General features: G+C 43.3%; 2 protein-coding genes across 2 annotated transcripts; both read left to right on the plus strand.

The window, feature by feature from the left end:
* Window positions 1–19,398: 19,398 nt before the first annotated feature.
* On the plus strand, window positions 19,399–92,229 carry CLMP (CXADR like cell adhesion molecule). Its single transcript, XM_084611940.1, has 7 exons — window positions 19,399–19,801; window positions 79,117–79,274; window positions 81,459–81,660; window positions 83,118–83,285; window positions 84,061–84,183; window positions 86,757–86,898; window positions 88,411–92,229. Exons 1-7 carry the CDS (start codon window positions 19,648–19,650, stop codon window positions 88,703–88,705), a joined length of 1,242 nt encoding a protein of 413 aa, XP_084468066.1. The 5' UTR covers window positions 19,399–19,647; the 3' UTR covers window positions 88,706–92,229.
* Window positions 92,230–97,905: 5,676 nt separating this feature from the next.
* HSPA8 (heat shock protein family A (Hsp70) member 8) lies at window positions 97,906–104,950 on the plus strand. Its single transcript, XM_084611688.1, has 9 exons — window positions 97,906–98,048; window positions 99,241–99,450; window positions 100,238–100,443; window positions 100,591–100,743; window positions 100,853–101,408; window positions 101,808–102,010; window positions 102,519–102,717; window positions 103,310–103,542; window positions 104,513–104,950. Exons 2-9 carry the CDS (start codon window positions 99,246–99,248, stop codon window positions 104,696–104,698), a joined length of 1,941 nt encoding a protein of 646 aa, XP_084467814.1. The 5' UTR covers window positions 97,906–98,048; window positions 99,241–99,245; the 3' UTR covers window positions 104,699–104,950.
* The last annotated feature ends 39,229 nt before the right edge of the window (window positions 104,951–144,179 follow it).

A 144,179-nucleotide genomic window follows, 5' to 3' on the forward strand; every position in this document is an offset into this window, starting at 1 on the left:
TGCTATGCAGGGCAGTCTGTTGTAGGTGCGTATTCAGATACAGAATTTGGATTCATGCTCCCTCATTAATATTTATATATGTCTCTTGACAAGTATCAACATTCTCAATGAAATTACAAACATACATGCAAACTATACAACTCACCACTCCGCATCACTTCTGTGATGATGGCAGCCATAATAACTGCATTGCCAACAGTGCATAGCAGTTTCTTAGAGGCAGGAAGTGAAGAATAGGGCCTTATATTGAAGTGTCAAGGCAATTTCAAGTAAGAGGGATTTAAATACCCATTTTGGAATTTGCAAGGGACATTAGGGCTAACCCTCAGACTTGAAAAAGTCTGCCATGGGCACAAGGAGCCACAGCTTTGGGTTTCTCTCTCCCTTGAAAGATGCTAACCCCACACAGCACAGCACTACTAATGCCATGCTGGAGCCTTCCTTCAATTTTGACTCAAAGGCAAACATACACCTTAATCCCAAACCCACTTCATGGAGTAGTTTGTATAGGCCTTGGAGGAACCTCATCCAAGTACTGGCTATGCTGAATGCTGCTTGGCTTATGAACCACGACAAGAACACAGCCCAAGATGCTGTGGCTATAGGTACAGTTGGGTCAGGCCTGGGTGCTGCATGAATCTGTTGGATTAGAAATGCAATTACATTCTCAAACAGATCCCCCCTATTCCTGCACCTGGATTTGCACACATGGGCTAGGACTTCCACAGGAGCCTAAGAAACTTAGGCTTCCAATTCTCAGTGAAATTCAACAGATGCTGGGCACCTAAATCCCAGCCATAAGTATAAATTGATGTTGTCTTTTAAAGTCCTTCTATGCTTTGTTCTCCAATTCCTATGTTTCTGGTAGATATCTGACTTGCAAACCATATGTATGCCGTAGTGTTGTAGCCGTGCAGGTCCCAGGATATTAGAGACACAAGGTGAGTGAGGGGATATCTTTTACTGGACCAACCTCTGTTGGTGAGAGAAACAAGCTTTCAAGCTTATACAGAGCTCTTCTTCAGGTCTTGCAAATCATATGACAGTCTTGTTTTTTGTTTTGTTTTTTCTGGTTCCTATTTAATTAAATGTTTGCAAAAGGCAGCAAGGACTCCGTGTGCCAGTGACAGTTAAGGACAATGACCCAAACCAGTTTAACACAACACACAATAATGAAAATCATAAAAAGCACACATTATTCATGCCTAACAACTAATAGCAGAGGGAGACTCATATTAGGTCTCAGAGTCCAAGTAAATATGAAAAAACTGCCAAATCTGTCTATAAATCCTAGTGACGTGATATATATTTTCATTAGATGTATGGAGAAGTGGTATTTTTATCCTGCTAATGAGATGTGAAGACAGTAGACTAAATTCTGTTTTAGTTTAACTCTTTCATATGTATACAGTCTGACAAATTTTAATTTGTACCTGAGTTAAAAGAGAACTATGGGATTTGCCAGAGAGATTCAAGACCCATGGTCCAACAAGTTCTGTATCCTGGCCCCAGAAGGGGCCTGCACTGGATTCTTCAAAACCAGGGAAAAAAACACACATGGAATTGCTTACTTGTGCAACTGTCAGCTGTAAAATGTAAAATAGTGTCAGCTGTAAAATGATCCCACATGGAAAAACATCTTTCTTGAAACCCATGCAGCATTAGCATGAATTTTTGAGGACTGATTTGGAAGCCAATCCATATTCTAAAGCCAGTATTTTCACTGATTACTCCTTCTTTGTTGGCTAAAATTATTTTTTGTTTGTTTGTTTGAATGAAGCATTGGGTGGATCCTGTGATTAGGTCCTGCCCCAACCCACTCAGAATAGAAACAAAAAGGCAAAGCAAAGCAAATATACTTCTTCTGGGCTAGTCTCCACTTATTTTAACGCTTCAACTGCTCTCGATAAAGGATCTATGCAATGCAGTATACATTCCAGGAGGAGGATTCTAGAGATTTCACCTTTACTACATTGAAGGAGGTACCACATGAAGGATTGCCTCTCTTCCTATGCCATACCACCACAAATGCAGACCATAGGGCCACTCGAGCTAGATCCCCTTTATTATGAAATAAGGGACAACTGGCAGAGCATAATCTGTGCAGGCTCTGAGACTCTGGAACACGCCCACCCAACTTGACCCAAAACTGTCTGAACTTGGTGATTTAGCAGGCACGCTGCAATACATCTGTTTGATAGGCGTTTTGGAGAAGTCTGAGGGTAGACTATGCTTTCTCAATGATAAAGGGACAGAAAGGACTTTTAAAAATATATTACTTACTATTTTTTTTACCGTTGGTCCTAGGAGCCCTAATCATGGGCCAAGACCCCATTTTGCTAGCAATGTAGAGAAACAGCAAAAAGACGGTCCCTTCCCCCAGGAGCTTTTGTAGGTGGCTGGCTAGCTGAGCTCCTGCTGAATAATTTTAATGCTGCTGAGATTTAAATTGTATGTTAATGTGTGTCAGCGCTCCTAAGGCCTTGGCTAGGTCTTTTTTAGCTATTGTTTGTATCTGAATATATGAATGAATAAATGGCTTGGTAACCCAAGCAAGAGGAGAGAAAGGCACCTTCAAAAGAACCATTAAATGAGCCACTGTGCAGCTAAATAGAGCTAGGGCTCTATAAACGTTGACCATGAGCCACCACTGTAACAAGAGGGTGAGGGATAAAGTAGTTCAGAGCCATTTATTAGTGTAAAGATATCAGAGACAATAACAGGGGGTATTCTGCCCAAGACATTTAAATACAATGCAGGAAAACGTGAGCCATAAATGGCTATCAACAGTCCCACGACCCAAGGAGGTAAACTGCAAGTTTTAGAGAAGAGATGAAGACACAGATAAGAGTGTCTCTGTGTTCATAAAACTTCAAAGCTAGCATGCGTGGTCTGCAGAAATGAGAAGTCCTCACCCCCAAAACTCATAATCTGAGTTAGACACTGCCAGTAAGAAAGAAGGATGAGGATAACAACAAATGCAAGGCTAGATTATAAACCGTTTAGGGGAAAATACCATATTTTTGTTCTGTGTTTGTACAGCACCAAGCACAGTGGGGTCCTGGTCCATGACTGGGGCTCCTAGGTGCTACTTCCATAAAAATGAAACGTAATAGTAATAATGTCCTGCAAATGCTGAAAGATTGAGCAGAGGGTAAATGTGCAAAACAGGTCATCACAGATATCACCACATTGCATATGTAGGGCCCTACCAAATTCAAGGGTCATTCTGGTCAATTTCACAGCCAGAGGAGTTTAAATTTGGTCAATTTCACAATTACAGATGTTTATATCTAAAATTTCACAGTGTTGTAACCATGGAGGTCCCGACCCAAAATGGAATCATGGGCCGGGGGGTAGGGGTTGGGAGGAGTTGAAAAGTTATTGTGGGTGGGTCCCAAATTGCCGCCCTCACTTATGTGCTGCATTCAGAGCTTCTTAGGGCCAACTGGCAAGGGGCACAAAGGGGTTGCTTACTGTTACAGGGATCTCCTGGGTCTGGTATTTACCTTTTAGTTCACCAAAAGGGTGTCATGAGAGGTTTTAATAAAAGCCTGTGTCATGCTGGTCATCAATATCCTTGTGAAATACATGTACATCTGTTGTGTAAAGAGTTGAGAGAGAGAGAGTGAGTGAGTGTGTGTGTAAAAATATAAAATTATGTTTTTACTATATCTGTCTAGGGACAGACAACCAGGAAAAGTGAAAAACAGGTTTTCTTTCAGGCAAGAAATACTTGTCTATTTGTAATTAAATATTGTATGGTTCACAGTGGGTCTTCTCTCACCAGTCAGAACCGAATATTAATGAAGGTATGTGAAAACTTCAGAGAAAAATGTTAACAGGAAAAGGTTAACAGCAAGAGGGGGGAACCTTATCTTAGGATGCATATCAAAGGATTGTTCTGGTATATTTGGGGGGACAAAGATGACACCCTGCCATCCTTCACTTTGGAAATAAACAGATAGCAAATTTGCTTCATGAATGAGGGGTCTCAAATAGGCTTGACTGGAACCACTGGAGAGAACTTGGGTGAACAAAGATTCTTTAGACAGGAGGACAACTTGTTAAAGTTTAGTCACCAGAAAGCATGTTATGATTGTTTTATATGTAACCATTTGTTTCCAATATTTTTACTCACAATCATTTGAACCTGTTCTTTCATAATAAACGTATTCTTCTTTTCACTATAAATATATCTAAGTGCTGTTCATTTACCCAAACTGCGTCCTGAGTTATAACCAATAAACTGAGGTGTGCTGTTCCTTTGGGAACAGAGGCCTGGTAATTCTGTGAAGGTTTGGTAGATAAGGGACTGGACGCTAGAGAGGATGCTCAGAGGACTCGGGGGTTGCTTCGTGTCTGTCGCGAACCTGTGCACAGAGAGAAAGGCCTGGAAGGTAGTCCTTGAATGGCCAGAGGCTGCTGGTTTCAGGGAGCTGACCCACAGCAGGCACAGACAAGACTTCCTCACACTAAGGGCAGTTGGTGAGGTGAGTCTCTACCCTGGGTACACTCTATATACATTCGTTTTGGATAACGGTTACCTCTCGTCTCCAGAATCTGCTACAGGAGCAGCGTTGAAACATTACCTGCGGTTCTGACAAATAATCCTTCAAAACATCAAGACTGCATAGCTTTTACCTTCCTTTAACTGATACCGCAGATATCTTCACAGAATGATTTTCACCTTAGTAGAGTTCTCGTCACAAGGTAGTTATCCTGTCTCCACAGTGTGATTGTCTACAAGCCAGCTGTCATGAAGGTTTGAGATTCTAACCATGGTGCAAGCTGCTCTCCTGAAAATGCAATTTCCTGAGACTCCCCCAGTAAGTTTATTTCTACCATCATATGGTCCTCAGTTACTACGGCACTGGGGGGGCATATAAGCACATACAGAGATCTCAGCACAACAAGATTTTCTGAAGGTACTGACAATTAGCATCACAGTGTGGTTAATATGAGTGTACAATTTTCCTCTCAGTGTTATCATTGCAAGTATCATCATCATCGTGGCAAATTCCCAAGGGATGTATATAGCCTCCTTGCACATTAAATGCCACCGGGATTGATCTGTAGTTAGGTCCTTAAGAGGATCTGGCTGGATGTTCAGTCTGTCTGTCATTGGTGAGCTTTTCAGTCTACTGAAACTTTTGGCAGTCATGTGACTGCCAGCTGTGTAGCGGCATTTCTTGTTAACTGTGCTTAGTAATTCCTTGGTCTTCCACCTTAATAATATGCCCATATCACGAAAGCAGTTGAAACCAAAGTCCCACTGATGGAGATAGTTGCTTGGGTCAGCTATGAATATCCTCATTGCTGATCTTGTCTTGCCAGTTAATACGGCGCAGATGACAAAAGACAACCGAGGCAGAATTCTTATCCGGGTGCAGTTGCCAGCAGAGCATTCTGGACTATGGAACAAATTCTGAGGTCTTTACTCAAGCAAATTACCATCGGGTTTGGCCCAATTAGATTATCACCATCTACAGCACTCATTAAGACTTGGTTCGCACCACCGTTTTTAGTTTACATCTTCCCTAAAGACACTTGCCAAGGTCACAGACTTCAATCCATCATAACTCAGTACTTCCTTGCCAAATGCTTCCAAACAAATGGAACCAGAGTCTTGAACCCACCTCAGGATACTTCTGTCCATGGATCTGAATGGTGATTCTCACACTGCAAAATTCATCTCTTTCAAGCCCAAGTATAGTGGTGTTTATCCCTTAAGCCCCCTGGTACCACCCAGAACTGTCTGTGTCTCACTAATATAATTACAACTTGTGAAACTTCTCCATGTATTTTTAGCTTACAAATGTCAGGTTGTCATCTGGTAATTGCAGTAAATGCTCTTCTGAGACAGAACGGTGACAATTCTGCCTTTCCTAAGTAAATTGGGAAAACAATACCAAACACGCATACTATTCCACAGTGACTTGTTTAGAATTGGGAAGTTGGCAAGGAGGAGAATGATAGAGCTACACCCCAGATCCAATCCACATGCATACCATCCTGTCCTTTGACCAGGAATTATTGGACTTGACACAGGAATTGCTACTGGTTGAAATTCTCTGGTGTGTGTTAGGTACAAAACCAAACCAGATGATCAGAATGGTGCTCTCTGGCCTTAAAGACCTATGAAAACTAGATCCCTAGGAACAGCTATACTTGATCAGCCCAAGGGACCGCCTAGCACAGTATCTTTTCTCTGACAGTGACCAGTTTTAAAGTAGGACAGTAAAAACAATAAACAAAAACCAAACGAAAAGCCCCCAACCAATCCGCTGCACACCATAATGGGCAATTATGAAATAACCATCTCAGAGGGAAAGTTTTTCCTAACCTCAAGCAGCTAGTAGTCAGATTATTCCCTGAAACCAGAAGACTTGTAACCCTTATATACATTTTTCACTCTGTAACGGGGTGCATGCCACACCCCATAGGATTTGGCCCCTTGGCTCCGCTCCTTAAAGACTCAGAGAGGCTCGAAGGTGGCGCAACACCCGTGCTCTTTATTTTGGGTCTGTTCTCACCAACAGTTTCCCACTATTTATAGGCTATATACATGGCTTGGCTTCACACAGACCTGACCAGTAACAAACTAGTAGACTCTTTCCTCCCTCTGAGCCTGGCCTGACCTGTCCATCCTGGTCTCTACCCTCCCCCCTGGCCCTTTCCACTTCCTCCCAGCCTTTTAACTCCTGCTAATGAGGCAGAGAGGTGCAGGCAGTTCCCAGGCAAGCACTGGATATTTATCCAGCCCCAATCCATTCCCCCTGATGGGCCTGGGGTGGCAGGAGCTGATTGGGGGCTTTCCTAGCAGCCCCCTGCCACACCCTCAAATAAAAGAGCAGTTCATTGTTTCAAATCCTGATAAGCTCTTGACCTCAATAAATCTTGTGGCAGTGAGTGCCACAGGTTAATAACATGTTGTGGTTTTTTAAAATTATTTCTTTATTGATTTTAATCCTTTGCCTTTTAAGTTCATTGTATCACACTTGTTCTGTTATTATGAGAAAATGCAAATAGGGGCACACTGCTTATTCAGCATGGGTGAAATCCAGTCTCTATTGAAATAAATGGGATTTTTACATCTTTAGTTAATTCAGATTAACTTTCCTGAATGTGCCAGTGTAGACAAGTCTTTAGTCTCCATGCTTCAGTTCCTCATCTGTAAAATAGGATAACAGTACTCCCCTATCTCCCAGAGTTTTGAGAGGTTTATGAGATGTTCAGGTACTACGGTGATAGGGGGCATGTTACCCTTATATCTACATAGTTTCCTTGTTGGTCTCTAGCTATCTGAAATGCCTGAAGTGCCCTAATCACAATAAATTACCTGCAGCTCAGTAATACAGAAACCTTTCCAAGTTTTCCCCACTCTCCTTCTCAAGTACCTTGCTTGAGGAAAGGAAGAAGATTGTGTGTAAGTCAAGTGTCCAAGATTTAAGAGAAGGAAATTGTTCTGTGCGCATGTAAGGGAAAGGAGAGGCACTTTCAGGGGTGTACATGGACCAATTAACATCTGATTCTGGCTGGGGGTAGAAAAGGCTGTCATTCTCTTTGCGCTGTTCAACCAGCCACAGCACAAACTTCCCCTCTTCAGCTCACACATACCGTTTCCTACAAGCACGTTTCGTGGTCAGCCTATGCTTCAATTGTTACTAAGCTGCTACACGTTTCTCTCCTACCCCCAAAGGCCTTAATAGCTGTAGATATTTAAAGGGTTTTCCCTTCCTCTCCTTGCCCTGGTTTCTGAGGGCCATTAGTGCTTTTCATCGCTACAATTAGCTGAAGGCCAAATGCAACCTTTTAAAACACCAGAGCTCTTCACTTCATCAATCACTCTGCAGAGAGATGGAATTAGCCCTCCAATCTTAATTTTATCGGACAAGGAACGGATTTCCTCTGGGGTGCTGCATGACTTCCTGCATCAGCACAGACTAACCCTAACTGCCGTACCTTGGTTGTGTGTGAAGCGAGTCTAGGGAGACGAGGTGGCTGATGGACAGCTAGATTGCTCAGATTGACATATCTATGCCATGTTATGTTAATACACTGGAGCTGAAACATTTAGTTCTCACTGTTCTAACCCTCAGTAAGGATGAGTTTGAGATCAGGGAACCTGTGAAGCTTCCTGTGTCAAGCACGAGGGATAATGTTACATTATTTCTACAGCATCTTCCATCCTAAAGGATTCCAGAGCACTTGGCAAACAAAGTGAAATACATCTGAAGCTATATTAGATATTGGGCAGTCCCTTCATCCACTCCTAAAATGCAGCCAGCTCTGGAGTGGAATGCAGCTGCTGCTGAACAGCTGCACAACAATGAATAGCAGCTCAGGAAGGAAGGGAAGAAGAATAGCATACTGATTTGAAACAGCAGGGGAATATTTAGGTCCTCAGAATTTATTCACCTTGGCTGAAGCCCAGTCACAACATTAAAGTTAACAACCCTCATTTGCAAAATGTGTTATGGGATCTTTAATGAACATAAGTGGTCAGCACAAGTGGTCTTTCAAAGGAGATGTAAAAATCAATCTCCAGGAGCTACCTCAGGATTAACTCAGAAGAATAAGTACTAAATTCCTAACATCACCTCCTGTAGCATCTAAATTTCCCTTGCAAGATTTGAGCTTCAACTGGTAGGGCTGGCAGCACAAAAAAATCATTTCATTTAAAAAGCAGGAGGCAAGAGTCTTACTCCTCAATCAGCAAAGACAGGGGGGAAGAAGAGGTTGGTTTGACTGAGCTATTTCCCCCTGAAAGACAGCTAGCTCCTACAGAAAGCAATTGTTCCCCAGGGCCCTGGCCAGAGCAATTCTCAAATGAAGCCTATTAATTGTGGGCCTGTTTCTTCCAGGCTACCCATTCATACATGCATATTTAACTTTACTGTTAGTGGAAAAGGGCTCAGACTTCATCAGGCAAGAACAGAGGAGTTTAAGAGGGGGTCAAGGAAAGAACAATGCTTCAGCTAGAGAATTACTTGTGATAAGCCCACAATCTTCACTGCCATTTTTTTTTAAATGAGGCTGTTCTGGAGAAGGGGTTAAATTTTATGCAGACTCACAGCTCTTCCTTCTCTGACGGGACATAAAGGGAACTTTAAATTGGGCATCCACTGTTGGCATTCTATGCTCCCATGGCCAGTGTCCTGCTTTTCTGACAGAGGATTCCTATCACTCTTCAAAAGCGTCCCCTGGGTTTAAATGGTTTTGATTTGTGCAACCAGGACTGTCAGAAGAGGTTTAGCCACTAAGGAAAAAGAAAAGGAGGACTTGTGGCACCTTAGAGACTAACCAATTTATTAGAGCATAAGCTTTCGTGAGCTACAGCTCACTTCCTCAGATGCATATCGTGGAAACTGCAGCAGGCTTTATATATACACAGAGAATATGAAACAATACCTATTCCCACCCCACTGTCCTGCTGGTAATAGCTTATCTAAAGTGATTTCCAGCACAAATCCAGGTTTTCTCACCCTCCACCCCCCCACACAAATTCACTCTCCTGCTGGTGATAGCCCATCCAAAGTGACAACTCTTTACACAATGTGCATGACAATCAAGCTGGGCTGTTTCCTGCACAAATCCAGGTTGTCACATCCCCCCCACCCCCATACACACAAAAACTCACTCTCCTGCTGGTAATAGCTCTTCTCCAAGTCTTGACCCTGACCTGGTTCTTCTCCAAGTCTCCACTGACCATTTAATCTTTACCCTCTCTGCTGAGACTGTAAATTCCAATGGCAGTTTGAGTTGTGCAGACAGGTGCCCAGTAGGAATTTGGCTGAGACCAACCAAATTCATTTCACATGGTCCACTGAGCAACTGTGTCATGCTAACAACTTTTGCTCACTATCGAATGGAGCTAGATGCAAACCAGCAGCCTACATCTTCCATTAACAAAACCTTAAGCATGCTAGTCCCTGTAATGAAAAGATTGATAGTTAAGAATGCATTAGATTTGAGATACAAATAAAGAGACAAACCATTTTATCCCTTTCTTGTCCCTGTCTCTTTCCTGTTCAGTACGAATCTCTCCTTGTCTTCAGGGTCACAGGAGATACCCTCCTAGTGCCAAATGCTTACATGCAACACTCTCCACTGTAACAAACTGGTGACTTCCTTAAGAGAATAAAAGAAGCTGCAGGGAGGTGGAAATAATACAGAGTGACCGTTTCCACCTAGAAATGACTTTTTTTTCCCCCCTGCTGAGCTTGAATAAATGAAAAGTACAAGAGAGCCAACGATGGCTTGGGACTTGGAGCCTGGCTCCCTGGCTGGGTATTTCTGGATGGCCCTGCCTGCTTCCACTGGAGACATTTCCAGTTCACTGCCGAGTGTCCAGAAATGTATTTAAAAGGCAACTCTTAAGGCGTTTTTTTAACTTTTTCTTTCCAACTCAGTGTTTTTAAATAATCCCTTGTAAGCCTAAAAGTGAAATCGTGCTTGCTAACAAAGACTTTGACATTGCGTCATCCATGCTAAGCTGTGCACACAGGCTTTATTTCTGTACCGGCACTGGCGAGTACTAGATTGTACGAGCTGGTTCGTCACTACAGCGATGCTCGTGAGTGCTGGCTTAAGTCTACTGGTTTATTACTGTAGGGTTGTTTAGGAGCACTGGGCTGTATAAAGAGAAGTATATGATAACTCAGAAATGCTGTTAACTCTGACATGTTACTATTGGGTTGCTCATTTGTGTTGAGATGAACACACAGGTTTACTATTAAAGGATTGTTTAGGAATGGTATTAATATTATTTATATGTTTAAAGAATGTTAAAACATTTGCTTGATGTGGAGTAAAAACACAGGTCCAAACCCCAAAATTCAGGAAGACAGGACTTTCGGATTTGTGCCTTAAAATATCATAATGGAATTTTCATACCAACATTTAAAAATCAAGTCAAGCTTTAGATCTACTTACCTTGACAAGTGAAAGATCTCCAGATAACCAAGACACAGCTTGAGTTAGGCTGTCTTATTTCCATTGTACTAAACAAAAACAAGAAAACAAAAACAAAAGACAATTCTTAATGCACAAATGAGTAGCACAGATCTTTGGAAGTTTGATTTATAAACACTGCACAAATGTTTTTAAAACCTGATAAAATAAGCAAAGCCTGATTTGCATCCTGTTATTGGCATTGTTTCTGACCTTACTATTAAGTGATAAATAAACTGTTACAGTTGTCTTTAGATCCCAAGTTTTTCAGTAAATTTCAGATTCGGGGCTCTCTCTTTCCCATCACTAAAGAAGCCTGGGACTTAGCATTAATTTACATTTCCAAGGCACTTTGCAAACAAACTAATTATTATTTGGACAGTTTCACGGGGTAGCTGTGTTAGTCTGTAACAGCAAAAACAATTTTTATTTGGACTAGATTAGCAAACTGAAATTAGGGCCTCATTTTGTTAAGCTCTGTACAAAAACAAGAGATGGGACCCAGGGGAAGTAACTTGCCCAAGGTAGCATGGGTGGTCAGTGGCAGAATGGGGACAGATTCCAGGGATGAAGTCAATGGGATGAAGTCATCCCAAGACCTTTGAGTTCCTGTCTATGTCATATCCACTAGATAAAACTGCCCCCACAATGACTCAATCCTCACACTATCCCTTATGCAGGTTATAAGGATTATTACAGTTTTACATTTGTAATTTCCTTTGGCAATTTATCACAACAGCACATTCCTCTCCCCTAGTAACTGGGAACTGATAAAGTCCTGCACACTTAACGTTGTATTTCTCTTCTCATTTGTAGCACTGCATTAGCTTTCAGTCTAAACCAAAAGTTTGAGACTGCACCCAACTGAACATCTCAGATTGCTAAACACTCTCTGTTTCATATAAAATATCAGCTGTTGGGAAGCTGATAATAGTATACAAACCCCAATCCTACATAAACACCATATGGGTATTGCAGCCACCGAGAGCCCCTTGCAGGATCAGGTCCTAGAGGCACAGTAATACTAATAACCAGAAATTGTTACCACTCACAAGAAAGATGCCTGAGATCCCCAAATTTCCCTGAATAAAGATTTAGATTCTTTTCCTTTCTTCCTACTCCCTTAGCAGTCAGACTGAACAAAAGGTGCACACTCTGTCTGAAGTTTTGTCACATTTTTTTCCTGCACTACTGTACCTTTATTTTTAGGTCCATTTGGGTTGAAATCTACCTGCTTCAGAGCAAGTTTCTCTGCAGCAAGAGCCGTGCTTGTTTCAGAAGAGTTCCAAAATGGAGGAAGGTCTGCTTATAGATTAAGTCCCTTCAGCAGCTGGGGTTGTATTAATTAGGGGTGGAAACTCAGTAACTGCTAGGCTGCTGCCCTTGGTCTTCTTTTTGGTCTTCTTTCCCCCCCTACCCATGTTTGTATTTTGATCATTCTTACTGGCCTCTGTTTACTTCATTTTATAACAAATCATATGCATTGCTTTGTAAGAGTTTAGATTCAAGCTCTTGTCAGTCTCCAATTAATAGCAATTGAAGTGGCTCAACAGCAGCAGAGAAGAAGCAGCTCCCAAGGTTTGTTGTGTATGAGATACACACATTGCACTCACTCTGAGATTTTCTTTTAAATGAGGCTGAGGTTTATGTCACACTTTGTAGAATATATTAAAACCAGTACATTAAGCTGACCCTTTTTCCTCTTCTATTCTCTATGCTACCCCCATGTTTCTCTCTTTAATGTCTCCTTTACCTGTCTTTTTCCATGTATTTAGCTTCCCCACTCCCATAGTTGGTTCTTCTGTCTAATTTTGTTTCTCTTCAGCTTTTCTTACAGCACTTGAATGTTTTCTTCCTTGCCATACCCAAGACAGTGCTTTGCTCTGATTTCTCCCCCTCCTCCTCTTCACATGTGGGAGGGATAGTTAAGCATTTGCTTTGGACTCCATGCCTAGTATTGCTTGAGGAAATCACTTACGGAGTGAGAGCTTCACAGTCAGGAGTCCCAGCAAGGAACGGACTGGCAACCCAGTTATTTCTCCTGCCTGGTGACAGTGCAATTTAAGGCAAACTCTTTATTTAGGTTTAATGTATTTTACTCCCCTGCCAGCTGACAGACATTCATGTAAGCACCAACATTCCCCTACTTGAAATGTTTGTCTTAAGTACTAGCCTCCTTTACAGTAGTGTTTGAACACCCTCAGGGGACAGGGAAGTGCTACTGACAGCCGCAGAGAGGCTAAGTGACTCCACCAAGGGCACTCAAGAAGCCCATACCAGAGCAGAGCCCTCAACCCAAGTCTCTCAACTCCTAGGGTGGATGGCCCAGTTGTTAGGGCCTCTTCCTCTCTGCAACAGGTCGGTGGTAACACAGTGAGGAAGTAACATTTATTATTATTTGTATTATGGTTGCACCTAGAGACCCCACTCGAGACCAGAGCGCTGTTGTGCCCAGCCTGGTACTTACACATAGTATGGAGCAGTCACTGCTCCAGAGAGCTCACGTTCCAACAGGACAAGACCGAGACAGGGATGAGGGAAAGAAGAGAGAAGTTAGCTTGGCTGGGAGTGGCTTACACAGGTGGGAGGGGAAGAAACCTTGCACTGGAAGCTAGAAAACCCCAAGGATGGAGCTGGAGGGGGTTAGCGAACAGTATTTTTAGTCAATTAAAAGCTGCCTTTGACACTAGGTACCAAGCACCACTGGCCAAGATACTACAGTGCTGGTTTCTTCTTCTCTGCCTGTTAGCACAGAGCCTAGAGACCTGCTGCCAGCTTTTACCTCAGAACTGGCTCTGCACCCTCCTACATTCCAGGTTCAGTCAATAAAAGGGGCTCATCAGCCTGGCGTTTTACACCTGTGAGCAGCTCCCCCTGGTGCTAGAAATGCAGCACTGCAGCTGCCCCCTGAGGAGAGGAGGCACAGCCTCCTTTCCGGGGTGTGGTGAGTTTTTGTTTATTCTGGTTTGTTGTTGTTTAGGGTGAATGGTTCATGGTGGCAGCCCTTTATTTCCTCCAAGGCAGGGGGAAATGTGCATTTGCTTTAAGTTACCACTATATCTATATACAGCTATCGTCAGGGCTTGAAGGGGAGATTTTCAGAGCTAAAAAATCCCCCTCCTGCTATTTTTTGAGCTGAAGGGACGGTTCTTCGAGCAAGTAGCTGCAGCAGGCTCTTCTGCAGACCAGCCCCTAGGGAGAAACAGGTTTCAGAGTAACAGCCGTGTTAGTCTGTATTCGCAAAAAGAAAAGGAGTACTTGTGGCACCTTAGAGACTAACCAATTTATTTGCTCATGCTCAAATAAATTGGTTAGTCTCTAAGGTGCCACAAGTACGCCTTTTCTTTTTAGGGAGAAACAAGGGCACGCATCCTCCTAGTGTGGGTCATAGGTACAAAGGTAGAAGGGGTGGACTGGCTGAAATTAAAAGGGGGGCAGAAAAGGGATTCTAAAGTCGGTCTCCAGCCCTTCAGAATTCACCTGCAGCTAGGAGTTAGTGCAGCGTAGATCTTAATTTGGCCTAGGCAAGGCTGCGCCGAGATGCGGGCAAAAGGGGCCGTCTGCACTGGGCCTTCTATTTGCGAGAGGCCCCCAACTGAGTGGCGATGAGACCTAATGCAAACCTGAGGGGCGCTGCAGCACTGTGCACCAGGTTGCAATGCCACTCGCTCAGATTTAACCCAGTTTACCCTCTGTCATGACAGAGGGGCAGCCAGGCCAGACTGTAGTGTTCCTGCCACCCCGTGCATCAGATTGCAATACCTGGAGCAGGGAGCCAGCCTGAGCCCTGCAGGATAGGAGCTGCCCCTACAGGGTGAATGTGGGATGGGCTCACTCTCGAACCCCCAGGCTTCCCCAGGATAGTAATTTTTTAAAGGGGTGTGGGGGCTTAGTATCAGATTTTCCCCCGAGCCGAGGTTTTTAGGAAACACTTTCTTATACTTAAAGCTGTGTTTTAAGAAGGGGTAACTATTACCAGAATTTTGTTACTGGAATTTTGCAGTCCAAATCTATTGATTTTTACAGGGATTTTAATTAAAGTCCACTGTTCTGGATACCTGCAATGGCCTCCTGATTTCTCTCTGCTCTCTTTCTCTCCTCATGGACTTTTATGAGCCTACAATCCACATTTCCCATGCTACTACAACTTCAGAGTGTGACCAAAGGAAAATCATTCACAATCTTGCCTGAAAAAACTGGCCTTTTAAATAGAAGACATTACGCTGCGGAAACCACCTGCTTACCCTTAAATAGACCAGCCAACATCCTGAAAAAATCAGCTTGTATGGGATGGATTCAGCAGGTCCTCTTGTGACTGCCTGAGTCGGCCCAACCCAATCTTAAAATTTGTTACAATTTTGGAATTGTTTTGTAATGCAGGCAGCAGAGATGTCTACATATAGCAGAAACTAACACAAAAGGGGGAATCCTCACTGAGCCCCAAAGCATTACTTACCCCGAGACAAGTTTTCTGAGGGGACGGAGAGGAGAGGAAATATAGCTTGACAAGAGGATGTAGAATGGCTTTTTAGATGATAGACGGAGCTTCTGCAAGCATGGCTTTCCCGCCCCCCCCCCCCCACCTTCCCAAAAGCCTCTCATGCTAGTCTCCGCTTTGCAGATTTCAATGGATGCGGGGAATAAGTGCAGGGTGACAACACTTTTCTCTCTCAGTTCCTGATGCATTGATTCTATTAAAGCGAGGAAGCATTCTGGGTACTCATGGCACAGATCGGGCCATCTTCTGTCAGAGCTGTAATAGGGAGAGACAAGCTCAGTGCTCCTTGGATTCTGGAGAGGATTAAATGCACTTTTCTCCATTGATTTATGTCTTACACTGAAAACCAATGCTGTTCTCTCGGATCCATCTACGTTGCTGTTTGAGAACCAGCAGCCTGTTGGGCCAAGTGTGATGGGAGAAGTTCTGAAGGAATCCAGGTTTCAGAGTAGCAGCCGTGTTAGTCTGTATTCGCAAAAAGAAAAGGAGGACTTGTGGCACTTTAGAGACTAACAAATTTATTTGAGCATAAGCTTTTGTGAGCTACAGCTCACTTCAAAGAATCCAGTTTCTACTCAATGCACAGATGAGACAGACACCGCTCCCTTTTAGCGACTGTTCCATCTGCCCGCTAATGATGGCTTTTGCTATTTGTCTCCACTAGTTGGATATGCCATTTAAAGTTCCTTTTTTGTCATTGTTACAGGGAGAACAGCCGTATAGTAGACAACGAGCCAAATTCTGCTCTCGTTTACATCTGTGAATGTAACTGAGAGTCAAATTGGACTGTTTATGTTAACAAAGCAATGGGAAGAGGGAGGATTCTTTATACCTTGGGTACCAATCACCATCACTTTTCTCTGATGGAACCCATGTGTGTGTCAGCACCTGCTGAGATCAGAGTAGCTACATTTTCCTGTCAAACTCATTTCCTGTCCTGAAGTAAATATTTAAAAAGCCCCTGTCGTAGTGAAGAGCCAGATTACAAAAGTCCTTGAAGGACAGGAAGGAAAATGTGTAAGGGCTACATTTTCTCCCCAGTGCTGGATGTTTTCATTTTAGTGACGGTGAAAAGTGATGACCTGACAGACCTGGAGACAGATGCCTTTGTTCCAAAGAACATGTCCAGCGGCAAGACAAGCTACACCCTCTCTACCTCGTTGATGTACCTCAACTCTGTCCTGTTGGGACCTCTCTTAGGGGCCGTTGAGCAGCTCTGACATGCTAAAGAGCTTCAGTTACTACTAAGCTGGGCTGGATCCGAATTGATGGTGTAGCGGTAAAGGGCTCCCTATCACCTAAAAAAAGTTCCCTGAGCCACAGGGGCAGTTAGCAGAGGAACGAAAGAAATGCATGGGAAATACTTATTGATCTGTATTGGACTGTGCATCTTTGATCTTGGGACATTTCTGTAGGCAGTTAAGCATGGAATTTCCAAACCTGAACACAAAGGCCTGAGACACAGTCTGACCCAAACCGAAACTTCAAAATGAAAGAGAAGAACCCGTGGCAACAGCCTCATGGCTTACAGTGTACATTTCACATCAAGAAAAGAGACCTTTAATTCTTTCTGGGCCCACCTTTGCAGCCAGTCCAGGACTGATGGGAGCAGAGTGGCTGCACAATCCACTCCTCCAGGTGGGTGAAGCTTTAAAATAATTTTAAATGATAAGAAGTGCTCTGCATTGCCTGTTCTCTTTCGCTGTGGAGGTGTGAATGCCCAAGAATGTTAAACAGTGATAGACGATATCCTGGTATTATAGCAGAATATAGCATTAATCTGAAGTACTTTTTATTTGTATTGCTTAGTGTATTGCACTAAGAGTCTCCATCATGGATCAGGACCCCAGTGTGCAAGGTGCTGCACAAACACAGATGAAAGAGACTTACCCTACCCCAAAGACCTTACAATCATGGCTCTCATTACTGAAGTATCTGAGCACTTCATAATCATTAATGACTTTACAGTCATAACATCCATGTGGGGTTGGGAAGTGCTATTACCCCACTTTACTAATAGGGGACTGGGGCACAGACAGACTAAACGACTTGTCCAAGGTTATACTGGAAGTTTGCGACAGAACAGGAAATTGAACCCAGATTTCTTAAGCTCCAGGTTAGTGTATTAGTCACTGGACCATCATCATCTCTCATCTAAAGCATGATACCCACTTTCACAGCACTGCTCATAAGAGTGAAGGTTTATCCTGATGCAGTTGGCCAAGATTTTTTTTCTCCTCATTGTGGTGCAATGTGTTGACTCTTCTGGCCATTCCCCAGGTAGCTGCATCTCAGTGGTGTTAGAAGTGACTTCTTGATGTGCGTAACGTGCTGTGGATGAAAATTGCTGAAATATACACAAACGCATACAACATTATCATTGTGGTCACTGCAGTGAGATTATCACTCACTTTCTCTTACCACAGCGCTAGAAAACTTCATCTAGCTCCCGCAAGAGAGAGCTTCCAGTGTAGACATGGGATACAATTTCAAAAGTGCCTAAGTGACTTCGGAGCCAAAGTCCCACTGCCTTTCAATGAGACTTTGGCTCCTAAGTATCCAGGCACTTTTGAAAACTTTACCCACTACCCACATTTTTGAATCCATGGGTTCCCACCCATTTGTGCATCACTAACAGGTATCAGGGTGATCATAAACAGGTCACCAAAAAATGGTTTCCATTGTAACAAGAGATAATGGGATGGAAAAGGCTGAAAAACAGCCTGTTTTGGTGAAAATCTTTCAGTCTTTTATGATCGAAAAGGAGAAGAGGCACAAGTCCAACTTTTTGTTTCCTTGCAGGTCACCTTTGAGTAATTTGAGCCCGATCCTGTTATGTGCTAGTTGCTTCCTGTGCAGGGCTGAGCACACCTGACATGCAGTGAGATCACTGTAGGACAGGTAATGTGCATGCAAGAGCCAAGCATTATTGTATGAAGGGACTATCTGACTGATTTCAACCTATGGATATGTTCTCATTCGATCAGATCAGTGGAGACTGCATACTGGTGTGGAGGACAATGATGGGGTATTTACTATGAAATTCTCCTTCACTGGCTGTTTCCAGCTGCTGCTGAGGTGCAATCTTACTACAGGAATGGAAAAACTGGTGGTAGGATCAACAGGGCTTCAACTGGCAGTGCTGTGACCCCACCGAGACAGTAATTTAAATCTAGGTATCAGAACGAGGGGGAAAAAACATCTGTTTGTCTAGATGCTCAATTGCCGTAGTGATGACTGACTTTATAAAGATCTAGGGACATACATTCTGTGGCCTTCATCATTACAATATCTGGTTGTCTTCTATTTGTCCCTCTCCCTGTCAGCTAATGGCCAGCTCCTGCAAAGAGGTTCACATGGGCAGCATCTTGCACCCCATATGGAGCCCTGTTTAAATCAGTGGAGCTCCATGCAAGCCCCTGCAGCTCTATCTGCAGGATCAGGCCCTAACAGCCTCTCCTGTTTGCTCTCTGTGGCAATCAAGCAAGGAGGGAACTCACAAAATCAATCAATTTTTCTTCAGTTGTTCTGCTTGGTTTTTTTTTCTCCTTAGGAAACTAATACTGTGCTTTCAAAGGGGGAAAAAAACAACACCACCACCACCCTGGGAATGCCCCTGAGTGGGGATGTAAATGTGAATTCTGCAGCTTCTCTGCTGACAATGACACTTGTATGTATGTGAATGTCTGTCTATTTATCTAGTGCATGTATTTTTTCCAAGGGAGTCTTTGTCTCTGGCCCTTGAGCAACGAGTACCTAATTTTTCCAGGCTGAATGTTGACTGTCTCCAAACGTAACTATTTTGACACCAGAGAAGTCTGATTGTTTCCCCTCAGAAGGTAGAGCTGCATTATTGCCAGCAGTACGTCTCACCCACATGACTGGCCTTCAATGCTAATCCCAGCTGATGGTAGGGAGGGGCTGTCCTGGGAGGCAGCCATGTGGTTAACATTGTGCACAGTGTATTTTTTTCTCCTCTTCTCTCCTTTTCTTTTCAGACATGCAAAATTGTTCCATACAGCCATAGATGTGTCTCCCTGCTGCACTGCCTCTATCTTTTCTCTTCCAGAAACTCAAGGCCCTGAATTAGCAGGCAGAGAGATCTAAAATCTGCTATTAAATCTGGATGGAAACTGGAAAGGGGATGAATAACAGAAGGCAAGAAAGAGCAAAGTTGGCTATTTTTCTGGCACATGGATGCAATTACATTCAGTGCATTCCAGAGGCGTTCCTTTGAATTCTGTGCAGGTCTGCCTACCATTCCTGGGAGAAAGGAAGAAAAAGGGAGGAAAAGTCTCTCTCTCTCTCCTGGAGACGGAATGTCTGCACTTTCCATCCTCTTTTTAGGTGAGTGGGGCTTTTTTATGGAAATGAAACTTACATTTGCTTTCTCTGGGCAACAGAAAATGCCACAGGGACTAGCAAAGGAGAAGCTCTTGCAAAGAAAAAAACTTGTAGCAAAGTCTGAGTTTAGAGACTGACTGGCTTAATTTTGTTGTTGGAGGTTTTTTTTTTTTTTTTGTTCTTGTTTTAATTATTACCAGGTTTGGGAATGGGAGAATTTTTAAACCTGATTTTGCTTTTGTATGTTTCAATGAAACCCAGTCATTATAGTGGAGTTATTTTTGTTTTTAAAAGGTGCAGCAGTTCTAAGCCATGAACTATTTAGGGGTTTGACTCTTCTTGACAAAACAAAGGTGAAGAAAGTGTCTTTGTTCGAGGGATGGTGTCAAATTTGTTTAACTTTATTTTGTTTCATCCAGGAATTTTAATTTCAGGTTAAAAAAATAAAAAGAGCTTATTGTTTCCAGTAGATGCTGCAGACAGCTCAGATTAGAAACAGATGCGTTAAAGTGCAAGTGGAAGGGAGGTGGGGGAGAGAGATGGGGAAAGGGAGGAGGAGAGGAAGGTAGAGAAAGGCGACGAAGAGAAGGGGGAAGTGAGACAAAGCAATATGGGATGGAGAGAGGGAGAAGAGAAGGGGGGAGACTGAAGGATGGAAAGGAATGAGGGGTAAAAGAGAAACTGGGGGGAGAGAGGAGTGGAAGTATGAGAAGGAGTGAAAAGAAAGAGGGAGGCAGAGGACAGGAAGGGAAGATGAGTGAAAGAATGAATGGAGGAGAAAGGGGTAAGAAAGGCAGAGAGACTGGAAGGAGGGATGTTTTATTAAAAGACGACCTCTGGAGTAAGGGATTTGCAGCCCTGTGGTATTTGAGGGACCTCGCCTGAGCGACAGGCTCTGAAGCAGACCCTGTCTCCAGAGGCTCCACAGTGCAATGAGTGAGCCTCTGCCTCCATTCCACTCACTAGATTGCACTGACAAGCAGACAGTTCAGCGAGAAATCTTGTGTCAGGGCCGGACATGGGCTGTGATGGCTGGATCCCCGCCAGCAGACTGAGGTTGGGTGTGAGGGCAAGGTCTCCTCCTCTCTGGGGAGCACGGGGGTACCACAGACTCTGAGGGGCAGGTCAGAGAGCCACCACAATGGCTTGAGATGGGAAGATGAAGATGCTGGAATGGAAGGTCTTGTCTGCTGAGGCTCATAGGTCTGAAAAACAGAGACTAGTCAGCATTCTAGATAGGGCTCCAAGAGACGTGCGACCATCAGTAGAGCTGGCTGAGTAATAATCCCAATTCATGTGTTCCATTCATTTTCCCCTGCTCCATCAGTTGTTACATACATTAATTGCGAACAAAGGTTTTCGTCACTCGAGTGTAAGGTTTCCTCGGCGGGGACGTGGGTTGGAGTGCCAGAGACTGCTGGAGGCAGCTCAGAGACGCTGCGAAGTCTGCAGCAGAAGTGCGAGTAGGAGCTTGTCCCTTCTGCGCATTAGCCTCAGCCCTTCTGTCTCCACATGCTGAGGGTGTTCGAGAGACTCTGATAGTCTTTACCCCAGTGCCTTTGGAAGGCCATGTGCTAACAGCCAGGCTCCTCTGAAAAGGGTCAGTACTGGGTCTGCCATAGAACCACTACCATATTTGCACTACCTAGCCTAGTTTTATCAGTGGTTAAAGTTAATTCAAGTAGCAGAGGAAGACAGTGCACTAGCTGAGGAGGAGGGGGAATTGTGCAGAGCACTGCTTGCCCCAGCCAGTGGGCGGAAGGGGGGCAGTAATTTCCCCCCACTTTAATCACTGAGTCTTATTAAGGTGGCTACACATGTTGGACGGACAGGAAGACAGAATTCAGCCTTAGCTACATTTATACTTCGCATTGCTGTCGCAACCCTTATCCAAGAGTCCCAAATAACTAATGCTTATTTGCATTCTAATAGTTTCTAGAGGCCCCATTGTGCTAGGTGCTGTATCCGTGCAGGGCTCTAACTATAGATACATACAACATTTGCATCTGCATCCAATCCGCAAACATGGTCAGTGTGTGGATATCCACAGATTTGAAGGGCTCTACCTATAGTGAAAGATGGTCCCTGCCCTAAAGAGCTTATAGTTTAAATAATCATGAATGAATGAAGTCTTACCATCCCTTTGTGAATCTTGGAAGTATTGTTACCCCCATTCTGGAAGAGGGGTAAGTTAAGAGACTTCCTCATGATCATAGCAGAGGTGGGAATAGAACCCAGTTCTCCTAGTCCTCTCATCTCAGCCACAAAATTGCCCTGCACCTCTTTTGTCCTTTGTCTCTTCTGCCCCCACTGTACCTGCTCTGTAGATAAATAGAGAAATTCAGTCTTCAGGAACTGTAAGTCCAGCCCCTTATTCACTAATAATATGCTTCAGAGAAAAATAAGAAGGGACCCTGGCTCCTCTTCTTGTGATCCAGACATCGGGGTGAGATACAGGGAGGCTGGAGAACCTCATTCGCTAGCCGAAAGCAATCCACTTGTAACTATGTTTTTGAAGCTCCAACAGCCCACTTCTCTTCTCACTGTTAAAGCAAAGGGAATAGCTGGGGATAGCATTTGAAAGACACAAGCAAGGGCTGGGAGGAGTATAGTTGAGGGGAAGAGAAGCACAGCTTGGTTTTCCGTTATTATTAAAAGTGTCTATAGCACTGCCAAGATGTGCTGTGCTTTACGGACAGGATGAGGGATGGTCCCTGCCCCAAAACAGGCTAATGGAGATAAACCAGCAGTTCGGGTAAAGATGGGAGGGGAGTCAATGGTGAGAAACAGGAGCAAATGACTCTTGGAAGAAGGGAGATTTAAAGAAGGGAGGTTGTGCTCTTAAAAGAGAAGAGTAAGAGACTTTTCCAAGTATGGGGCAGAGCATGAACGAAAGGCATGAATCAGAGAGTGGGTGGAGGGAAGAGCAAAAAGAGAAGTGGGACAAAAATGTGACGTGTTTCTAGCTCTGGAGGCATCGGATTCCAATCTTAATCACACGAGAGCTGGTTGAAAGTTTGCTTTCAAATTGTGTTGTCAACAAAAATGGCCTTTGGATCAAAATGTAAATGTCTGTGGGAAATGTCCATTTTTGATGACTTTTCTCAAAAACCTGAACACTGTAATTTTTTTTCACCTCTTTGGCAACTAAAAGCTGAAAACAATCATCCAGTTAAGCAAATATTTTCAATAAAACCAAAACATTTTGCTTAAATGACTGAATTTTTTGGTGCCAAAAGTGAAAAAATTCAGTTTTGAGATTTTTGGGTTTTTTCAGTGAAAAGCCCCCTACCCCCTCACCCAATTGTAGAAAATTTGAGGAAGACGAAAATGGTTTTTTTGTTAATTTTTCACATGAAAAAAAATCATATCAGTTTCACATTGGTATAATTATGTTGACTGCAGAAGACTTACTTTGGATTTACAATAGTATGAATAAAAACAGAATGAGGACCTTCAATGTACCCAACTGAAGGGAACATGGTGGCAACATTTCACTAGAGGTGAATGGAAAAATTCAGCCAAAATGAAATTTCAGTGGAAAAAGAGGGTAAAGGGGAAGTCTTTCTGCAAAAATTGTCTTCCATTTTCCAACCAGTCCCAGAACTGTCATCCCATTGAAAAATATTCCCATTCAAAAGAAATTCCTTGTAAAAATGTGCATTAGTACATGCAATTTTTAGACATTTTGGGTCAAATTCAGGCCTGGTGTAAGTGGCTGCAACTACCTTAACTTACACTAGAGCTAAATTTGGCCCCTTTATCTTGGGAAAGGTTTCGTGAATCACAAAGCTAGAAAATATTCCCAGGTGCTCCATACTAGAGACATAACAGATGTTGGCAACCACACTGGCTGTGTCTAGCTTCAGAGATAGGTGGGTTCTAGACCCAAAAGAGTATAAGATTTGCCCGACCAGATCAGATCATTCATCCATCTAGTCTAGCATCCTGCCTCTTACAGTGGCTGAGACATGATGCTTCAGAGAGATGTGAAACCCACCCTAATGTCCTAAGTGCTGCTGCATTGTTGTATGGCAAGAATACTTACAAATCAGTAGATAAACTGCCTCATAGATCTGCACAGTGGAGATAACCTCCCTGTCGGAACTTTAGCAATTTATTACATGGAAAATTAATCTGGGGGAAGTATTCATAGCTTCTTTTAATGTGACTGACCAGCTGGAGGCAAAGAAGAGCCAGCGCCATGTGACTAGTCTGCTCTCTGCTTGGGTCACAGCCTGAGAGCAACTGCTGTATGTACTATCTTTTGGGGGGATGTTGGAGGTGAGAGAGACAGGATTAGGTTGTAATGAATTTTAAGGGGACTTTTTATTTGGCTGCTGGACATGGACAGACCCTGTGGGTCTCTCTGGCTCCCTGATAAACTGATACAGTTAGTGTTGCTTCAAGGTGCCACACAGGTTCTCCCCAAGACCTGGCCTGAATTAAGCAGACATGGAAGGGACTACAGGGTGACTACACTACATTATACATTCTCCATAAACACCTTCTAAAGCATGAAATGTGATTCATCTTTATCATAATCTTGACTCTGACTTCCAAATACTCACTATCACTTAGCATCTTCAAAGCTCTTTACAAGTGCTAATTAATCCCCACAACACTCTCAGTAAGTATTGTTATCCCCATTTTACAGATAGGGAAGCACCCGGTGGGTAAGTAACTCAACCAAGGTAATGCAGAGAATCCTTGACAAAGAAAAGTTAAAACTAAGGCGGGTCAAGAATTCCTCCCCAGCCTGCCTCCTATGAAAAATAAAGAGTTTTGTGAAAAAAAATCTTAATTTTTGTGTGTGTTTTTGTTGAAAACTCCTAAAATGTGCATGGGTGTTTGGTCTGTTTTCTGCAAACAATCCCCCAAATATCTCTATTTAAAATGCGTTTTTGATGAAAACTTGAAAAAAAATGGACAAACCCCCCTAGAAATGTTTTTGGGAAGAAAAATATCTAGTTAACACTCTGGAACTCCTGGCAGGAGCACAGGGCTGGGACATATTAGATCGCACTTCAGTCTCTAGAGGCAACATGTGACACAACCTGACTATGTGTAATAAAGAGGTGTTTTTCTGGCGTCTGGTCTGATTTCATAGCACTGTGTTGAGCTCTGTCCACTGACTCTCTGATATCAAGGAAGTATTTCAGTGTTGTCCCAAGGGTCCACAGTTAGTGAATCAAACTCCAAGACTCCTGTAGTCTCGCTGTATGGAAAAAGGTTATGGTGAAAATCCCTCTAGGGCCAGGTGGCATGATCACAGCTGTCCCAGAATGGAGTGGGCAGGTCTGACAGAGGATGTGCAGTTTCTTATATACTCACCAGAGTTCCAGGATGCATCTTCTGGCATAAAATGGAGGCTTCTCTGATGCATTTAGGAACTGCATGCCTGATCACACTAAAGCAGATCAGGGGTCTGTCATAAAGGCTATACATCCTGCTCCTAGTGGGGGAAGTTGTTATTGGTGTTAATGGGCACAGGGAAGAGTTGTACATGAATTAACAGAGAGGGAAGGGTAACTCCCAAACTCTGAGCTGACTCTGTCATCTCCTTTTCTCATACTGTGCCAAATGCTCAGATGGTGTAAATTAGCATAGCCCCTATGATTTAAGCGAAACTATGCTAGCATACACCAGCTCTGGATCTGGCTTATTACCTCCAAACTAATCAGAATGGGGAATAGTCTTGGTCTGTGCTTTAGATCTATTTAATCTCTTCATCTCAGACATTGCTAATGCTCCCATCATTGCAATATATGTGCGCTACATGGCAGGGTCATCAGTTCTTCTTAAAAAATAAACTCTTCAGTTTATCTTATTTGCTGACATATCTTTCTTTCTTTAGAATCAAAGTCTGTGATATTTGCATGTTTGATAAATTAGGATTTGTTCAATATCTAACAGCACAGGCCTGAAGCTACACCACACCAGGCTGTGAGTGAGAAGATCTCATAAACTAGGCTAGGTCAGGATTTGGATGGGAGATCTGCGAAGGAAAGCCTAGCGCTAGAGAAAGATCTGCGAAGGAAAGCCCAGCGCTAGAGAAAGTGGTGTCAGAGACAGTACTGAACCAGCAGGGTGGTCTGGCATGCTGTGTTCCTGAGGACACCATCTTTCAGAGAGAACATAAAACTAGAGTTGTCATTATCTATTGTTAAAGATTCCATAAAACTTCTCACAAGGCTATAGTGTTGTTACTATCAAATTCCAGCTGAGTACTTGCAGTCTTCCTACCAACAATTTTCTCCAGAAGTTTCAACAGGATAAAATATTCTCTCTGTCTCCCAGATTGTTATGCTGATGTGTTTCACCCCAGCCTACTCCTGCACTATGTGATGGGGAAGTTATGCATCTTCTATCCGTATACGTATTGTAAAATGCTTTGGGATCCTTCTGGATGAAAGGTGCTATAGAAATGTAAAATCATGTGATCTTAAATAGACCTGACTGCTGGACGCTCATTAAAAAGTTTTTTTTTGTTTGCTTTGCTATTAATCTGCCAGTTCATTAGTTAACTGACGAAAATCTTTGGATAACATCATGGTGCTATGAATATTCCATTTATTGAGTTCCTTTGAAAAGTTATAATTGGTAAGCATTAGCACTGTTGACACACTTTCCTCGTGCATCCCCATCTGTCTGTCTTTATCTACCTGTTGTCTCTTCAGAAAAAGAAAAGGAGGACTTGTGGCACCTTACGGACTAACAAATTTATTTGAGCATAAGCTTTCGTGAGCTACACGAATTGAGTTTATGCTCACATAAATTTGCTAGTCTCTAAGGTGCCACAAGTACTCCTTTTCTTTTTACGGATACAGACTAACACGGCTGCTACTCTGAAACCTGTTGTCTCTTGTTTTCTACTTAGATGGTAAGCTCTTTGAGGCAGGGGCTATCTTTTTATTCTGTTTGTTCAATGCCTAGTGCAATAGGATGCTGGCCCATGACAGGGGCTGCTAAGCACTAGCACAATAAGAAGAAGAATGAATCTGAAGTAGCCACAGATATACATTTATGTCATGGGAAAGAACCTAAAGGAAACAAGAAAACATATACCAACTGTTCCATCCACCAATGATGTGCGTTTACATCTAGGGTGAGGCATGGAAGCTATTTAACAGTACACAGTGGTGCGTGTGAAGATCAGGAAAGTAAGTGAAGAAAAGCAACCTATCCATTTGAAACTGCGGGAGCAATTCAAAGTGGCTGATGTAATTAAGAGAGTTGAAATCTGGTTAGACATCAGTGTTAACACTCCTTGTGAAAGGCACCACAGGACCTTTTATAACTGGTCTGAAATAGAGTAGAACTGGTCCAAAAGTCTCCGTTTATATATATTTTTACAGAAAATGGCCTTTGTATTCTAAGTGAAATTTTTTGTTTCATATGAAATTTTTCAAATTTTCAACAAAAAGAAATATTTTAAAAAATTGTCTTTCACCCCCTTTTTTTTCCCCCTCCCCATGTTGCCACTGGAAAAGGAGCACAAACTGGAATGCCAAAGGATTTTTACTAGAGGTAAAAAATCACAGGAAAAGAAAAGAAAACTTTTCTAAATTGTCCATGGAAAAACAACTGGGATTTTTCCATCACCCCACACAGGCCCTTGCTTTCATGTCTCCTTTGTGTAATCTGTCATCTGTTTATGGGGTGTTGGCACTGTTTAGAAAGAAGCCTTGTGAAATTGCAGCACAACTTCCCAGAAATGTTCATCCTTGCACAACTGGCTCCTAAGGAAGGAGAGCTCTTTCTGTTTATCCTCATGATTGCAACAAATACCTCTGCTTCCCTCCTGGCAAATACAGGGGTTTTACAAGGAGGACAGATAGGCTGGGAATTTGGGGATGTTTGAATCTTCAGGAATTGCCTGGGGAAAGAATGTAAACAAGCACCCTGATAAAGCTTTCAGTGTGTGTGGGAGGGACAGGATGTTAAAGTTAACTGGAATTATGCATGAGTAAGGACTGCAGGATTGGCCCCAATGTATTTCTTGCAAGAGTGGGTGTGTGTGTGTGTGTGTGTGTTTGTGTGTGCACGCTCATGCTCAGGTTCTGCCTCTGTGCTTGATCCCTGGAGGAAAGGCATCTGTTACAGCACTGGCAGAGGCCTTGTAGTTCAAGCTGCAGCCATTAATGCTCTCAGTTCTGGAGGTCTGTGATTCAATCCACAGTGTGTCAGCCAAGATGGTGGCCATTGCTATATCCTCTGCATGCAAGCAGGAATGACTGATGGACGCGTGTGTGAACTTCTGCACATGTGACTGCGTGTGTATTATGTGTGCGGCTCCCCGTGTGTTTTGAGTGTGCTGGCACGTGTGTTACAAAGCAGAGGCATTCCGGCTGCAGTGTAAACTTGGCGCCCGTCCTATCTCAAAGATGAATGGGTCTTTTTCAGACGGGTTCTTCGTCCGTTTTTAGAAAATTGTTAGTTTCCAAAAGTGTCTCAGCAAAGAGGCTTGGGTGAAGTCAGGTCACTAGGGGTATGTCTGCACGGCAATTAGACACCAGTGGCTGGCCTGTGCCAGCTGACTTGGGCCGCAAAACTGTGGTTTAGTAGTTCAGGCTCAGTCGGGCTTATGGGGCTAGGGCTCTGGGACCCTCCCCGCACACGGTTATGAATACATACTTGGAAGACTCAAAGGGAGGGGGATCAGGAAAGGTAACATCATGAAGCATGAATAATGGCAAAGGTATAGATTAAAAGTGTCCCCTAAGGGCTTCTTGCCAGCAATGGGAATGGGAATTAGCAGAAAAAAGGAGAACACAGTGTATTATTTCTCTCATTTACCCTGGCTATCATCTCCTCCCTTTTATACCTACCCTCCCTAACAGTACTGGCTGGAATGGTAGCTGTGACCGAGCGGCGCTCTAGTGGTAAGAGCACAAGACTCCAAGACAGGAGTTTTAATGCTGGTTTGGATGCTGACTCTTCCTGGGAAAGCCACTTATTATTTGTATTATTGTAACACCTGAGAGCCTCAGTCATGGACCAGGATCCCATTGTGCTAGGTTCTGTACAAACACTGGACAAAAAATGCTTCCTGCTTACAAACAGGAACAGCTTACAATTTAAGTATAAAACAAAAAATAACGGACGGATTGAGACAGACAGGTGGGGGGAAGACAAGTAAACAATGAGACAGTATTGGTCAGCATGACAGGAAGTGGTCTCAAAATGCTAGCAGCCAAACCCTTCTCAAGGTTTTTGTAAGCACTTAGCCTCACTGAGCTTCAGTTTTCCAATATGTAAAATGAGGTTGGGGGGTTCTCCCTTACAGATGGATTAATGTTTAGAAAGTATATTGCAGATGGTAAATATGATGACTGGATAGGGTATCAAACAAGTTCTCTTCTGAAAGCCTCATCTGCACCTTCCAGGAAAGGGCTGGGTTGTTTCTGGAAGGCAAATGTTCTTCTAGCTCATCACCTGTCTTAAAGGGCAAGGGCAAGGGCTTCGTTTGTGTATGCCAGAATCCTTCTCCTGCCAAGATCATTGCACATTAATGGGTGCATTTCCAGCCTGGCTTCCTTTTTCTCATATGTAGATTATCCCCCTTTTTTTGTGCCTACAAAATGAATTTTGGGCACAAATCAGAGTGTGTGTGGTTGCAGCCGATTTGTCCCCGCAATTGACTAGGGAGAGAGGCAGGAACTCAGATCTGAGCCTGTAGTTTGTCTGTGGAAAAAGGTCACTGCAAATTTTATGGGCAGGCAAGCTGCATCTGCAGAAGGAGGCTGCCCTCCTGAAACTGAAAGGTGGGCCCAGTTAAAAGAGAATAATGAGGAGGAGAGGATGGGTTTTATTCTAACTGCAGTGCCAAACTACTGCTACTTTCCACTCCTATAGATCTTTCATAATAAGGAACTAAGAGGACTTTTACAAGCTAATTAGTGTTGCCTCACAGTTCTCTGTGGGGTGAAGAAGTGTTATTAGCCCTATTTTAGAGAGGACTAAGGTGTGGCACAAACCATTGCCCAAGACCACACAGTGACTGAGTGGAACAGCTGAGAATGTAGAACCCAAAAGTCCTGACTCCCAATCTTCTGCTTCAACCACTGCTGTGTCCTGTTCTAATACTTCCTGAAACATACCCAGCTGCACATAGCTGAATTGGTAAAGGCCAACGAATAAATGCATGGGAATCATTACAATAGGCAGAAAAGCTTTTCATACTGATGTGAATTAACTCTTACTGGAGGGATGACTTCAAAGGGGAACAGGAGAAGTCTGATTTGGCCCTTGCTTCCTGCTAAAATTACTCAACAATTAGTATAAAAAATGATGGTGGGGTTTATAACATGGACACACTGCCAATAGATACTGTTCTGACTGCATGAATGACACAGTATAGTTTTATTAAGAGAATGCCCCCAAGAAAATTAATTTGTGGCTCCATATCTTTGTTCCCTTTATTGTTTTGTTCCACATTTGGGCAGGGACTGTCTAAACATTGCACGTAGAGTACTTATAATGCTCCCTTTACTGTCATCTCTGAGCACCTCACAGTCTGCCTGTATTTACCCTCACAACCCCCCTGGGAGGTAGGGGAGTGCTATTATTCCCATTTTATAGATGGGGAACTGAGGCACAGAGAGATTGTGGCTACACTATGAGCCAGGGCTGTGATTCCCATATGTGGACATACTCTTGCTGAACTGGTGTGCTAAAAATAGGAGTATAACCGCAGTATTGTACTTGCTACCTCAACTACAAACACACCTGAACCCTGAGGGCATATACTGGGAGCTGCTAGCCTGTGCCATTACAGCGACAATACTATCTTAGCATGTTAGCTTGATGACAGCTAGCACAAGTATGTCCACCGGAGCTGGGAATTACACATATGGGTTTGTTTCTGTAGCAGCTGGGAGGGTGTTCCCCTGCATAGATTGATAGACACGCTAGTGGACTATTGGAAGTCTGTGGTCAAACGGGGACTTGAAGCTGATGCTTTACCCACTGTAACACCTTTCTTCTTTGGGTCAATCTGTAATAAGGGAGGAAGACTGATGCCCTTATTTAAAAAAAAAAAAATGCACACCAGGAGATACGGGTTCAGTTCCCAGCTCTCCTACAGACGTTGGCCAACTCACAGAGTGTCTCAGTTCCTCATCTGCTTGTGCACTGTACTCTTTTCTTGACTATTAAGGCTGAACCTTCTTTGGGGCCAGGACTCTCTTTTTTACAACGTGTCTGTACAACATGCTGTTCAATGGGGCCCCAATCTTGGTTGGGTCCTTCAGGCGCTACATAATATAAATCATCATCATGATAAGAACCACTCGGTTCCCTTCCCCATTTGCTCTTTAGTAAAAGCATCAGCAGGAGGTGGTTTTCCTGTATTCAGAATATTTATGAGATATGTGTTGGCTGGATCTCACAGCTCAGCCTGTCGAGGAGATACACAGAGAGAGAGAGAGTCTCTCTCTCTCTCTATATATATATGTGTGTGTGTGTATAAAATTTTATCAAGGCTCATAGATATATCTATGAGCCTTCATAAAATTTCAGCAGCTACGGAAATGTTTAGTATAGAAATGAACTCTATCTGTTAGCACAGGAATGCACAGCACTAGGAAACCACGGAAGGCAGGAGGGATCTTCCATATACCAGACAGAGCTTGGCATATCAAACTAAAACACAGAGTCAGGCTTCTTTTTTTCCATTTCAGAAAAAAAAATCACAGGGTTTTCAACCTTGAAGGCAAATCACTTTGTGATTTCATTGTTTAAATTTAGGTTTTGTTTTGAGGGCGGGGGGAATCATTAGACTTCAAGCAAAAGCCTCATAGCCCAGGGACTGTCACTTCTGATTACTTCCAGTGACACTTCCAATTATTTCCAATCACAATTCCAGGGACAAGAGGGAAACAGAGCCAGATTCTCCAACATCAGGCTTTCTGAACAAAGGACCATTTATCAGACCACTGCAGAAAGGGAAGTACCAGGCCAGATTCTGAGTTCAGTTACATCAGAGTAAATCCATTGCAATTGGAGTCAAAGCCATTGCATCTTTGAATAACAGAAGAACACTAGGAATCAAGGGTTCTGTTCCTGACTCTAGCACTGATATGTTTGGTAACACAAGGCAAGTCATTTTCCCTGTCTGTGCCTCAGTTTCCCCAGATGTAAAAGTGGGATAGAATGCACTTCAGAGAGGCTGTACAAAGCTTAATGGATGTTGAAGTGCTTTAAAGACCTTATATGAAAGGGGCTGCAGAAATGCAAAACTATTATTGTTTAGAAAGAGAATGCTGGGAACAGGAGACCAATGTCTCTGCTGGGGAAACGCCATTGACCTTAATGGAGATATGCCAACAGAGAATTTGGCCCAATTGTAATTTAGGAGATACTTGCCATTGTATCATTTAATAAGCCTCCCCAATAACGGACAGCTAGAGAAAGAAAGAAGAATGACTGATGCATGTGTTAGTGATTATAATTCCTCAGGGCTTGCGCCTTGCAGCCTTGAAACAGAAGGCAGCTGCTGCTCTCCCCAGTGGCAGTGTCAGGCAACGATGCACCCCAAATGTGTCCCAGTTCAACTCATTAAATTGTGGATAGCACAAGTAACAGGTTCAGTGGCCAAGAACCATGCGGTCAGAGTGGAAGGAGCCACCACTAATCGGGGCCTGCCCAGGGGAAAATGAGAAGGATGTTTTACTTCAGCCTGGTAATGCAACCGTCTCATCATTTTCTGACCTGTAATGTCAGATGATGACAATGCAGCATTGGGCCAATCATGCCTTTAGGCATTTCTGGATTTAAAGGGCCAGATTCTCCATTTCCCTCCTGTGATTCCACCGCTATTCCTGATATACACCAGTTCAAGTGAGAGCAGAATCAAGGTCCAAATTATAAACCCTGTCTTCAGCTTCGGTGCATTAGATCTTTGCATAACATAAAGCTGTTTTCACTTTCCTGACTTGACAGACACGTTAATTAATTGTGACTTTAGAGTACCACAGGCCAATTCCCAGCAGAACTGCGTCTCCGAGGTTGGGGATCAACAGTGAAGCAGGCTGTATTCCTACTGCCTAGGAGTTTGGACCAGCTCTGTGGCAAGATGAGACCAGCCACTAGAGCTGGTAAAAAGTTCCTTTTTGTTTTAGAATGTTAGTAATAGCACCAGTGCCTTGGCCAAATTCCACTTCTGCTTATTACTTGCTACTAACCTAAATTCCTGCCACAGATGAATGTGGCATGCCTCACTTTGGTTTTGGTCCTAGACTGCTGTGCGCTGTGAAGCAGCCATTGTTTTCCACCCCAGAGGAAGGTGAAGTGATTTCAGTATCTATGTCTATCTGATCAAATCTATTCTTCTGTAAAGCACCCTGGAATGGAAGGTGCTATATATAAATGTAAGATGATATTATTTGGCACATTAAGCACAAGCAGTGGAGTGCAGATATTTTTGTCATCAAAGTTCAGAAATTCACTTTCAGATCAGTGGCTTTGGCATTATTATTGGTCCAAGGCCTTCAAAATCTAGCCAGACATCAGCACTGAAGTCTTTGCTTTTTTTTTTCTTCTTGGATTTCTCAGCTTCTGTGCCTTCTGGAACAAGCCTAGCTTTCATTACAGGTGCACATCACTGGTGGTGTTTTGAGGTGCTGCTCTCCTGAGAGCCCAGCATTAATAGCCTATGACTTTCAGCATTTCATATGAAGAATTAACAGCTTTACTGAACACATACATTCTGGCTGGACATCTATATGGAACTGACTAGTCCTGTTCCAGTATGGACTGAGCCTTGGTGCAAAACCCATCCCTACTTTGGTTGTTTGAAACTCTTGTTTGGAAACACAATGTGGATTTTTCCAAGACAATGTGGTGAGCAATTTCACATAATTCTGCATTCGGTGCAGCCCGCTATTTTCCATATTTCTTTCCCAAAGTGGAATTTTAGGGAAGTGGGTGGATTTTCTGATGGTTAAAGCAGTAGGCTGGGAGTTGGGATGTCTGGATTCTGTTTCTTGTTCTGCTACTTACTGTGTGACAAGTAATTTAGGCCTCAATTTTTAAAAGTGCCCACTAATTTTGAGTGCCTCTATTTTCAGGTGGCTATCATGAGTCGTCTAGGGCCAGCACCTCTGAAAATGAAGCTCAAGAGGCTGATCCAAAGCCCACTGAACTCAATGGAGAGACTTCCACTGACTTCAGTGGGCTTTAGATCAGGCCCTAGCTGTCTCAGCTAGTGGACACTATTACAAATGTGGGCTTCAGCTTCTGTATGCCTCAACTTCCCACCGGTGAAATGAGAATAATATGCATTTATCTGGTGCAGCTTAAATCATGGTTTTAAAAATGTTTTGAGATCACCATAGAAAAGGTGCTGCAAAAATGCAGGGTATTATTGTGTCAAAGTAAATGAACGGAAAGCCATAGAAGAAGTGATAATAGTGCAGCTGTTAGTTATTTCAGATTCACAATGACCTCGTGCGAGAAAGGTTGAGGACTCTGAGGTCACTTGCTTTGGAACTAATGATCCTGTAATGCACAGTAGTACTTCCTCTAATTACTTATTTTTTTCCTATTTAGTAATGCCCTGGGCATGTTGCTTCCATTGCGGGATTGCTGTGAATGCGCACCCATTAGTAAGCAAAGCCATCTAAAGGGAGTGGAGGCTTCTCTTTTTTTCTGTAGTGACTTCAAGTTCTTCCCAGAATCACTGTTGGATTTCCCCCCTCCCCATTTTTTGAGTGATAAGGCGGGAAGGAGAGGGGGGAAAGAGCAGCAAGCAAAATCTAAACAGAAGAAACTGGTGGATTGTGGCACCAGATGGAAATACATGGAAATATTATTTAGACTGCAAGCTCTTTCAGATAGGGGCTGTCTTTTTGTTCTATGTTTGTACAATGCCTAGAACAATGGGATCCTGCTCCATGACTGGGCTTCTAGGGAGTGGTGAGCTGGAGCCGGTTCGCACCGGTTCATGCAAACCGGTTGTTAAATTTTGCAGCTGGTTTAGAACCGGTTGTTAAATGGGTTCGGCAAACTCCAGCCCTTGGGCCGCCGTCCTGTCCGTCCCGCCTGAGCTCTACTCACCCGGCGGCCCTGCGGTCCTTCGGCGGCACTTCGGCGGCGGGTCCTTCAGTTGCTCCGGGTCTTCGGCGGCACTTTGGCGGCACGTCACTCACTGGTTCCGGGTCTTCGGCGGCACTTTGGTGGCAGGCCTTTTAGTGCCGCCGAAGACCCGGAGCGACTGAAGGACGTGCCGCCGAAGACCTGGAGCGACTGAAGGAACCGGTTCTTCAGCTTCTCGCATCTCATCGCTGCTTCTCGGTGCTACAGTAACACAAATAATAATAACAATACTGGAATAATAATCATTAATATCAAGTACAGGATATGGGGGCTGCATGCATTGTGCGCTTATAAGTTAGGAACAGGAGAAGGTCTTCAAGCCTAGCCTTGTGAGTACTCATCTCTCATCACCTTGACAGACAAAATGGGAACTAAGATGTACGGAGCCCACATATGATGGTTTTAACAGGACAAGGACATGTTCAGATACCCTGCTGATGGTCATTGTAACAGGGTGCCTTACACAGGGGCTGGAGACCCTGGCGTTAATCCAGACCTGATTATAGGATGAGCCATGAATTGAATTGGAGGATCCCAAAATAAAAAGAGCAGGAAGCTGCAGGGATGGGGGAAGCCTAGGAGACTGCAGGCATATTTGCAGAGGCTCCAGGGAGCAAGAAGGCTCCTGCAGGGTCAACATGGGGAAAGCTGAAGAAGAAGAGAGTGGGAGAAAGCTCTCCAGTCAGCAAGGCCTGGCAAAGATCCCTGCCCAAATAGGGGAGGGGCTGTAAAGGCCTGTTGCGATGAGGAATATGTGACATTTATTTTGGGTTAATTAAACCAGAGTCACTGAACTGGGCTTGGGGCCTCGATGGTCTCTATGCACAGGAGCACTCAGTAAATTGGAACCCAAGAGGGGACTGTTTGAACTTTTGTTGAATGGAGTGAGTTCTTAAAAGGGCCCTCAAGAGAGGAGGGAACAGAGGCAAAGTACTGCTGAGGCACTGTTGGACACAAGGGAGTGCTTGACTGACAGTCAGTGGCCATATTGCTACAGTCACTGTTGTAAATGACTGGACAGACAGACAGAAGGCTGTAAGGGCCTTATAGGAAAACCTGTAAAGCCTTAAGGCTATAGGGCAATGTTCCGATTTTTGAAGGTGCCAAGGACACTCAGCTCCCATTAACTTCAAAGAAAGAGGTTTGTTCTGGCTGGAACAAAAAAGATATCCCTAATGCTAAACTAATTTTTAAGTGTACTTTTTTGCCAAAGCTCCCAATTTCTGGCAAGTTCCAGACCCTACCAAGGGCTCTTTTACACCACTAGCTCTCAGCAGATAAAGCCACCTCAAGAAATCTAATTGTAACCCACTTTGAGTGTGCGTCTGTCTCTGAGGAGGCCCCCGGCACTTTGTGGGTAAAGTCATAGGAGTTCCGAAACTGGCTTGCAGCCAGAGTTCAGCGGGCCTCCACAGAGTAGCACGAAGACATTGAGGGGGCAGGGAGATGGATTTTCAGGCTGGCTGCGATCACTGGATCTGATGTCCTGTATATCCGAGGCCATAGAATTTCGCTGAGCTGCCCCATAACTGGTTTCAGATTAAAGCATATCTTCCAGAAAGACACCCAGTCTTGATCTGAAGATATCAAGACACAGAAAATCCACCATTTGGTAGTTTAGTCGGAGTGATTGATCACTCTCACTGTGTTTAAAAAAAACAAACAAACAAAAATGGTTCTTGTTCTCACTTTCTCTACTAGGCTGAAGAGCCCTTGAGAATTTTCTTCCTGTGAGGGTACTTATACACCCTAATCAAGTTACCTCTCAGTCTTCTTTCTGATGATAAACTAATCAGATTGAGCTGTTTAAGCTTTTCCCCTTCCTGCCTTTGTTTGCAGGGGCGGTTTTGCTAAAGCAGAGGGATTGCGGGAGCGTGGCACTCTGCTGAATTTCTGCTGCCAAACCTTATATAGTAAGGTGAACTTCACACTTGGCCAAGATTTTCAGAAGCAGCTAGTGATTCCAGGTACACAAGTTGATTTCCAGAAGGCTGGTGCTCAGTGCTTTTGGAAAATCAGGCCCTTTAACATGTCTTAAGTTGCAGCCCTGAAAATTGAGTTCCCCCGACCCCAAAAGCTAGTCACGTTTTTGAAAATGTTCTCCTTCAAATGCATGCTCTCTTTGATCGCCACAACCCCACAGATCAGCAAGAACAGTACAGCTTTTTAAATTGAATTCAAGCAAATTTCAGCTGGATTCATATTCTTCTCTCTTGTATATCCAAGTGGGGAGAGCTTCTCTCTCTAAAGGCTCCACTAGGAGGGAAACATGACTGGGGAGAGGAGCTGATATAATTCATGCATGTGGAAGGATTCATTTAACTGGCCTGTTAAATAAATTACTCAAGATGCCAATATCATCTGTCTCCCCTATTAGAGCTCCTTCCTAGAGCAACTAAAGGCAATGGACTGTTCCCAGCCCTTTTTGACTTTTCCATAGCTGAAGCAACCACAGAACAGTTGCCCCAAGATGGACCCTTTGTAAGGGTATACCTTCAGATCAGCGGCACTGCGATGGGTACCCGCATGGCCCCACAGTATGCCAACATTTTTATGGCTGATTTAGAACAACGCCCCTACTCTACTTGCGCTATATTGATGACATCTTCATCATCTGGACCCATGGAAAAGAAGCCCTTGAGGAATTCCACCATGATTTCAACAATTTCCATCCCACCATCAACCTCAGCCTGGTCCAGTCCACACAAGAGATCCACTTCCTGGACACTACAGTGCTAATAAACAATGGTCACATAAACACCACCCTATACCGGAAACCTACTGACCGCTATTCCTACCTACATGCCTCCAGCTTTCACCCTGACCACACCACACGATCCATCGTCTACAGCCAAGCTCTGCGATACAACCGCATTTGCTCCAACCCCTCAGACAGAGACAAACACCTACAAGATCTCTATCAAGCATTCTTACAATTACAGTACCCACCTGCGGAAGTGAAGAAACAGATTGATAGAGCCAGAAGAGATCCCAGAAGTCACCTACTACAGGACAGGCCTAACAAAGAAAATAACAGAACGCCACTAGCCGTCACCTTCAGCCCCCAACTAAAACCCCTCCAATGCATTATTAAGGATCTACAACCTATCCTGAAGGATGACCCAACACTCTCACAAATTTTGGGAGACAGGCCAGTCCTTGCCTACAGACAGCCCCCCAACCTGAAGCAAATACTCACCAAAAAGCACATACCACACAACAGAACCACTAACCCAGGAACCTATCCTTGCAACAAAGCCCATTGCCAACTGTGCCCACATTTCTATTCAGGGGACACCATCACAGGGCCTAATAACATCAGCCACACTATCAGAGGCTTGTTCATCTGCACATCCACCAATGTGATATATGCCATCATGTGCCAGCAATGCCCCTCTGCCATGTACATTGATCAGACTGGACAGTCTCTACGTAAAAGAATAAATGGATACAAATCAGATGTCAAGAATTATAACATTCATAAACCAGTCGGAGAACACTTCAATCTCTCTGGTCACGCAATTACAGACATGAAGGTCGCTATCTTAAAACAAAAAAACTTCAAATCCAGACTCCAGCGAGAAACTGCTGAATTGGAATTCATTTGCAAATTGGATACTATTAATTTAGGCTTAAATAGAGACTGGGAGTGGCTAAGTCATTATGCAAGGTAGCCTATTTCCCCTTGTTTTTTCCTACCCCCCCACCCCCCAGACGTTCTGGTTAAACTTGGATTTATGCTGGAAATGGCCCACCTTGATTATCATACACATTGTAAGGAGAGTGGTCAGTTTGGATGAGCTATTACCAGCAGGAGAGTGAGTTTGTGTGTGTATGGGGGTGGGGGGTGAGAAAACCTGGATTTGTGCTGGAAATGGCCCACCTTGATTTTCATATACATTGTAAGGAGAGTGGTCACTTTGGATAAGCTATTACCAGCAGGAGAGTGAGTTTGTGTGTGTGGTTTTTGGAAAAAAAAAAAAGGGGGGGGTGAGAAAACCTGGATTTGTGCTGGAAATGGCCCACCTTGATTATCATACACATTGTAAAGAGAGTGGTCACTTTGGATGGGCTATTACCAGCAGGAGAGTGAGTTTGTGGGGCGGGGGGGTGGGCAGAGGGTGAGAAAACCTGGATTTGTGCTGGAAATGGCCCAACTTGATTATCATACACATTGTAAGGAGAGTGATCACTTTAGATAAGCTATTACCAGCAGGAGAGTGGAGTGGGAAGAGGTATTGATTCATGGTCTCTGTGTATATAATGTCTTCTGCAGTTTCCACAGTATGCATCCGATGAAGTGAGCTGAAGCTCACGAAAGCTTATGCTCAAATAAATTGGTTAGTCTCTAAGGTGCCACAAGTACTCCTTTTCCTTTGTAAGGGTATGGCTGTGCTGCAGTGACTCAGGACATGCATTGCAGCAGGTATAAGCATACACAAGTTAAGTTGTGATCGAGCTAGCTGACTAGCAACAGCAGCATTGGCAGGATGTCAGCACAGGCTACCACCCCAGAACCATCCCACCTGGGACCCCTGGTATGTACCCGGGTGGCTACCCCATGCCACTATTACTACACTGCTATTTTTAGCAAGCTAGCTTGATCCAAGCCAGCTCAGGTTTGCCTACCCATGCGGTCTGATTCTGTCTCTGGAAACTGGTTCAATGATAAAAATCCACACACACACCATATCACAAAGGACCTAGGAAGGTATACGGTGAAGACTATCTTAAGCGAGCAGCAGAAACTAGTGGGTCATCACAGTGGGTTGTACAGAACACCCAGGAGGAAGCTTTGAAATCGACACTTAGGAGCAGAGGATGCCAGTGCGGGGTGGTTTTTATTTTTTAGAGACAGTCTCGCGGCGTTTCCCAGCCAGGAGGATCCTTTGAATTCACTCTTGTTTAGCACTGTGCAATGGCAGTGACCTGACAAAGAGAAGCTCCTATTGGGCTATGTTTTCCCTTCGGTTGAACTATTGCAACTCCACTGAAGTTAACCAGGTTTTGCTGACCGAACAGAGAGGTGACCTGCTGCCTGTGTGGAAGATGAAAATGGGTGCTTACGAAAGGGCTGGGAATCACGGTGCTTCTGCCTCCAGTCCTACCTTGGCTGCACAGTGTTGAGGTTCATCGCCTTCCTGGCATGGTGCCTGATGTGCCCCCTCTGATAGCCTGCTGCCGCTGCTTAGAAAAAGGTTGGGGCTTGTGTTCTTGGGAATAGATGTTCCAAGGTATTTAGGTGCCTGCAGGAGCAGAGAGATGCCTAGCGGGGTTTTCAAAAGCTCCTAAGCAGGTTAGATGCTTAACTCCTGTTACTTTGCTTCTAGTCATTTGTGCTTAAGGCCCTATGACGAATCCCTGCTCTTGCTTGTGTATTGTGCATTGCTTGAGACTTCAATGGAAGACTGGAGAGCTGAGACCAGAAAACTCATTCAGCTAGTGTGAGATTCCCATTGGGTTTCCCCACATTGAGCGCTGGAGAAAACATAACACTGTCTGCTCCTCTCTTCCTAGGAGCCCATGTCTAATGCCTAGGGCTGGCCCATTGGGTGGGGGGTGATATGGGTCCCCCTCTGAACACTGATAGATGAAGCTTTGCACCCAACACAAGATTGTAAAAGCTACACTTACTTCAAAGCCTGTTTCCATGAAGAGGCCCCACTTGCCAAGTGTAGCCTCTTTGCGGTAAGGACCGTTCTTTTGTTTGGTGTCTGTACAGAACCTAATGCGATCCTGGTCCTTGACTAGAGCTCCTGGGTGCTGCCACATGACAAATAAATAATAATCATAATAATAATAATAACCACCATCATCTTTTCAGCCAAACACTTTATGCCTTACAAAACCTTTGCATGCCCACTCCCTCCCCGACCCAGCCCAATCAGTCCTCTCAGTTGCTTCCTATTCTCCAGCCATATGTACCGTAAAAATTGGTTTACATGGACAGCAGAGGCCTATTCAATAGCTGCTGGCTTCCTTCATTGTGATGAGACATGCTTTGGGCATGCCGAGGCTCTTTTCACTCAGCATGCATGTCTCCTCTTGTGGTTTTGGCCGTGTTAGGCCCCCTGGTTGAGTCCAGAATATCCCCTGCACATGCTTGCCTCTCTGGACTCAAGCACTATCATGTCAGTGGGATGGAAAATCTCTCCCCAACCGAAAGCACCTGGTGTGTTGAGCCTCTGGAGTATTAACATCCAGCTTTTGGGAACATAAGGAATTAATGTACTTCTTTTGCTGAGAGTGGAGTTTGGCTGTTGTAAAAGAGCTTGCCATCAGTCTCCCTTGCTAGCTGCTGGTGTACAGACATCTTTTGGTTTAATTGATGATCTGGCAGAGAGGAAGAACCACTGTCAGGGATCTTTATAAAATGGCAAATACGGCCTTTCAGGGTCTCCACAGATATGGAATTGAGCCCACCCCAGATCAGTTCCTGAGTGGAGAGTTTGGACATGAGGTGTAGACAGAAAATTATGCCCCACTCCAGTCCAGTTCCCTGAATGGAGGGTTTGTATTATCATTGCATGTGACACAGGTATGTTCCTGTCTGTGTTCTCTGAAAGGCATGACTTCCAGGTCACTTCTGGCCACCCTTTGGTGCTACTGTAATGTAAACATGAATTAAATCATAAGCATCGTTTCTTCCCCAGTATCTGAGAGAGATGGGGACGTGGAATCTAACTTGCTTAGGCTCAGCCAGGATAAGGTGGAAAGTGGTTAATTCTATTGGTTTATTGTACAGATTTATTTTATATATTGCTTAATTCTATTGGTTTATTGTACAGATTTATTTTATATATTGCTTGCTGAGCACAAGCTGAACAGATAACAGACCATGTCCTTGTGTGCCACATGGGGCTCACAATCTTAGACAGACATTTATAGTCCAAACAATTGCATACATGAATCAAAAGCACTGGAACACTGAGAACAACTGACCTCAACTGGAAGTGACACTAAGCAACTGGGGTTAACATCTCCAAGAATGGTACAGGCCTGCAACTGTAACTTCTCTTGGAGCTGTACATGAGTGTTTTGCCCGTATGGTTTACATTCTGCAGTCACGCTGGATCCATTACTCTTGGGCCTGACTTTTTCAGAGATGCTGAGTGCCAGCAGCTCCCATTGACTTCAACTGGAGTGGCTGGTGCTGAGCACTTCTGAAAACCAGGGCCCCTTGGATCTTCGGAGATTTTGGTGGCACGCACAGACTCATTTCATCTGCCACTGGCCCTGGGGCTCTGCTTGTTCCCCTTTCATGTGAACTTCTTCGCAATGATCTGTGCTTTTGCAACCTCCCAACAATGCACTCTACTTGAAAAGCGCCGAACTAGTACAATATGCAGTGACTCACCTCTTCAGAAGAATGTTCCACATTTTCCGCTGGCTTCCAGTTTGCTTCTGAGAAAAGCTGAAAATGTTGATTATTATGATGCAATATTTATATTGCATTAGAAATAATGCCTAGCTTTTATAGAAAGCTTTAGATCTGAAAGGGGATGTCTACGCTGCAATAAAACACCTGCAGCAGGGCTAGAGAACTGCACTGTCACCGTCCAGGCTTGGGGACCCTATGAGGAGGGAGGGGCCCAAAGCCCAGGCTCCAGTCCAAGCCCAGACATCAACACTGCAATTTTATAGCTCTGTAGCCCAACTGACACAGGTCAGCTGCAGATGTTTTTATTGCAGTGTAGACATACCCAAAGTGCTTTACGATGGAGGTCACTATCATTATGTCTATTTTACAAATGGGGAAACTGAGGCACGGGGCAAGACATGATTTGCCCTAGGTCACCCCACATGCCAGTAGCAGGAATTGAGCCCAGGTTTCCTGCAGTCTTGTCTGCTGCTTCACCCTCTAGGCCACACTGCATTTAATATAGCCCCTCCCTCAGGAAGGCAGAATAGCCCAATGGGTAGTGCCCTGGACTGGGGGGCAGGAGGCTTGGGTTGCATTCCCAGCTGTATTCTCGCTGACCTTAGTCAAGACACTTCACCACCCGTGCCGCAGCCCCATTTGTAAAAAGTTCGTGATGATCCTGAATCTCCTCTGCAAAGCATTTTGAGCTCCAGGGAGGAGACACGCTACATAAGGTCTAATTGCAACTGTTATTATTTATGGCTATAACAAGTTTTTAGACAAATAATTTAAAAGTGCAGACTCAATAAATGAAACAGTCAATTGGAGCATGAATGACTCCCACTTGCTGGAAGCCCCTGCGAGGGTAGGCCCAGAACTGATCAGTGCCATAAGAGGAAAGGAATCTATTAGCTGCACATTCCTGATCTTGAAGGACGAGCCCTCCCCATTGCTTTAAATCATTCTGGGTTTTATTCTTCTGTGTCAGCACTGTCAGTGCCTATAATCCTCAACAAAAAGAGGCCATCCTAACCGTCCAAGAGGGGGCTTAAAGTGAGGGATCCCTTTCAGCAAGGATGTGGCAAGCAGACTGATAACATAAAGGAAAAGAGAAAATACCCTGAGCTGAGATGCCTAACATTAGGGCCTGATCCCGAGGGTAAAAGCTAAGAGATCTCAGCTCCAGATGAAGACAACGCGTCTCCGGATTGGGCCTTAATTTCTCCCCCTGTCTAAACTACCTTCACTATTATAATTAGAAACTAAAAACAAACCCATTCATGAGTCCTCTGCTGCAGGAGGCTCATGTGGTCCTGAAACAGGCCATGCTTACTGACCAGCCATGCGTTATAACCACTGTAATTGAGCAGGTAATTATTATACATTCCTTGTAAACACACACCATTGGTAATTCATGTTGTGACACAGGAAGGATCCATGCAGCAGATAAATGTTACTTCTGCATTCATTATAAATAGCTGCCATGGTTCATGTTCCTCTCTGTGTGCATTATAAATCCACAAAGCAAGTAAAATATATTATGCAAGCAAAGTTTATAGGTATGCATTAGAAATTGATGCATTTGAGAAATAGTGCAGGTCTCAGAACTCCATGCTGTTTGCAGTCACAATACACGTCCAGAGGTGTTAACTGCCCACTTCATTGTAAGTGGCTTCTTGCAACACATGTTAATCCCTTATGCTTAACAGTCTGTCCCACCTTCTATTTAGTTGTGGTAGTGACACTCTGGCTACCTTTTCCAGCTCCAAAGAGCAGCTCTGTGTAGCTCGAAAGCTTGTCTCTTCCACCAAGAGAAGTTTGTCCAATAAAAGTTATTACGCTACCCTTCACCCACCTTGTCTCTCTAGGCTGCATGGGGGCAGGCAGTGTGGCTTAGAGGATAGGGCACTGCCCTGGGATTTAAGAGACTTGTATTTGAGTCCTGGCTTTGCCACTGGTTTGCTGGATGACCCTGGGCAAGTCACTTTCTCTCTACCTCAGTTTCCCATGCTGTAAAACAGGGAGAATGATACTGACCTCCTTTCTAAAGCACTGGTAGCTTCATGGATGTAAACAGCTCGATATTATCATTATAATATATTAGAGAAGGCAGAAGTGTCTAGCTATTAGAACAAGATGTGGAGTGTGCGTCAGGAACCAAGGGGTCTACTCTTAGCTCCTTTTGTGATTATGTGACCTTGGGCAAGTCATTCGCTCTCTCTATGCCTCAATTTCTCCACCTGTCAAATGGGAATAATTTACTCAACTTTGTAAAACACTTTGAGGCCCTCAGATGAAAAGTGCTGTATAAATGCAAAGTATTCGTTGCTACTGTTTAATGTCCTTTCCAAAGATTATTTAGATTACTGATTATTAAAGGTTAAAGATTATTGCAGTTCTTGCCTATCATTCTAATTTATACTACACCCATCAACCTAGTAACTAGGCACATAATGTGTTCCATTGATGGAGCTCGAGTATTGCTTCGTTATTTAATAGGAAAAAAATTGAATTCTCCAGGAGTTGCAAAGCTGTTTACTTCGCTCTTCTGCGAATTTTGCAAGAAACATACACTCAGCTGTTCTTCCTAAAGGAAAAAAAACCCCTCCAGATCCCAGAATCTTGTCTTCTTGGTGCACAATAAACAGAATCCAGATGTTTTAATCTGGGAGGAAAATGTTGTTTTGAATGTAACAGCCTGAATAGAACAACCCTGGAAAAAAACCCATCAACAATCCACCCACCAACCCACATAAAATCTGGCAGTTTCTAGCTTAGAGAAAAATAGAAGTGTCCTGATGTCATGTCAGGTTAAGAGAATGGATGGGAGAAGAGGAATTGGTTTCATCACTAACCAAACAGGGCATCTCAGGCAAGATTTATAATCATGCCAACTCCTATAATTGTCCCAAGTGAGTCTTATGAAACAATCAGAATCCTGAAAGTGGGTTTGCTTGTATTTAATATAAGTGGCAAATGGAGACACCAGTTGTCTGGCCCAGATAATCACACTTTTGTATTGTTTCTAGATGCTAAAGAGGGCCATACTTGGACATGAGTGCGGTCCAGCGCCAATGATACACTGCTGTCTCTGCCTCATAGAGATTTCTTCCCCCATCCTATCATTTTCTTTATAACAATAATAGTACCTGGCTTTTACAGAGTGCTTTTCTCTGGATGGTGTTTTAATTTATGGGCAAAGGGAATATAATTTTTGCAGCATGATGAAGCCATTGTAATTCTTCTTCTGCTCAGCTTGCTGGTCTGGAGACACAAGGAAGTTATAAACTGGGGAGTAAATATGGAGTTTAAAATAAGGAGAGTAGGAGCATAAGTCATGTCATCAGTATATCCTGCCAGTAGGCACTATGGCCACAGAATAAGGCTCCAGCCTCCCAAAGAGAAACTCACAGTGGGACTCTTGTATCCACATAAGTTATGTCTACACTGTACATTAAGACTGGGGTCTGACTAAAGTTTTGTCTTCCCCCTCGATCCCCCCGTTCCATCCATACACAAATCAGTCTAATTTGGGTCAGCAAAGACTCAGGACTGAGGTCCTAGGACCCTGCTGGAGGGTGGGTCAGAGCCTGAGTCCCACTGCGACTCAGGCCCAAGGCCTGTCATTTGGCAGTGTGGACGCAGCTCAAGCAGCAGATGCAAGTCAGAAGGGCTGCGTAGCACCGTATGGAGGCGTTACCACGGCTGTGAGACCCGGGTCCAGCAACTGTAAGCCCAGGTTTACAATACAATGTGGACATTCAAGTGCAGGCTTGGAAACACTGAGTCCATAGCTCAGGTCCCATGGCACTGTAAACCGGGGTCTGTATCGAGATACCCAGAGAGTTGCATTGACTCCAATGAGCCGCTGGGATCTGCCTATGCACATCTCGTTGCAGGATCGGATCCTAAGTGGATACATACACCTTTCTGAATCTCTTCCTGTACAGAGAGAGACAGACCATGAATGGGGCCAGTTTGAAAACTACACACACACTGCCCTGCTGATTGCCTTCTTCCCGTCTCTCTCCCTGTAACACACACAAGCAGTGGACCTCTAATCGAGTTGAAGAGGAAGGATGCTCTTGTGTCTAAGGCACTGGACTGGGACTCAGGAGATCTGTGTTCAGTCGCTGCTTCTGCCATAGATTTCCTGGGTGACCTTGGGCAAGTCACGTCTGGGTCTTAGTTCCATCCCTGTAACATAGGGACAATCATACTCCTTTTCTCCCACCCTTTGTCTGCCTTATCTCTTTAGGCCTTGATGCTGATTGAGCAGCACATGGGTGGATTGCTTTATGCCTGCCCAGAACCCTAATGTCGTCCATGGCCTATGCTCACGTGTTACACAATGCAGGACTGGGGCCTTAGCCTGCAAGCTGTTCTGGGCAAGAAACGTTTCTTCCTATGTGTACAGCATTTAGCACAAAGGGGCCTCTAGACACTACTGGACTACACAGAACAACTTATATCCTGCACGGTGCTGTAACTAGCAGCCGCACAGAGCCCAGGTGATTCCAGTGGAATTTGACCCATCTAAGTGAGGGTGCAGTTTGGCTCATTCTCATCACTGCCAGAGCTGGTGTACAGTTACTCAGCAAGCTCTAGCCATGTGCCGTTAAAGGGCCTAATGTCCGATCTAAAGCTCTCAGGAGTTGGGGGAGACTTTCCATTGACTGCAGTGGGCTTTGGATGAGGCCTGACTAAGAGCAAAAACACTGCCGTGAGAAACGCAGAGACACGTCCTTTCCCCCAATTGTTGTGCCCTGTTTCACGATCCATCGTATCTTTGTTAACAGAAAATGACAAATATGCTTTTCTAGCCGCCCTGCCTTTCTGGCACATGGGTCAATACCACCCACATTCACCCATGTTCTAGACTCAGCTCTGCAAGGTGCTGTCACGATTGCCTCATTCCCTGTCTGTCCACTGGCTTGGAACGCCAAGAGTAGCCCATAATTAACAAGCATTTCACTCCCTCTCTTAGAATAAATTTAGTCAGTGAGTCAGTCTGCTTGCAGTCCTAAAACAAGTGTTTGTTTCATAGGAATAGGAAGTTAGGAATTGCCAGACCAGATCAGATTGATAGTCCACTATTCTGCTCCTGACCGTAGCCAGCACCAGATGAAGAGGTGATAAACCCCATCAGAGGAAAGAACAGGGAACGCCATCATGACTTGCCCATCGGGAATATCTCCTCCCAGCCCCTGGGGGTCACTGGTTGCGTTATGACCTGAAGCAGGAAGCTTGTGCCTTCTTTAAAAAAAAAAAAAAAGAAAAAAAAATTCTATCTGGTGTAATTTTGGATTTTGATCTCTATAAATGTGTACTCCCTATCTGAATCCTGCTAAGCTCAAAATCTTTGATCTGCCATCCTGGAGCCAAACAGTCCATTTCCTTTGTATGTTCCTGAGCTGATGGGGGGTCTTTTGTCTTGTCTTGCCCATGCTGCTAAAATTCCAGTTGCCCACCATCACCAACCCTCTTTCCATGAGTGAAGAGCTGGTAACACAGTGCCTACTGCAGACATGGAACTCTCTCTGCATCTGGTCAGGAATCAGTCGTGTAAGAAGGAATTGTTGGGAGTTCCTCAGCTCAAAGAATTATGGACCTATTTCTAAGGGTACCTCAACACTGCGATTAACAAACCCGCAGCATTGGGTCTCGGAGCCTGGGTCAGCTGATGCAGGCTTGCCAGGCTTGGGCTGTGGAACTGTAAAATTTCAGTGTAGGCTTTCGGGCTTGGGCTGGAGCCTGGGCTCTGCGACTCTGTGTGACAGGAGGATCGCAGAGCCAAGGCTGAGCCTGACGCTGAATGCCAGCACTACAATATCCATGAGCCCGAGCCAGTTGACCTAGGCCAGCTCTAGCTGTGCTGCAGGTCTTTTATCACAGTGTAGCCATAATCTAAGGGATCTCTCTCAGGTGTACAGTGGAAGAACTTTGGGTATGCTGTGTGGAGAAACAGAGATGCCACAGAGTGGGGGACTCAATACCCCAATGTACACTAGAGAGGTGATTTCAAACTCATCATGGAAGGGACAAATGTGGCACAAAGCAGGGTCAACTTATGGTCTGTATAACAATATGTACAGTGCCAATTTTACACGATTTCAATGAACGACAAGTTTTGTAACCAGCACCTGAACACTATGTGATAGGCACACAAGAAAGGTGGCGCTAGATGGCTGGGTATGTAAGTCAGCTGAACCTTGGCAACCCTTCTGGCTTTTGGGATGGATGGATATATGTGCTAGAGAAGACGGATGCAGGAGTTAGGCAGAAAGGCTGATGAACCTGTGGAGGAACTTAAGTCTGGGTTTCGACTCTGTGTTGAGTTTCATGTAGCCTCAGGTTTCACTGGGATGGTTTGGTCTCCTGAATCCCAGCGGTCATCTTCTTCTGCCTGAGTTGTGATGGCAAAACACACATAAACAAGCTGAGTGTGGTAAATGGTGTTTTGTTTTGGAGCTTGTGCCTGAAGAGAGTTTGGGTCAGAGTAAAGGTCCCTCCATTAAACCACTGGCAAAGGCTGCTTTTTGGCTTGTTTAAACAATGCAGCTGAGTGGAGTTTAGCTTGGGGAAGGAATGCAAACTGTTTGGGATTGGGGGGCGACTCTGGGCTATGCTAGCTGTCAGATGTATACAGAAGCTTCATCAGAATGTGCTGTCTCACGTCTCTTGGCAGATCTCTATAGTTTACCTGATTACCATTTATAGTAAATGTTTTTTAATAAGCACGGATGTGTCCAGGCCTGCATAGATGCAAGGAATACATGCCAGAGATTTCCCCAGATTGCAAGGTGCTGTGCAACGACTCGATTTATTAAAAGGAGGGTGAGAATTAAAAACAGCTCACCCAGTTATATAAACTGCCCCCAGTTCTGAATGAGTCTCAGATCTTGATATCAACTGACAGCTAGGCCTAGTCCATGATAAAGCTCTCCCCTTGCAAAAGGAGTGCAAGTTCATGACAATCCCTGCCACCAGCAGAGGAAGCAACAGGAGTTTAGTAGGATATAATGTGCAAAGACGTGAACCAATTGTCCTTGGTCTGTATCATTGTGAGAAAAATAACTTCAAATACTACAGTAAACATTTTTAAAACATCTGGGGTAATTAGATGTCTGATGTCAGAGAGCCTTTAATCTAGCAGACAAAGTCGCAACAACACCCCATGGCTAGAAGTTCAACATTGACAATTCAAACTGGAAATCAAGTTTCTAAAATTTAACAATGAGGTTAATTAACCATTGGAACATTTCATCAGGGGTCTGGTGGATTCTCCATCACTTGAAATCCCTACATCAAAAATGGATGAATTACTAAAAGTGACACTTTCGTTCAGTCACGAGTTATTGGACTTGCTGCCAGAATCACTGGGTGATATTCTATGGCCTGTGTAATGCGGGTATCAGACTATGATCAAAATGGTCCATTCTGGCCTTAAAATCTATTAATTTTACTACCTTTCATTTGTTGTCATAATTTTATTGATTGGGGCCCAGATTCAGCAAGACACTTATGCACATATGTAATATTAAGCATGTGAGTACTCACTGATGTTGGTACTATTCACAGGCTTAACTGGTTTTAAGCGCATTACTGAATCAGAGCCATAGTTCTATGGAGGTACATAGTGCTTTACAGTAACTAATCAATGCTCAGATGGAGGTAGATGTTCTTTACAAATCTAAGATAGATAAATTCACACAGAAAAACATAGATTGGTATTCAATGTTTTAACTCAACTCATCTCTAATGGCTTCTCTGAGTGGATGTTTGTGTGTGGAGTCCAGACTCACCCCTTTCCCTGGGTTTGGATATATTTAAAACAGAAAAGAAACTAAGTTCCTCCTTCAAGACCGCTCAGCCCACACCCTAGATCTTCTCTCTATAGACCCACTCCCATCTCCATTATATCCAGGTGGGGTAATGTACTACAGGCCTCAATGGGTCAGCAGAACCTACTTAACCCTTTCCCAGCAGGACCAGCACCTGCTAACGAGTGTTCTAGGAAAAAACTGCCACCCTATTACAGTCTTTTTCGTCCTTTTCTCATTCCCCTTAAGAAGGGTCTGATCTTAACTGTCTGATTTTTGTTACTGTGTAGCTTTGCTTTTGTATAGTAAAATCTGCAAATATTTCATATCCCTTTTCCCGTGTGCATACTTGTTTTCTATGGGCCATATCCAAAGTCCTTACTCAGGACCGTATGCCAAGAGGTGCTGAACTCTCTTAAATCCCACTGACCTCCACTAGAGTTGCAGATGCTCTGCACTTCCTAAGGATTTGGTCTAAATTTAGCTGCCCGTGCTTCATGATGGCTCCTCCAATGAATAAATATTCAATAACAAAACAGCACGAGTCCATTTGAAATGTAAAAGGGGCAGGAATACAGAATTAGCATTGCCAGGAAGAGAACTGAATTTCACATGGGACAATCGTTGTTTCACTCATCACCAGCAAACAAAGGAAAGCAAGCAGCAAAGAAAACATAACGCGACAAAAGCTACAGTCTCTCCATAGTTTGCAGTCAGCAAACTGCTCGGTTTATTTACATAGTGATGTATCCTTTGTGACTTTTTCCACCACTAGACTAATCTTGCCCTTCCAGACTGTTGATTCATCAGGTCTGGTGCCCTGCAACCAGCAGTGGTTAATTCCTGATGCCCCTCTCTCTCTTCTTCTTTCTATCTCTCTATTTTTTCTCATTTTCTGTCTGGGTTTTTTCCCTTTTTTTCTTTCTCTCAAATTTTTATTCCTTTGTTCTTTCTTTCTTTCCACCATAGTGCACCTAGTCATCTAAGCAATGTTCTACATTGATGCAGAGGGAGTAAATGGTTTCTTCCTAATCCCTGTAGTGATCTGCTTAAGCCTTAGCCTGCATAATTATGAATGTTGCTCATGAAATTATCCAGGCCTTTTAAAATCCCATGTACACTGGCCCTGACCCCCTCTGGCAGTCTATTCCACAGGCCACAGCCACACTGTTCAAGCAAAGTAGTTCCTGTTGTTTGTTCTAAATTTACGGGCCATTTAATTTTCAGTGTCTCGTTGTTCTCCTGTTTTGATCCATTACGTCCAATATTTCTGTCTATTTCTTGCTGCCTATTCCACATGTTAGTTGATAATGCAACAGAGTTAGTGTTCAGGGCCCCACAGTTCAGAGGAAATAAGAAAGGACACAAACTCTCACCCCAAAATCGTATCAAACCTTTTCTGAGGGTTGGAAAATTTGGATGATTATTTTTTATTCTTTATTTTTAGGGATCTCGTAAGATTTGAGGTTTTGTGAGCCTCTCACGCTATTTTTAAAATGTGCAAAACAGGCTGGAGTTCCTGAATCGCTTTTATCTATCCTTTAAACCCGTTACTTTTATTTTTCTAGGCTGAGTCAATTGCTTTTGACTCAGCCTAGAAATGATTTTCCGGCTGTAGAGTGTAGGGATAGAAGAGCCCGGTTTTCCCCCACACCCAAATTAGACTGGCATAAGCAAGTGCCATACACACATGCATATAATAGGCTCTAACAAACCTGTGGCTGCCTAAAACTTCACAATTGTTGCTATGCTGCACATCAGTGCAACTAGAAACCTCACTGCAATAGCAGAGTTAAAACACAGGTCCTCCTGCTCCAAAGGCCACAGGACTCTACTTGAGCTAAAGGACACTCTCAATTAGCAATTAGCCCTACAGGGCCTACGACAGGCAGGAGAGCATATTCTGTTCTGTACAGGGAAGTGATGCGCATACACACTAATTAGTCCATTAAAATACTGCATTTACATTTTCATTGGATTTTTTTCCTCTCTCTGCATCTCTGCTCCTTTCCCTCTCTCTCCATGTATTTGTTTTGCAGTCTATCCATTCTTTGCTCCATTTCTCACTTTTTATTGTATTGGCTTTTTCAGTCTGCTCCTTTCCAGTCTCTGCCAGGTGGGATGAAAACCCAATAACATTTGAGTTCAAGTCTAGTTTGCAAACCCACAATATTCACGTGGATTCAAAATGATGTGAAATGACTTTGCACCTTCCTGATTACTTTATATTTTTGCAATAACCTCTCACTGGTCAGCTCCTTCACAGAACCCCTCTACCATGTGCCCCACCCATTTTTCCTACTGTATCTATCTCCTAATATTCCAATATCCAGTGGACACTAAATCGCAAGCCCAGTACCTGATAATTCCCCCAATTTGAAAATCATCTCACTACTACTATCAGAGGGGCAGCTGTGCCACTTTCACTACTGCTAGTTAGTGTTGCTCGCCCAGGTACTAAAGCCCACTGATTTTGCTTCACCTACCAGCACTGAAGCTTCCAATGGGGTCATACTTTCTTAACGGTATTTAGCAACAGTTATTTTGCTTTGTCGTCTAGCCACATTTATTTCAAATTTCTAATAAAAAAAGTGATGAAGAAGCCATTGGGACTTACGCATTTGCTTAAATTTAGGCATGGGCTCTGATGCTCTCCTAAGGAACCTGATTTTTAGCGATGCATCAATTTTGTGTCCAGTATTGGGAATGCAAAATATTGTGCACAACTGCATTCATTGAAAAGTCTAACTCCCCACTCTGTGGGTATAGTTACATAGAATTCTCTAAGGGTACGTCTCCACTGCAAAAAAAAATACACCTCAGGGCACCGAGTCTCGGAACCGGGCTCAATTGACTTTGGTTCAGACGGCAGGGCTAAAAATAGCAATGTAGACTTCCCACTTGGGCTGGAGCCCGGTTTCTGAGACCCTCCCCTGGCACTGAGTTTCTGAGCCCATGCTCCAGCCTGACCTGGACTGTCTAAACTAGTATTTTTGGCCCTGCAGCCCTAGCCCCGCAAGCCCAATACAACTGACCCGGGCTCTAAGACTTGGCACCACGGATTTATTGCAGTGTAGATATACCCTAAGCATGTCCAGCTGCAAGTGCTATACAGTTCTGACCCTGTTCTAATTTTAGACCATGGCAAAACTCCCCTTGACTTCAGTGGCGCAGGATCTGATCCTAATTGTGCCATTTGGAAGCAGTTGTTGAAAACGAAGAAAAACAAATCTTGCCATAACTCTTCCTTGTGCTCTCCTGTCTGTCTCCATCTGTTGTCTCTTGTCTTAGACTTATATTGTAAGCTCCTTGGGGCATGGACAATCTTTTTTGTTCTGTTTGTACAGCACCTAGCACAATGGGGTCCTGGTCCATGGCTTGGTCTCCTGGACAATACCACAATACATATAATAATTACTAATATTGAGACACAGCTCTGTATTTAGCAGATAAAGCATGTTCCAGCAGACAAATCAGTCCCAAAGTCAGTAACAAGACATGGAAACATAGTTCACTAAGGAGTGATCTGACCCTAAGTGCAATATCCTCAGATACAGTGCTTTAATCCTCCACAGCAATGCTCTTTGAAACTCAGCCAAATTCACCATGTCAGGAGCCTTAGGACAGCAGAGAGGCATCACGCCATTGTTTATGTATTACTTTTATTTTTTTCTTTTAACCTAAAAGTTCTGTGGGGGGAATTTATTACCAGCTACGAAACGTGGCTGCATCAGTGAATGAGAAGCAGTGACATTAAAAGTAATTGACATTAAAATGTTGTGACATTAAAATTAATCATGTTTGATGGATGTTAGAGACTGAATCCACAAGGCTCCAGGGTTCACATTTTAGCAAGTTCTAACATTCATTCCTACCCTCTTCTGCCTCTGTTATGTAACTTCTTCCCCCCACCCCCGCCCCGGTCTCTAAGACCATCTGTAGGGAGGGGCTGGAGAAGGGTGAGTGCTATTTCAGGATGTAGGATGCCTTTCCACTTGGAATTGCAGCCAGGGCTAGGGCTAGACTGCTGGGTTACCTCTGCTGAGTGCATTTATGCTTTGTCTACACTGGCAAGTGAAATACAAAACTTTTGTCCTTCAGAGGTGTTAAAAAAACACACCCTGAAAGACAAATGTTTTCTCGACGACAAGCACTGGTGGGTGCGCTCTCCTGCCGACAACGCGAACGCTGCTCGTTGGGAGTGGTACTTTTTTGTTGGCGGGAGACTCTCTCCTGCCTACTAACAGTGGCTACACGGCGCACCTTTTAGCGGCATGTCTGTAGCAGCACCGCCGTGTCGCTAAAAGCTGCGTAGTATAGACATAGCCTTAGCCTGAGACGTGTTGGGGGAATCTGCTCACTGCTTCAAGGAAACGTCATAGGCTTTTCTGATAATGCCTTTGACTGGGACAACCCATTGCTTTTGGGAGGAAGAAAGGGGTACAAGACACGTGTCCCATAAGTCAGAAGGGTTAAAATAATCAGTTTGTTCTACCCTCCTACTCATGGGCTGCCAGGTACTTACCTTTTCATTTTCAAAGAGTTACATAGGATTTAGCCCCTCCTATTGATTTACATGGTGGATTGCTTTCAGATGGTTCGGACAAAGGAAATGGGAGTCAGGATTCCTGAGTTTTATTCCTGGCTCTGTCGCTGATTGACTATGTAACCTTGAGCACGTCACTTAACTTCTCAAGTTTCCCTACCTGTAAATAAGAATATGAGCTCACACGGAGGCTGAGGACAAGTATTTTTTAAATGTACTTGTAAAATATCATCCTCATTGCAGTTCTGAGATTTAATTAACTGGTGCCTGTCAAGAGCCTTGAAATCCTCAGCTGAACTATGCATAACACAGGTGCCAAATAATGTTAACTTCTTTATTGCTGCCTGGTTTGCCAGGGTTTTGGATAACAAACGCACCTCCCACACTACTTTATGTGAGTGGAACGCCCTTACTGAAGGACCTGACTCTTCAAAACACACTGCCAAGCTGTACCTCTGATATGTTACTTAAGGCTCCATAAACTCTAATCGCTTCCACGGATTTTACTGGGACGCATGAAGCTAAATCGGGAGCAACGCTGAAAGTGTTCAGAAGTTCTGTTGAAAGTGGATGCTTTAGTATAGGGGGCATACCCTCAGGTAGCCATTCTGGCTCCAGACCAAGAGGGAGATGTTCAGTGAGCGTCGCTCAACACAGCTTGGTCAATGGAGATACACTGATCTATCCCCACTAAGAACCTGGCCTCAGGTCATTAAAGGTGAATGCTGGTTCCCATCTAAGAGCTCTTTGGCGTTATTGAAATGGGCGTGCTGATCTCAGTCCAGTTCCAGGTGAAGTGGCATCTGCATTGCAAAACCATCATTGCAGGTGGGACTAATTGGTCCCATGGGCCGTAGTCTCAGCAAGGAGATTATGGATTTAATGGATCATAGAGACATCTAGAGAGGGTTCTTCCAGGACAGGGCTGAAGGGAGGCAACATTGGCGAGTTTGCCATGTCACTTCCTGTGCAGAAGCAGCTGTGCAAAATTCTTCTCTTTCTGTGAAAGTAGCTTTCTCCCCTATTTTGACAGGCTAGGAAAAATATTAGTGTGTTGTTGTCCTCATCATCCTGGTAAGGTTGGCCGTAAGCAGAGTGTATATCCGGGCTGCTTAGCTTTCGTAACAATTGTGCAAGGTTGAGCCAGGGACATCACATCCGTCTCCAGGGCTGTTAACACTGCACGAGCACAGAGTGCAAAAGAAACTGGAACCGTTTCCACTGAAGGGCCTGGAGCTTCTCTAACAGCTGGAGGGGACAGAGCACAAAGTGACACCTGCACTTCAGAGCCAAGTCATTTAACAGCAGCTAGGAGTACAGGGAATGTCAGGAGCGGCTTTTGGCAGGCCACCATGCACGCTGTTTCCTTTGCGGAACGAGAGCCAGGTGGTAATGACGGCAGCTGGCTCCTCCTAGACTGGAGCCAGCCCTGAGGAGATGCTGCCTCTGAAAGGGGAGGAGGAGAGGCAGCATTTTCTGGTTTTTGCATGTAATATTTTCCCACTTCCTTTTTTGGCAACATGAGGTTCTGTGTGGCCTCAGAAAAAAACGAAACGCTGTATTGGGCAAGAAGCCAGCCACCTTCTCACAGCCTCAGCTCTAGCTGGCTTCGCTTCCTGGCCTGTTTGCAAACCACAAGGAGCAGCTCCGTGCTGAGCTGTGCTGTTTCTCTTACTGTGGGCAGCATGGGCTGTGTGGGGTGCATCTCTTGTTTACTGAAAGAGCTGGTACAATGGGCACATGGACTTTCACAATGGCCTGTTCCCCAGCACTGGGCAATTATTTGCCTCTCTGGAAGCCATGATGATGTAACTGCATTTTCACAGCCAAGCCCAGAGACCACCCTGCATGGTTATTGCAGCTGGTTAGAGGAAGCCTTGTCTAGCGGTTATAGCACAGGGATGACCACTCTCTTCTGCTTTTGCAGGAGACCAGAAACTCCCATTGAAGTCAATGTATTTTGCAGAGAGAGAATTAGACCGCAGGACATTTGTGTTCTATTCCCAGTTCTAATATTGACTCATTGTGACTGTGGGCAAGTCCCACCATGTCTCTGGGCCTTGTTCATCCTGACTGTAAGGGCACACGAGAGTTAAACTATGCGTGAATTTGGCCCCACCCTCTGCAAGCTAGAAATAATGATATTTAACCAGCTTCACTGGGAGATTGTGAAGCTCATTTAACTAATGGCTGTAAAAAGCACATTGAGACCTCAGGATGGAAGGATCTAGGGAAGTGCCACGTTTTTCTCTTTTGAATGGTGCAACATGTACAAGTTCTACAGCAGAGGCACTGTATGGGGGAGGGGAGTTTTAAAACAGCTTGAGCTGAGCAAGCCAGTTGAGCAGTTGTTCCTTTTCCGTATGCAACATGAGACTCCAGTTGGTTGGATGCCACTGGACAGATGTTGTTTCCTTAAATCCGTAGGCTAGGCCAATGACGAGAAGAATGTTTCCTATTAACATTTTAAAGTTTTCAAAATGAAGCTCAAAACAAACAAACTTTTCTCCTGGTTTATACTTCTCTGGTGCTGCTTATTCAGAGATCTCAAAGCACCTCCCAACACCCCTGGGGTAGATAATTTCTGATTATCCACATTTTGTGGGTGGGTAAACTGAGGCATGGAGCAGTTAAAGTCCAGAGTTTGCCTCCCTAATTTGAAACACCTAGGTCCTGGTGCCCAGCGGTGCTAAGCACCCACAACTCAGGGCTGGTCTACACTGACAACGCTAAAGCACTGCCGTGGCCACACTTTAACGTGGCTTGTGTAGTCACAGCAGAGTTCTGGGAGAGAGCTCTCCCAGTGCTCTAAAAAAACCCACCTCCACAAGAGGCGCGGCTCCCAGCGCTGGGGCACTGTCCACACTGGCGCTTTACAGCGCTGAAACTTGCTGCGCTCGGGGGGGTGTTTTTTCACACCCGAGTGAGACAGTTGCAGCGCTGTAAAGTACCAGTGTAGCCAAGCCCTCAGACTGCAATCAGTGGAGAAGATGTGAGTGCATAGGATCTCGGTGAAAAACAGCCCAAGGTGTCTTAATTTAGGCAGTCAAAATTAGTGTGTGCTAGGGCTGTTTGGAAAACATTTCTATCCAACCTTGTTTTGACTGAAAATTATTTTTTCAACTAAACAAAAACCTTTGCAGAAAAATGTCTGCTTCCTCTGAAAATACTCAGTTTTTCATCGGAAAACAAAACCGTGAAAAACCAAGTTTCTTTTGGTTTTCAGCCAAAAATGTTTTAGGTTTTGGCAACTTTGGACCAAAACATTTTTGGGTTTCCACAGGAAGTCGTCATTTTCCACTGAAAATTTCAACAATAATGAAAAATGTCTTTGTTTTTGTTTTAAAAAAAAATTGACCAACTCTAGTTGCTACTTCTCTAAATATATGGGCCTAAAAGACTGCCAACATCACATAGTGTATGTGGCAGAGCAAAAAAATCGAACCAAAAAGTTCCAAAGCCTAAACCCATGCTCGATCTTCCTAGAGAGATGTTGAATAAGACAAAAATGTTCTGCCAATATTTGTTTTATTTTAAATGAAATTTTCTGTGAGCGGGCTACTGCCCTGTTTGCATCACTTCCTATGAACATTCCAGACACTAAGGTTTTTTTCTGGCACCTTGAAAGTGAATTTCAATGTCACCTATGTGAATATGGGTGGGAAATTAATTTTAAATGCACATGCACATTTGCTTGCTAGCTCATCCAATCAGGAAACAACACCAGATGATTCATCTGACCAATCAAAACTAAGCTCTTTTTTTGGATTTTTCTTAGTGACACAGAGTAAAAAATTCAAAAAGCTGTTTAGTCAATACTAGAATAATGAATGAATTGGAGGAAACGGTGACCTGCTCACAGATATTCAGTCAGCAGCAAAAGAGGTTAAATTCATCAGATAAATCATTTGCTCAGCTCCACACTAGACCACACATGCTGGGATAGCTGGGGTTTACTTTAGTGTCTGACAGATGGCTGCCAGACATTACAATGGACCCAATCACTTAAAAGTCTCCCTGTGTAGAAGCTGTGTGTGCATTTTTCATGTCACTGCAGCCGAGCCTCGAGAATCAAGCTGTGGGACCCTGGTTGTCTCAAGGAAAGTAACTGTACCAGGTGAGGAAACGTCTCCGTGGTAGGAGAGATTCAGAACCTCTTGCCAGATGTTACTGCCGTGAAGAAAGATGAGAGACGTGCTGGGGGGTTAAAGGGAGCGGAAATCAAGAGGTTGGCGTTCTAGTCTCAGCTCTGTCCCGGACTCACTGTATGACCTACCACAAGGCATTGTTTTGCAATGAGAAAGGGCCATTGATGGAGGCAAAATAACACTACGGGACCAGTTCTGGACCTCATCACTTATATGCTGCTTTGTTGGGGTTGGCAAGGAGCCACAGTGGGTTGGAGGAGAATTCTCTTAATTCAGAAGCAGCATAGGGTTGATGTAAGCAGTCCCAGAGTAGGGGACATGCCCAGGTAGGGAACAAATCATAGATCGGAGACAGCATGCTTGTACTGCTGAGTGCTGCTGGTATTCTGGGCTGTAGCACAGCCCTGGGGAGCCTGCTGTAAGTGAAAGCAGTCCCCAGTGGCTACAGTAACTTATGCAAGAGCCTGTTTTGACCTCCACAACAGCCCAGAATCTGGATGATGGAAAGATGATGGAAAGCCACCTTTGCCCCCCTGCCTCACCTCCTGTTCAGTCACACCTCCTGTGCTAACCAATTTATTAGAGCATAAGCTTTCGTGAGCTACAGCTCACTTCCTCATAAGCTCACGAAAGCTTATGCTCTAATAAATTGGTTAGTCTCTAAGGTGCCACAAGTCCTCCTTTTCTTTTTGCGAATACAGACTAACACGGCTGCTACTCTGAAACCTCCTGTGCTGTGTCTCTGAGAGGGTGCAGCACAGAATCTGTCCCTTGCTCTAATCATGGTATTTCAGTTCCTTTGTGCTTGGCATCTTGCAGGGAGATGTGAACGTGAACTTGGCCCAGAATAACTCCCCTATGAGCCGTGGTTCCTTGAAGCAAAACCACGCCAAGAAATAGACAAATACTGAGGCCCTGGAGTTGTCCTGCACATGAAAGCAACTTGGATACCCGGGGCCAGAACACATAGCCCTTGTGTTAAATTACCCTCCAGGTCAAACCCTGGCAGGAGACTTTCAGCCATTCCCTGCAGGCCCGTGTTTCCCTCCACATGTGATAAGAGCTGAGCTTAAACCATGTTCCTTGGGGATTTTAGGAATGCATTTTCAAACAGAGCTTTTCATTGCTCTGTAATCTCAGTGCAGCCCAGGGCAGTGTCACAGTGACAGATGAGGGAGATATTGAGTGACAGGGTTTCACAGCCTGTGAAAAGACTCATTCCTGGGGACGGAGTGGGGGAGGTCTGGTAGTTGTCTCTGCATTTTGAGGGGTGTTGTTCAGTGGAATATCTGAAAACTTGTATCCTCTGGAAAATGGTCTCTTCTTGGTTTGGAGCTGTGCAGGATTGCAAAGAGTTCCTTCTGTGAAGAGATGGGTGTCTATCTCCTACATTACTGAACTGAGGGAAAGGGCTCAGATGCAAGTTGCTTAAGAAAAGATGTTTTTAATGCGCGGTTAATAACACTTTTCATCCAAAGGTCTCCAAGCTCTTGCCAACCATTAATTATTTAAGTCTTACACCCTCAGACACAGGTAAGTATTATCATCTGCTTTACAGCTGGGGAAAGTGTGGCACAGACTTGCCAAAAGTCCACCCTTTGGGCCAAGTCCAGAAGTTTTTCATTCATCGATTAGAAGGCCAGAAGGGACTACTGTGAGCATCTTGTTTGACCTCCTACATAACACATGCTAGTCTTATAGTTAAGAGAATGCAAACTATTCCAACAGTAGATTAGACAGGAGTTGAATTTGCTGCTACAAACCATTCCTCTTTTCACTGATCCATGAAGCTCTTCTTTAGGGTTAGATCTGTCCCTACAAGCAGGGGCTAATCGGAAGAATGCTCTGAGGCTCCCCCTTGTAAAGTTTCTCTCTGATCATTGTGCAGGGTTGGTCCCTCCCTCTCTGAATAGGTTACAGATCTGCCTCCAAACCACATGAATCCACTGGGATCTGAATCTGCATGGAGGCACTTGCTCTGTTATCTCCTTGCTCAGGACATTCCCTGGAAGTTCCAGTGAATGAGAGCTACTAGGCAGCTAGAATTGGTGCCACTGAGCTGTCCCCAAGAGCAGAGGAATGTAAAGGTAAAGTATAAAGAGACTTCTCTCCAACTTCTTAGGTCCTGCATCAAGTACAGTTCAGCTGGACCCAGTGACCAGGGTACTTAGTCACTTAGAGCAACCACTAGTGGGTTTAGGATATGTCAAAGAAAGTGCAGATTAAATACGAGTTCAATGTTCCATTATAAATCCAGCAGATTCAAAAAACTGGATGACAAATACAAATGTGTACAATAATTCATCACATAGAGCCTAATTAATAATGATCATCATTCTTCTCTCTTTTTTTGAATGGTGAGAATCCCATACTTCATTACATCTACAAGACCAGTGTTCTCCCTTGTGCAGCCACATCGTTTTCTCATACCTCCCACTTGTGCCAGTAGCTGAAGCCACTCTTGATGCAAACAACTCTTGATGTGAGGGAGTTGGTCGGTCACGTTGCTATAGGGGCTTCCCAGGATCTGGATGAGGACAAGGGAAAAGTTCAATGACACTTTTATTTAAGTCGAAGCCTATGTTGTGGTCAGCCCCCTTCAATACAATGAGGGGAAGGTGAGAATTCAGAGTCTCTGTGGCAGAGTTTAGGTGGACATGAACGGGGGTTACCCATTCCTCCTAGGCTTAGCTGTATATACTCCATCTGACCTTTACAGTATGTTCCTTGATAACATGCCTGACCTTTTCAGATCTAATTAGCGAATACACTCAACTGTTGCCCAAATGCCGTCTTTGTCTTTTTCCTCCTCTGTTCCACATGTTGGAAACACTGCTTGCTCACCAGAGCTCAGTGGTGTATTCGTAGCTCTCAGTCAGAGCTTCCTTACTCTCAGGACACTGATACCCAGATGCAAAGGGCTCTGCCTCTTCAGCCACACCTACAGTAGCCCTGACTGTGAAACTGGGACATGTCCCTAACAGAACTGCATTCCTCTTTTGCGCAAAGGTCACAGGCATATTTGGCAGACATGGCACTTGTATGTTCCCATCCGGGGCTTCCCTCAGCAATGGCCTTAGGCTCATGAAGCCTTTGCCATTGGACAGTGCCCTGTGCACTTAAGAACATGCCAAACAAACAAATGCTTCAAAAGATGGCTTAAGAACCCAGCAGCGTAGGCAGATGTGGCATAATCTGTCCCCCACATAGGTCTCTAAGAGTCAGAAGAGGCTTAAGCCCTGAATCACAAGGTTTAATATTCCTTCCAAAATGTGCTGCTATTTTGATAATTCTGGCTATTCCTGGTATCCATACAAATATCCAGTCTTTGTTAGGTTCCCCTCACCGTCATTAATGTTTCTATCCTCACAACACCGCTGTTAGATAGAGAAGTGCTGTTACCACCCACCACATAGATGAAGAGCTGAGCCCAAGGTCACAACTGTGGCAACCCTGGGGCAACCCTGGGGTCCTGAATCCCATGTTAGCATGCCAATTACTGCAGGGTTCTTCCTTTCAACAATGATGGCATAAGGTCTGTGAATGAATCACTGTGTCTTGGACCTGGGCATTTAGACCTCACAAAAGGCCACAATGAGCTACTAGGGATGGAGAAGAAGATGCAGTTTCTGCCCCAAGGAGCTTACAATGGAAAGAGGCAGCAGCAGAAAGCAAGATGAGAGCCATAGGGGAAGGTTCTATTTATTGTTGTTGTTTTATCAGTTGTGTGTGTGACTGGATGGACATGTTTATTGTGGGAGATGAATCAGAGGGTGTTTCGTTTTGTTTTTGCTGAGGTGGTTTAACCTTTGTGGGCTTCACAGAAAAAGTCTGTTTCAGTCGCCAAGAAAACAAACCCCAATCCAAGAACCAGTCTCCTTCCTTTTTGATTGAACGGGTGGGTGGGTTAACAAGTGCTACTCCATGTGCTTGAAATGATACCTTCACCCTCCTTCCCTGTCACAATGGGAAGGGGGAAGTTTTTGTTACAGAATATTTAGTTAATACTGTCCCCAGTAAATAGAGGAAAAGGTAAGGTAATGAACGCCATAGTTTGTATCTGTGGCACTATTGTCCTCTGCTGGATAGAATCAGAACTGCTTTACTATATGACATAGATCCCCATACTGCTAGTAGATAATGCAGATTTCTCTTTTGCTCAAGTGGTGCTTTTGGAGTGAGTTTTAACCCTTTCACCCCTTTCAGAGCTGCTTTGAAAATGGGGGAAAAGATTTGGTGAAAAGATTTGGTGAAAAATTCAAAATTCAAAATTTCAAAGATGTTTCCATTGCAGAGGGTTTGAAATGGATCCATTTTCATTATTAAAAAAATTTCAAGATATTTTTAACTAATTTTTTATTGAAATTGTTTTCAAACCATTTTGTTTACCAAAACCTCCAGTTTTGCGTAAAAAAACATATTTTTGGTAAATAACAAAAGCAATTCAAAAATGATTTGATAAACATACTTAAAAAGGTCATGGAATATTTCACAAAAACAGAAAATTTCAATGATGTCAACAATATTTTGTGAAAAGTTTTGTTTTTGAAGAAAGGCCATTTTTCAATGAAAAAATGTTTAGTGCAAAAAATTGCTAACATTATTTAGTTCCAACTAACTGTGGTGTGCAGCACTCTGGCAACAAGTCCTAAGTGGTCATAGATTTGTTAGAGTATTCATCTTGCATATTCAAGGAAACAATTTAGTAGTTTATATTCAGTGCAGGTGCAGCTGTCTCTTCAATACCTTTAATCCATTAGCACAGGGAGGAAGATTAGGGTTAGGATGTTTAAAAATGGGGATTAGAATTACCTTGTTCAGGTTCTAAAACAGTAGTTGATAACGCGTATTGCAGAAAACTTTCTTTGGCCCAAATGTGATCACATTTCCTGGCACACTAACTGTCAGATCCCCAGCTGGCATCAACTGGCATAGTTCCACTGAAGCCAAGGTAGCCACATTGATTTGTATCAGCTGAGGATTTGACCTTCAAATTATAGATTTCAATCTTGTTGGGGATGGAATCCTTTCCAGACGATTGCTGTGTCTGTGTGTGTGGTGGGGGAGGCTGTGCGTGTGTTTGTAATACGCACTGTAGCTGTTCTTTCATGGCAGTCACTTCGAACTAAGAATATATCTAATCAGTAGCAAGCCAGTGTGAAAAACATTTGGCCAAGTCTGGCATTATTATATTTTTAATTTATTTAGCACTTAGCAATACATTCTTCTTGCATTCTCTGATCCTGAATTTTCAGTCCCTTTAGCATTGGTAGCTATTGTGCCACGGTACACATTGGTATTGGTAGCTATTGTGTCATGCCCACCTCATGCTCAAAGAGGAATGGAGTAGCTATTGTGCCATGTTGCTACGTGTCAGTTAAAACAACTGCTGTGTTCTGCCTCAGAGGTGGCTTCCCTTCCATGGTGGGAAAAGTCCTTCCAAACAGTGTATGCCTTTCTCCTATGTAAAGAAAAGGAGGACTTGTAGCACTTTAGAGACTAACCAGTTTATTTGAGCATGAGCTTTCGTGAGCTATGAGTAGCTCTTTTGACATCAGTGGGATTGCTAGCATGAGCAAACTGTGCAGGATTTGACCTTCAGTTTGTAAATTTGATTGGAAAGAGCCTTGGGATCCTTCTGGACACAGTGCCTTTTACAGAAGTGCGAGCTGAGTGTTTTTTCAGTGTAACACAAACTAGCATTCAGTACCTCTGATGAGCTTGGGGGACAACAAAGATACCCGCTTTCTAATATCCACATGCCTGCTTATCTTTCAATATATAAAGTCCGATTTACATTCCAATACACTCCTTGCTTTGCTTGGGCTGGTGATGTGACTCCTGGAGTGTGATGCATGGAACTCTGCCTCTTGTCTTTTGGGAGACAGCACTATGCGTACAGAATTGTTTAATTCCTCATGGTAGTGGAAAAAACCTGGGAAAGGATGAAGGGAGCAGACAGTAGTCTCATTTCCAACCCAAAGTCCTAAGGGATTGCTTGCAGCTGGCATTGTGCTAGGCCAAACCCTGGGAGGGATGTGGAGAATAGCATTAAATAATACTAATAAGATTACTCACAGCTTGATCCTCCTCTTACTTATAGCCACGTAAATCAGGAGAAACTCCACTGAAGACAGTGGAATGACATTACTGTACAACAAGAAGAGAATCAGACCCTTAGCATTTACATTCCATCTTCCAAAAACTTTGCAAGCATAAACTAATTAATTAATTCTCACACTTTCCCTGTGTAGTGGGAGAGTATTATTAGGTCCATTTTAAAGGTGAGGAAACTGAGGCAGGTTAGGTGATTGATGCAAGGCTAAAGAGGGAATCTAGTCCAATCTCGGATTAGATTTTAGTAGTTCCTGGTACCCAGTCCCGCGCTTGGCCACAAGCCCACAGCTCTCATTCAAAAAAATGATCCATTGGAGCCACACAGAATTTAATGTATCTTTTTCACAAGACTAACGGAGATGTTCTGCTGTTCGTTTTCTGCCCTAGAGTAAACTGTGGCTGCATGTTTGAGAGTGGGCGGGAATATGAAAAGTGACAGAGTGCTAATATATTATGCATTCATTTTGCATCATATTAGCAATGCTTGTACTGGATAAGTGAAATGTCATACCCTGTTAACACACAATTATGGGAATATGACTGAGCATTTCACAAAGGTAACATGAAAGTGGTTAACAGGGATGAAGCTTGTATCTTGGAAGTGCATTTGTCTTCACTGTGGATTATTGCTGCAGCAATAAAGAGATGCAATAAAGCACTCAGTTTACTTTGGAATAGCTTTTCTTTGACTTTAAAAAATTAAATTTACCCACCTGTGAAGAAAAACACCAGAGGAAATGGAGCCATAGGCCAGCCCTTTTTGGAGAACTTTTGTCTTGCTTTGGAGCCTAAAACAACAACAAAAAATTGTTTTGATAGTGGTTTGTTCAGAAGCAACTCTTTTATTACCCTCCCAAATGTAACTTTCCAGTCTTTCTTTGCCCTGAATTTTCAGAACTGAACATCTCAGCGGAGCCCCCACATTCCATCTTTGGGCCTTCCAGTTGACGAGGAAAGTAGAGAACTGGGCTACTCCATTCCCCTTTGAGCGTGGGGTGGGCATGCAGTGTAGGTCTGTACATTTTGAAATAACGCTCCCTGTAAAGACTCCAGTCTGAGGTTTGCACAGCTACTCAGCTGCATCGCCACTGAAGTCAATAGAATTGTATCTGTGTTAACAAATGGAGAATCTGAACCCAGGGTTTGCACAGGAAAGATATGTACCCTGAGCCAGATCCTCAGCTGGCGTAAATCCACATAGTTCCATTGACTTGACATAGATTTACTCATGTTAAAGATCCTTGAGACCCAGCCTTTGTCTTTCTTCTCTGTTTGGACTGTACATTCTTTAAGGCAGCGACTGTCTGATTATGGGTGAAAGGCTGACTCCATTGAATGGAAAAGCTTCCAATGACTTCAGTAGGGCCAGGATTTCACTCTGTGTTTAGCGCAATGGAACGCTACTGTCAGATGGCAGCCTCCAGGTGCTCCTGTAATACAAACAATATGTAATCACAATAAATAATGAGAGGCAATGTGTTCTCTAATGCTTAGAACAGGCTCCTGAGAGCCAGGTCACTTGGCATGAAATCCAGGCTCCACTTGGTTCCTATTCCTGCATCTGCCACTGATTCACTCCATGGCTTGGGCAAGTCACTTCACCCCTCAGTGACTCTGTTTTCCCATCTGTTAAATAAGTATAATAATACCTGCCTCACTGGCACGATGCTATAGCTTAATAAATTCATGCTTACACAGTTCTTTGTCTTCCTCAAATGGAAGAGACTATAGAAATACAAAGTATTTTATTTCCTTCCTCGTCCTCATCTTTCCTCTCATATTCTCAACCTTGCTTTAAATCGCGGGTATTTGTTGAAGAAAAGCCAGCAGAATGTCTCATATTTTCATGGAGCTCTGTCCCATTCTCTCTCTTCCTCAAGGCACAGCTTTGTAGGGCACCCAGAGTGGCATAGATTCCACCACTGTCTGTGTGAATGTTTGGGGGACAGCCTTAGGTGTTTCAGCGCCCTAATGTATCTGGGAGATGTACTGACAGATTCTCTGCAAAGATCTGAAAAACACAGCCTGAAATGAACAGCTGAATTACTCAGTGGCTTAGCTGAGCCATGTTACTGTAAAGAAGCAGACATCTTGACTCTTTTATTAATAAAACACCTGGACTTTTAGCTAGCAGGCTAAGGTACTTCATACCTTTCATTGTATAAACATTCTAAAATTGGAAGATGAAGCTCTAGCATCTTGTTTTGTGTTTGCTTTGGTCTCGAAGGCTGTAAACCTGACACCTTTTACTAGCATTAAACATTAATTTGAAAATCAAAAAACAACCAACCAAACCAAAAAAAAAAATTATCCCAGTGCCTAGACATTGTTTGCCTCCACAGAGCCCCTATCTAAATCAAAGTCCAATTTCTTTCTTGTTTTCCCCCATCCCTCCTCAAGAATCTGGATGAAATCCTGACTCTACTGAAGTCAATGGCAAAGCTTCCATTGACCTCATTAGGGCCAGGATTTCACCCATTGTTTTCAGCAACGTGAATGTAAGATCTTTGGGACAGGGGCTGTCTTCCGTGTTATGATTGTAGAACTCCCAGCACAATGGGGTTCCAATTCTGGTTCAGCTTCTGAGCACTACTGTTCTAGAAAACACCATAATAATAATATGTTCCCTGCAGCCTTTGTAGAATATTGCATCAGTCCTTGGATTACTTTTTTAAGAAATAAATGATGAGAACTATTTAGTATGGAAAGAAGAGCAACAGAGGATCTGATAGTGGTATATCTGGTCAAAAATAGTATGGAGAGTGTTTGCCCACTCCCATATTATAGGAACAAGAGGGCACCTGATGGAATTAAAAGTAAATGTAGAACTGTTCACCCATGGAACTTGCTGCTGCAGGATCTCACTGAAGTAAACAAATCAGTACTACTAATAGTAATATAACAAAAGGATTAGACCCTTGTGGAAATAAAGATAGCGTCTGCAGTAATTTTAACGAGGAAAATATTAAAAGAGCTATCAACCCTTATGCTTGCAGGGTATAATCAGATCACTAATCAGGAAATGTCATCCTTAACCCGCATTCATAGCATTGCATATTGATTGATGTATTTTAAATGTGGAGGAGATTCTATTTTATTCTATTCCGAATAGGTTCTTATACTTCCCTCATCACCATAGCATCTAAGCACCTTCCAGTTGTACATCAAACAATGTTACTAATATCTGTAAAGTGTGCTTCATTTTCTCCCTCATCCTCTCCCAAGGGAGAACTGTGTGTGCCATGAAGTGTTTGGTTTTGGTCGTTTGTTTTTTTAAACAATTTATAGTTAGGAAGAAGCTACTGGACTAGATGGACCGTTGATCTGTTCTGGTTATGGAAGCTCCTATGTCTCCTATCTTTAGAGGAAACATCAGATGCTATACTGTTCATATCAGAATACCTGCCTTTTTCTCATGTGTCACCCTCCATGACTTCCACGTGGCTGGGCTGTCTATCCATTTCTAGCCAATTCACCCAGTCAGAGTCCTGTGCTTAGAAGGACTAAAACAGCGTAGAGAGGTTCATGCAAAACCCATGTGTTCTCTGCCCCATTGAAAAGTAGTAATAACAACCAGAATCAGAACAGACATATTTAACTAAAAAAATAATAGTTTTAGTGATAGTGGTACATAGAGAAAAGCAAAATGCCAGCACCTCCTTATCCCCTAATGGTATTATGTATATTTCTGAAATGGCTTCTGAACGATCCGGTAAAGATATCCATTGGTGCAGTGATAATGCCCTGGAGTTCACAATCCCATTTGAATTCAGCAAGGGGTTAAGTGGCCCATGCTGAGGGAACCTTTTGCAAGATCAAGACCCGAGTATGCATCTGCATTCCGACTTAGACAAGTACCCTGTACAATTGCACGATCTAGCCCTACAAGAGGCAAGAGAAACTGCACAGGAGCAGTGCAAAGAGGCTGTGGTATGCATATGCATATGTGGACCAGGCCCTCCCCTGACATCTTCATCCCTCCCATCGTATGATGCTCCTCTCGGGCTCTTGTCACAGAGTGCCTGAGGAGTGGTTCCTCTGAAACATATTTGGATGAGCCAAAACAAGGGAGGCCAACTCTCACCCCACCAACTCCCACAGCTAGTGGTGTTTCTTTTGGTAGGAGTCTGTATAGCAGCAGCCAGATTTTAGCCTCACCTGCCCTCCCCCTCTCAGTCCCTGTTAGCTTTTAAAACAAATGTTTTCCTTCATTAAACTGTATTTTTCTGTTTTGCTGGGGCCTGATTAACTCCTCAGCAGCTCTGCTTCCAAAAGCCTCAGATCATCACTTGGAAACGCCGCAACACGCATGTTCCTTCAGTTTTATTTCATTGCTGTGCAGGAATCCTGTTCTCAAGCCTCCATCCCAAGCACATGTGATTTCAATCAGAGAGAGGACCTTTGCAGTGCTGTGTTTTGTATGGGTGGGATCTGCTGACCTCTGTGTTTTGATACAGCTCTGCCGTCCCTGCGGGAGCTGACTGCAAGCTCACATTTTTCATTCGAGACGCTTTCGCCTCACAACCAAATTCCTGAAATCAGAGAGAGGCCGAGTGGGGCAGGCGGCAGGCGGCATGCACTGGCGGCTGGATCTTGCTCACTCGGCGCGTTCAAGCTCTTGGGAGAAGGTGACCCCTGACCCATATCCCTCAGCTGGCCAAGGAATACAAAAAGCAGATGTCCCAAAACATAGTCTTGGCTGAGCTAATTACCCTTAGGAGACTTCCATCCACCCCCAGCTCCTCCTCCACTTGCGGAAAAGAATGTCAAATCGCCATCTCTTTGTAAAAGGACACCATTTTACATTTGTTTGGACTTCAAATGCTGTGGAGGGTAGCGAAGTGTTAAGACTGGAATCATAAATGGCAACGGGAAACATAACACAAAAGGAGGGGATAGGGTCTAATGGTTAATGTCAGGGCTGCGCAGAGGTTTTTAGGGGCCCTGGGCAAAATCTGAAACTGAGGGCCCCTCACCCTTCCAAAAAATTGCCACTGAGAGGATTTCAAGGTGGGGGCGAGCTGGAGAGCAAGCCCCCACCACACTCAACTCTGGGCACTGCAACCTGGGTATGGGATTGTAGTGCCACTCAGCCTAAAGGAGAGGCTGCTGAGTCAAATTTCAGTGAGCGGCACTGCAACTCCGTGTACCAGGTTGCAACTTTACTCCGTTTGGGAGCCCTCTCAAATGGGGGCCCAGGGCAAACTGCCCCTTTGGCCTCCCTCTTTCTTTCCCCCGCTCCTCTGGGCAGCCTTGGTTAGCACACAGGACTGGGAATCTTGAGTCCTGGTTTCCACTCCTTGCTCTGGAACAAGTCAATTTAACCCCCCAGTGGCTCATTTTACCCAAATGTAAAATTGGGATGATGTTCTCTCTCCCACACGGGTGTTGACACAATGTACGTTTGTAAAGTGCTAACCTATTATTTTTAATTGCACGGTATTTGTACTAAGAAATGACTGGTCTTGCAGCATAGATATTAATTGCAATGCCCAGTGGGTGGAATAGTTGGATCATAACTCTATAACAAAACAGTTCTCCTTGGCCTTTGCATCCTCATTGTATCATCCATGAAGTCACAGACAGTTCCCTTGATAATCCAGTCTATTTTGTCACCTAGGTAAGCTTGCTTTGGCAATAGAAAAGGAGTACTTGTGGCACCTTAGAGACTAACAAATTTATTTGTGCATAAGCTTTCGTGAGCTACAGCTCACTTCATCAGTGCCACAAGTACTCCTTTTCTTTTTGTGGATACAGACTAACACGGCTGCTACTCTGAAATTTGGCAATAGAGAGTCACTTGTACCTAAATCAACAGTACTCCCAGTCCCAAAGGACCAGTCACTTACAAATGGGTCTGTTGTGCCTTAGATCTTACACCAAAGACAACAATTTTAGCCAATCCTCTAATAAACTATCTAACCATGTATTAACTACGAAAGGGAAATGAGAGAGTTATTCACAAGGTTAAAGCAAATAAACATACACACACAGATTGATAGAGCCAGAAGAGTTCCCAGAAGTTACCTACTACAGGACAGGCCTAACAAAGAAAATAGAACGCCACTAGCCGTCACCTTCAGCCCCCAACTAAAACCCCTCCAACGCATTATTAAGGATCTACAACCTATCCTAAAGGATGACCCAACACTCTCACAAATCTTGGGAGACAGGCCAGTCCTTGCCTACAGACAGCCCCGCAACCTGAAGCAAATACTCACCAACAACCACATACCACACAACAGAACCACTAACCCAGGAACTTAACCTTGCAACAAAGCCCGTTGCCAATTCTGCCCACATATCTATTCAGGGGACACCATCACAGGGCCTAATAACATCAGCCACACTATCAGAGGCTCGTTCACCTGCACATCCACCAATGTGATATATGCCATCATGTGCCAGCAATGCCCCTCTGCCATGTACATTGGTCAAACTGGACAGTCTCTACGTAAAAGAATAAATGGACACAAATCAGATGTCAAGAATTATAACATTCATAAACCAGTCGGAGAACACTTCAATCTCTCTGGTCACGCGATCACAGACATGAAGGTCGCTATCTTAAAACAAAAAAACTTCAAATCCAGACTCCAGCGAGAAACTGCTGAATTGGAATTCATTTGCAAATTGGATACTATTAATTTAGGCTTAAATAGAGACTTGGAGTGGCTAAGTCATTACGCAAGGTAGCCTGTTTCCTCTTGTTTTTTCCTCCCCCCCTCCCCCCCCAGATGTTCTGGTTTAACTTGGATTTTAACTTGAAGAGTGGTCAGTTTGGATGAGCTATTACCAGCAGGAGAGTGAGTTTGTGTGTGTATGGGGGTGGGGGGGGATGTGAGAAAACCTGGATTTGTGCAGGAAATAGCCCAACTTGATTGTCATGCACATTGTGTAAAGAGTTGTCACTTTGGATGGGCTATCACCAGCAGGAGAGTGAATTTGTGTGGGGGGTGGAGGGTGAGAAAACCTGGATTTGTGCTGGAAATGGCCCACCTGATGATCACTTTAGATAAGCTATTACCAGCAGGACAGTGGGGTGGGAATAGGTATTGTTTCATATTCTCTGTGTATATATAAAGCCTGCTGCAGTTTCCACGATATGCATCTGAGGAAGTGAGCTGTAGCTCACGAAAGCTTATGCTCTAATAAATTGGTTAGTCTCTAAGGTGCCACAAGTACTCCTTTTCTCTTTACACAAATGAGTTACAGCCTTAAGTTTCAAAAGACAATAAAAGCTTCTATAATAAGCAAGCTGTATATGTCCCTTGGGGCTAACCCAGGTTAAACACTGGGGAATCTCTTGCTTATGCTTAGAAAACCTTGCCCTCGAGAGTCCAGCATAGAGGTGCAGTTCCTCCTTGTTAAGGTTTTTTTATTCCTTCCCCAATTCTGCTTCCAGCTGCAAACTTAGCTGATGGGAGGAATTCACTTGCACGCCTCCTCTTCAAAGGGAGTGAGGGGGTGAGCAATCAACAAAGTATTTTGTCATCTGGTGTTGATGGGCCTTCTCTGCTGGGCAAAGCCTAATGCCTTTTGTTGGAAGCCAGTATCTCACACTAATTCATGTCCCTCTGTCTGGTGATTTAGTTGGGGATTGGTCCTGCTTTGAGCAGGGGGTTGGACCAGATGACCTCCTGAGGTCCCTTCCAACCCTGAGATTCTATGATTGTAGCTGTAGCTCACGAAAGCTCATGCTCAAATAAATTGGTTAGTCTCCAAGGTGCCACACGTCCTCCTTTTCTTTTTGCGAATACAGACTGACATGGGTGCTACTCTGAAACCTCTGATTCTATGATTTACATAGTTACGGAGTCTTAAAAAGCAAACACTTAAATACTACCTTCATGGGATACAGATGTTATATGTGAGATTAATGCACGCAGCAATTTACAAACATTCAATAAAGACTAAACACTAAGCACATTTTTATAATTCTAATACATATTTTAACAACACTAACACACAGGGCCATCCTTACCCATACACAAAGTACGCAGCTGCGTAGGGCACCAGGAAATTTGGGGCACGAAATTTCCTGGTGCCCTGGGCAGCTGTGTGCTGCTCCAGCCCCTGCTCTGGCTCTTCCCCAGGCCCCTGCCCCCACTCCCTGAGCTCTGCAGCAGGGCTGGGGCTGCACTCACCTGTGGGTGGCAGGAGTGCAGTGACCCGGCGCCAGCCGCACTGCCGGTGAGTGCTGCAAGGTGGTTCCCCCTTGCCCCCCAAACCAGCCCCCCCCCCCCGCAGAGGCCTGGGGCCAGCTCCCCCCGTTTCTCCCCCCCCAGAGGCCTGCCCCTCCCCGCCCCCATGGGGGGGCTGTGTAGTGCCCCAGAACAGCTAGGGACGGCCCTGCTAACACACTCATGAGCCAGATTAATTCCAGCTACGTGTTTGTCACTTTCCAAGTGAGGAATGGGGACCTTGTGCCAGCATCACAGATGGATTTAAGCATGTGCTTAAGTGCCTTGCTACTCTCCCAAATCATCCAACCAAGCTGAGACAGCCCTCCACATGCCTGATACTAGTACAAGCTGTCTTTGTTTAGCTTCAGTCACAGGGAAATTGCAGGTTACTTGTCTACTTCGCAGACCAATGTCAACCTTCTGGAAGAGACTTAGCAACGTACCCCCCAGATAAAGCAAAATAAATGATAAAAAGTGTAGCTGAAGAACCTGCTTGTAAATTAAACAACAAGGCCTCAAAATGACTTAAAGTTTTCAAAACCAATTTTAAGAATTCATTTTTCAAATGATCATGGATGGGATATTTTGGACCAGATTCTCACTGTGTCACTAAGTGTACCCCATATCCAGAAGCCTCTAAAATTTCTCTGGGTCATTCATTCTCTCTCCAGTAGTCCATAAATGATTGAAGCAAAACTTATTTTTTAAAATGTGTAATTTATATTTAATATTAGTCCTGGTTCAACCTCTCTTCTGAAGCTAATAAAAGATTTAGGTCCAGAAGTGCTTTAGCTTTCAGTATTAGAATTTTCCTATAAATAGAAATGTTGACAAAATATGTTAGTTTCTAATCCCATTCTGTGTGTATGTGTGCATTTGTGCTGTGAGTGTGTTCATGCGTGATTATCTGATGTGTTCCTGCATGTTTGTTGAATGTGTGCATGCATTTGTATATGTGTGCACCTGTTTCAGATGTGTAAGTAAATGTGGTTTTGCACGTGTATCTTGTATATATGCATGAAAGTGTATGCTGGCACGTGTACATGGTATGTGTGTTTAAGTACATCCACGTATGTATGTGTACATATATCTTTTGGTGAAGGAGTTAAGGGCTTTCTCATATTGAGTAGTATCTTACTCCTTGAGTAATCCCACTGATTTCAGTGAACATTGCAGAGGGGAGGGAATGGTACTCGGAGACACCTGACTTTGTGAAAATCATCCCCCTTTAAAGTGTCTCAAGTTGAGTACCAAAAATTGAGGCACTCAAAATCACAAGTCATTTTGAAGTTCTTGGAAACTTCAGGAGTGAGTATGACTAAGGGTTGCAGAATCTGGCCCCATATATTTTAAAAAACGTGTTGCTAAAAAGAACTGAAACTTTGTTATTACGCTGTCCACCATATACCGTTTAGGTGTGTGAACTTTTGTGTTGCTTAAAACATTTCTATAATTTTAATACAAATATTAGACTGGGATGAAAGAGCAAAACCTCTTTCTTTTGTCTGCAAGGCCTGTGTGGTTGACCAAATCCATTGTCTTTTAGCACAAAGATAAATGTTTAAATATTAAAACTGTTTCACCAACGTGTTCTGTTTTATGATGTGCTGAGAGAAACGTCAGCTAGCCTGAGGGCTAAAGAGGACACTCATTTTTAAGGACTACGTGCCCAGATGTGAGCCAAAGCTTAAGCAACCTAGGAATTGCTGTACAGGATCAGAGTCATGGGCCTTGCTCGGAATAAAGAACCCATTGTTGTCCGTGGGAGTTTGCTTGAGTAAGGAGTGAGTAAAGGCTTTAAAAATCTGAACGCTATAATAATTTTGAAATATATCACATGGTGCTCAGGTTCCATGGAGGACTGTGAGTAAGTGGGTGTGCTGCTGGGGTGAGGAATCCAGGATCAGACTTAACGTAGCCACTCCGTTATTAGTAGATGAAATTTAAGGAACTGACCTTTGGGGAAATCATCTGTTGTATACCTTTAGTGGAGTGCATAATGTCTTATTTGGGTGGATTCTGCCCTCTTGTGGCTGGAAGGTTTCCTAGAGATGGCTGGAAAGGTGCTGTACCCATTGTGCACAAATATTATGGCTCTATGATGCACAGAACCAGCTCCAGGGTACTGTATCTGTTGCTTTTGCAAACCAGCAAATGTCTATCCCTATCAGCTCACAGATAACCACACAAACAATTATGGATGGTTTTGCTTCCTTAGGCAATCGCCCATAAGCAGAGCCAGCTGATTTTTATACCCATTAAGTGGGTTTGTTTTTTGTTTTTTTTTTAATTCCTCTGTTTATAAAATTAGGAGTAAAATCTGAGTTTTCTGGAGTGTTTCTTGATATTTTTTCTCTCCCATGCCCTCTCTCCCAGCCCCAAACCAGAGAGGATGGAATGCTGTTGCATTTTTGACAATGTGGTATCCCAGTGATCTCACCTAGATATTTCTGGCCAGGACTTTGAGACACCCAAAGAAGATGAGGATGCATCCGATGAAGTGGGCTGTAGCCCACAAAAGCTTATGCTCAAATAAATTTGTTAGTCTGTAAGGTGCCACAAGTACTCCTATTCTTTTTGCGGATACAGACTAACACGGCTGTTACTCTGAAACCAAAGAAGATGCTGCCTCCCTAGGAAATCCAACCCAGGTTATACATGAAGCCCAGTTTGATGGCAAAGAAAGGACTTTGGGAGTTTAGTCAGTGTTGTGTGTGAACACTCCCTGCAGTGGCAGATCAATTAAGCTCATTGATTAACCTAGTGCAATGGCTCTCAACCTTTCCAGACTACTGTGCCCCTTTCAGGAATCTGATTTCTTTTGTGTACCCCCAAGTTTCACTTCACTTAAAAACTACTTGCTTACAAAAATAAAATAAATAAATAAATAAATACAAAATACAAAAATATCAGAGAACACTATTACTGAAAAATTGCTGACTTTCTCATTTTTACTATATAATTTTAAAATAAATCAACTGGAATATAAATATTGTACTTACATTTTAGTGCATAGTTTATAGAGCAATATAAACAAGTCATCATATGAAATTTTAGTTTATAATGACTTCGCTAGTGCTTTTTATGTAGCCTGTTGTAAAAAGGCAAATAGCTAGATGAGTTGATGTACCCCCTGGAAAACACGCTGTGTACCCCCAAGAGTACACGTACCCCTGGTTTAGAACCACTGACCAAGTGAGTGTCAGTGGCTTAATTGACGGAGGATCCAGCAATTTAGGCCATAATAGAAAACAAGCATTTATCTTTAGAAAGAATAAATAATTGCACTTGGGATATGAAAAAACTGATCCCAATTGTGGTCACAAGAAGTTTTGGCATCAGTGAATCCAGCTATAAATTGAATTAGCTTTCCCTTTAGAGAAACCAGCCAACGTGGCTGAGTGGGGCCTCCTCCGGGCCTGTTGATTCCTGTAAAGAGCAGGGTGGGGGAGATTAATTTGCAGCAGGAATCCACCCATCTTAAACTACGTGGCAGTAAATGTTGAAGGAGTGCCAGGGTATAAAGGAGGGCGGAGTAGGCACCGGCTGGGCACCGCCTTCAGTCTGGCTGATGTGATAACTTGTCACAGATGCTTTTGGCCATGTAAGAAAAATGTATCTGTAAGGAAGATAGGGGGGAAATCTGCAAAATGCATATAAGGGGTGTGTGCATGCAACTGGGCATACAAATCGTGATTCTTACCCAGGGAGCAGAGATTTTATAGGCTATGCATGCGTTTAATTCAGAACACACATTCAACCATTCAGCCCCTTTCTTCCCATGTTATTATTGTATCACTATTACATTGCACAGATATCCTGAGCAGTGTCTTTTATCCAAGCATGTGGCAAATATCAGTTAAGCAACACAGATAGATAAACTGACGCACAGGGAGTGAAGGTCAAACAGTAATTCAGGAGCAGAGCTGGGAACAGGACCCAGGAATCCTGGCTCCAGCATACGCGCTTCTGAGGATAAAGTTTGTCATAAAGGGAGGGAGAGAGCAAGCAAGAGAAGTCCAGGGAAGCATCATTCTTGTTGTGACTCTCTTGTCTTTACACAAACGTAAAGGAGAGCTTAGAGGTGGAGAAAACCTCTCAGCCTTTCTGAATGTAAATTCTGAGGCACAGTCATAGTGTGGTGCCACTAGGGTGACCTGACAGCAAGAATGAAAAATTGGGACGGGGGTGGGGGGTAATAGGAGCCTATATAAGAAAAAAAAAAAAATAGGGACTGTCCCTGTAAAATCGGGACATCTGGTCACCCTAGGTCCCGCAGTGTTGCCAACTCTTGTGATTTTCTTCACAGTCTCACAACACTTGTTTTTTTCTTAAAGCCCCAGTTCATGGAATCAAGAAATGACAGGAACTTTCCTTTAATAAATAATAATAATAATGAATAATAAAAAACATACCAGTCCTAATGTTTGCAGACGTAAGTTTGAAAACATGATCTGATTGCGCTCTAAAGTCTCCATACCCAAAAAGAAGCCCACATTTATTTTATTTGTTACAAATCTAATAATTTTTAAGGCAATCTCACAATTTTAGGGTAGGGTGACCAGATGTCCCGATGTTACAGGGACAGTCCTGATACTGTGGGGCTTTGTCTTATATAGGTGCCTATTACCCCCCCATCCTGATTTTTCACACTTGCAAACTGGTCACCCTATTTTAGGAACCTGACCCATCATTTTTGAATGTTGAGTTTGGCAATACTGTGTTAACGTCTGTCTGCTTAAAATGCCTTTAAACGTGTGGCTACCTCACAGCAGCAATGATGTCTGTCCCTTGGAACAAGATGAAAGACTAAGACACCATGAAGCTCGACTGTTTGCCTTCAGATAGGTGGTGATCCCACATGTAACAGCACATCTTTTGCCATACCTGAATTTTACTTTGAAAAACATGTTCAAACAAATCCCAAAACTCCCTGTGAAAACTCAGTTACAACTGCCATTTTTCACTTGATTTAATGTCTGAACCAGAGATGACCCTGAGGCAAATGCTCAGAACTTTCCCAGTGTCCCAGAACCCCAGAGCCATTTGGATCAAGATCCAAATTAGCATCTTGGGGCTAATTTCTAATCAAAGCCGTGAGATGGGCATGGTACAGTGCAAAAGCTATAAAGCTATACTTTAGCCAAGATCTATTTGGAACAGAGCCTCATTTAATAACAGTTCCATGAAACTGGGCTTAATTTTGAGTTTGTAAGGAACCCCCAAAACAGGTGAGTTTCATAATGACTCACAGTGCCCTAATATTAACACAGTGCATGTAAATGTAATGCTTTGTCTGGCATTACCCAGTCTTCCTTTTTCTTGATGTCAGATGCACGTAAGGATCTTGATTCCCTCTAGCGGTCCAAGTTAGGATTTTTTTTGTAATGGTAAACGGTTCAAGACAATCAAGGTTCAAAACCAGTTCACTAACCTAATTGTGCCATGCCTGCTTTACGGAATATCATGCTTTTATTTCCCGAGCTTGACTTCTTACTTTCAGTACTGCAATCACACTGAACTCATCCTTTGGGGTTCGGGAGAGTCTCCCATTACATCACTCATCAGGGACCAGTCTGGCTGCCAGGAGTGGCATTAATGTAAAGGCTGGAAGGCTACAGGCTGAAATGCAAGCTATTGGGTCATGGAAGTGTAAAAGAAGAAGGAAGTAAAGAAGGAAGCACTCTCAAGCCCCAGGGGGTGCACAGAGGACTGTGGTGTGCACATGTGGGGAACATTCATGGCGCTTAGACTATGTATACTTTGGAAATAAAGCCTCTTGTGAATTTAGTCTTGACAGCTCAGTGGAGACCAAAGTAACCTGTTCTTTGAGCTCAAACACTGGGGCGAATCTAACCTGATGTCAATTAACATGTGCCACTTTTAATCAGATACAAAGTGTCCAGTAAGCAAAAGTACTGCATTTTCTTTGTTACTATGAAGCAATGAGTCCCCCAAAATCAGGCCCAGCTGAATCAGTGAGTTCATAGATGTTTCCTTCCTCTTGGTCACTGAACACCGGTTTCTGTCTTTCAGCTTCCTGTTTAGTTTGGATGTCTGGGGCTCAAACGGAGTTTAAGAGGGTGGCTGAGGAAAACGTCACTCTGCCCTGTCACCACCGTCTGGGCCTCCTGGAGCCAAGAAGCCTGGATATTGAGTGGCTGCTGCATGATTCCAAAGCTGACCAAAAAGCGGTAGGTCTCTGTTCAGCCACAATTAGCATCCACCAAGAAGAAGCCCTGTTTCCTTGTTGTACTGAGGGGAAGAACTTATTCACGTAGGTTGGTATCAACACTAGCCTATGAACTGGCAATCCTCCTAGTGGAAACGGGCACACAGGAGGAAATGAGAATGAATCTCTCATCTGCCAGTAGCTGCTCGGCTACTCGTAGCCTCTCTTTGGAAAAAGAAAAAAACAGTCCAACACAGAGCAATGGTTCAAAAACATATAGGAAGCTCTGCTTATGGAAAAATTAACACACCAATTACATATCCATCAAAATGGACAAAGGACAGATAGAAACATAGAAAAGTGGTTACCTTTTATTCAATTCTCAGAAAAAGTACATTCACCTGCAGATAAAGCCAGCACACCTATCCAATTGTTTTAAATACTAACATAGACATGCCTGATCTGTTAAATATGTGTATATTGAGATTTCACTCAGCTTAACAAAATCACTAGAAATGACATTGGTGTTGTAATGAAGCTCACTCTAGGATAGGGTAACATCATGTTAAAATGAAAGATCTGACGATGTTATACCAATAAAATAAAAACCAGCAGGATCTTATTAAAGGGGAAAAGGCAAAATGCCACATTTATTGTGAATACAGAAAGAATCATAGTAAGCAGTTAGTTATAGCTATAACATTCCATTCAATTTCATATTTATTCACACATTCATTCACACACACGCACACACACACACGTTCTGCAAGGTTGTTATCATAGTTACCAGCCTTAGAGTTGCTCATGCCAAGCCACTGGCCAGGTGGCCTGGACATGAGGAGGGAGCAGGGCCTTGTCAGATGCACATCTGATGCTCCTGGAAGTTGGTTTGCAGAATCAGACCCCAAAGTTCTCACTTTCTAGAGTCCATTTTTATAGGAATTTCTTCCTATGCCAGTCTGTGGGAATTGCTTCATCATGCCGTTGCTGAATCAATCAGCAGATAGCACATTCCTGACGGCTCCGTGCTGCCAGATGTTATCTTGTTCTTTGGTTCTCCCATTCTTGAGGCTGTTGGGTGGATTCCAGTCTGCCCTCCAGGGGTCCTCTGGTTATTTCCACTTGACACCTTCTTCAGCCGATGGACACTGGATTCTGAGGCTGGCACCTCCCTGATCATTCAGTTATTATCCACACCAAGCAGCCATCCACATACATCCTCTATCTCTATTTTAATCACAATTGTTAACAAAGCGAGATGAATACAACAGAAGGGCGGGGAGTCTCTGGGTGCTTTTTCTGTTGTTACAGAGTATTGCTTTGAGTCTCTCTCTGTGTGAGTAGTTGTTGTTACAAAGAATTGCTTTGAGAACAGACTCTGTCTTAGAATGTACTAACACAATTAGCAGCTTGCAAGTTTCACACAAAGAGGGAGAGAAACAGTACCAAAAACCAAGAGACCTCTTAATTAGTAATACCCTGGAAATTAAATTATGGGGAATCAAACTCATTTGTGATTTTAATATAGAACTTCTTTAATATGATCCAACAACGACTCCATTCCTGTATAATGTTTCTGTAAACAAAAGCTAACAGCTATAATGGTTGTCTTGTTTCTGATATTGACATGGCAAGTATTTGTAAATTTATTAAAATTTCCCAAATAAAAAATAATTTAAAAATAAATTAAAATGGGGATGTTAAAATTTCCCTATTTCACAGAGGATAAATCCGTTAAAAGTGTAATGCACTCATATATTCCTGTAATGGGGGCGGAGAGCGTATAAGTACCTACAGTAAATGGATGGAAGTGTAGTGCTGTTTCTACCAGTGAAAAGGGTAAGCAGCACCAATGTAAATCACACTACACCAGTATAAACTGTGTCTACACTAGGGGTCTGTACCAGTGCAGCTAGACTGGTGATTGAAATCCCAGCATAGACAAGGGTTTTCTAAACTGAACCATGACAGAGTTTTTAGAGGGATTAAACTCTGGGTACAGGAAGAAAGCTCAGTGCAACCGTAACTGAATAAGTACCAACATCTCCATAATTACTAATAACCAAAGTAATTGCCAGATAGAAATCCTATTTTGCAAGCTGACCTGGTTTCAAATATGAGTCTCTTGTGATTCGTTTGTTTGGTTGAGCTGTACAGTACAGTGACTGGTTCGACCGACTGATTGGTGGCTAACTCCCCCTTTTAGGTTATTACCTACTCTGGAGGCAACGTGTATAATGACCTGAATGAGGGGCAAAAAGGTCGTGTTTCCTTCACCTCCAATTTCCTAGCTGGAGACGCCTCCTTACACATTGTGTCTCTGCAGCCAAGTGATGCGGGGCAGTACACGTGTAAAGTTAAAAATGCCGGGCAGTACGAGTGGTATCGCATCACCCTGATTGTTCTAGGTAAGGTCATTTTGTTGTTTTTCAAAAGAAAACACACTAGACTCAATTCCTTGAAGCAGATTTTGCTTCAGCACAGTACCTACGCACCTGAATTGCTCCCAGTATCTCACGATCAGGTTTCACATTCAAGTTTCACATTTGCCTTTGCATTCTCCAGTGAAGGACAGAGACTAGAAGAGGCCGAAAATACTGTTTGGAAGTCATCACAGCCAACTGAAGGATAGCATAAAACATTCTTTCTGATTTGATCACAAAAGCTAACATGCCATTGTGGCTGAGTTGGCGATGACCCCGTACAGCGTTCGAGCAGAGAACTCTGGGTTCAGATCCCAGTACCAGGAACTGGCCACATGTCTGATGGGAACAAGATGCTGGAGCTGCCATTGTTTCCTCCCTGACTGAAGGCTTTCAGTTTGGGTTTTCACTTAGTATACAGTTAATAAAACAAATAAATAATAAGGATGCAGGGCCCCCAACAGACAGTGGGGAAAAGGAGGATGAACAGACAGACGGAAGGAAGCAGTGAAGGAGAAGAGGGTGGATCACAGGGCATTCAGGGAATGAAGAGCACTTAAAGCAGAATCCAGAGTAACAGCCGTGTTAGTCTGTATTTGCAAAAAGAAAAGGAGTATTGTGGCACCTTAGAGACTAACCAATTTATTTGAGCATAAGCTTTCGTGAGCTACAGCTCACTTCATCGGATGCATCCGATGAAGTGAGCTGTAGCTCACGAAAGCTTATGCTCAAATAAACTGGTTAGTCTCTAAGGTGCCACAATACTCCTTTTCTTAAAGCAGAATGTGATACAGAGGTTTGCAGTGTACTGAGCTCCTCCATGATGAGATTATGGGGATTAAGCCAAGGCACCTCACTTTCTGGGCTCTGCTAGGCATTCATATGGGTGGTAGACAGTATCTAATTCCCAGAGGGGACAAGGATGGTGCTTTGGCCTCCTTTACTCTAGTGCAAATCCCAAGGAGGGAACTGGCACTGATGGCATGTCATGTTGCTTCTGTGCCCACAGGAGACCTATTGAGTCCCTGTCCTCAGGCTGTGGTGAGAGTCATTGCTGTAAAGGGGTCAGAAGTAACGCCAATAAACAAGCAGCAGCGATATTGTGTGACACCCACCCAGAATGGCTAATTTGGAAAGGCAGCTTTCAGAAGCTGCTAGAAACAGTGTCCTCTTGCCCTCTGGCTATGAGCAGCCATAGAAAATATTGCCACTTGATATCCAGCTGCCAGGTTCTGCCCTATTTCCCTGGGGAATGCTCAGCTCTTATTAAACTCAGTTGTTGTTATTGTTGTTGGAGGTGAGGTTTCTAGCTTGCTTCCAGGGATGAAATCCTGGACCCACTGAAGTCAGTGGCAAAGCTCCCATTGAGTTCAGAAAGGGCAGGATTTCACACCAGATTCTTAGTTAACTAATGATCCAAACCCCCAACCTGTTTCTTCCAGAGAAACCTTCCAAGCCCAAATGCTGGGTGGAAGGCGAGCTTTTTGAAGGAAAGGAACTCTCCTTACAGTGCAATTCTGCCTCCGGCACAGCACCCATCTTGTACCAGTGGCAGCGCGTAAGTGACAAGGAAGGAAAAGTCGGACACTTGCCACCCACGGCACGAGTCAGTAAGTCACCCCAGGCCCCGTCCCAGTTCTCATGGTGTTCCAACAAACAAAAGAGCCACCCCTAAGGAAAAAGAAAGAGGCCTACCCTCTCTTCCTCCCTACTCCCAGCTCTGTCACTGGATGATCTTGTAACGCTGGGCAAATACTGAATTGCTCTCAGCCTATTGCCCTGTCATTACAATAGAGGCTATTGAGTAGAAGTAGTGCAGTATGGAGAAAGAGCTCCAATCATAAGTCAGGGCCCCATTGTGCCAGGGCCCCATAACAAAAAGGACAGTCCCTGTCCCGAGGAGCTTACAATCTAAGTATTCAACTTTATTTGTTGAATGTCAACAATATGATCAATGATGATAGTACTTCTCAGGGTGTTCTGAGGCCTAATTAATTGCTTTTAATGTGGGTTGACATCTTTGTATGATAGGTCCTATAGAAATGCAAACTGTTTATTCTTAGCATTATTTATTTGTATTAAAATAACACACAGAAACCCCACCCCAAGATTGGAGCCTCATTGTACAAACATAGTGAGAAACAGTCTCTGCTGCAACGAGCCTGCAACTTAAATAGGTAAGACAAAAATGTTGGAGGGGAAAGAGAGAGAGAGAGACAGAGAGGTCAAGCAACTTGCCCAAGGTTACCCAGAAAGTCAGTGGCAGGGCTGGAAATACAATACAGTTCTTCTCTGTCCAAGTTCAGTGCTCTAACCACTGGACAACATTTCCCCTAATTTTTATGACTTCTTTATTTGTTTTGCTTCTTTTTGTTTCCATTTCAGACATTTCTAACCCTGGGCAAGTTCTAATGAAGAATCTCACACAGATGGTTACAGGGTTATACCAATGCACTGCCTACAATGAGGCTGGACAAGAGAACTGTGTTGTGCAGGTGACAGTGCAGTGTGAGTATCAGAGGGTAGCGAGTATCCAGCGTGCTTTAACAATTAACAGTACCTCCAAAGAGTCTCCTGTGCTGATAAAAGCTGTTTCTGTGCAGGAGTAATGCCACACCTTTGGTTTAACCTGAATACTTGCATAATCTGAAGTAGCTCTTCCTTACTCATTATTGACTTTATGGGTTTACATAACATTTACTGGTATAACCTAGGGTTGTACAAAAATACTTTAGGTGCAGAAACCTGGCTTCCTTTGCCTCTGAGAAGGAAAGACTGGCAGAGCACTGGGAATAATGCTGAATTGCTGAGCTTCCAGAGCATTCAGGTGGTACATGTACTTACAAATTTACTGGCTGTATAATAGAGGACTATTAACTATAACACCCCAATCCAGAATTAAGCATCTGTCCCAATTAAGAGAGGAAGCTCTCTTAAAAACAGCCTGAAAAGACTTACTGTGAAACGAAATAACATGCTGATTAAAAATGACATTTGCCGCATTTCATTTCTAATCCATGTTTGACAACTTCTGCATAAAGACCAGAGATTAGGATGTCACACCTGGTTAACCACCTCAGCTGGAGTTGTGTGCACGCCTGGAAAAGGGGCGGGATACAAGGCTATGGCTAGTACACTGCATTGTGTGTCCCAAGATCTACGTTTAGAAATTAATCAATCCATAGAACACATTTTTCCTGGGTTTTCAAAACTCAGGGTGTCCAATTCACAGGTGAGCTCAACAGCGAGGGTGGAGCTGGAACACCACTGGGATATACAAAAGGGGCCTGGTGTGAGCGTTCTCTGCATTTTGCAATTTATCCCCATCCCAGTCAGAAATTGCCTAAATCTGATGATGATGCAAAGATCATCTTTTCCCCCACACATTTGAAAATTGTGTGTATGTGGTGGTGGTGGTGGTGGTGTTGGGGCACCAAGGGAAAGAGAGGCGACTTGTAAGGTGATGGATTGTTCAAAGGAGAGGGGGATTTGAGTTTTCCAGTTGTCTGGCTTACTGGTGTTATCATAAATTGTACCACTGCACCTAGGGCAGAGGTGGGTAAACTACGGCCTGTGGGCCACATCTGGCCCGTGGGACCATCCTGCCTGGCCCTTGAGCTCCCAGCCAGGAAGGCTTGCGCCTGGCCCCTCCCCTGCTGCCCCCCGCTGCCACGCCCCGCCATGCGGGCAGCACGGCTGGCTCCAGCTGGGCTGCCAGCCCTGCTGCTCTGAACAGCATGGTAAGGGGGCGGGGAGTGGGGAAGTTGGATAAGGGGCAGGGAGTCCCGGGGAGGCAGTCAGGGACAGGGAGCAGTTGGATGGGGTGGAGGTTCTTGGGGGGTGGTGGGGAACAGAGGGAGTTGGATAGGCGTGGGAGTCCTGGGGGGCCTGTCAGCGGGCGGTGGTGTGGATAGGGGGTGGGTCAGTCAGGGGACAGGGAGCAGGGGGGGTTGCATAGGGGGTGGGGTCCCGGGGAGGCGGTTGGGGCGGGAAGGGGCAGTCCGGGGACAAGAAGCGGGGGGGCTGGATGGGTGGAGGGTTCTGAGGGGGTCAGGAAGTGGAAGGAGGCAGATAGGGGGCGGGGGTCAGGCTGTTTGGGGAGGCACAGCCTTCCCTACCCAGCCCTCTATACAACCCTGATGTGGCCCTTGGGCCAAAAAGTTTGCCCACCCTTGACCTAGGGTGTTTTTTAAGACAAGTCAAGGATGCCCAGGGCATGGGGATAGGTGCCATTTTTAGCATTTCTATAAATCTAACGCCTTTTCTATACAAGAAATTTTCAATTGCTTAACTGAAGGTGTGATTTCTTTTTAAACCAATCTAGTTATATCAGTAAAAACCCGTGTGGACACACTGCAGTTTAAGAATGGCATATTTCGGTTTAGCTTAAACCTATACCTAATTCATTTAAAATAATCCAAAAATAAACCTGGTTTAACTGAAAAAAGAGTGTCCACACAGCCTTTTACATCAATTTAACTAAAGCGGTTTAAAATCTCACTTTAAGTTAAACCAGCAAACTCTGTGTGTAGGCAAGAGTAAAGGAACAGGTTTAAGCTAAACTAAACTAAGCCACTCTTAAATAAGAATTACCACACCGGGGTTTGCACTGACTCAACTCAATTGGTTTAAAAACCACTGTAAGTTAACTTGGTGCAACTCCGGCATGTAGGCAAGGCCTAAATAATTGGATTAATTAAATAAATTCTGTCCTGACTCACACCCCATAATGCTTACATATTGATTGTTCAATGTAATTAGATATTAGGAAAAACTTTCTAACTAGGATAGTTAAGTACTGGAACAGGCTTTCAAGGAGGTTGTGCAACTCCCATCACTGGAGGATTTTAAGAACAGGTTGGACAAACACCTGTCAGAGATGGTCTAGGTTTACTTTGTCCTGTCTCAGCACAGGGAGGCTGGACTAGATGACATCTCAAGACCCTTTCCAGCCCTACATTTCTATTTCTGTGATTCCGTGAAATCTGAGTGATGCAGGAGAATGGGGCGTGGGGCGGAGTCTGGCTTTGTGACTCTGTGGAGAATCTACTAACACGCACATTTGTTTTCTGGGATAACAGATGCCCGAAGTGTTGGCATGGTCGCCGGAGCAGTGTGTGGGGTGGTGGTGGGAATCTCCCTGGTCTTCTTGAGTGTGTGGCTGACAAAAAGGAGGAAAGAAAAGAAGAGGTATGAAGAAGAAGAGGCTGCAAATGAAATCAGGTAAGTCTTTAGGCCCCCACATACCCAGCATGATCTCGGTTAACAGATAGTTTCCGTTGTCTGTCAAGTAACAAGCTAAAATCTCTACGAACCTTGTGTTAAGAAGCTTGACTTTACACCCACCAGCATGTAAACAGTCATTAAGATGCTTCGAGACCATTTTGTGGAGATCTTGCAGTGAAAATAAAATACAGAGATATAAAACGCTGTGTTCCAAGGGCAGATCTAAGATAAAATACAACCCACTCACTCTCTGACTCATTCACTCACACACAGTTTCCACCCCTCCCTAAGCCTTTATTTATCTCTTTCCTAAACTGAATTCAGATGGAACTTCCTTTAACTTCTTAACTGTTTGAAGGGTTTATTTTCAACTCCAATTCCTGTCTGTAGGACAGGGATGTTCCTGCAGTCTCTCTGGCTGTGATGAACACCCTTCCTTGCTTCTGGCTTTAGCACTGAGTGAAAGAATTCTCCCAGCATGAGAGTGGAGACTGAAGTTCTATCCAGTGCTGATGTAACACCACTGCTGATACAGGGTTGATGTACTCATAATGGGTACATAATGAGGCCAACAGAAGTTAGTCCCTACCAGAACTTGCCCGAAGTTCTCAGTAGAGAAATTCCTGGAAAAGGAAATGTATTTCAGCAAGATGTGCCCTTGGAGAACACCTCACTTTCTTTCACCCTTAATTCTGATTATTAAGGAGTCCTTGCCCTCACTTGACATCCATTTAACGGTAGGCAGGGGTCTATATAATCCATTCAGCAGTGGATCTCTCTGCCCTTTGACAGGTCAGGACAGCTATTAAAATGCCTGTATGATGGAATTAAGCTGCTTACTTTACTAAGCCCCAGCCTACAGACTGATTCCTGGCCTGTTTTCTCTGCTTCAACCCTTCGCTTTCCATTTCCCTTCCACCTTTTGTTTCAGTCCCAGCTTCTGGCTCTTGCTAAATCATCTTTTTACCCATCTCTCCCCACTCTGCTTCATCTTCTTCCTTTTTTACATGCCTGACTGTGGACCTCTTTACACCAGTAGCATTTATTAGTACTGCATGACTGGCCCCATTGGTTTCTGCTCACATAAGTAAGTACTTATTCATGCTGAGTGGGGATTGCAGAATGAGGCCATCAGTACCTGAACTCTTTGCACATAACCTCTGCACTAATTCCAGAGATCTCAAAGCCCTTTACAGATACAAATAAGTGATAAAACCTTGTGAGGTATGAGTTGTTAAATGCATTTTACAGCTAGGTCAGCTGATAAACGGAGAATTTAAGGTACCTGCCACAGTGTCACACAGCAAGTCAGATGTCAAATGGAATAGAATTCAGGAGTCCCTGCACCCTGATCAAACCACTAGGCTATTTATCTCTTTTACAAATGATACAGAATCTTAAGAAGTATCTCCTGATCTTAGTGGCAACTCAACATGGTATAATCTGTGGGTGTGACTATTCCTGTTCTCATGGTATTTTAATTCTGCCATCTCTCGTGTTTGGTTGCAGAGAAGATGCAGAGGCTCCAAAAGCCCATCTAGTCAAACCTGGCTCCTCTTCCTCTGGCTCCAGAAGCTCACGTTCAGGCTCCTCCTCAACCAGATCAACAGCCAACAGTGCCTCTCGCAGCCAACGGACTTTGTCCACGGAAGCCACCCCCCATATAACTCCTCCTCAGTACAGCCGGGTGGAGACAGAGGGAAGGGAAATTGGTCCAAAGAAAGTTAACCATGCCACCCTGGTGAAAATGGGAGCCACCCCAGTCATGCTGCCTGCTCAGAGCAGGGCCTTCCAGACCGTTTGACTGCTCACCTGCTATTCTGAGACTCCAGCCATCCAGAACTACTGTACACGCCACCAGCCATATAAGAATTATTAGATTAGCTTATTTTCCTGGGTAGTTTTTTTTTTTTAACCACTTCTGATTATTCACTCCACAAGAAGCCCTCAACTTCATCTCTTTCTGCATATTCCTATAGTGTGGTTCAGACATTGACTTCTTATTTTTTTTAAAGAGTCCTGAAGTTGGAGAAAAAAGGGGGCTTTATTTTGTAGTTAATATTAAAAAAGGGAGTGTTGGGTACTCTGAAAATATAGCTGAAAATTTGGACAGCTGAGCACTGTGAAAATTAAGTGTAATGTTCTGGGGCCTGGAAACAAATCTCAGGATTTTTTTAAAAAGGGATCAAGAGAGGCACAAGACATAAAATATTCCAGAGGGGTTTTGAAAAAAATCTTTTGTACAGGTTTTTGAGAAATTGGTAAATGAGCCATTCTCTTGTCCTCCGAGGCAGTATCTTAGGTGAGGATAGTCCTCTGATCACCTTCAAAGGGAATTGTCAGCTGCTTCATATTTTTGCATTACGCCTTTTAGCAAAATAACTGTAGGAGCAAAAAGTCAATCCAAACAGCAAATAATAACTCAAATCAGTATTGAGAAGCAGCAGTAATATAACAGATAGAAATAACCTTTGTGCTGAAGAAAGGACCTTCATTGTTAGGGGATGCAGGTACAGTAATTGCAAGAGGAAACTGAAGACTGAGTGAATATCGACATGGCCCCACTGTAAAGGAGCCCGATACTGCTCTTATTAACACCAATATTAATCACCAAAAGGTACTAAAAAAGGTAAAATCAGTCTATGTGAGATCATAATCAGGCCCCGAATCCCAAATAAAGGCGGTCTCTTGTGAGGTGAGGGCTAGTGATTGAATAGCATAGAAAGCCTTGGAGGATGAACTTGGAGAGTGCCCTTCTTGGTACCAGAGATGATGATGCACATGTCTGGGGTGAGCAGTATTGCAGAAGCCTTGTAAACAGTCCCACAGCTGAATGAACAGTGCGGTGGAATTGTCTCGCATACTTCCAAGTAAGGGCTGAGGTGCATTGGTGGAGCATGCTGTGAGGCAAGCACACAGGGAATAGACAACCAATTTAAAACTAATTTGAAATCAAATACTTTTGTTATACAATCCTTAATTCACCTGTGGAACTCAATGTCACATGATATTACTGAGGTAAGAAAATAGCATGACTCCAAAAAGTATTCAACATTTACAAGAAACAGACAAATTATATTAGATAGGATAAACAGTAATAGGGGATAAAAACCCTCATTCTTCGACTTGTAAATTTTAGGGCTAAACTTCCCCTGCAGGCAGATTATTCCATAATTGCCCAGCATGGTATTTACTGCATCTTCTTCTGAAGCACTTGGTACTGGCCACTGTCAGGCACAGGAAACTAGATCGGATGGACCGTTGGTCTGATCCAGCAAATCATATGTTCCTGTGTTCCTAAATTCAGGACTTAATAATTATGGTAACTGAGTTTTACACTTACCAATGGGAGAGGGTTTTCTCCATCCCATGGAAGAAGTCCATTGGAAACATACTGGTACTGTACAGAGAACTGAGCAAGTATGAATCTGTAAGTCTTTCATTGGAGGGTTAAAAGTTAACCTCCTTTTCTGACAGAGGCCAAGTATTTTAGACTCTTTGATGAAGACTTTAGAAAATAATTGCTTGTGATGTCCCCAGAGGCACCAAAACCTGATCAAACACAAACTTCTGAATGTTTCTTCTATCAGGGGATAGAGTTCCATAGCCATTTGGGGGAATCCATGAGGAATTTTGGATGGCCTATATTCTTGGAGAACTTCACTTTCTAATAACAGTAACCAACCCCCTTAATCTTCACATGCAAAAATATTCACTTCCCTCCCTTACTCAAAATACAATATTACCACTCTCAGAGGTGCAACATATCAGCGTCGTTGTGCAAGGGAAACAGTCTGGAGTCACACATCTAATCTTGAAAGCCCATTGCAAAAGCCTAAATTATATTATCTTTTGGTTAGATCTTCTGCTTTCATACTGCAGTGCAGGTTGTTGGCCACGATATTGTTTCACTTACAATCTTTTCATTACTAGCCAAAATGCAAAGATGTTTCTCATTGACCTACCCCTTCATAAAGCAGGTGGTTAGGTGCAGTTGCACCCATTTAACTAAGCCTGTGCTTTAAAATTAGTGCAGTTAAACCAGTGCAAAAGACTTAAATCAACATTATACCTAGTTTGTATTGATTTAGCTCAAGTTGATTAGGAGCAGGTTGAAGCTAAACTGAAATACGCCAGTCTTAAACCAAAATGAGTGTTTATCCACGGGTCTGCACCAGTTTAGCTAATGGGTTGTCTACACTTAAATTCTTCCATCGACCTAGTGCAGTCTACACGGAGATTTAGGTTGGCTTAATTACACCGCTCAGGGGGTGTGGATTTTTCACACCCCTGAGCGACAAAGTTATGCCGACCTAATTGTCTCGTGTAGACCAGGCCGAAGTTGGTTAAAAAAAAAAGATTTAAGTTAGACCAGTGCAACCTGTGTATGTAGTGGGATAAGCAGGACTTTTTAAGTAGTGCATAGCTTTTGTGTTGGCCCTCTGCACAGAGATGAATCTCACCAGTTGTTGTTTAAATGATGACAAAAGGCTACAATTTCACCCAGCATACCCTCACTAAATTCTAAGTCATTGCTGGGAACATGTATTTCATATAAGTAAGTATTGTACTAACTTCCTCATTACAGACATCTATAACTGAGCACCCAAAGGCTTATTACCAGAGAATGGAGGTTAAGGATTCGAAAAGCCGAGTTGGCTGAGCCAATCTAGATACAAGATACTGTATATTCTTTTTGAGCCTTTACTTGTTCTTCTAGATTCCCAGCTAAACTTGCCATTCTTTTATTGAAACTAGCAAAGTACAAGCCATGATACTGCTGTTCAGACCAGATACCAATGATCTTACAGGTTAAAATGAAATCAACAGTGAACTTCATTGCTAAATATGAAACCAAAAAGAAAAAAGCTAACTAAACAAAGGGAATGTGAGGAAAAGATTATTTAAAAGGATCATAAGCATTTCATTTTCAAAGGGACATTTTCTGAGTTCATCATGGTACAATCAGGAGTTTTCAAAGGGAAACAATTCAGTTAACCATAAACCAAACTTTTTGTAAAATATTGTATTTAAGGCATTTACTGTTATGATGTATACCAATTATTGCTATAATGTGATTGCTCGCATTCTTACGTAGTTTTCTTTGGTTTCTCAGTGGCTAAACTGAGTTTACTTCTCTCTTCTAGTAACTGTTATAATTGGTGTACTTGTCCTGTGTCTGAGCAACACAGAGGAAAACAAATATTTATTATAGATTCCTTTGAATCAACAATTTAATAAAACTATTTGGGGTTTTTTGTTTTTGTTTTAATAAAGATGCTGCACTTAAAAAGTCTGCAGTTGAATTAAACTAGTAAAAATGCTCTACTTTCTGAGCTTTATTACACTATACACAATCAAGCAAGACATCAAGCAAAAGCCCTGCATTGGTAAAAGAGTGTCTTGAAACTAATAATTATTCTGTACTTACAGCGTTTGGTGCTTTAGAAATCCTGAGGAAATCACAGTTCCTGCCCCTGACCTTACAGTCTAAACTAAACACATTACATAAACAGAAAAGGAGTACTTGTGGCACCTTAGAGACTAACAAATTTATTTGAGCATAAGCTTTCATGAGCTAAGTGAGCTGTAGCTCATGAAAGCTTATGCTCAAATAAATTTGTTAGTCTCTAAGGTGCCACAAGTACTCCTTTTCTTTTTGCGGATACAGACTAACACGGCTGCTAGTCTGAAACCTGCCATTACATATAAACAGGAAATGAAATCCTGGCCCCATTGAAATCAATACGAATTTTGCCATTGATTTGAATGGAGGTAGGATTTCACTGATGGTATTTAGGTTGAGGGTGCAAATTTCAAACTAATAAGGTACGGTAGATATTGTGAGTAGGGACAAATACTGTTCACAATAAAGACAACCACAGAAATTCACCCTTACACCCGAACATTTCACATTTCACTGGGATCTACTAAACTGTGTGCAGGATGACAATAAAACCCTTAAAAACTAACTGATTTCCATTGCAAAGATTCTGGTTTTTCCTGCTTGCTTGGAAGTTTTATGCAAAGGTATGCAGTTGGCATTCTCTTAACCACATTGCACAGGGTGTGACATTTTCACAACCCTGATTGATGTAGCTAGGATAATCTAACTTTTAGATGTGGACCAGGCCTCAGATCCTACAGAACTGCAAATGATAAAATTAAATGCAACAACGACAATCCATTGCCATCAGTGAAGCCTCACAAAACCCTAGACGCTAACAAAATAATTAGATTTGACCAAATCGTGAGGTCCTTATTCAAGGCAAAATTCTGCACTGTGTCCTGCAGGGGTTGCAATGTGGCTGGAGGCCTCAGGAGGAATGCCAGGCTCCTAGAGTGTGTACCCCAGAGGGGGTGCAGTATGCTCTCTGCTCCACACCCAACCAGCTCTGTTGAGGTGAAGGCTCACTTTCCCTGTCCTCACCTTTTCAGACAGCTGAGTGAGGGGAGGGTGGCGGAGCTAGTGTGGAGCAGAAAAAATGTTATTAAACAGAACTCTGAAGCTGTCCTTGTGCACAGGGGAGGGAAAGCAATTTGAACCCTCTCCCACTGCATATCAATGCAGGGACTGGAGAGAATCTGGCCCTCTAGTTCCTACTCAGGCAGACTCCCATTGACTTTATTATGGAGATTTTTACTTCATTTAAAGAATCTAAACAATTCACAGTAACACTGAGCAGGCCTGACCTTGTTTATGATATTATGACATTCTGGGGTACAATCCAGACCAGAGAGGGGCTGTGTCACCCTTGCCCTGCAACCTGGGGTGTCTCACAGTGCTTTCCTGCTGTAGCACCCTCTTGTGCAACTCAAACAGCCTGCCAGCATGCAGGTCACACCCTGAGTGTCTGTGTATAGCCACAACCCTAGTCCAGCACCTCTGACCCCAGAAGCCTGTCAGCAAACACCAGCCACACTCTGGCTTCCAGCAGCCTTGGTTACTATTTGCAGGGTGACCCCAACAAATTCCCAGTATCAGATATCCCCCCCAAAATGTATACTCTGCACTGTCCGACCCTCTCCTGGACAGTTCAGATATTTTAGGTCCATTGCCCCTGCTAAAGGGATCAATATCCAACAGTCTGATACTTTAAATAGAGTTACCCCACAGCCCAGCTTAACCACACCACTGGATTAGTTTTGATTAAAGAATGAAGCAAGTTTATTAACTACAAAGAGATAGGTTTTATGGGAATGCACATATGAGCATTAAAGCCAGACATGGAGAAATAAAGATAAAATGCTTCCTAGTACTAAAACGTAACAAAGTAAATTTGGTCCAGGGTGAAGTCCCGCACCATATGACCAAATTCTCAGGCCAGGATCGGCGTCCAAAGGCTGTTTCTTTTGTCTTCTTAGGTGAAAGAGAGAGCTGAATAGTGAAAGATACTGTGACGTATTTTTGCCCCTCACTTTTATAGTCCAGTCCCCTTTGAAATGCAGTTTCTAGAGGATTACCCATTTATTCCCGCTGTGAGGACAGAGATAAGGAATCTTGTGGTGAAAGGGGTTTCATGCTGTTTGCTATGATGCAGATCGGTTTGTTCCTGTCTCCTCTGTCTTTGAGAACTTGTTTACCCACACTTGTCTGGTAAACATATTTCAGATCTAATTTCAGCTTATGTTTATAACCTTCCACATATATAATGTTGCTATACACAGTCCATCATGATATTATTGACCAGTGAGTCACTAGTTTTCAAATGATACCTCACAAGGCATATTTTGTACAAAGATTATTACAATGGTGTGTAAAGGGTGAATATAGGGGTGCATTCGAATATCAGATATCTGACCATCGTTTCGCCTCAGAGGGTATGACTGTTTAGGGTTTGTGATGGGCCATATGCTTGTTTTGTATCAAAGGTTCCTAAAGAAGCATATTATAGGTGAACAAATACAGTTCTCCACAAACGTCCTTCCTAGCTGCTATTTTAAATGCACCCGCTCTGCTGGGACACTTCTGCTGCAACAACGCATTTTGACAGCATGAACTATGAGTGGCATGTGGCTGTGGATTACTATATATATTTCTACTCAGATAAATAATGTGGAGATTGTTGCATTGTTATCCCTTGGTTTATTTTAGTACATTAGCACTGATTATGGGCAAGAGAAGCTTACAAAGAATTAAAATGTGGGATTGAAAAGATCCCATTGAGGCCAGATTTTCCTCCATGGAGAAAACTCTGCATCACCCTAAAGCAACCCCTTCTGACAAATATAGGGCCAGTTTTCCTCTGACAGTTCATTTGATCTGATGCAGGGAATTAAGGTGTGGGGGGAAATTGGAGGATCTTCACCTGCTCCCCTGCCAAAGGATAAAAAGGAAGGCTGCAGTTTGACCCTCATTGCTAGAAGAGTTTTATTATATTGCGAGATATTCCTTGAAGTAAACAGCTAAGTACATTTTTAAAAGGCATTAGCCGATGTATTATAAATAACAACAGCATTTGCAGTTGCTAGGATAAAAATTACAAGTACTGTCAATTGTTTCAGGACATAAAATGATCACCAGCTGGTTTAGGAAACAACTACCATTCTCCCCGGTGGTACTGTATTGCACTACGTTGTGGAGGTTTTTATGCCTTCCTCTGAATCATGTAGCACTGGCCACTGTTGGTGATAGAATACCTGATAAGCCCACTGACCTATTTTCCTATGAAAAATCCTATTGTATATTAGATAGCAAAGTACATTATGTAGGGGAACAGGATTCCACCTTTCAACAAAACATCCAGAATTGGCCACTGTCTGAGGCCGAATATCAGACAAAATGGACCTCAAAAAGTTCTGGTGTGGCATACTCTAATGTTCCATAATAGAAGATTGAATAACTAGACACATTTGTTTTGCCTCCCTCTGAAGCATTCAGCATTGGACACTATTGGAGACAGCATAGCAGACAAAATGGACTATTCACCTATTCCAACACATGGAAGCAGTAATAATGATAGCTAGATTATCTACACTGCTTTTCATTAAATTGCAGAGTGTTTTACAAAAGAGGTCAGTATCATTTCCCCTCTTTTACAGAAAAGGAAACTGAGGCATGAGATGCAGTGACTTGCCCGAGGTCACCTGGTAGGCCCGTGGCAGAGCCAGAAAGAGAAACCAGGTCTCCTGAGTCCCAGTCTAGTGCTCTAACCACTGGACAACACTGCGTCCCATATGGTCTGGTATTATATGGTGAGATGCAAACAGTGCATGCTCTCCATTCAAATATCATACATTAGCCATTGTTGGAAATGAACCCATGCTACTTAGTCAACTGATTTATCCCTTTATGGAGAAGCCTGTGGTATAATATTGCAGAGTGGGATACATAGGAATTAAACAGCTGGGTCCTGGCCACTGGTGAAGACAGGATATTAGGTTAGATGAGCCAATGGCTGATCTGCCCTGTCAATACTTCTAGTCTGGCATGGTGGGTGAAGTATGTGATGGAGAGGTATGGTGATTACACTTTCTGTGAAGCAGTGTTACTCAATTTCTCAACGTGAAATTGTTTTGTGACTATTCCCTAAACATTTACTATTGAAAAGTAAAATAAACAAAACAAAAACAAACCAATGGTAATATATCTAACCTGAGCCTGTACTTGTTTTCAAAGGTTGACAGGGAACACTTGTCCTTGAAGTGTATGGATAAGCAGGCAGTGGGAGAGGGGTTTATTTTTTTTTTTTTGCCTTTAATAATACATAGCTCTTATATACTAGTTTTCGTCAGCAGAGCTCAATACGCTTTACCAAGAAGCAACATCACCCCTATTTTAGGGATGGGGAAACTGCAGCACTGAGCGGTGATGTGATTTGGCCAACACCAGAACTAGCACCTAGGGCTCTCCAATTCCAGCCCAGTGCCTTATTCACTAGGCCACATTACCCCACCCGGTATGTGGCGCTGCTTTGGATTGTACTGGGGGATGCCTAAAACTCAGGCCAACCGAGCTACATCACTCATGGATGTGAAACGCTTGGCCCCCCCTCTCCCTCAAGACGTGGCTATGCCAACCTATGCCCTGGTGTAGACAGGGCTCCGTGACAGAAGAATTCTTCCGAGCTGCCTGCCTCTGGTAGGGTCAAGGGGTACTGGAACAATGTTTATAGTGGGGGTGCTGAGAGCCATTGAACCAAACTGTAAATCCTGTGTATAATGGGAACCACTTCAAATCAGGGGGTGCAGTAGCACACCCCCCTCACACACACCTCCACCCCCCCCCAGTTCCAGCACCTATGGGTGGGGACGGATTTCTACAGCGACTGAAGGACCCCTCCGGCAGCTGCAGCCTCTACACCACAGGCCGCCAGCGGCATGTTGCAGGGCATGAGCCGGGGAAAGGGGAGGGGGGGGGGCCCTTGGCATCTCCCGCCATACACAGGGGGGAGCAAGGAGAGGTGCATCATGGGACGGGGAGAGGCACACCCCCCCCCCGGGGCTCCTGGGCATGGCTGTTGTGCGAGTGGGGGGAGGGAGGGACTGCGGGTACGAGGCTTCCCCTGTGGCCCCCAGCCTGGGCGGCGCGCCCCTGATTGCGCCCCCTTTGGGCTCCCTGCCCCCTCCCCGCATCGCGACAGCTAAGCCGCCATTTTGTTTCCCTTCCCCGCTCTCCCTCCCCGCCCGCATCTGCAACCAGCTCGGGTAGTTCCGCGAGCGGATTGGTCTCTCGCTTCCTTCCCACTTTCGAAATATGCAAATGCCGCCACGCTGTGACACGATTGGTTACATTACCGGCCTTCCTTCCGCCTTCTCCCCACTGGCCGACGTGAAGTTCTCTTTATGCAAATAAAGCGGCAGCCTGGAGCTCTGATTGGATCCCGTCCTTCCCTCCGCTCCACCCCGTCCGGCGACTTGCCCCTTCCCTCGCCGGGCACGGGTGTGAAGGTTCGAGAACGCCGGCCGGCAGGCCCGCCTCCTTCCTGTGTGCGTCACTGAGGGGGCGTGCTCCGCTGAGCGCGATTGGCTCCTGCCGGGGGGAAGCACGGCAGGATTGGCCGGCTGGAGGCGAAGGGGGGCGTCAGTTCTGGAAGGTTCTGAGGGGGTATATAAAGCGTGTGGGGGGCAAGCAGCCGGTCTCATTCAGCACTGCAGCTCCCGCATCATCGTTTTCTCCCGGCCCTGAGCTACCTCGCGCTCAACAGGTATGACTGGGGCCTTGTCTCGACTGGGGCGAGCCCGGACTATGGGGCGGGGACGAGCGCCAGGCCGGGCTCGCCGCTCTTGGCGCGGGACCCGCAGCGCGGCCGGGCTTTCTGGGGAAGGGGGATCGCGGCCTCGTTTCCACCTGGCTCGGTGCCCCCCAAAAGTTGGAGGAAGGGCCCTGGGCCCCGAAGCTTCCCCTCAGCCGGCTGCCGCGCTCGCTGCCCAGGACTTCCCCGGGGTGGGTGGCCCGCATTGCCGCGGGGCGGGGTCCCCGGCTCCCTGCGGCCGGCTTGCGGCGGGGCGCGAAGAAGGGAGGCGCCCCCCCCTTCTTGGCTCACGGGTGGGGGAGGCGGGGAGATGCTGCTTGCGGTTTCCGGCCGGCGTAAGCTGTTCCCCCGTCCCGCCTGCCCTGCGCCGCGCCGGTTCCGGGCGGGGGGGGGGAGAGGGGGACAACTGTCCACGTGACACCGCCTCAGCGGCTGGTTCCGCAGGGGCTGGCCAGAGCGCAGGCGCGAGAGCGCGTGGTGCGGCGGGGCGCGCGGGGAGGCGTGCTGGGGACTTTCAGCCCCCCCCCCGCCAACCTTCCTCCGCCCGCCTCGCTTCCTGGCTGCGTTTCCACGGGGCCTGGCCGCGTGGCTCGAGGAAGGCGGCTGTGGGGCCGTGGGGGGACTTCGCTTCCCAGCATGCAACGGCCCCCCCCCCCCCCCACCCACGTGGCCGGAATGAGGCGCGCCCCGCCGGCGGCCCCCCCCCCCCCCATGCCTGGAGGTTCTGTGCCCCAGGCCTGGGCTGAGTCTTTGCCTGCCTGACCAAAAGGCTGTGTGGCCTTAAGGCTTAGCTGTAAATGTGGTTCCTTTAGCTACTAAATTGTAAGGGACTCTGTCTCTTTAGGTAAGTTTCTTTTTGTTTTGCGTCACTTTGAGGCCACATGGCATCCTGTGCCTTTATTCTAGTAGCTAATTGGTGACTCAGCGCCACATTAATTATTGATACTTTGCACAGAAGCAAATGGAAACATCTGCTACTAAACTCATGAAGTTTAAACTTTGCTATTATTAATCCTTTCAGAGTTTTAAAAGGAAAACATTGATTTTGTTAACTTTTGTCTTATATCTGACTTAGGAGTTTATTAAACATGGGCTAACAAACTGAAGTGTTTGCATATGTGGTAAACAAGCTTCTCCTTTACAGGCAAAATGTCTAAGGGACCAGCGGTTGGAATTGATCTTGGCACCACATATTCATGTGTTGGTGTCTTCCAACATGGCAAGGTGGAAATCATTGCCAATGATCAGGGTAACAGGACCACGCCAAGTTACGTTGCCTTCACGGATACAGAGAGGCTGATTGGTGATGCTGCAAAGAACCAAGTTGCAATGAATCCTACTAACACAGTCTTTGGTAAGAAAAGACATGAGCCTTTTAAATTGGGACTAGAATATTAAACTGAATAAGGTTGCTGTATTGTTGCTTAGCTAGCATAAACTATAGCTCTTCTGCTTGTTAGGTGGTATATCCTCATGCAGAATTGGGCTCTCTAAGTTGGATGTAGATGGAAGGAACTAGAGGCCTGCATCTCCATTGTTTCCATGTTGGCATCAGTTTAGGCAGCAATGCCTTTGTTTTCAATCAACAAATTCTGGGAATGAAGGAACAAATGCCATCTGTTTTAAAGTACATCCTGTGGTGCAGGTTGGTGCTCAAATTGGCATGAGGCATAAGTTTAGACTCCAGTTCCATTCATAGTCCTGAATGATCCCAGTTCATCTTTAAGCTTATTGTGTTTTCAGCTTTCATTGAGTTCAGTTTAAGTATACAGGTTAAGGCTCTAAATCAGTGGGTTTTCAACCTGTAATCTGCAGACACAAAACATTGGGCAGAGGGGTCTGCACATCCCAAGGCTGAAAACTACTGTTCTAAATCATGCAACCTCCATTTACTGTATAAAGTGGGGACTTTTTTGCTGTTGTCCTCATACCAGTAGATAGGATGGTTTAAGTCTGCTCCTACTGTGGCAGGAGTCACTCCATAGTGCCACTGAACAAGATGGCTAGGTGTTTGGGGAGGGGAGTTACTTTGGGAGTTGCCTCATTTGAATTTAAAACAGAGGACATAACTGAAGTGTTGTCAGCATGCTTTTGTAGAATGGTGAATTGGAATTATTACTGACAATAGTTAACTCTTTTAGATGCAAAGCGGCTGATTGGTCGTAGATTTGATGATACTGTTGTCCAGTCCGATATGAAACATTGGCCTTTCACTGTGGTGAATGATGCTGGCAGGCCAAAAGTCCAGGTTGAGTACAAAGGGGAGACCAAAAGTTTCTACCCAGAGGAAATATCTTCCATGGTATTGACCAAGATGAAGGAGATTGCGGAAGCATACCTTGGGAAGGTGAGACTTAAGAGCTGAGCTCCTCCGGTAACTCTCCTAGAATTTAAGGGGTTAATGGTCTCAAACGTAGCTTGATCTTGGTTTCATATAGTCATATACCCTGTAGACGAAGGTCTCAGCTGATTGTGACTCTTTTTCTGTCCATAGACTGTTACTAATGCTGTGGTCACAGTACCAGCCTACTTCAATGACTCCCAGCGCCAGGCCACAAAAGATGCTGGAACCATTGCAGGTCTCAATGTGCTCCGGATCATCAATGAACCGACAGCTGCTGCTATTGCTTATGGTTTGGACAAGAAGGTGAGCAAGTTGTAATAGCACAGCTAAACAGCATAGTAGATTGTTCCTAGTTAGCTCAATAATGGTGAGTTCTAACACATCCGTAACAGAAAACACTCTATTCTTCCAGGTTGGAGCTGAAAGGAATGTCCTTATCTTTGACCTTGGTGGTGGCACTTTTGATGTTTCAATCCTCACTATTGAGGATGGCATCTTTGAAGTAAAGTCAACTGCAGGTGATACCCACTTGGGTGGGGAGGACTTTGATAACCGTATGGTCAACCATTTCATCGCTGAATTCAAGCGGAAGCACAAGAAGGATATTACTGAAAACAAGAGAGCAGTTCGCCGTCTCCGTACAGCTTGTGAACGTGCAAAGCGTACACTCTCCTCTAGCACTCAGGCCAGTATTGAGATTGACTCTCTCTATGAGGGCATTGATTTTTACACCTCAATTACCAGAGCTCGTTTTGAAGAGTTAAATGCTGATCTGTTCCGTGGCACTCTGGATCCTGTGGAGAAGGCCCTGCGGGATGCCAAACTAGACAAATCACAGATCCATGATATTGTACTGGTTGGTGGGTCCACCCGAATCCCCAAGATTCAGAAACTGCTGCAGGATTTCTTCAATGGCAAAGAGCTGAACAAGAGCATCAATCCTGATGAAGCTGTGGCTTATGGTGCAGGTAACTAATTCCCCCATAACTTTTGTGGTGTCTAATGCTGGGCCTTTTGACCATAGGGATGGGTATATGTAAAGTGTAGAAAAACTAACGCAATACTCAAGCCATGGCAGCTATGGCTAGTAAGTGATTAAATGTTGGTGACCTATGGATTGCTATAGCATCCGTGACAAATCACTTATGCACGTATTCAACTAAGTGTATTGCTTAAATCCTATGGGATAGCATCTTTCCAGTTTACTTGCATTGATGAATTTGGTTCCAAAGCCATTCGTAGTTTCCACCAGAAGTTGACTGATGATGGCTAAAACCTTCCTTGGATGTCTGAGCGAGTTAAAAGAAACCTCCATTTCCCAGTGACAGTATTTTTTTTGCAGTGTCTTGACACTACTTTCTTTTCAGCTGTTCAGGCTGCCATCTTGTCTGGGGACAAGTCTGAGAATGTACAAGACCTGCTGCTGTTGGATGTCACTCCTCTATCTCTTGGTATTGAGACAGCTGGAGGTGTCATGACAGTCCTGATCAAGCGAAACACTACTATCCCCACCAAGCAGACTCAGACATTCACCACTTACTCTGACAACCAGCCTGGTGTACTTATTCAGGTATGTATCTGGTTTGGGGTAACTATTCTTCAAATGGTTAAGGGACTGCTGCTACTCACATTCACTGCCCCTGTACTGCAGCATAACCTCAATCAGTTTTAGGTACTGAAAACCCCCAGTTTAAACTTCTAACTTGTAAGGAAGTACTGTAATTATAATTAAGTTTTATCTGCAGATGAGTTCAGTCGTCTTGAGCAGACTATCAAGACATGGTGGGTTTGAACTCTTATTTTGAGAGTTGATTTGTGAAGGAGTAACTTATGGCCGCTATGATGAGAACGTTCCAAAATCATTCGTAGTTTCCACCAGAGGTTGAAAGACCCATGTTGGCTCCAAGTACCTTCCTTGGATGTCTGAGCGACCATAACACATACTTCACTTGACTTCCTGATCCTTATGAAAATAAAGTTGAAAATACTAGTTGCAAGTAACAGATAAAACTTCATATAGCAAAATGCTTACGCTCCTCTTGTTGGTCCTTGTTTTTTTTTTTTCCCCCCCACTTCAGGTCTATGAAGGGGAGAGAGCCATGACAAAAGACAACAACTTGCTGGGCAAGTTTGAGCTGACTGGCATCCCTCCAGCTCCAAGGGGCGTACCTCAGATTGAAGTAACATTTGATATTGATGCCAATGGCATCCTTAACGTGTCTGCTGTGGACAAGAGCACTGGCAAGGAGAACAAGATCACAATTACCAATGACAAAGGTAGGCAGTGCATAGCCCTTTGGGGGTGTAAAGTGGCTGCAGTAGTTGTAAGACTGCATCATGTTCCCCTGAAGTGGGTGAGTGTAAATAATCCAGTGATAGAATGAAAGGCCAATCTTACTGCTGCAGTGGTACTGGAACCACCAATTCCAGCTCCTTTCCCAAACTTCCAGCTTGCTGGGGTATGCCCCAAGCTAAAGCAGCTGCCTGGTCACCAATTTGTGCTGATAGGGAATGTTAAACCATGTTGCAAATTACACAGGCAGTAAATTCTTAACACTGGACTGTCTTGTTCTGCATACTCCAAAAAGGAACCATGGGTTGATAGTTTAAAGCCTAAAAATCTCACTCCATGAGAACAATTTCTTACAGTAATGTGGCCCACAAACTTAGTGCAACCAGAAAAGGAGTACTTGTGGCACCTTAGAGGCATCCGATGAAGTGAGCTGTAGCTCACAAAAGCTCATGCTCAAATAAATTGGTTAGTCTCTAAGGTGCCACAAGTACTCCTTTTTCTTTTTGCAAATACAGATTAACACAGCTGTTACTCTGAAACCTGTCATTAGTGCAACTAACTTACCATATCTTCCAGGTCGCTTAAGCAAGGAAGACATTGAACGCATGGTCCAGGAAGCAGAGAAATACAAAGCAGAAGATGAGAAACAGCGTGATAAGGTGTCTTCCAAGAATTCTCTAGAATCCTATGCCTTCAATATGAAGGCCACTGTTGAAGATGAGAAGCTCCAGGGCAAGATCAGTGATGAGGACAAACAGAAAATCCTGGACAAATGCAATGAAATTATCAACTGGCTGGACAAGAATCAGGTATGTTTAAAATTTCTCTCATGGAGATCATTTTAATCCAAAAATCAGAATTAAAAGTTCCAACAAAGCTCCAGGACTTGTTTTAACCTGAAAATGAGCACATTTAATCAGTGCTGCAACAACCAGGCAAGTCTTCTGCCATTGTAATCTTAACTAGTATCTTTTTGTATTGTAATGGCCTACACAGAAGGCAGCTTCAAAATCCAAGGTGGGTTCGTAGCTTCTATGGGGGGGGGGGCGCTGTAGCTATTGGCTTAGATTTGGGTGGCAGGAGGTAGCTAATGGTCGCTATGATGAAAATGATTCCAAAGCCATTCGTAGTTTCCACCAGAAGTCGAAAGACTTATGTTGGCTTAAAGTACCTTCCTTGGATGTCTGAGCGACCATAAAATCTTCCTTTCTAAAAGACTACCTTAATGTTTCTCCTGGTGCTACAAGATGTCTCCCTCCCTTTTAAAGAGACCATGTCAGATCAGACTCTAGTTACCAACTACACTAAAAGAAATGGGCTTCCTGAGTGCACTTCTTGCACTAGTGAATAACCAGCAATTCCTTGCCATAACTGTTCTGACAGTGTCTCTAACTCTCCTGTAGGATATTAATGCAGATTACATAAGTCTCAAGCTCTTTAGCAGTGGTTTCTGTTAACCTATAGCTTTCCTTCTGCTTAACTTTTTTTGTCTCTATTTACATCTAGTTATAGAGTCTGAATTGCTTTGTAGCTTGTCAAACACCTAGCTTAGCATACTACTCTGCCACACCCATCCTTGTTACCCAGGAAAACTGACTAGAGTAGTGCAAGCCTGCCCCTGCATGGGGTTTGCTTTAAGTACACTTTCTCAAGGTGCCATCTTTACCCTGACCCAAGGTAAATGGGGGGGGGGGGGGTTATAAACAGTAGGCTGGCTCTTGAGCTGGCCTTCCAGGGGCACACTTGCAGCAAGTGTGCAAATTGCTCTCTATATTCCAGACTGCTGAGAAAGAAGAGTTTGAACATCAACAGAAGGAGCTGGAGAAGGTTTGCAACCCCATCATCACCAAGCTGTACCAGAGTGCAGGAGGCATGCCTGGAGGCATGCCTGGTGGATTCCCTGGTGGTGGAGCTGCCCCATCTGGAGGGGCCTCATCTGGACCAACCATTGAGGAGGTGGATTAAATGCACTGGAAGCAGCATTCCACAGCTGGCTATTTCTTAGAATTGAAGGACTCAAGGCTGGGTGCAGTGGCAGGCTAAAAAAAATTCCATATTTGAGCTGCTGTATAAATTGTGTCCGGGCATTTTAGGCATTCTAAATACTTGAACATGTGCACAGGGAAGGTGAACACCATTGCACTTTATCAGTACTGTAAACAAGTGCAAATGCAATTCATGTCCTAAGGAATAAAACTTATTTAATTGGCATCAAAAGGCTTTTGTTCTTGATTCATCCTACTTGGTTAAAGAAAAGTAACTTGTAGCTTATCAGGAATTATGAGTATTTTAGTGAGACTGGCTTTGCTTCAGGTCTAGTTCTCAGATAGAAGCATTAAAAGAATTTTTGCTGCTTGACCTAAAGTTATTAAATTATCAGTTTCAGAGTAACAGCCGTGTTAGTCTATATTCGCAAAAAGAAAAGAAGTACTTGTGGCACCTTAGACTAACCAATTTATTTGAGCATAAATCCGATGAAGTGAGCTCTAGCTCACTTCATCGGATTTATGCTCAAATAAATTGGTTAGTCTAAGGTGCCACAAGTACTCCTAAATTACCAGTGTTCTGGCCCCATAGCATTTTGGTCTGTTCGACTGACTGCTTTGAGCATGGGTTTCAGCTCTTAGGGCTCTCTTCCTTGGAAGAAAGGAGTGAGGCTGGGACTTCACGCCACTTATGGTTGGCAGACCTGAATGACTTCAGATATGTAGGCTGATATTTACTCCAACACAACAAAGTTCTGGAAAGCAAACTGACATAGCAGCTGGCTAGAGACTCTTCCTCTGCCAAAAACCTAAAGCAAGCACTGTTTTGATTAGACAACATATAAAACTTGTTTGCAGTTGAATGCAGTTATAGGTCAGACATCTCCTTAACAGGCACCAAAATTACACACTAGGCGTTGGACTTTTTACCACACCTCAAAGGCATGCGAATGTGGGCAGAAAGTGTCAGGTAAGATTGCTCACTTTGAAGTGTCTAGTATTACTGTAAAACTAGTAATTTGCCAAACTGCTTGGTTTGGGAGTGTGTTGCCTTTTCCATCAGAGGCTATAAAGCAGTCATACCAAGCTCTTTGCTTTAAAGAAGCCTCTTCAGAAAGCTAAGCAATTAAACACACACTTAGCCAAAGGTGTCAAATTAATTGTTTCAATTACAGAATATCAGCTTTGTGACACTGCATATTTATTAAAGCTGATAGCTTCCCTTAAAGCCATTACTAGGCCGAAGGCAAAGCAAAAACTACTTTTTTATAAATTAAGGATTCCTAATTTTCTATTAAAGGAACTGCCCTTAATTTACCCAATAAGTAGGAAACTAAAGCATTTAGTGAACATGTCCTACACTGTGGCAGAAGCCCCATATGAACTCTAAAAGGGAATTTGCAGTTGTGCTCACCAAGTAAGGCTACACTTACCTTACTTGTAAAAGCATCCCTCATTTTATGTAGGTGCTGAGATGGATGAGCACCTGGAAGAGCAAATCCATTTATATGGCTCTGGAACTTCACTCCAGCAGGGCTTGTCTAAAGTTAACATGCATAATTGCATTAAAGCACTGTGTAGGTGTTAATGGAACCAAAGTGGCCTGAGCTTGCTGAATTTTTAACAGCTACAAAGTAGCCTGAATGAGAGTACCTATGCATGGTTTCAGTCAAACTTCTTCCACAGCTAGACTAAATGCGTATGACTAGCTTCCCCCACTATAGAATCAAATTAGCTTAGTTGTGCTACAGGGGTGCAGCCCCTACAGGTGAAATAATGGGCTGGAGACAGCACACTGAAGGATATCCGTCTAAGGCTCCATCTCTACTTGTAGCCACACTACAGCTACAGAAGGTGTCACTGTCCATGTCTTGGGGACGTAGGTCAGTAGTTTAAGGTGATAAAATTCTTCCTTTACTCTGTCATTGTCTATGACAAGATTGAGATTGGCTTAGCTGTATGGTTCCCCTCCTGCCCCCCCGCAGGGTTGTACAGCTGGATTGACTTACATCTTTTAGTGCAGACCTGGTCTCAGTAGTTCTTCCAACCAGTTAACAGCACATGGTACTAAGGGGTAGTAATGTCCGTTCTCAGTGTCAGCAGATGGGGAATTGAACAAAAGATCTTGCTAAAGTTCAAATGGGACTGGACCTTCTTTCTCCCCATTCTAACTTAAACTCTGCAAGTCCTGCTTCATGGGTGCTCTTGGGATTTACAAGTCCTTGTTTGTTACTGGTTTTCTGTTGTTGCTTCTGCCCAGGAGACGTTCTGTTGCTAAGGATTGAGTTGCTAGGCCATTAGGCACAAATTTTATTTAAAATAACTGTCTAAAGAACCCAGCTGTCTCCTTCATAAAGGAGTAAGTGAGAGCACAGCAAGGAGGGAAGTGTTCCATATAGCAGAACAGAAAAATAAGTGGCTGAAGGTTGGCTTTGTAGGCTGGCTAGTTTAATAATACATGGTGCCAACTGGCATTTGAAGTCTGAAATCATTGAGCAGATTCTCATCCCAGGGTAGAGTAGATTTTACAACTTAGTTGCTGATTTGGGAGCAGGAATCAGTTTTCTGGAAGGTCAGTTAAACAAGGTAAGGATTCCTTAACAGTCTTACAGAGAGCATGCAGTGCTCTTAAACAAAAGATTTGGAGCTAGGAGCTTCTGAAATTCTAATCCCAGTTTTGATACTGACCCTCTGGGGCCTTGGCCAAGTCACTTCAGCCCTAATGGGTTAGCTCTTGTCATCTCCAGGGTGTGGGGCTTTTGTTTGTGAAGTGTTTAGAAAATGAAAAGTTTTGCACAGGGTTACTAAGAATGAACCAGAAATGCCTAGGAGCCTCTGAATTGGCCATATTTATAATTTTTCCTGTTCTGAGTTTTGCTAGACCCCCAGGGATCAAATCAAAATTGTACCTTTCCTCTACAATTTCAGTTTCTCTTTCAGGTGTCCCCCACCCTGCTGCCATTGTGAACAGGCTGTTAGTTGAAGGAGGAAAAGCTTGCTTGTCATCTAGTCAAAGGGATTCATATTACCATCTAGTGAGCTGGTATGAGTAATACTAGAAGGAAAGTAGATGAGTCTTTTTATGGGGGATCTGGGTGTCTTGTCAGCACGCAGCCAGATATGGATCCTTCGGCTTAGGTTGAGGGATGTGGGCAGGGCAGCAGGGAAAGCACCTACGACTGGTGGTGTAATCCATACTGAGGATGAACAGTCTCCCTGGATTTCAAGCAACTGAGAAACCATGAGTTCTCTGTGGGGTTTGAGGTGAAGAGAAGGCTGAGTTTCTCAGAAGGATTGACCCTTTATCTTTGCCGTAAACCACGGCATAGTTTGAAGATGTATAGCTTCCTGGGCCTGTTGCAACAGTGTAACTTCCTAGCTGAAGTCTGGTCTCCATCTGGCCTATGCTTTCCAGCTTTTATTTTAAATTGACAACAGTGTGGGCTTTGAGGCTATGACGATCGGGTCCTCTTTGAGGTTGCTTTGTTTTATACTCTAGCCTTTGAACGGCAGTAGCTCAGTAATGTTTCCAACCCTAGACAAGGGACTCTCCTGGGTCATTGAGTCCAGTGGCCCGCTAGTGCGGGCAGCTCACTTGTGGAAAATACAGGTTCTTCAGGTACTGTTCGGGTGAATCCACATTCAAGGTATGCCACGTCTGCACAGGTCTGGAAACTTTTGGTCTAGCAGTGTCTTTTGGGGGCACGCATGTGTCATCTGTGTCCTCACAACATACACTCCTCACCCAAGAACATATAAGGGAGTGCAGCCACTCCCTTTGTATTAGCCACAGCAGTTAATCAGAATTCACCTTTGCTTGCCTCATTCCTACAAGGCAATTCTCAGAAATAAAAAACACCTTACCTTTTAGCCCTGAAAATCTTTTCTTAACTACACTGGATTATTTGACTTCTGTCGTCTTAAACTCAGATTGGGAATAAAGTTAAATCATGCCAGGGTTGGTTTTGGGATTATTAGTGGTTGGTTTGAGTTTCCATCCCTAATAGCGGATGTCAGTCATATTGATGACTGAAGAGTTTCTATTGCATAGGTGTAGTTGACTTTTCATTGGGGTCACTTACTAGTAAAGGGTCAGTTTTTGGGTGCTAGGCAAGCATTAGTATTAGGCATAAAGGTAGGTCCAGGGATGGTATAAATTAAAGAGTGTGGAGTAGTATCCTGAGTACGTGGGCAGATTTCCTGAGTGCTAATTCCAGTTCTGCTACTGAATACTTGGAAAAATCACTTTACCTCTTTGTTCCTAAATTTCTCCATCTATAAAATGGGGCAATAACATCTACCCTTTGGAGAGGGTTAAAATACTACATAATGTTTGTTCTGTGCTTTGAACACAAAGTACTAATTATTATACCTGAGGGGAGACAGCATGCTCAGTGACTAGGGTGCTGGATGGTGAGTCAGAAGACTTGGGCTCTATTCCTAGCTCTGCTACTGGCCTGCTGGATGACCTTAGGCAAATCACTTCCCATCCTCATGCCTCAGTTTCCCCATCTGTAAAACAGAGATAATGATAGTGACCTCTTTGGTAAAGCACTTGGAGAGCTGATGAAAAGTGCTATGTAAGAGTTAGGTGAGCTATTATTATTGACAGGCTATGACCTTGAGCAAGTCACTTTGTGTCTCTGTGCTTCGGTTTCCTTTTCCACCCTTTGTCTGCTTAAAAATATAAGTTCTTGGGGGTAAGACTGGCTTTTAGGACAGTGCCTACCTCAAAGGAGACCCTAAACATTATCATAATACAAATAATATATTTTCTGCCTGAAGAGAAGTGAAATGAATTATGCTTGGCTATGAAATAAGGCTAAGCAGTAAACCCTGCAAATAACATTAACTTTTAGCATTTAGATAGGAATTAGTGAAGCGGTTAGCCATAGGGATGCGAGCAGTAAATGTGTCTCTGGCTCAGGACAGACACAGTACTTGTGTTGTCCACCAGGTGTCAGCAGTTGTTAATCTATTAAATTGACTCAGAAAATCACTGGCTGTTTTCTCATTTTTAGGAGTGTAGATTAAGTCCAGCGGAAATATTTTATTCAGAGAGATCTCAGCACAAGGGTTGTGGCATTGCAGGGTTAGGGTAACCAGATGTCCTGATTTTATATGGACAGTCCTGATATTCGGGGCTTTGTCTTACATAGGCACCTATTGCCCTTCACTACCATCTCAATTTTTCACACTTGCTGTCTAGTCATCCTGTGCAGGGTGCATCTCACAGCAAAGCAGATATTTAACTGCTTGGGTGCAGATTAAGAGAAGCAGTGCTTCTCTTAATGGGGGACAGTTTTTCAGATTCTCAGTTAGGGCTAACACTATTTTAGAGAGCAGGGCACAGCTGAAGATTAACAAGGCCAGGATACTATCACAGCGTGTGATTTAACTATGATCATTATTAAATATCTCTGTGAAGGTAGCTCCCTGAGATCCCAGTCAGGATCAAGGTTCCATTGCACCAGGCACTGTACAAACACAGAATGTCCTTGCCCCATGATACTGTCCTGGGCCCAATGAGTTTACAGGCTATAAATATAAAACCAATAGGAATGAGAGAGGTGCATTTTAAGAGAGATGGGCTATTGGCTGGGTTAGGGGTCACGTGAGCACTCAAACTAGAGTTTATACAGCTCTCAAGGACTAAAGGAACAGTTTAAGAATTTCAATCCTGTGTTTTTCTTACAAGGACAAAAGGACATACTTACAACCAGGCCTGGAGCCTTTGTCCTAAATGGAATAGACTATTTATAGGAGGATGTGTGGGTGACTAGAGAAGACAGCAGAGGAGAAGTCAGAGACACGGGAGATGCTTAGGAAGAATCACTGTTCTATTTCCATGATAGAGTGTTGCACAGTTAGATACAACCTGTACGGTGGGGTGATACCCTTCTTTGAAGTATCTGGCATAGACCATTGTCACAGACAGCCTACCTGACTTGAAGGGCCATTGGTCTGTTCCTTGATATCAACTTCTATGTTGTCAATTGGAAACCAGAGCTGTTGGCCAGGTAGATCTCTCATGGCCTAATGGTGCAGTCAGCTGGGGAGGAAATGCAGAGAGCAGCTGATGAGATAAAACTCTGCGCATCTGGAAGGGTCCTGTTTTTGTTGGGAGATGGGATGGTACAAACAAAACCAATAAATAAAAAGAGCGCAGAAAACAGCACTATTTTGTTGTTCTGTTTGAGAGTGAGACCAATTGATGAAAAAGGCAAGAGGCCCCACAAGATAAATAGCACACTCAAGTGCTTTCCCCTCCTAACTGACAAATTTATGGCCAGGTGGTTATCACAATTGTTTGATCACTGGCTGTCCATCTTCTAAGACTTGTGAAATAACTATTTTCCCTGCAAGAACTGGCCAATTATCCCCCATCTCTCACTGCCTTGCAAGAAGAGCATGCCACATAAATCACAGGCTTCAATTACTGCCTGCTTAGAAAGGGCAGGAAGTTAATTCCTTGTTTATTTAAGAGTTAGGAGAAGCTATCTGGATTTCATCTCTTTGAAAAGCCTTGTAGGGTTTGTATCTCCTGAAGTCATTAGGCTGCAATTAGTTGTATAATAATAGTCATCAAACTCTGAACAACGTACAAATCTATGGTGACTCTGTCTCTCTTAGATGCTACAACCACATTGGAGCAGCTGCTAGATTTCCCCCACAATGCATGTCTGCTGATGTGTGTGCATTTTAAGGATTATGGCCATTAATTTTAGATTAAAGGTATGATAACATCCTACTGGAACATTCAGCACAGAGCAAAAGGCTACTGCTAAAGTATCTTGGCTTTGTGGGTTGACTGCTGAGGGAAGAATTCTCATGTACAGTTATGTCTAGTAGATTTGCACCGCGGCCTCGTGAAAGACAAAAACCAGCAAGAGTACCAGTCTAGCAAAGGAAAGTGTGGGTCATGTCCTACTGCTGCTTTTTGGCAACTGGACCAGCTTTCCCTTAGGTATATCTTCATTTCATTGACTTTCCATGTATTCTCAAATCTCTTAGAAATTGCCAGACTGGATCAGAGCCATGGGTCATCCAGTTCAGTAGCCTGTCTGTGAAAGTAGCCAGTACCAACTGCTTCAGAGGAAGATGCAAGAAACTGCACATTTATGGGATAATCTGCCTGTGGGGAAAGTTTACTCCCGACCCCCCCATAGTTAGAAGCTGGCTTGGCCATCTGAAATCCTGGTCTTATCTGAAAAAACCTTCTCTTCCCCCTTGCATGGATATACTTACTATAAGGTAGCATGGTGATTAAGGTACAAGCCCATGGATTTGCTATGAGGCCTTGGGCACATTACTTCTGTGAGCACATGGATTTGCCTAAGCAGATCCAGCTGCTGAATCAGGGGATAATGAAACTTACTTTCCTTTGCAAAGTGTTTTGAGACTGATGGAGGAAAAGTGCTGGTCTGTTTTGTAGGGCATGGGGTGTCATTGCCTATAGACCAGCGAGGACTTACATTACTGCCTCATAGTATCTAGCTATTTGCCATAACAGTTCTTGAGTGGTATCATACATAGTGTGTACTTTGCATGTATTTATTATCTGTATCACTGAGATGAGGCCCATTGTGCTAGGGGCTGTAAATACACATAGTAAGTCTTGGTCCCAAGGAGCTTACAATCTAAATAAATAAGACAGCCAAAGGAAGTATTTATGTCCTCTCTTTACGCATGGGGAAAGGAAGCACAGAGAGATTAAGCCTGGGATTTTCAAATTAGCCTAAGGGAGTTAGACACCCAATTTGGATACCTAACTCCCTTAGCACCTTTGGAAACTCCAGCCTAACTGACTTGCCCAGGGCTACACAGAGAGTCTGACAGAGCCAGGAATTGAACTTTGACTCCTGAGCCTCTTGCCTTCACCACAGTCCCTCTTTGCTCTCTAATAGCTTTAAGCTCTTTGAACACTGCACTCAAACTCATTGAGCATCTCCTGCCAGTCAATACCAGAGACAGAGAGAGAGAAACCTTTGTATGTGCTATTGGACTCCACATCGTAGTGGTTGGTGGCCCCTAGAAGAAAAGGAATGGCAGTGGGACATGCATTTTGATGAGATGGTGTCTTTCTGCTGAAAGCAGGGCAAAGGGACAGAAGGAGGGGGAGTTCTTTAGTGTTTAGAGCATGGGATTGGGAACCTGAGCACCTGGGTCCTATTCTGTGCTCTGCCCTCAGCTTGATGTTTGATTGTGAGGAAGTCATTAGAGCAGCAGGAGTTAGCTGTGAAGTTCAGCTCTGGATTTGACCTTCCCCACGATTCTGGCATCTGATATTTTGAATCAAACCCTTTTCTATGTAGAACCAGCTTAAATTACGTGCACATACAGAGCCTTGGTCAGGGTGCCAAGCACGCTTCAGATTTCACTCTCATGGGTTTGTCTATGGAACTGAACCACCCATTCTTAGAGATTTGTCTTACACTAACCCACCCCCTTACAGAACCCAACCTTGTGTGCTCCTGTGCCCATAACTAGTTGACCCAGCTGTCCCAGAATTCCCTGCATTGGAGAAAAAGCTGCTGACCTTTTCCAACCCACTGCCCAGGTTCTGCTGTAAGGAAAGTGAGGTTCATGCAAAAGTCTCTATGGAGATTTTAAACTGAAGAAGAGGAAGAAATCCTGGAGAAGGAAAGTATGAAAAAAGAAAGGAAGAGCAAGAGGTTTCTGCTTGGCATATGAAGTAAGTGGTGGCATAATCTGACTATAGTTCATAGGACTTGAGCCACAGCTCTGAGTTGAAATCAACGTTACTCTGTGTTGTTTTAACAGAAGAAATGTAGCCAGATTAGGAGACACAAGCAACCAGTTTATTGCCAGGCCTCAACAGGAAGGGGAGCGTTTGCCACCTCCCCCTGGCTGAGCAGGTATTATTCCAATAGAACAATTGCCTGGGTGATCATTTTGCTCCAGCTAAATCAGTTGGGAGTGTTTGTTTATGGTGTGTGTTGCAACCTGGCTGCAGTGCGGAGGCATTGGATGGTTCAGGAAGCTAGGATTAATGATAGAACCTTTGCCTTCTATACCTGTATACCTGGCCCAGGTCAATGACTTCTTGGTGGCCTGTGTGAAAATGAGTTCGCAGTTTCTGTTAAGTTCCTAGTTGGCAAATGAAAACAGTCACTATGAGGGTCTCTGTGCAGAGAGCGAAGAGACTGAATTTCTCCCCTATATACCGGCTTTAGTCTTGATTCAGCAGCTGGATCTGCCCTGACAGTCCCCTGTTCCCATGTGGAGCAGGAGCCCTACTGAAATCATTTTAGCTCTGCATGAGGGCACGGGTCCACCTGTGTCTATCCTAGTTGCAGTTTCAAGGCCTGGATGTATCAGGACGACTAGTAGTGCCCTCTAGGGATTGTACCACAGTGGGGCTTTGTTTTAGCTCCCATGGGAGCATCCTGTTTTTTGGGAGCTGAAGGACCAGAGTTGTACTAGCCCTGCCTCTCCAGGTATGTCTGTGTAACCTAGACAGTAACTGTGTCATCTGCTGCACATTCATTTAATGCATAGGAGTGTCTGCACAGCGCTTTCGTCTGCAGCTTGTGGATTTACTACCCTCTCATCCTGGCAGCGGTTCCTGCTGATCAGGACTGAGGCACGCGGTGGGGCTGTGGTTTTTTGCTGCTGTTGCTCGCATTGTCCTCCTCTTTTGGGTCAATAGGGGAGTTCCGTTTCCAAGGGTCTTTTGCCAGCACAAAAGTCCTTTAAAAGGAAAAGCAGAATTGCTGCAGATTTTTTTCAAAAATGCATCTATATTTTTAAAGACTATTTTTCTTAGACTCAGCAAAGGATAAAACCCTTACTAACCCACTGCATTTCACACCGCATGGTGGACTGTTGGCACTGGGGGGCTGGGGGGGGCAGTTCTTAGAAACAACCACTGAGCAACTCACCCCTGCACCTGGAGCATAAACAAACAAGTCTCTGAATTCTAATTTCTGCTCCTTCAATGTGATTTATTAATAAGGCATTTAATTGGCAGACAAATGGGTACTCAGCAGCTCTTTACCGCTAAGGGGAGGGGGGGAATCAGCAACCTCCCTCCAAGCTTTTTCCTATTCTCCTTTCTCCCCCGTCACCATCCCTTCTTCATTGATTTCCCAACAATGCCTAATTCTATTATTCGGAGTGATTTCCCACCGGGCGGTAGTTTATTTCTGTCATCAAATCTCTGATGAAATCTTTAGACATGAAATATTTAGCCCAATACCAACAAATCGCATATAGCGTTAACATGTCACAAGCTGCCTGGCGACGGCATTAGGGTGTAATTTGAAAGCGAGTGAAGTGATAATGCCACGCGTACCGCCTTTGTGAGCATGCATTAATGTTTCTTTGCCTGAGCTGGTCATTGACAGCAAATTGACTCGTGCTAATAGCGTCCGGGAGGGTGGTAAAATTGGGGGTGATGCAGAAAATAAAGAATATTGACTGGCCAACTGCAGTGCCTCAGTAGCCTTTAATCTATTATTGCCCTTGATGGGAATGTTTTAATGCAATTTTAGTGTCAATCACATTTACAGTCACACACTCTGCCTGCTGGGGAACACTGTGAAAATGGCAGAACTCGGAACATGCTGTTGCTTAGAATTATAGTTATTGATTGTTCTGGAGCTCGGAGTTGAGTTATAATTATTTCATTAAACCGTTTAATGGTTATCAAATATGAACCCATCTATTGCTCCAGTTAGGAAATGTAGTGAGTTTGAGGTTTATTATTAATCCATGTCGATTTTGCTTTCTTAAGTTGTCTGATGCTTCTGAACAATCGACCTTCCCCTGCCAAGGTTCTCGGTCAGTTTATTATGGGAGAAATGCACAGAATGATATTTGATTATTGCATGGGATGGGAACAATAGATAACATGGTTCAATTGATGCTGACATGTGGCAAGGCAAGCTCCTGCTCTAGGAAATTACCCTGAAGTATTACAAAGTGCACCTCTCTTGGGCCATCGTTGCTTTCAGTGGAGTTATTCTCTGTTTTCGCAGGGCCGAATGAGAGCAGAATTGGTCCCTTTAAATGCAACTGTGATGATTATTTGTGTTGCTGTGAGGCCTAGGCCCCTCAGTGCTAGGTGCTGTGCAAAAACAGAACAAACAGATGGTCCCTGCCCCAGAGAGTTCACAGTTCTGCTTTGCCTGCACACTAGAGTCTACCCGCTTACTCACATACGAAGGAATCGTACTCCATGGCCAGGTCTTTGCTAGGAGCATTTGGCCAGTACAGCTAAACCCTAGCGTATTATACCAGCAAAGTGCTCCCAGCAGGGACTCAGTTTATACGAGCAAAACTGAGCTTTTGCCATTAGAGCTTATTCCTGCCCCTCTCCTTCTCAAGCTCCTGAGCAAAATAAGCTATACTAGTAAAAAGAGAGCCTTGCCAGGATAACTATGTCTATCCTAGGGGCTCTTGCTGGTCCAGCTATGCCAGTCAAGGTTCACACCCCTGATCGATGCACCTATGTTTGCAAAGGTTTGCAGGGCAAACCTAGCCTGTGACAAGACAACTTGGGAGAGACCACTAACTCCCTTACCAAAAAGCCTCTAAATGTTCCATGTCTCAACCACTTCCCACCTAGACCCTCCAGTTTGATCTGGGCAGACACTTATGTTTGTGTGGAGACCCACTGGCTTCACTCCATAAGATTCTTGATCCAGGGATTGGATTGCCTGATGGGAGCCTTAGGTTGGAGGTCATCTATAGGTGAAGGGATTCATCCAGTCCCTCACCTGTTAAGTATTTAATTTAAACTTGTGGCTTTCTAGAGGGGAGGCAGCTTTGCGCAGTGGATATGGACCTGGGCTGGAAGCCAGGAGGCCGCGGTTCTATTCCCAGCCTTGATTCTGATTCTGCATGCCCTTGGGTGAGATACTTCACTTCTCTTCTCTGTGACTCAGTTTCCCTATCTGGGCAATGGAGATACTGTTCCTGGCTCACCTTTGTAAAGTTCATAAAGATTTACAGATGCAAAGTGCTTATAATTATAAACCTACCTTTATCAATATAACACTCTCTGACTGGTTAATTTTATAAACGTTTATAACCCATCCTGGGATCTAGATGCCTGAAATAACTGCAGAGATATAAGATATGTGGCATATTACTGTACTTTAGACACACAGGACTTGACTCTCTCCTGCCCTGTACTTTGTATCTACCTTTGCCCCAGGGCAAAGTGGGTGTCAATGCTACTGAATTAGAATGGTAGTATTGTACAACCATTGTGCACAGGTATAAATGTCTGCACATGGTTCAGGACAACAGGGAATCAAGCCAGAGAACAACAGAGGAAAGAGGGTCTCTTGGTGAAGGCATCAGAGTTATGAGACCCGAGTTCTTTGCCATGAAAGACATCTGTGACTTTGGGCATTTTTTTCCCATTGACTAGGCTTAGGCCCTCCCTAATTCCTGTGCCTCGGTTTCCCCATCTGTAAAATGGGGATAAGGATCCTTTGCTGACCGAGGCTTAGTTCTTGAACATTTGAGATCCCCAGATGGAAGGCAACCAGAGAAATGGAAGGTGCTATAAAAAACAAGGAGTCCTTGTGGCATCTTAGAGACTAACACATTTATTTGGGAACAGGCTTTCATCGGCTAAAACCCACTTCATCGGATGCATGCAGTGGAAAATACCTGCTGAAGTGAAGAAACAGATTGACAGAGCCGGAAGAATACCCAGAAGTCACCTACTCCTAGACAGGTCCAACAAAGAAAGTAACAGAATGCCATAGCCATCACCTTCAGCCCCCAATTAAAACCTCTCCAATGCATCATCAAGGATCTACAACCTATCCTGAAGGATGATCCCTCACTCTCACAGACCTTGGGAGGCATGCCAGTCCTCGCTTGCAGACAGACTCCCAACCTGAAGCAAATACTCCCCAGCAACCACACACCACACAATAAAAACACTAACCTGGAACCTACCTTTGCAACAAAGCCCGTTGCCAACTCTGTTCACATATCTATTCAAGGGACACCATCATAGGACCTAATCACATCAGCCACATCATAAGAGGCTCGTTCACCTGCCCATCTACTAATGTTATATCTGCCATCATGTGCCAGCAATGCCCCTCTGCCATGTACATTGGCCAAACCAGACAGTCTCTACGCAAAAGAATAAATGGACACAAATCAGAAGAAGAATTATGACATTCAAAAACCAGTCGGAGAACACTTCAACCTCCCTGGTCACTCAATTTCAGACCTAAAAGTCGCAATTCTCCAACAAAAACCTTCAAAAACAGACTCCAGCATGAAACTGCGAAACTGGAATTAATTTGCACCATTAAATTAGGCTTGAATAAAGACTGGGAGTGGATGAGTCATTACACCAAGGAAAAGCTATTTCCTCATGCTAATTTTTCCCCCTACTGTTACTCACACCTTCTTGTCAACTGTTTGAAATGGGCCATCCTGATTATCACTACAAAAGTTTTTTTTTCTCCTGCTGATAATAGCCCACTTTAATTGATTGGTCTCGTTACAGTTGGTATGGCAACGCCCATTTTTTCATGTTCTCTGTGTATATATATCTTCCTACTCTACATGCATTAGATGAAGTGAGTTTTAGTCCACGAAAGCTTATGCTCAAATAAATTTGTTAGTCTCTAAGGTGCCACAAGCAATGTTCCCTCTAATTTTTGACAAGCCGTGTGCGCAAAAAATTGCTTCTGTGCACATTGTTGTGCTTCTGTGCAAATTTTTGTGCGTGCAGTGTTTTGCCGTGTGCGCGGGGTTTAGGATCTGCGTGCGTGGGAAGGGAACAGTGGACAAGGACTCCTCGGTTTTTTTGCTGATACAGACTAACACGGCTACCACTCTGAAAAGTATTATGATAAGCTACATTCAGGGGCAAATTCTGCAGTCAGTTCCACCTCTGTAACTCCAAAGGAATTCCATTGCACTTGGTGGATTTACATGGAAGGAACAGAGCAAAATCTGGTCCACGGTAATATCAGGTGGCAGACAGGATAAACCATCTCAGAGTGCATTTGTATTCAAGTTTTGTTGAAAACAAAAGTATTCATTTGCGCTTTTACATTAAAAATCCAGGACGCTTTGAACAGACTATATCTTAATTTTAACAACCTGATTCCTGTTTTCTGCGGGAAGGTAATAGAGTTCTGCAGAGTCCTTTATCAGTATTCTCTACTGCCTTCAGACAGCTGCTCATTTTGTGTTGCCTCAACCTGCGCTGACCTCATTTTCCATCACAGAGCAGCAAAGGACTTGGTAAAAATTAGTTATATTAGTGGCTCCTGATACAGTTAGCTTATTTGTGATATGACAAATATTTCAGCCATTAGGATCTTTCCATCTCTTATCAGCTTAAATGCACTCACTTATATTCCAAATCACTGCTTAATTTAAAAGCCTATTTGTCTAGATTGTCTCAGGCATGGAAAAAAATGCAGAACACTTATTCTTCAAATAGGGCTGTAGCAGAAGTGGAGTTTTGACTTTGATTGGCTCTCCCCCTCCATAACTTCACACTCAGCAAAGCCCCAGTCTAATCACTTCGTGCACAACAAAAGCACATCAGTTCTATGCAGGGAGGGTGGGCCGCGGGAGACTAGTCTCTGGACTCCTGGAGTTCTGTCTTTGACAAGATGTTGAGCCTGCCTGTGCCTCCGTTTCCCCGTTTGTACAGTGGGGATGTGATAAATGTATTTACCTATTTTGTGGGAAGGGATAATTAACCATTAGTTTGTAAAATGCCTAGAGATCATTTGATGAAGGGAACTACAGTGGGGACACCCGAAAAAATTAATAACCATCTGTGATTTAGGGAGGGAAGGATGATCCAGTGGTTAGGGTACCTGGGCTAATTGCTCTGCTACAGATATCCAGTGTGGCATTGGACATCTCACTCAGTGTCTCTGTGCCTCTGTTCCCCATCTGTAAATAGCACTGACCTACCTACCTGGGGTGTTGTGAGGATAAATACTCAGCTACAAAGGTAATGGGAGCTGTGTAAGCACCTTAGACGGGTGAACAGGGTTGCATGGCAGCGGAGTGGAGACTTTAGTACCTGTTAGGCAAGTTACCTTGATTGTAGAGACTTCTGGCTGGTTTCTTAAGGCCCAGTCAGCCCCATTGTACAGCAACAGCTGTACAATGAATACAAGGGATCTGGAGTAGAGCAAAACAAGGAGGCACTGACTGGGGAGTCATGGCTCAGCTCCCAGAGGGCAGAACTGAACTTTTGTGAGCTGGCTTTCAGTTAATCAGGGCTATATTAGATAAATGCAAAGTGCTACTCACAAAACAGCTGCTAGGCATTTTAAAATATGTCATTGCTTAATCGAGACGAGAAGGCAGAAAAGATGAGTTGATTTCACATTCACAGAAGCATTAACTTTTGCTGGTGGCAAAGCACTTTCAAGAAAGTGGGCAGTGAGCAAATTAAGGATCAGATAAATTCAAGGCAAGATTTATTTTTCTTTTCCCCCACCCCTGATGCTTACATGAAAGTTCCAAAAGGTGGAGGAAAAAGTGGAACGGCTGGAAAACTGCAAGATAGACAACGTCATTGCAATATCCTGGGGATATACCTTTCATAGTTCCGGTATTGACAACAGCATATCAGGCCCCCCCAAATCATGAGATTTTAAAAAACAATACATTTTAGGTTCTTTTTTCATTGCCTTTATTTGAGACTTTAGGTTCATTCAGGTCATGTTTTCAAGCTTTTATCCACAAACCAGGAGGGTAGAAACTTCCTCTCCTATGAAAGTTGAGATTTTCACCTAAACACATGGCTCCAGGAGCTGAGGCTTTAAAAAAGCACCATCTCTTGTGAGACACTCAATAACATCACAAGAGCTGGCAATGCAATAGTGCAAAGCAGGTCTTTGAACAGCCAGATTACTTTCCCGATTGCTCCAAATTGTTTTCATACAATATGAACATTTGTTCACTATTTCCTTTGATTGTGGTGCTTGAATACTAGTGTAGTAACAAAACACATACCCAGGATCGATTCCCTTAAGCAAGCACTGGAGTCATGGGACACACAATACTAGTAAGAACCCTAAACCTGCAAGTGCTGTCACTATTGATCAAGGAGGAACTGGCCAAGTCACAGAGTTTTATAGAGCAGACCAGCATGGAGGTCTGTTCACAGCTGACAGCACTGGAATTACTGAATGCTTATGATTGCACTGGGACCCACAGACTTTTAACTGATCCTGTGGTAACTTGTGCCATAATCCGGGTTTGGCTATAATCCATTGGCTGCATGTGCACAGATAGCATAGTTGCTAGATGAACAGCAAATTTGCGACATGTAGGGGATGGAATTGAAAGCTAGAGCTGTCTGAGTAATGGAAAAATATTATGATCTGATGATTGACAGAAAGAACTCACCACATAAATTATCCACACCATCTAATATTCACTCTCCTATGAGTTTATCTGTCAAAATAGGCAAAAATTAGGCATGAATGAACTATTTGAAGAAAAATATTCTGAAACTTGCCTAATAAATTATTGCAGTGAATAATGCAGCCAGCTCTGCTTGGGGCTTTTGGTTTCAAAAACACTGGTCTCTACCACTCTAGCTGAAGGAGAATCCCCCATAGCAGTCACACAGTATTAGGGCATTTATTCTCCAGCCACTGATGGGCGGATGTCACTGCAAACTTTGGCGCAGTTCTGATTCCACCAATAGAGGGCAGTGCTGCTTGCCCACTCACAAGCCAATACACTTTACACAGCAACAGAGGATTTCAAGTCTGAACTACAATCCCTACCATCACTATAAGCTTTTCTGGAGAATGCAGATGCTGCTCATTGGATCTACACGAAGACCGAGGTGGACTGTAGTCATAACGTCTTTCCGCCCTCCCCTATGTTCCCCTGAGCATTTGTCGTTTTCCTCTGACCCTTTTCTCCCATGCTCATTGGGTGCCTTTCCAATAAGCAGCAGCTGCATGTGATATCCTCTGGTGCCCGTGATGCTCCTTCTTTTGGCTACAGGGGAGCAAGGTGGACCTGTACTCCCCACTCCTCCCCAAGCTATGGATGGAACATGCTGGCTCTGTAGCACATCCGCTGTCTGCTCTGCAGCAGTAGCCTGGCTCTGACACTGGGTGTGCTGCTCTAATGGACATGTTTAAATTCATGGGCGGTTGTTGTTGTTCAGAACAAGCAAAACAGAGCACTATTCCAGCTGTAGGGGTTTTTTGGTCAAATAGCTGAGGTTTTTAGTTTAACCATTTTGATAAATCCAAAGGGAGGTCATCAGTAACATTTAGGACCTTCTCTGCGGTACTCATCACACCAATAATGCGAAAGGATCGCTCGGAGGGCTAAGCACCAGGTTTGCAATCATTGTCTTGGCCTTATTTTGAAGTAGATAATTTATGCATTTCATTGGGGACCTGGGGTGGTGAGACTTAAAAACAGAGGCTCCGTGTAGTATTGCAAGAAAGTAGAGAGTCCCGGGTTTCAGTAGAGGACTTTTTTATTTAACTGTTGCACTGACAACTTGGTGGAGGAGACCGGACCCAGTGTCTCATAGAACTTCTATTCTCTGTCTCTATCTCTGTCTTGCTTACTTCCCGTTAGATACCTGATGACTCTATGCCGTATCCTGTTGCTTTGCATGGAGATAGGGTCTGATTTTCAGAAGTGTTGAGCACCCTCCATTCCAACCGAAGTCAGTGGGAAGTACAGGTGTTTAGCAACCCTTGAAAGTCAGGTGCTGAAGATCCTGCAGATAGTTTTGTTTTGTTTGTTTTTAAGATAGGGATATGCCATGGAGTCCTTAGCTGGTTGTGCTATGGACCAATTGTCCAGCTGGATGCAGTTGTCCTTCTGCCCCCAGAGAAGGGTGCACTGCATGTGTTATTCTTCTGCCAGTAGCTTAGAGATGAAAGCTGCTATTCTTGTGTACTTGTTGATGGTAGTATCAATTTGAACTCTCTAGTATCTTACTCTAATGTAAATTATCGCTCATACAGTATTCCTGTTTATATTAGTAGGTTTCAGCCAAGGTTCTTGGTTCTGACTAAAACATAAACCCTCTATGGAGTTTATTGGTAAAAATATGGTTTTGTCTTCATAAATTCTACCCCATATGAATCTTTTAAAAATATTTCTGTTGGGAATGTGTCTCTCTTGATGGCAAACAGTCATGACGGAATATATATAATTACTTGTGAAGGTACCACAAAACTAGAACAAACTGTAGTTTTTGTTTAGTTTCAACATTCAACTTGCAAGACTCCAGGAGTTCAAATGCTGATGGAAATGTATTGATTTTTCCACCCATATTGAATGCTTAAAAGAAAAAATCAACACATGATGCAACTCCCCTGGTTCCAATTAAAATCACCTGTTAACTTAAAAAGGTCCCTTTTTAAAAAGGGTTTAAAAGATTTTCATTTAATTGATTCAATGTAAAATGCCCTTTACAATTACCACTATAAACTAGTTGTTGCCTGCTGAGTAAGACCCAATTTGAGATGTTTATCAAGACTTTGCACTCTTTCCACTCTTCATACTGAGTTCTTAAATTCCTTATTGATAGCTTGCATCTGTCAGCCATGGATATTTTTAGTTTGTTTCAAGAAAGCTTTTAAAAGGTTGTAATGGCTTCATTTTGTTTCTGTGATCACAAGTGATAAATCGGCTTTGAATGGCCTCACGTGTGGACTGTTGGGTACTCCTTAATTCATAGGACTAAAATTATGCGATTTATCAACTTTCTTTGCTTACTTTCTCCTTCATCTACCTGTTTTCATGAAGCCTTGCAGCCTTGTTTCAATGATGGGGTCAAACTTGTTTGCATTTTTCCTACAATAATCTCATCCAAAACTAACTAACAATGTCATACTGATTTGTTTCCACTGAATGGCTGTGGACCGAGATGATTAGACACCTCTAGAACTGTGCCTTCAAAGGATTAAAATTAAAAGGCTTATTCTTTAACTCATAGGCTATATCTTCACTGACCAAAAAAAAAGAGGTGTGTTTTTTACCATGGGATAACTAATGTGCATTAGCTATCCCACTGTAAAAACATAGTGGAGACAAAGCATTGAAGTTTTACTGTGGAGTAAACTAGGCAAGAGCAACCATGAGTGAGGGTATAATGCTGACCCCGCCTATCTACCACATGGTGTACGCTACAAATGCCATGTCTCCACTTAGGATCTTACAGTGTCATGATCGTTATCTTGGTGTTAAACAAAAATCACTTTGTGTCAGTGACGACAAAGTCTTAGTGTGAGTGAACTTGATGCTTTTGTAAGGTGTCAGACTCTTTAAACACTGGGATGGTGGGTAGAGCCCACTAGAAGAACAAAAGGGCCACCCCCTTACCTGAGGGAGGGGCACCAGAACCCAACTGATTGTGGGGGAGAGAGAATGAAAAACAGGGATGGGAGGTGTGGGGCAAAGGGGCGAAGCAAGGATCCAGAGGGGGACAGCAGCGCGCTCTGCCCTCGGGAGCCCAAGGAGACAGTAAAAAGAAAAGGAGTACTTGTGGCACCTTAGAGACTAACCAATTTATTTGAGCATAAGCTTTCATGAGCTACAGCTCACTTCATCCACTTCATCACTTCAAGGAGTCAGTGGATGTTTTAATATTTTTTCATCCTTACAGCCCCATGAGGTAGGGAGGAACCTGTTTCACGGATGGGGAACTGAAGTACATTGAGAGCCGTGGAGGCTGAAGCCCTCTCATTAGCCACAGAACTGGTTCAGTACGGGCCACAGTAATGCTTGTTTCCATGCCCTTCCCCATGCCATATGCCTCATTCTTGAGCTGGAGAGGCTGCCTCCTAGACATAAGAGAATTTTAGTCACTAGGGCCCACTGAGTCCTTGGCTTCCTCACCAAGACAGACCTCAAGGGCGCTTACTGTGGTGGAGGGATGATGTGGAGGCTCCTGTGAGAGCTAGGCTGAGGTCACTAAATTCATTTCACGTTGGCCAGCAGTTGTTGTTGTCAACTATTGTGTGTCTCTCTGTGTTTGGTGTTTTTCTTAAAGCCTAAGCACCTAGAGTCTTGTGATTGAGTGTGAAACTCAGCTTTTGTTTGTTTTTAAAAAAAAGTCTCTAGACTTCAGGTTTGTGGAGAGAAGCCTAGAAATGTGACCCAATGAACACTGATGGCTTAGAAACCAAAATGCAAATACAAAGAATTTGACTTTCAAAAATGCGTGATTTTGAATGCTAGGGATTGGCAACACTGATTTGCTGAGTAGCTGCCAGATGGTAGCAATGTAGGTCACTATTCTCCCCCAGGAGGCCTTGAGATGGAAGGCGCTCTCCCAGTACCAAACCAACCTCTGGAGCTATCAGTTCTCAGTGGGTAGGGTACTGGGATGGGAGTCAGGAAATCTATTCCCAGCTTTGTCATTGAGCTGCTGTGTGCCCTGAGCAAGTCACTGCATTTCTCTGTGCCTCCATTTCCCACTCCCACTCTATGTCTGTCTTGTAAATTCTTAGGGGCAGGGTTATCTCTGACTATGTGGTGTATGTACAGCACCTAGCACAATGGAAACCGGATAGCAGCTAGGCACTACTACCATAATAAACTTTGAGTGCCCAATATGAAAGACTTTGTGACTCACCTCTCTGTTTAGTTGCTATAAGGTGCAGAGATGTGTCACAACCAGAACCCTGGATTCAAAATCTGAATTAGAACTTTTGGATCTAATTAGGCCAACTGAAGACTCCAGATCGGAATATCCCAAAGTTTGTAGGCTCCGCTTTGGATCTGAGCTTTCCCAGGGCTTGGATGAAGATGTTGATTGATGGTTATTTTATTTTATTCATCCTGTGTGTGAGAGAGAGAGGGAGATGGGGAAATGGTTCTGGATCCAGCGTTCAGTTCTGGGATTTTGGTTTAGGGCTGTCTCGTGTGTGTTAGAAACTTAATTTATCCTTTCAGACTTTGAGCATTAATCAAAAAAATCTTTACTCCTACTCAGTGGTAGCTTCTTTACCTGCTCGGGTGAAGTCCAAAGGTAAAATTCACTCTTGTGCAGAGGGCCGGTGTGATATATCACTGGGGCCTTGTTTCAAGGAGGCCAGTAGGTATTGCCAGTAGTATGCATTTAAGTGGTACATAGGTCTCTGTACAGGTGTGAGCTTCACTTCATGAGAATTTGGTTTGATTGTTCAAAGTCAACGTTTAGTTTTCAGTTACTTTTCTTTGGCAAGATGATTGTCTGACAAAGCATCAGAGAATACGATATTCCTCTTACTCATACCCAGCATATGTTTTTATATTTGCTAAATGCTGGGCTCAATTCTGGAAGGTGCCAAATACCCTCAACCCCCACTGAAATCAAGCAATGGTTTAAAAATGCCACAAGACCTTGTCAGAAGTGTTCCCAAGTTTAAAGTCCAGGCAAAGTGTGTGCAGCATCGGCTGCATGAATTATACAGAGATGAACAAAGCCCCACATCCATTCTGGTTCCCATAACCTTTCTCTGTCTCCAGTTTGCAGCCCCTGAGGTACACTCTAAAATTCCAGGTCCAAGATCTCAAAGCAAGACTTAGCATAAAATACCAAATTTTGCGTGGTTTCCCCCTCTAACCACCAGGGGGCCCCACATAGACACCTGCGTCTTTTTGTCAGCCCTCAGTCTTGTAGTTAAATGTAGCTGTGAGACCATGCTAAACTTTTTGCCTTTAATGTATCTGTGTTGTCTGTATATCCCCATAGACATTTCAGTCAAAAGCAGTTCACTTTACATTGGCAATATCATCCCCATGTCTCATATGTCCGCTGTATTCCTACCCCACATGCCCACCTGAGGTTAAAGGTCCGGATTTGAGTGTCCTTAAAGTCTGGGGAGTTAGGATGCTGAGGTTTAGTTCAATTCATTGTAAACATCTAGGTTTGGATTTCATAAACCTCCCCAAGTTTCAGGGTATTTGGATCCAGGGGTTCAGTTAAAGCACCTCTCTAGTTTTTTCTGGGTCTATTATTTTATTTTGTTTCCTTTACTTAGAGGCCTTAGAGCCTATTTATAATGGGAAAGTCCAAATGGATGGTAACAAGTCCATCTCTTTGTGCACACCCTTCCTGAGCTGTGTGGAACATTCCTGAGCTGAGGAAAAGGGCCAGTGGTTTTTGTTGACTTCAATGGGAGCAGGAGCAGGCTCATTGGGTTCGGTGGGAGTTGTGCATGTTCACCACTTCTTTGAATGAATAAAAATATACAGCTCCTCTCTAGCACTTTTCATGCATAGATATGAAGCCACTTTACAAAGGAGGTCAGTATCATTAGTCCCATTTTACACATGGGGAAACCGAGGCACAGAGCCATGAAGTGACTTGCCCTAAGTCCCCGCAGCAGGCCAGAAGCAGAGCCAGGAACAGACCCCAGGTTAAGCCCTAAATCTCCAAAATGACCATTCTTATTAAAATGCTGCCATTTAACTGTTTGCTGCTGTTTATCTGTAAGAAAATATAGCTAGAGTCAACAAGTGGGTTAAAACGAAATCCAGCTTCTGTAATAGTTTTGTTACCATTCGTTAGGCTGTTTCATAAATTACACCAATTATCACAAAGTACTGAGGGTTTGTTGCCATACTTACAATCAAAGACTAGTAGCACCAAGAGCTAGGAGACATTAGGATAGGCTCACCAAATATACACATGCTAATTACAAACCACAACAGGTTAAAGTGTCTAACACAAAGGTAATAAATATGGCTGTAATTATGGGTTATTGTAAGACTCTAATTAGGATAGACATAATTAGCCTAATTTTCCCCCACGGTTATTTAGCAGCTAGCAAAATAAAATGGAAAATATTTTAATTTTAAAAGGCCTCTTTGGCATAGGGTTACTTGAGGAGACTTAATTGCTCATTGATAAATACAAGGCGGAGAAATCATTTGTGATGTGTGGGCAACAATGAAAGGGAAGGACGCTGTCCAAGGACATGAGTTATCCTACAGATTTAAATGGGGATATGAACAGCACCGAGTTCATGCTCTGAACTCTCTATCCTTATTCCACTCTGTGATGCTGAGATCTAGGGCCCCTGGGGCTCTAGGGCACCCAGGACCTAATCCACAAAGGGAGTCAGGCACCTAACTTTGACTGATTTCAATGGGATTTAGGCACCTTTGAGAATCTGGGTTTTGGAGATCTGAATGGCACGCTGCGTATGCAAGAAAAGAATATGGTCCTTCACACTGCAAACTTTCTACTTACAAATGTCTCAGTTCCTCACTTTTCTTAGGGGGCAGGTGGGAAATTTTGGAAGGAATTGATTGGAGAAAGGGATATTGGAAACTGACAGGTCAGGGAAGGAGATTCTTTCAGTGAACACAATGTCAAATGACTGGCCATTTTGCTGAGTAGGGGGCTTGATCCAGGGTTGAAGATAAGGAGGACCAGAGGCAGATAAGGGACCAGAGGCAGCTGACTAATAGGGAGGATGGAAATAATCTCTATTAGGCCAGAATAAATAAACATTTACGCGCTGGCATTTTACTTCTTCTTAGGAAGATGGCTTTGGCATGGTCGATACATTTCAATGGTTTATTAACATTTATTGATTAACTGTAATGTCTACAAACCTAATTCTGATCTCAGTTATGATGCTGTAATCTGGTAATCCCACTCAGTTATGGAGTTACACCTGCGTAACTGAGACATCTTGAATTTGTCCCTGAAGGCATGTCTTGTTCTCAGATGCCCCCTTTCTCAGTTTCCTATTTAAACTCTGGCCTATCTAAGGCACCTATGGCCTTGCAATCTAAACCCCTCTCTTCTTTCTCCTCCACTTCCTGGTCTTCATTCTGCTCACTTTGCTCCAGACCCACTCCTCCCTGGTCTTTTCTTCATTCTCATCGTTATAGAATCAAAGACAATCAGGCTAGATTAGACCATGTGGGTTGATTCCCTCCGCTCTGCAATTGACTGGATATCCCTACTTTCTTCCCATGAATTCCTTCATCTAATGCCTCTTTTCTCTGCATGCACCTCGTTAGTCTTCCAGGTACTGCACCGGTTCCAGACTCCCCTCTGATTGTCCTTCAGCCAACTAATGCTTTCCTTGCTGCTGCTGCTTCATTGCTCAACATTTGCTCATTTCTTGCACCAAGGGGATGTGCTTGTAAGCCTGTTGTTCAGACCCCTACTCTGGCTAATTCTGGGGCCACTAAAATCTTTATGGAACCTCTTCCATGTATTTGTTGAAAATTATCAAAAGGAATACATAAAGCAGGTTTGAAACTTACCTACTGGGTGAGATATTTTTGATGGTGACCTAAGATTTCCAATGGCCATGGCCATGTTCAGTAGTGGCACCATTATTATGTTATAATGAATGGTGCTATCTTATGTGTCTAAATAGGCATTTATTCCACATTCCTCATCACAGTTATAGAGTCATAGAAATGTAGGACTAGAAGGGACCTTGAGAAGTCATTAAGGCCCAGTCCCCTATGCTGAGGCTGGACCAAGTAAATCTCGACCATCCCTGACAGGTGTTTATGCAACCTGTTCTTAAAAACCTCCAATGATGGGGATTCCACAACCTTCTTTGGAAGCCTATTCCAGAGCCTAATTAGCCTCCTCTGGACTGTCCCCAATTTGTCCGCATCTTTCCTGAAGTGTGGTGCCCAGAACTGGACAGAGTTCTCCAGCTGAGATCTCACCAGTGCTGAGCAGAGCTTAACAATTACCTCCCATGTCTTACGTACGACACCCCAGTTAACACATGCCAGTGTATTCGCCTTTTTCACAACTGCTTCACATTGTTGACTCATTTTCAACCTGTGATCCACAATAACCCCCAGATCCTGATATGTGAGTGCCCGTTCTACAAAGTCATTCTCCCATCCTCATTTGAAACACCTTGGTCCAGCACCTCAAAGGCATTTTGGCATCTAGCCCCTATTGATTCCAATGGGAATTAGGTGCCTAAATTCTCTTTGAGGATCTCGGCCCCTGGTCCTTGATGTAAATCAGAAGTAACTCCACTGAAATCAATGGGGCTACATCAGTGTAGGTAAGAGGCAAATCAAGCCCCTTAATTCCAGCTCAATTGCTTTGTACTAAGATAACAATATCATTGGGATCACTGCACTGTGAGTTTTCTGATTTCCAAAGAGGGAAAACTGCACTCTTCAGAAACCTCCGAATTTTCACAGCTCGCTTGATCTGAGCATAGATAAAATAACCCATCTGATTATCCCCCCTGCTGCGTGAACAGGGGACCATTCACATTTTTGACAATATGCTTTTTTTTTTAAAAAAAAGAAAAGTCCCTGTCTAACATCCCTGTGGATTAGATTGCTCATTTATTGAGCTTGAAAACATTTGCCTGTTCACAAGCTAAACAGATGAGACTCTAAGATTCCCCTCTTTCTTGTTCATTTAGGGGTGAAAAATTACCACCAAGAACTCAATTAGCATCATATCTGCTTAGCCCAGTCTGAACTGAGGGCCTTCCTAAGTCCATACTTTCACAACATCGTTTTCACAATAGCAGCATCTGCTTTATTATGAGTTGCCTAATTGATTCCAACATGTGCAGTTATTATACATGAACAATGTCCTCTAGGGTGAATAGTTAAGGGGGGAAGAAAGGGCTAATCTCAAAGATGTTTCTCTTTTGTTTTTTGGTCTCCCTTTCAGAAATAAAGGCTGCAGCTAGCAGATTGTATTAACTTGATCATGGGAAAACCAGCCATGACTTCTGGAAAGGTTAAAAATGGAGGTGGTCATTTTTTTCCCCCCGACGGAAATAGTTTTCCCTTGGAAAATGCCAATTTGATAAAATCAGAACGTTTGAAGGAAATGTATTCACTGTGTCAAATTTTTTTGTTGAGAAACTATCAAACTATTTCATTTCAATAAAGTCTCAACATTTCATTTTAACTTGTTGACTTATGTTACATTATAATATATTTACCTATAATATAATACCACACAAGTTTAAAAAATAAGGTCCAAATTAAATATTTCCTTTCTGTAAGTTTTTTGTTTTGATCCTTCAGAATTTTCATTTTGCAGTAAACTTAAATTTCAACTTTTCATTCTGATCTGAGATGAAAGTGGACCTCAAAATGTGAGAATTTCCCATGGAATGGAAATGCTGAGTTTTGCCCAGTTCTAGTTAAAAGTAATGTGAAGAGGGTATTTTTGAAGATCACAAAAGGATGTGGTAAAATGGGAGATGTGACTCTTCTGTACCCAAGTAGAGGATGTCAGCTCTTAATACTGGCAGACTAATGCTAAACATTTTGTGAAGACTTGTGGCTAAGATAATGCAGAAAAATATGGTCAGTGAATTAGTTTTAAAAAAATTTCCATTCCATTCCATTAAAAAAAAAATTCCCCCCCAAAAAACTGGGGGGGCAGGTTGATAACAATGAAACTTTACATAAAAATTATTGTTTTTCATGAAAATTTTAATGAAAAAACCTCAAAATTATTTGTAAATGTTCTATTTGTTTAAAATGGCTGGAAGGGGGTGGAATCCCACTCACTCCTCTTGCTTTGTCTTTTTTTTCCCCACTGGAAAAAACTGAGAGAACATGAGAGAAAAACCCACTTTTTCTCACTTTTTTTTACTTTTTCCCATGGGAGAAAAGTTGAGGGGGATAAAGATAAGTAATTAACACAAATGTGGGAATAAGTTGTAGGGCAGGTGATAATGTGAAAAGAAACAATTTTTCAAACGGAGGCAAAAATTTCTATTTATAATTTTCCCATTCATTAAAAAATGACATTCTCAAAGAAAAGTTTTCACACACACAAATTCAGCTAACAATTGTGAGTTGAATGCTCCTCAACTAGTGCAAATCAGTGTAACACCATCAACTTTGGTAGAATTATGCTGCTCTACAACAGCTGAGGATCTATCTCACAGTGTGGAGGTGTGTGTGTATATATATATATATATATATATATATTGCACTTGCATCCGTCCTTCTGTAAACAGCAACAAATGGATGAAATCCGTGCCCCATTTAAGTCAATGGGAGGTATTACATTGAGTTCAACAGGGCCAGGATTTCACCCCAGGACCTTCCAGCCCTTTCTTTGGGATTTCTTATTTAATTAAATCTCAGTTAAGATGAATAATTGACTTAATGATCTTAACATATTTAAATATCCATTGTTTATTATATATTTGTACTGCAATAGCATCTAGAGTCTTCTTCATGGACCAGAGCCCCACTATGCTAGGACCTGTCTGTCCTTTGTTTTTCCTAAGGGAGATGAACTTCACAACTCATGCCAGTTTTTATGCCAAAGGGCAAATAAGCTCTGTTTATAAGTACACTTGGCAGAATTTGATTTTTATTTTTTAAATAATTTTTGATGGATAATATAAATGTTTATTTTAAGCATTTTTAAAGATTTGTGTCCATTTGCATTTTCACCATTGTGGGAAATTAGTGTGTGTATGTCCCAGGATAATTATTTAATGACAGTCGATGCTGAGATTCAAAAAGTTAAAGCTTTATAACCATTAAAACATTAATTGTCCACCACATGTCAAAATATACAAAGTAAATATCTTTTAAACTCAAACTCTAAGAAGTTCTAAAGCAGCATTTTTCTTACTTTGCTCATCCGTAGATTTCAATTATTATTGATGGAAATATTTTTTTTGTCAGTTTGTGTGTTCACGACATTTACCAATAAAAATTGAAACCTTCCAAGCCTGTTTATAAGTTGTGTCTTCCAGTAGTATTAGAAATGCTGATATTTAAGAAGTGAGAGCAAGTGTGACTTAGCATTTATATATGTAACTGGGAGAAATATCAGTCCTGCAATTAGACAAATGAATTCTCAACTACGCAGTTACAAAATATTTGCATGGCTGGAATGTCTATTGGCCAATCATTGCACTCCAGGTATTAAGCCATTTTATAATCTCGCCATATTTAGCATCACACTCTACATTTCTAATTAGAGTTGGTATTCTTTGTGACTCGTCTCTTTTTTTGCAAGCACATAATTTAATCAACACCATCTCAGCAGTGACACCCACATGCCCTAATCCCAATTCAGACCAGGAATGTCTAAACTTTATATTCTTTTAGTACCAATAAAAAGGTTTTGTAAGGAAAACTCAGATTGCCCTTCTGGTTCTTGCTATGTGCTTGGGGATTGCTGCAGAACACGAAAAGCTACTTTTGCTCATCATACTCTCCCACATGGTAGCTGTTGACATGGATGATGTCTTAAAGGTTTGTGCACTGCACTCCCATGGCCCGGGAGAGCTGGCAGCAGCCCTGTGACAAGGTGGCTATGGAAGGCAAACACAGTGTATGCTTGTTTGTTGGTTAGGGAAAATACATGGGCCCAAACTCTGGATCCTGCAAGTTTCTATCTCCTCTATAATTACTTCCGTGGGTCTTCAAATGGGTGAAACAGAGGTGACCAACATAGTCTGTAGGGAATGTTTGCTTGTGGTTACAGCAATGAACTGGGGATTTGGACACTGGTTTTATGGCTGACTGTGTGACTTCGGGCAAGTAATGTAACCTCTCTGTGCCTCTGTTCACCATCTATAAGTGTCCAATACCTACCTCACAGAATGGTTGTGAAACAGGCCTTGTTCACCTTTGTGATGTTATTTAATGGGAAGGTGTTTACAGATGTGCAAGGTGTTATTTTGTTGGAACCCTGCCTATGCCACACAATTTGTTGTATCCGTGATCACTAATAGAAGTATGATGTCTCCTGTTGTGAAATAAACTCTGGTGCATGCAAAGCTTGGTTGGTTGTGCCTGTTATGAGAGTGTTGTGTAAAAGAGATCTGTACATATGTGTATATGTAAATAGTTAATATAACCATAAGAATGTGTAGTCATAGTTTTCATATGTGTGTAGGTTCAATAAAGCTGTTCTTATGCAATGCTGGTGGCTTCTGTTAGGGGGCTTATTCCTTCACCCACTTACTTCCCTGGTCCTTCTCGCATGAACAGAGAGCAACAATACCCGAAGTCCAACGGTGCAAACAATTCGATGTTTATTGGGGTGAACTTCCAGCAAGCATGATTCCAGTTTCCTTCTTTAGTATCCTCCTTCCCAGCTCTGACACCACAGAGCCTTACACCTGTGTCCCTGTTCCCATTCCTGCCCTTAACCAAACATGATTCCAACTTCCTTACTCCCATTCCCTGTTCCCATTTCCCCCTTTAGCAAAACATGATTCCAATTTCTGCACCCCCATTCCCTGTTCCCATCTCTCCCACCCACCCACCCATACCCACTCACTTCCTCATTGACTACAGATTATATAGTAAAACTTGAGTTCCGCTTAGCTATACCTTAACCAATCATTTTCCTGAAATTTAACTAACCAATCCTAACATATTGTAACATGATTATGTAACCAGTTATATCCCACCACCTCAATTAGTTTACACCCAGCAAAATTAATTATACAGCAGACAGGAACAATCACAGAACCAGACAGAGATTATACAGACAAACAATAGCAAAGTGGGAACTATAATGACAAAACAATACAGAAGTGAGGATTTCACATCCCAGCTATTGATAAGTGAGTTCTTGCCAGACAGGATGCTATCAAACTAAGTTTCCTTTTACATTTTCTAGGTACTTCCCTTTCTCTGGAGGTGATAGGAATACAATCCTGTCCTGATAGTGCCTAACAGCCCAATAGCACCTTATTTCAATGTGACTGGTTTGGAATGTGAGGAGGTGACCGGTCGCTTCCCAGCTTATGGCTGCCTCTGCTGCTTAGCCAAAGGCCTTAGCCTAAGCACAGGGCCTCAGACTGTCACAGTGAGAGAAGGCCCTTACACCAGCAGACAGTGATTTTGATTCTTTCTTTTATACCTCTGGAACTAGCCAAGTGATAAGAATACACCTAAATTCTTAAAGTACAGGCCTTTGCAGACAGGCCTGAATATCTTTATCCTAACAGCTTCCAAGATCCAACTCTTGATCATGGCCATTGGCGGGACAGAAGGCTTGCACTGGGGCAAATTCACCGCCAGTTCAGAGGACACGACACTGTTGGGGTCACTGGAGTTACGCCCGCTAAGTGAGCCTTTGGCTTCTGAAATGAACCATGTTGATCCTATGGAGGAGCCTCTTACGTTTTGCTCATCTGCCACTGAACTAGGTGTAGCATCTTTTCAAGTCACTTCAGTTCTTAGGGATGAGTCCTGTGATGCTCCTACATCATTTAGGCCCCGATCCTCAAAGGAGTCAATGGTAGAGCTGGGAAGTGATCTCAGAGCTCCTGAGCCTTAGTCGAGCATCTTAACCACAAGACCATCCTTCCCATCTGGTTAGTAATCAGCTCCTCTCTAGCATCAGGTTCCATAATGAGGTTGAGACGAGAGGAAAAAAATTAATCTTTTAGTTGAGATTTGAAAACAATCGGCAGGCCAGAGAAATACAAGCAACCTGTTCAATCTGCTCATCAGCTAGTGGGCTTTCGGGCACATTTTAAAGCGTCCTAAATTTCCTGCTCTTTAGTGTGATATGCACAATAGAATGAAATGTTTTTGCAACCATCTTACCTGCAAGCTGTTTTAGAAACAAACATAATGGATGATTCTTTCAGGTATTTCTCCTTTAAGCTACAAGTAGCATTAGAGTTCAACTGTTCGTTACAGGAAGTGCAAATTGATGTTTCTTATTGACCATGCCATTCACTGACTCTAATGTAAAGTGTCTAGAATTTTGCCAGAGTAACTTATTAGGGAACATTAATAAAACTTGTTACCCTAATTGAAACAAATACTTAAATAAAAATCAAGGTTTTGGGCCTTAATGGATGTATATGTGGGAGAGAGGAAATGGCTCACAAGGCTTCCTGTCCTTTTAGTATTATTAGATAGCAATAACCCTAGAATGATGACAGCTAAATTAGAGAAGATGGGTTTCCATAATTCCTCCAAACAATCACTTAATGGGTGCAGTATAATTCCACGAAATAGGTGAATGGAGTACTGATCCATTTTATGGAACCATCAATAAACTAAACCTTGCTGGCTTTTAAGATTAAGTCAAAAACAGACACAGACAGGGAGGGTAGAAAGAAGGAGAATTTATCTTTATATATAAAATTTGTGCGCTAGTAAAGTGCAGGGAGTGACAGGAATTTCAATTATTTAATCAAAAAGAAAATGAAAGTGGCTTTAAGTGTTGTGATTTGAGCCAGTGAAATCTAATGTGGGCTCACATTGAATATGTGGAAAATGGGAAGAAAATTAAAGCTGCTTCTACTTAAATCATGTAGTTACAAATGGTAAATTAGTTTCTCGATGTTTTCATTTAAGTGTTTAAGTGGAAGGTTTTATTCTTAATGTAGTGTTGTGACACAGAATAAAAACCTTATCTGTCTCTATAGTTTTTTCTTTCCTCGTCCAGACAGTTGCCTTGGAAGGGGAAAGAAAAAAAAGCTACAACAACATTAGGATGCTTTTGTTAAAATTGGTAGACAATATGCTTTCAACACAAGCTCATTAAGGTAATAGATGAATAATGTCTATTAAAAATGCACTAGGCTAAATGAATTTAATGTGTGTGTGGGGGGGAGGGAAATTACATTTACAAGCGGACATAAACGGGAAAATCCTCCATTCTCAGCTTATTTATTATGGAACACAGGCTGATCTCAATTGGACACAAAGAAAATATCCTTTTTTAAAATAAAGACCCAGTTCAAAATGTACATGGCTATGAAAATTCTAAAATATCTAAAGCTCTTTCAGGCCATTGGTTCTGATATGTTTCTTATTATTTTCCTGCGGTTTTCCTGCATGGATACTTATGGCTCCAGACCTATGTGATTTTTATAGGTAATTTTCATGTAAAAAACCAGAGCAAACTCATTTGCAAAGATGGATACAGAGGCAAACCTGGTCCCCAATGAAATCAAGAGCAAATGGGAGCAGGATTTGGGAGATCATAGGTGTGTGCATTGTAATTTAGCATCCTACTGTAACAGTAGGATAATTATAACATTTAACACTGTAAACTGCATGGATAATCTATTTATAGAATAGGAAAATATATAATTAATGCTTAACACATACCAAGTAAGTAGAAAGTTTAAAAAAAAACAAACCCACAATCAAATTCATCCAGATGTCTGATGTTTTGGGAGCCCTTATATGCTTTTATTATAGGCAGGTTTCCTGTAGTATTTCCTTTCTCTAAAAAAACCCCCCAAAACCTATTAGTTCAGTATATTATGCACGTGTCTTTTACAAGAGTTCTCCTGAATGGGAAAAACCTATAGAATTTTATAGAGAGGAATTTCCTTCTTATAGAATTTGTTAAGCCAATGTATAGAATTCTATAGCAGGGAGGTAAGTACTAAATAGTAAAATTTACCTAGAAGTTAAAAAAAAAAACTTGCAGAAAATATATAATTCTTTCATTACATTTTGTAGGTGTTTGAGTGATTTTTTTTTTATAAAATAAAACTAATTTTTATAGAACCCTACTCTGTCATTCTTATTAATTCTATAGGACTTTGCCATGTATCTAATTTGTTTATAGGGTCTCTTTCACCATAATTAGGCATCATGATTTTCTTCCATATGTACAAGTTCTTTGTGAGCTGGATAGGTGAACTTTCCAAGCAAAGTCTTGAGCTGGAGAAAAGAAATGTGTATTCAACTCAAATGGACAAAATAAAAGTCGATATAAGAAGGAGTTCTGGTAACCTTTACTTCCCACTTACCCCATCGCCATTTCTGTTGCATGCTATAGATATCTGAAGTGTCTTTAATTAGTGTCGAAGCTTTACTCTTGTTGATTATATGCATATACAGTGCCTAGCATACTTGGGCTCTGATCTGGGACCTCTGGATGCTACCATAATTAAATAATAAATTGTTGTCCCTTTATAAAAATCTTTGAAAATGATTTTTTATTGTTCTCTTTTTGGTATATAGATCAACATAGTAGCCAAACACTGCTGTGGGAGGAAGGGGGGAAATTTTAATAAGGTAGAGGTAAATGGGTAATTAACATTTTCTGGCTGTTTCCACACCTTCCCATTTACACAGCTTAAGGTACGACATCACCGCTGCATGCTCTACAGTTCTTGCTACATATGATATATGGCTGGATGGAAGCACCAGATTCATTTCCATGTTATGAGGTGCATCCACTTCTTAAGACAATTGGGTTTAGCTCAGGGTTCACTTACTGCTGAGAGAAAATATAACCACCACCACCTTCTTGTGGATTAAACCTTAATAGTCTTGCTCCCTAATTTACTCACTGAAGTCAAAGGAAGTTTTACATGAAGAAAGTGCACAGATCTTAACCCAAAATCAGAGGCCACTTCCGAAAAGTGTTGCGCTGGATGGCTGCCCCCAAGACCATACAACATGTGAGTGGTAGAATTGGGAATAGAACCAAGGAGTTCTTTCCGTCTGCTGTTCTAGCTAACAGATACTGACCCTCATATGCAACATCAACAAAGAACTTGATTCCTATCCCTTGCTTCAAACTTTAGACCACGTTCCTTCATATATAGGGCTTAATCCAAAGTGAGTGGCAGTCTTTCTATTCACTTTGGATCAAGCCCTAAAATTATAAGGGCAAATTATGTCCTTTTTGGGTGTCCCACAGTAAATTAAAAAGGGAATTGGCACTATGAAAAACAGCCAGAATGAACCAATATTTCTATGATCAATAATTTGGGGTTGTTTGATTTTTAATGTGTGGGGAAATCATGTAAATTTTACCCTATTGGTTTATGATAACATCATTATTTGTTTAGAATTCCTAGAATACTAAAATAGTCATAGTTTTTAATATAAGGATATCTGCCAAGATCACAGACTGTTCTTTAATGTTAGAGGACATTATCTTACATCACTTCCCCATTTGAATACCTCATCTTTGGCAATATTCAAAATGCCATTTCCAAACATAATTTCCAGTAGAAAAGCCTTATCTGAAGAGGCATTTCTTGATGTCAGATACATTCTACATTTCCCCTCGGCTTGTCGTCCACTTCTGGAGTGCTTAAAATAAAGTGCCCAGATACAGAGTAAGCTGAAACAGTCAAGAAGCAATATAATACAAAAAAGTTATGAGTAAAGTGTGTTGCTCAGATCTTGCTAAAATACATTTCTCCCTTTTATTCTGAAGGCCATGGTACTGACAACTCGGACTAATGCAAGTAATGGAACCAATCTCTCCCTTTGATCATCAAAAAGGTTATCTTTTTGGTAAACTAGGTCCAACTAGTTTTACAGTCTGGTTGAAGCAGACATGAAAGAAAAAAGTTTAATGATTTGCCAAAACTGATTTGCCATACAAATTTATATCTAAGACCGTATCAGTTTGAGTCCTACACTCAATGAGCATACACATTTACAGAATGGTATCTAATAGGTGGTATTTGAACGTATGTATTATATACAATGCAAAGAAATGTAAAGTCATGTTAATGGGGACTATAGGGACAGAAATCAAAATTGAAGAAGAGAAACTGGAGAAGGTGGACAGTTTTATGTATCTTGGAAGTACCATCAGCCAATATGATACGAGTTCAGAGGAAATAAGAAGAAAAAGCAGGAAGGCCATCGCTGCATTTGGAAGACTTAAAAACATCTGGCAACTCAAAAACATCTCCCTCAAGACAAAACTGAACGTGTACAAAGCAATTGTTATCGCCATCGCAACATATAGCAGCGAGACAGGGCAACTTACTGAGAAAGAGACGCAAACGCTGGATGCTCTTCATCACAAATGTCTGAGAAGAATATAGGGAATAACATAGAGAGATAGGAAGACAAATGAAGAAGTCAGAAAAATTACTCAACAAGGTACCCTCTCACAAATAATCTATAAAAGAAGACATAAGTGGCTGGGACACGTGCTGAGGATGGAAAAAGAACATGTAACCAAATACGGTCCCTGAATGGAAACCAAAAAATGCAAGCAGAGAGGAAGATTGCAAATAACATGGAAGCAAGCAGTTCAGAATGACATCAAGCACCTCCACATGAAATGGGAAGATTGGAGTGAAGGGCAGTTGACAGGCAAGAATGGCAAATGTGGGTAGCCCAATGTGCAGCGAAGCACGGGATGGACTAAGGTGTAAGGTAATGATATAATCATGAAGATGATATAAGAGATGGTACATTTAAACAGTAGAGCAGAAAAACTGAGCTTGCACACTGAGACTGGTTGCCTCCCTGCCTGTTTAACTAAAGGTTGTTATTGTTTGTATTATTGTTGCACCTATGAGCCTTAGCCATGGACCAGGACCCTACTGTGCTAGATGCTGTACAAACACAGAACCAAAAGACTCTCCCCGCCACAAAGAGCTCACAGTTAAAGACAAGAGGCAACAGATGGATGCAGACCGACCAACAGCAGAGTACAAGGAAACAGTGAGACTAAATTAGGGTTCAAGCCTACAAACACATGCTAGGTTGTGTCCGCTTCCTGCCATAAATAGTTACATTCATTTCAATGGGACTACTCACAGTACAATAGTGTTTGCTGGAAACCTTGGGGATATTTAATGTGGTGGCATGCTGGAAATACTCCAAAGGGAAGCTGCTTTATCTTCCACCCCTACACACATGCATGCTTTCTGTATCAGTGGTTCTCAACCAGGGGTACACCTACCCCTGGGGGTACTCAGAAGTCTTCCAGGGGGTACATCAACTCATCGAGATATTGACCTAGTTTTACAACAGGCTACAGAAAAAGCACTGGCAGAGTCAGGACAAACTAAAACTTCCTACAGTAAATGACTTGCTTATACTGCTCTATATACTATACACTGAAATGTAAGTCCAATATTTGTATTCCCATTGATTTATTTGATAACTATATAGTAAAAATTAGAAAGTAAGCAAATGTTCAGTAACAGCATGCTGTGACGCTTTTGTATTTTGATGTCTGATTTTGTAAGCAAGTAGTTTTTAAGTGAGATGAAACTAGAGGTTATGCAAGACAAAGCAGACTCCTGAAAGGGGTACAGTAGTCTGGAAAGGTTGAGAGCCACTGTTCCGTATTATTAACGCAGTGTTGTCCAATGGTTATAGCATAGAATTAGGAGTCAGGAAAACCGGTGCTCTATTCCCAGCTCTTCCAATGACTTCTAGGTAACTCAGGCAATTCATTTCAACCTTCAGTAGCTTAGTTTTCTCCTCTATAAAATGGAGGATGATAATATTCACTCTTATTGGTAAAGCAGTTTCATATCTTTAGATAAAAAGTTATATGTAAACTCAGAGTATTCATTTTTTAAAATCTTTGTGTATGTATTTGGTACAGGAATAGGTGGAATTCTCTGGCTTGGGTTATTCAGGAAGTCAGACTCGGTGATCTTCACATTTATGAATGATGTGGTTTTTATTTTTTTAAAGTTTTCATAATGACAGATTTTAAGCAGTAGAAAGAAAGTCAGAAAATTTTTTTAAGGAGAATTAGAATGTGTCCCTCATTTAAAACCTGATGCATCCCAATGATTTTTAGCTGATTTACACTGGGGTAAGTGAGATCAGGAGCACGGTCTTTGTATTCAAAGCATTCGCTAAGCAAAATTGCCACAGGAGGTTTCCAGGAGGGCCCTGGAGCTGCAGAAGGTATATGACAAAGCAGAGAAAAAGCACAAAAGAACATTGGAATCCTATATAAGTCAAACAAAAGTGGAATGAAAAAGAAAGGGAGAAGGAGGTTTATCCAGCCATGAAGGCTAAAAGCAAGGCTCTAAAAGGTGCATACATTGTCAACGTAGAGAAATGAGGGAAGGCCTGATTAATAAACCAAAAAAAATGGATAAAAATGTTGAGAGTTACAGATGACTGTTCCACTACTGGAATAAAAGAAAATGAATAAATGTTAAGGTGCTTAGACAACAGCAAAGCAATGACCACAGCAGTGAGCATACATTTATATAAGAGTAAGGGATTAACCAGGAGCCCAAAGTACAGATGGTGACCTAGGTCTCAAGGGTGTGAGTAATGCCCATGTGCAGGCCATGCTTTAGAAGAAGAATTAGTATGTAACCAGATGAAGAAGGAAACTAATTGAAAAACAGGTTCCAAGGAACCATCTAAGCTGCCCAATTTCAGACACTTTCAAAAATCAAATGATCCTGTTGGGTGCTGGAATGGGGAATGTGGCCAAGGGACCCAGCTGAAAAACCAAACCTTGGAGACCGGATTTTAGCTAATTGCCAAGGTTTGCATTTTCTTGGGAAGAGCTGAGCTTTACCCCCCACCCCCTTTCCCCGATTATTAACATTTTCATTTCAAAACCAAACCAAACCACATAAACAGGAAGCATCCAGGATACTCAACCAAAGCCGGAGTATGGGGCAAAATTTCAGTGTAGAAGCAAAGGTCTGAATATGGGCACAGGGTTGGATGAATGCACAGATAATATAAACACATGCCTAAGACCTCAGCTCCTGAAGATGCATGATGAAATCAGAAACTCTGCCTTCATTTAAAAAAAATATCTAGCCCTCACAGGTGCAAAAAGCCCCAAAACATGTTGTTGATGCATGCCTGAACGTGCAATGTGTGGCATTTGGAGGGACAATGCGAGGTGTACCTAGGACCCCAGACTGGCTTAATTTGTCCTAGCATGGGCATGAAAACCTCACTGTAACCCCCAAATATAGTCCTAAAAATAATTGGGCTAATTAGTCTCCATTGACCTGAAGTAGAGTGGCTTGATTGGAACAACACTGATGTACCCCAGCTGAGAACTGACCCTCTCCATAGCTTAGGGTCATTAGTATTTGGACTATCTTAGTGCCGAAGAACCCAACAGGGAGCAGAGCCCCATCAGCTCTGGGAAGCTAAACCCCATCCATGTTTCTTTCAGACTCAGCTCCGGGACCCAATCCTACTTCCCTTGTGTACCCCAAACTCCCATTGAAGCGGATAGGGATTTGGGGTGTGAAAGGAACACAGGATGAGGCTTCTTAGGAGGGGGGGATCGAGGGTGTTAACAGCTGGAAAAGGCTTCAAAGCCAGTGGAAGTTTGAACGCAAAGTTAAAGGGTACAAATTAAACTTCAAATTCTTAACTGCTCGAAAGAAATGCAAGGGGTTCCTCACTGCTGTTGCCTGTGTCTTCTGAGACTGAAATAAAAAAAACAAAACTATTCTGATAGGAGCACAACAGAGGAACATCCACTATTTAAACCATGATTTGTGTAAAAAGTCTCTGCTTGTTACATACGTTGCTACCTCAGCTGAACGAGGGTTGGTGCCCTTTAGACATCTTCTGCAATTAGGGTTGTGTCTGGGTCTTTGTAATATTGAGTTAAGGTACACCTCGGAAAGTGAAGTTTGCTATTCATTTTACCCTTCATTTTTGAGTGTATTAATTACTTAAAGGCAAGGAGGGACTTGCATCTGAGGCTACCTTCCCCCTTCCTGCACAATACAGAGGTAGATAAGTGTCTATATGTGGAATTATACAGAAATCAGCCAAATACATCCCTGATGTAATCCTACTAAAATCAACCCAGTACAATCAATGTACTTATACCAGCGATGAACCTGGCCCAATATTTTAAATCACAATTATATTTCTAATCTCTGGAAAGGAAGAGTCCCTTATCTTTAAGAGCAGAAATGCAGCTGCCTTGTGGTGCACAGAACCACTTGCATTTCCAAATATGAATTACACTTCTTCTCATTGCAAGGCCTACACCAATCACTGACAGAGGGAATGTTTTCTGCTATTAAATCTGTGCGAGAAATGGCTGCAGCTTCCAATTGGCTCCATATATAAACATATATAATTATAACAAAAGTCTCTGGGTTTAAACCCTTTAGTGCTGCAGAAATTGCTTCATTTTATTGGCTGAAAAAGGCCAAAACTCAGCTCTGCAGTAGTCTGAAAGGTGTCTCAAGTCCTGTGATAATCATATTTTGAAGACATACAGACATTGAAAGTGGCAGGCTGAGATGATCTGTTCATTTGGAAAGGGATTTTCAGCCTTCTCCAATGTGGAAGAGAGGGGCAGGGTAGCTCCAAGAGAAAATATCGATCACCCCATATAATCTGAGTCCTCAGAAGTGCTGAGTCCTGTCACAACTCCAACAGGCTTTCAGGGCCTCTAAAAAATCAAACCCAGAGGAGGCATAAAATAAGACAACTCTGCTTTTATGGGCCTGATCCGGCAGTATATTTTTTGCCTACAGAAAAGATCCGGTCCTCATAGCAATCTTTAATCTGCTTTTTCTGGCAAGCGTGCATACCTTTCCCTCATTCAGATTTAATTCAAGTCCTTCACAGACCGTGAGCACAGAACAGGAAGGGTTATGAACCGCAGGCCCTATTAGATGCCATGGCGGGTTTATTTGTCAGTTCGCATCTGAGGTCTCCTCAAGAAGATGTTTTTCAAAACTGCAGAGGAAATCGGTTTCCTTTGGAAGCATGGTGGAAGGGCTGGTTCTCTGTCATATGCCATCATCTTCCCTCTCTTTTTGTATAGCCGCATTCCAGTG

Source organism: Lepidochelys olivacea (assembly GCF_965140295.1).
Source record: "Lepidochelys olivacea isolate rLepOli2 genome assembly, chromosome: 22".
NCBI lineage: Eukaryota > Metazoa > Chordata > Testudines > Cheloniidae > Lepidochelys > Lepidochelys olivacea.

Coding starts and splice junctions, on each gene's coding strand:
- HSPA8 (XM_084611688.1), top strand. CDS start 99,246: ATGTCTAAGGGACCAGCGGTTGGAATTGATCTTGGCACCACATATTCA. Junction 102,011..102,518: donor AGCCTGGTGTACTTATTCAG/GTATGTATCTGG, acceptor CCCCCACTTCAG/GTCTATGAAGGGGAGAGAGC. Junction 102,718..103,309: donor CACAATTACCAATGACAAAG/GTAGGCAGTGCA, acceptor CATATCTTCCAG/GTCGCTTAAGCAAGGAAGAC.
- CLMP (XM_084611940.1), top strand. CDS start 19,648: ATGGATGCAATTACATTCAGTGCATTCCAGAGGCGTTCCTTTGAATTC. Junction 81,661..83,117: donor CATCACCCTGATTGTTCTAG/GTAAGGTCATTT, acceptor TGTTTCTTCCAG/AGAAACCTTCCAAGCCCAAA. Junction 84,184..86,756: donor TGTGCAGGTGACAGTGCAGT/GTGAGTATCAGA, acceptor CTGGGATAACAG/ATGCCCGAAGTGTTGGCATG.